Here is a 144,179-nt window from a genome sequence, read left to right as displayed (position 1 = left end):
CATGTGGGCAGTATCAGAAAACTATGAAGGAAAATAATTAAAACAAGACAAGCCTTCTGAATTTATATTGGAAGACAACACAAAGACTAATATAAATGTTAATTTTCTGCTTGAATTTGTAATTTCATTTACTTCCCAACCTCCAATATCTACCTCCTTAGACTCTTAAATGTGTAGGCCATTAGATAACATTAACCAATGTCATCTACTCAATTCCTCCATGTCGTGACCTTATGTAGGTCCAAGGCTGAAATCCTCATGGCAGCAGATGGTTTTATTTTTATCCTATACGGTGGCTGTTCTTTGTGAATAGCTGTCCTTGTATGAGGTTCAATGACTCTAGCACTCTGAGGGTTTAGACAGAGAGCTTAGACTATGAATCTACGCCTGTTCTACACAATAGCATACACTTCCACATGTACACCCTTGTTCTTCCTTTTATTACTTATTTGAAATTTTCTATACTATGTAAAATATATATATCAAAAGTTATTCGGGTGGATAGATGCTGACACAACAGATGCGGTAGTTTTTCACAATGCTGAATGATTTACATGGACAGTATTCAATATTATTTCATGAAACATTTGGATGCTGTTAAATGAAGAGAACTAATAAGCAGCAGATTGTTCATAAAATAAATAATCTTTTTTTTTTTCAGAATCGATAAGCAGAGAGAGTTAAAAGAGTGCAAGTGAGGGAACCAAGCTGATCTTCAGGTTCTGTGAGCACTGTAGGGGGAGAGCGAGAAGAGAAAGGGCAGCCAAAGAGGAGGAATACTCACCTTGACATGTTTGTTGAATATATGAATGCATGGTGGGTGAAGCTTATTCATATGTCAAGTCTTTAGAAAATGCTGCTATGACCTGTCTGTATAAATAAATGGGATCCCCATTAACTCGAGGATCTCTGGTGGTTCGGTAGGTGGAGTTATGGCCTGGTAGCCACAAGATCACACTTTCAAAAGCACCAGCCATTCAATGATGTGGAGTGTAGGCTTACACTCATGGTACGTGTCTGCCTGAACAGGTTTCAGTGTTTGCGAGAAGTTGAGACAGTCAGGATTTATTGGGAAAATATAAGAAACTTAAAATCTAGCTACAGAAATCTGAGAGTGGCCCCATTCCTGATTACTAGGCTAGCCATGTATAATATAAAACTTGACAAAGTCAGGGAAGGAACAATCAGGTGTTTAAAAATGAAAACATAATCAGAACCTAAGCATTCAAATTCTGATTAACTAGCATAGCAAGCTGTAAATGACAGGACAGGCATTCATTTGAGGCATCAGGTGGTTGTCTTAGCTTACAAGACATTTTCTTTGTCAATTCATGAACGATCTTAAAAGGCTTTGAATGAGGTGAGGTCAACAGGAAGGTGGCATTCAGAATGCCAAACTCCCGTTTCGCCACTGACACCTCACCTGCCAGCAGAAAGGACAACTCGGACAGCAAGTCAAAGGCTGATAGCCACCCAGTGGGGACGGAATCAAGAAAAAGCTATTTTGAAACTGGAGCAAAGCTGTGTGACTTTTTTCTAATTACCCACAATTCTACATTTCCTTAGCTGGGAAACAGTACAAAATTGAAAATATTCCACATCTTCTTAGAGAAGAAACCTGGCCTCTATTCCAGAAGAAACAGAAAAAAAAAATAAGAAAGCAAAACAAAACAAAGAAGTCTAGTAGTTTCTGACTCAAAGTGACCCTACATATGCTATTTGAGGGGCGCATAAAGCCTCATCTTTCTCCCAGAAAATGGCTGGTGAATTTGAAATGATGTCTTGTGCTTTGCAGTCTAACACATAACCTACGACAGCTTGTGGAATCCTTTTAAGAGACACAAAGTAGACCATTAATTCCACATAACTGTGTATTTTCTACCATGCAGGTGTCAGTGGCAAAATAAACATACATACGCACACACACACACACACACACACACACACACACAGATGGTAAATCTAATGGTCCAGGGTAATGAAACCAAGTGTTATTAGAAAACTCAAGGGCTAGAGTAAAATATACACAGAAAATGAAGAGAAATAAAATAAAAACTGGAGTAAATCTCTAGAAATGAAAAAAAATATGTCTTTAGTGAAATTTTCACCATATTAGAGAAGCAGCAACTAAGTAGACAAACTGTTAATGAACGGAACACAAGGTAGTAGAATTTAGAAAGAAGAAAACAATTTAGACAGAAAGACTGAAAATAAAGACTTCTGTAGGACAAATCTAACAACCAGTAGAAAATGTCTACTTAGAAATAAAACCTGAAAGTCTTTAAAATTTAGAGAAAAATATATACTCACAGATCCAAAAAAGTCAGTGACACCTCCAACATGACAAACACAAACATTTGCTCAACTCAAAACCTCCCAATCTATGCTGAAATCTTAAAGGAACATGTTAAAGGAGCTCAGAAGAAAGATTACTTTTATGTACAAGGACAAAAATAAGGATATTCTTGACAGAAACCATATCAATCGGCAGACAATGAAATGATTGTTTATAAAAAAACCTAGATGTCTACAGACAAAAACTAATCTTCAAAGATGGGAATTTTTGTTTTCTTTTGTTATTCAGGTTACCATTATAACAAATGTTAGAGAAAGTTCAAAGCGAAAGAAGAATAACCCATGATGTTAAAAAAGAAGCAAAAACAAATTCTAGAAATTGCAAACATGATTCAAATTAAATGCATTAGGTTAACTTTGAGGGGATACTACTGGATTATGAGCTTTATAATATATGTAAGTGTAAAATTATGGGGGGAGGGATCCCGAAGATGAGAAGTGCACAGGAAAGTACTGCTGTAAATACTTATTTCTACAAACCGTCCCGTGTTAAATAAATCCTCAGCAACAGCCTCTGTCAGTAAGCATGAGGGTCTGGTTACAAGCAGTCACCGACTTGTTTGTGGTTGTACGCGCTACGACTAGGGTTAAGATGAAGCTGCTAATGACATTTCACTGTTGCGGAGGTGGAAGCACATATAATAAACACGTAGTCCACTAGTTCTTTGTTAGCTTCCCAAACTGCCAGGTTCTGTTATGCTGAAAGCTATGGCATCTGTATTTCTAAGAAGAATGAACGAGGAAGAAATAGTCCGTCGACTTCTGGAATGTCCACTGAAAACTTTATGGAAAATAACTGAGGGACATCAAGCAACATAAAGATGAACTCTTGTGATTGAAAGACAGAAAAGACCTCCCTTCTCAATAGAGATTCAACCATAATAATATGGATTTACTGATGGAGCATGACTCCAAATTAGAAGTCATTGCTGAAAATATCTATTTAAGGTAAGAACGTGGAATGTATGAAATATGAATTTAGAAAATTGAAACTCATCAAAATGACACAGATCACACAAAGTTCAGTGTTCTAAGCATTGGAGAGCTAAATCATACTGGTACTGATCCTTTGGAATCAGGCCGTCATATAATGCCTTATTCCAGAAATGACAGATTCAAGAGGGATGGTGTCACATTCCCTTAAAAAAGAACATTTCAAGTGTATCTTGAAGTACAATAAAGTTTATAAGCCCATAAAGACATTCAATTGCTCAAATTTATGGGCCAATTAATAAAGTAAGTGATGAGGAAATGTAAGATTTTTGCCTGTATCTTCTACTTGAAATTTATGAAACATGCAATCAAGAACCGATGATAATTATGAATGGTTGGAATGTGAATGTTGGAAACAAAGAAAGAGAATCAGTGATTGGGAAATATGGCCTTGGACAGAAATTAAGAAGAACATTGCATGATAGAATTGGATTTGCAAAACCAATAACTTCTATATTTTAAATACCTTTTTTTTCACCTCAAACTTAAACAGATCTTATACAACACAAAGGAATCACCTTGATTATTGCTACCGTAAAGAGTTACAATCTCAAAAACCCACAGGGAAAGTTCTACCTTTCCCTCTAGGGTCACTGTGAATCAGCATTGACTCGATGGATGTGAGTTATTTTGGTGGGAAGATTATTTTGGTGAGAAGATCAATTTCATTAACCAAACAAGGTAAGAGACCAAATGTCGAAGAGACAGTAATTGTTCATGTGTATGTTTGAGTATTTTCAGATTAAAATTGAAATTAAAACAAATCCACAAGCCAAAATACAGCCTAGAATATATACCGCCTGAATATAGAAAAACATTTCAAGAACAGATTTGAAGCATTGTATGCTAATGACCAATAACTTGAGAAGTCATCGGATGATATAAGGAACTTTGTATATGAGGAAAACCAAAGGCTGTTAAAAGGGTAGCAAAGGAAGAAAACAGCAAAGTGGCTGATGGAATACACTCTGAAAATTGCACTGGGTTGTCTAGAGTAACAAATCCAGTGACAATCATACATATATATATATATATATATATACATATATAAGCTTTATATCAAGAAGAAATTATAGAGGTATTGAAAGGATCAGGTATCCGGCATCATTAGAACAAAAAATGATATCATTGTGAATGAGGGGGAGTGTGGAGTGGGAATCCCAAAGTCCATCTGTAGGCAAGTGGATATCCCCTTATAGAAGGGTCTCGGGGAGCAGATGAGCCAGTCAGGTTGCAGTGTAGCGACGTGAAACATATAATTTTCCTCTAGTTCCTAAATGCTTCTTCCCCACCACCCACTATGCTATCATGATCCCAATTCTACCTTACAAATCTGGCTAGACCAGAGGATGTACACTGGGGCAGATAGGAACTGGAAACACAGGGAATCCAGGGCGGGTGATCCCTTCAGGACCATTGTTGAAAGTGGCAATACTGGGAAGGTGGAGGGAGGGTGGGGTGGAATGAGGGAACTGATTAAAAGGATCTACATATAACCTCCTATCTGGGTGACATACAACAGAAAAGTGGGTGAAGGGAGATAGCATAAGACATGACAAAATAATAGTTTATAAACTATCAAGGGTTCATGAGGGAGAGGGGAATGGGGAGGGAGGGGGCAAAATGAAGAGCTGATGCCCGGGGCGTAAGTGGAGAGCATATGTTTTGAGAACGATGAGGGCAATGAATGTACAAATTGCTGTACACAATTGATGTATGTATGGATTATAATAAAAGTTGTAGGAGTCTCCAATAAAATGATTTAAAAAAAGAAGTAATTATGTATAAGTATCCTAGTTCAACTCAAGCCTGTGAGTTTGGTATCAGTCCATAAGTCCCTCTCCAGACTCAAGTAGCCACACACAATGACAAAGAATGCAGGAAGATCGCAGGGAGGTAGGTGGCGGGTATCCAAATTCAGCGGAAGCACGGCCATGCTCCGGCAGCTCTCACTCAGAGGCAGAGTCCTCGCAAGCAGGAAGGCAAAGTGACGGAGAAATAGCCATTCCTTATAAGAAGGCCATACCCAAGGAGACCTTATTAGGCTATGATTTGATTGACAGATTGGATTCCACCCCTACATTCTTATATATCCTCAGGTAGATATAAAAGTAGGTAACTTTAATAGACCACCCCTTGTCCACTTGACATCTTTACATGACTCTGTTAGGTTTCTCGAGTGGGTAACACATCGGCTCTTGGCTTCACACAAGCAAAGCACTTACACCGAAGCCTGTTTGTAATACAGGTGGGTTTGTATGAAGGACGGTAGAAGTTGCAGGTTTTAGAGTTTCAAAAAATACACGCTATTACAGAGAAGCATGCCAAGCCACAGAGAAGCCACACTAGGGCTCAACACTGGTCATGAGCAACCTCGTGGAGCAGTATACTCACAAGCAAGAGAAAAGAAATCGTGGCCACTCATGTGGACGTATGTGAGACCTGCTCCTGACCAGGAACAGGGTAAAAAGGGAACAGTCTTCCTGCTGCCAGAGTATTCCAAACCGCTCACTAGGAAGGCATTGTTGATGGTATTGGTTGACTCCGTTGGCTGTGTTGAGCCAAACTATCTCCTGGCCTTGAAGGGGAGCATGCTCAGAATGTCCTCCTAGGTGTTTAAGGGTCATCTGGTTTCCTTCCAACCTCCTCTAGGGGACCTGTGCAGGCATGGGAGGGACAATTCCTGCCCCTAAATTGAGGTACCTAACATTTCTCCATGGAAGGATTTTGGATCCAAATATTTGGGGGTACCGGGAGAAGTCGTCTCTGGCTGCTTCCTGCTGATAAAAAGGACATGACATGGGACTTTTGGGTCCACACCCTTCCTATTTTGTTGGGAGGCGTTGTCTACTTAGGAGCCCATAGTGGGTGAGGTTGGGGTGATCCAGGATTTAGTGATCCTGGAGTTGGCAAGTGTCGTTAGCCTCATTGGTCCCCAGACAACTTGTGGAAGAAAGGAAGCAGGTGGAGTGTAGGTCAGGCTGGGGCAATGCGGTGAGAGAATAGTGACCTTGGCAGTGTGGGTCACTGGAAGTTTAGCAAATAGGCAGGACTGTCAGTTTACTTTAAACACAAGAGTTGTGTGAAAGCATTTGCTAGCTTGAAGACTGTTGCAGGTCTGCAGTAGACCTTTCTGTGAAGCACTCCTTGTCTTGGGGTGTCAGTGAAGCACCATCTTCAGACCATCCAGTGGGTCACAGGAGTACTTGTCTGTTTGCTCTGCTTCTGAGGCTTCCACTTGCAAGGGCTTCCATGGTTTCCCCCGGGAGTGGTGGATCCAAGCACTTCACCTTGGGACATAAAGGCAGTGGGGATAGGGAGAACTACTGGGAAGGGACTCTTCCAGACTGGCTGGAGCTGGGAATCAGGGAACCCACCCTTCCAGGTTTTTATAAAAGCTAGGTCTCCAGGCAGGCACAAAGGTGTTTGTCCTCTTGGGCACGCTGATGGAATGCCGCCTGGCACTGGGCTACTCTTGTGGCATGTGGCTGTATTAAAGTTACCTCAGGCTCTGTAGTTGGCTCTGTTACGAGGAAATGCCACCCATATAAAACTCCATAGGGCCGGAAACACAAAGGTTGCCCTGGGGAAATTCTGAGTCGTAACAGAACTATCGTCAGTGCATCTTTCCAGTTCATCTGAGTTTCTTATGTCAGTTTTCTGAGGGTTAGCTTTACTCTTGATTAGCTCTCTCTACCTGCCCCAAGGACTGCAGCCTCCAGGAGCAAGGGAGGTGATAGATTATTTCTAAGTGTTGAGAGACTGCCTGAGTGACCGGGAGATGAAAGCAGGCCTGCTATCTATCTTCAGTGAGTTGGGAAGCCCAAATCGAGGAATTATTGCCTGAAATAACCCTTTCGACACTTCAAGCGCCTTCTCAGTGTGGGTGGGATATGCTTCAATCCACCCCGTAAAGGTGTCTATGAATACTAGAAGATACTTGAATCCTTGTATGGCTGGAAACTGGGTAAAATCTATCTTCTCCAGGGTAGGATCCCTTGTACTGGACAGGCTGAGCAAGGTAACTTCAAAGTGACCCTTGGGGACTGCTGAACTGGCAGTAGGGACAGTGCGAGTTTACTGACCTGATAGTAAAGGTTAAGTTGGCCCCACAAAACTGTTGAGCAAGCAAGGTCAAAGAGGGTTTAGAGCTAAGCTGGGTAGTATCCTGGAAAGCTTTCAGGACTTTCCACTGTAGCCTTTGTGGCATTAGGTATTTCTTGTTTTTCTTCCACCATTCATCAGTTCGAGGGCGCTTCTGGAGGGTTATCTAGAAGAAGAAGCTGGTTTTGTGGAATTAGGGCATTTATGGAGGCTAGGAGGGTGGTACCCAGGTTTGACTGGCTGCCTTGTCAGCTGCTCGGTGGTCCACAGCGACTTCTGAGTCACCCTTCTGGTGCCCAATAGTGCGCTACTGCCACTTCAACAGATTTTTGGATAGCTTCTAACAGTGTCCTAATTTGGCCCCCAGTACTTAATAGGGCTTCCCTGAGTTGTTAGATATCCTCTTTCCTGCCAGATTGAAGAGTATGTATGGTACCAAGGGTCCAAAGAAGGAAGGAAGGTCAGAGTAGGAGGTCCTAGTATCTAGAAGGAAATTTACTGACCTACCTGATACATAAATGCTCACCTGAGACTCCAGACCAATAAATGCTATTTCTTGCTGCTTGGCTGTCCAGGCCATTTCAATCCTCAGTTATAAGCTGCTTACTAGCCTCAGGGCACCTCCCCTCTTGGTTGTTTCCCATAGGACAGGGTGTCACCCAATGACCAGTTTGTTTGCCGAGGTAGCATGGCCTTCAGTGGGCAGCTTTTTTTTTGGGGGGGGGGGGGAGTTTCTAGTTAGGGAAATTCCTTGCCCAGTGACCCAGACGCTGGCATACATGACACCTAGTGCCTTGGTCAGTGGTCTTGGAAACCAGAGAGGCAGTTGATTGGTATTGGTCAGCAATGGTGCCCAGTATCTCCACTTGCCTGGTACTCTCCTTCTCTCCTCTGGAGCCTGGACTTCCTACTCGTTATCCCTATGGAAAAGGTGGCCTCAGCACTAGTGACCATCTCTGCTAGGAGAACTCCTCCAGGCCTCTGCACTAGCATCTAGAGATTTTTTTGAACATCTGGTGCTGCCTGGGTGAGAAATGTGTCCCTGTGTAAGACTTGCCCTTTCTATGAGTTTATGGCTACAGGGGTGATTTCTCGCAGCTTCTCTCTACTGCTCTCAGAAACTTACAGGGCTTTCATTAGGCCTTTGGTTAATAGCTGTCACTGTGTTGAAATTGATGGCCTTTTGACACCCTGACTTTAATCCATTTGTGACACAAACCCGAACATGTTCCCGTGCCCACCTGTCATTGTGATCATTATAATCCCGGCAGGGTCGGTCGAAGGCACAGCTGTTTCTCCTATTGGATACTTATCACTCATCACGTGTAAACTTTCTGCAGACTTCCTAGTTCCTTTCAGCACTTGCTCTTTCTCAAAGTCTGTCCCAGGTAGACCATGATTTCATTCCAAGCCAAGTCATAGGCCAGGGGAAGGTGCTGAAAGCTCTCTATGTACTGTTCTGGCCTGTCTGAATTACTGCCTAGGTCACTCTTAATCTGCCTGAGTTCAGTTAGGGTGAAAGGCTTCGGAACGTCCTAGGGACCAAACTCCCCAGCTGCCTCTATTAAGGGTAGGAATTTGATGGGGGCACCTGTCCCCCTAGCTTCTACAGGTTCAGGGATAGAGGGTGGTGTGACTTGGCTCAGATTAAAGTGTCCTTCAGCTTCAGGGCCTTGTAGAGGGTCCTTCGTACACTTGGAACGAAGGCCTTACTGCTTCTCAAGAGGGGAAAAACCTTGGCATAATGGAACTTCTCCCACGCCCATCCGTTTGCAGAAATGTTTTAGCTGAATCAGGGTTGGCAGGGAGAGTGGGCCATTCTTAGGCCAGGATTCCCCATCACCTAGAATGAACTGAGGCCAGATGGTGTTGCAGAAAGATTAACTTCTGTTTCTCCAGCACATCTATGCTCTGTGGGACCCGAGGCTCTAGCAGGTGCCCCTGCACAAGGGAGAGGTGGGTCAGAGGATCCAGTCTTTGCCGGTAAACTGGCCTCGACTGATTCTAGACAGCTAGGACGGGCTTGGTGGGCCACTGGCTCAGGTGACCTCAAAGGACCAACAGATGGAATTACTGCCATGAGTAATTCACCAGAAACTCCATCGACAGAGCCACCGCTTGGAGTGGACTTCCAAGGGTCTTCAAAGGCAACCACTGGCATGAGTGGCCTTTTCCACTGCTGAAGGGGCCCAGAGACCTGTCAAATGACCGAGTTTCCAGTCTAGGGAAATTGGGCTCCTTGGCTGGACACGTGCTGTCAGAGTAGAACTGTCCCAGAACATTCATGGCCCAGAGGTGGAAGGCAGTTTGCTGAAAAGCCTTTGCAATCAGCATGGTTAGCAGTTACTCAGTGGCCCAGCTTTCAAATGCCCTTTGCCAACGCTTGGCAAAAAGCAAACCAGCCGGTGGGAGAACCAAAACAACACATGAGCAGAGCCAAAGCAGTTACCAAACAGGACCAAACTGCTTGCTGGTAAACAGGAGGAAAAGAGTGGGGGGCCATCTGTGGGAAAACCCACTCACTACAATCCTCAAGGGAACCTGGCAGGGCCAATCCCCATGGTAACTGAGAGGGGCTAGCCACTAAGTACCGCCCCCTCCCCACGTGGTTGGAGCACTGTTGCCATTTTGCTGAGGTCTGTAGAAGACCACGTGCTCAGTTGCCCAGCAATCAGATAGTGAAGGACACTGGGTAGCACCACCCTGTTGAGGTCAGAAGGCCACGTGTTCGACTACCCAGCAAGAAAATGGTGGCTGCAGCCTGAGGCGGACTTAGGGGAGGGAGTGAGGGGGGTGTTCAGCGGGAAGCAAGCACGGGGAACCAGAATACTATAATCCTGGTTCACACATGCGCACTGCAGTTTTGCTGGCAGACTCCAGTCGCAGAATCACTGCAAAGCAAACAGGGCTTTGGGGACTGGCGTTCTCTAAAACAGCCAGGGCTGCAGCCTTCTGCGCGCATCACAGGAAGCGAAGCTGAGGGGAGCATTGGAGGCCAGGATTGCACTGGAAGGCTGATCTGGGGCCAAAAAGAAGCAGCAAACACTGGAGGACAGGAAGAATCATGATCCTGGGGAGAAGTTGAGCCCAGTGGCAGCTCCAAGGGCAGGGCTACGTGATCCTGGGAAAGTCCGCAGCCTCTTCTAAGGAGCAGAAGGTCCCATCTCCCTTAAAGAGGCCAGCACCTTCCAACCCGCGTGTCTTGCAGTGTGTCTGCCACTAGAAAGGTTAAGACAGAGTTTCTCAGTCTCTCACGGGTAATGAGGTGGAAGTCCAAAACATAAAGTGCACCAAGCGTCAGAGAGGCAGGGAGTCTGCGTGTCTGCTCCTGGCTTCCCTTAGCAAAGTCCGAAGGTTATACCTGAGGCAAGGCACCGAAATGTTTGGTTTCTGGGGTGGGCAACACCTCGGTTCTTGGCTTTGCACAATGAAAGAATTCATGCTGAAGCCCATTTGTAATCCAAGTGGGTTGTTATGAAGGGCAGGGGAAGTTGCAGGTTTTACAAACTCCAAAGGGTGCACACTATGTCAGGGAAGCCTGCCAAGCATTGTGGAAGCCACACTAGGGCTGACAGCTGGTCATGAGCAACCTCGTGGAACAGTGCGCCCACACTTGGGGAACTAAGGCAAGAGAGAGTGCTGCCGGGAAGCATAAGAGAAGAGAGACTGCGACCCCAGTCGCAGTTGGTGGACAAATGTTTGCCGGAGCAGGGGACTGAGGAGACCTCACCCTCCAACCCGCCTCTGACCAGGAGCAGGGTAAAAAGGAAACGGCCTTCCTGCTGCCAGAGGGTGTCACACCTCTGGTTAGGGAGGCGTTGTTGATGGTGTTGGTTGACCCCATGGGCTATGTTGAGCCCACCTGACTCTTGGGCTTGAGGTGGAGCATGATCAGTTAGGATGTCCTCACAGGTGTCTGAAGGTCTCCTGGTTTCCTATCAACCTCCCTAGGGGGCCTGTGCAGGTTGGGAGGGACAACCCCCTCTCCCTAAATCTAGCTACCTAACATCTCCATAACGATGCATAATCTCAAAACGAAGACAATAATAAAATCATATTTTCACCTAACATGATGCAACTGATACATGCACTATTGAAAATGCAACAGCCTCAGGGAAGCCTTCTAGTCTAGAAATGAACACACTAAAATTATTCATGCCTAACAATTACAGGAACATGAACACCTAAACCTTAATCTCTTAAGCCTCTCAACATCTCCCCCAACCTATGCTAGTGTGAAAGCAAGTATCTTCCTGCCTTTATTTCCCCTCATTTGGGGTTTTCAATCTCAACACTGTCCATTTCTTTCAGCCCAGTGCTCTACGGAGACAAGCAGGCTCTTCAATGTGAAGAATCTTCATTCTAGTTGGAATCCCGTGATTCTCTGTCCATAAGCAAAGTCCAATCAAGCTAGGGCATACATCAAATCAGCTGACAATTTGTATCAACTCACAGGTTCAGAAATCTGAGGGTCAATTGGTCAGCTTCCGGTTCTCTCAGCCCTAGCCATTCCAAGGTAAGTCACAAGGCACCCCTGAAGCAAGCAAGAGAGATCTACACAAGACTCCCTCTGATTCAGACTGCTGGCCCCTTCACAAACACGCAGTCTTAGTCGCCTTGGGCTAGGGCATACCACATGCTCAGATTCCACACAACTCGTTAAACTTCGGACCAACCAGTGAGCTGTCGTCTCTCCTCTAGTCCCTGTGAACAAGGCTCACTGGCTGTTAGTGTCCAGATGCAACCTCTCTCTCCATCACTCGGTTTCCCCTACTTCCACTCAACAAGTAGATCCCGGTGGTCACCTATGGTGCATTCCAGGCTGGCCGCAGTCTCCCCTCAACATTTTGTCCTAGAGGGGAAAGTTCCTTCATGGGTCCAGTCTTTTCCAGTTTAGGAAAAATCTGAAAACTGCCTGCTCAAAATTATAATTTAAATGCAGCATGCCACCCTCTCCAATGGAAAATCTTTTCAAATGCAAATATCTTGAGCACCCAAGGCACTGGATGGGGGCTACCTTTTCTAAGCCTTCTTTGTAGGCAATTCCTAATATACATTTAATAGGTCCTATTTAATCGCTGAAGGGAATAAACTTACAAACTCTCTCTATTCATACTTCCCAATAATCATTTCTAGTATATAATAATAGTAGGTACAAGAAATCAATATAAGCTTCGTCAAAGCAGATTCTAAATACTGTTCTTAAGACAGTCCAATTCAATCCTTGCATATCTAAACCGTCCCATTCATACGCAATGTGGACTTCGGCCTCTGCATAACCACTACACCACTGACCCGGCATACAGAAAGGCAAAAGCGCCCCGAGAGTAGCCTTCTTCCCTGCTGTGTCCCTGGATGTCAGCAGCAGAAGGCACCAGCAAGGTGGACAAGCAATTCTCAGAGTGGTCAGACCCCAATGCTAATTGCCATAACAGCCATACATTCTTCACCACCCCTTTAAAAACCTGAGCCCCTGGCTGCTGAGCACGACTTCCCTGACCTGTTGGCCTAGGTCATGGAGCCTCATCAGGGAGCTCCCCCTGATGAGGTATTTCTGTTTCTGCTCCCCTTAGTCCTGCCAGTTATGTCTGCCATCTCCCTGTACCGCAGTTTCACCTTGACAGTCACTCTTTAGCTCTGAAAGTGAACACACCTCTGTGATAGAACAATCCACCGTTTAAGATCAAAAGGGCGGCATGTACTGAAGGTCAATGTACAGAAAGAAACTTGGAAATAAAGACGGATGGAAATCGGAAACAAGGGAAGAAGTAGGAGAAGAGATGGTGCATTGTGAGCATTGCGACGAACGAGTAGAAGCGTGTACAAGTGATGATATTCTCAGCAAGCCTTCACCTCATTCACAGGAAAAAGTTACAAAATAAATAAAGAACCCGGGGTAGTTGTCATGACTAATTCATTTAATTACACAGCTGGCCTGCCTGCCTGACCACCTGGCTCTCTTCTGGAACTCATCTTCCTCCTTGTCTTGTGCGCACAGGCAATGTGTCTGTATTCTGGGGATCTCATATTAGATTCAGATTTCTCCCGCCCCCACAAAATGACCCTTTTGAGTTTGGCAGTGTTGTCCTGCATTTATATTGAATCTTTAAAAATTCTCTCAGATTGATGGGTATTTTATATTTTCTAATAAAAACTGATACATCTAGGATTCAGAAGTAGAAAATCAAAATTCTTTTTAATTATTAAAATATGTTATTAGGTTCTATCTAAATTGCTTTAATATGCAGTGTATAGCAGAGGGAACAGAATCAAATGATGTGCTGTCTAATTCTTTATTACCGATATTGGATTCAATTAAATTTCTTTTCTGCAATAAACATTTGGCAAACGATGACATTTACCCCTGGCTGAACCATTCATGCAGCAAATTTTACCTTTTTGTTGTATCATCATAAGCATTTTAAAGAAAACATTTTAGCCCATTTTTAGGTACTGGTAATTAGATGTCCAAAATCAAAAAATAATTTTCTTATCTTAGTAGAGCTGATTTTTCTACAACTGTTGCTTTCTTTATCAGAAGTCAGTAGCTACACGATATTTATAATGAAAGAAGAAAACACTTTTATATTATTCAGGCATCATCTCTTTTTTATTACTTTGACCAAAATGGATTGTGATGCTACTAAAGTTTACTTAGTAGCTTTTATTCCTATCAAAACAACCAATTAAAATATGGTCAGTAGTTCATCCTGAAAACTTTCAAGAAAATTGTCCTTTACTAAAAGCCCAGGTAGGTTATATTTTGTCTAATTACTTCCTTTCTATTATGTTAGCATTTGACCTAAGTAATTTAAAGAATATATTAAGATTTCATGACTAAAAGACAGCTGGCTCTTATGGTTGATTAAAAAATTCTAATTTCATAATAAATTACCTTGCTATAATAAGGAAACAATCTGTTCTATAAGTTAGGATCATTTTATTATTGAAAATTGTACTTGGAGAAATAAATGAACTGTAAGGGCACAAATAAAATTGCAATCTACTTTCTGGTTCCCTAACAACAGAATACTTCATTTATAATAGTTTGAATTAGCATTAAAAGTAGTTAGTTATCCTATTTACTAGCTGTTTTTTAGGACATTCTGTATTATTTCAATGTGGGAAACAAACACTTTAATAAAACTTGTAACATTATTGTGACTTTCTCTTTAGCAATTACAAGTAATCATAATTAATATTGTGTGAAATATGTCCCGTAATATCTTACTGAGGATACATTAAAATTAGGGTTGGCCCTTTTATAGTCCTTTAATTCTGACCAAGATAATCGAGTTTGGCAGCTTCAGGTTAATTGTGCTAGAAGACTTCCCCGGCTGGGAAATACAGACGTGTTTCTCTTGGGTAAATGTTGCTTGTCTTTGTTTTTGAGCTTTGCATTTAGCCTGAACTGTTTTGATATATTATGAATAATGAGGAGTTCTTCATATATTTATCATGTTATAAAGGCCTTAATCTTTTACAGCATGGCTTCCAACAGAGACCACTGGTAATTATAATGAAATTATGGATGGGTATTTTCAGGTTCCAGTGATACTTTGAAGGGAGTTACAGTAGATATACTTGTTAAACTTGCTAAAAAAAAAAATCATCGTTGTCAATTGCATTGAGTCCAACAGATTCAAAGATTGTCCCTGGAGAAGGACATCTTGTTTGATGAATAAAGGGGAAGATGCTCATCAAGATAAATCGATACAGTGGCTGCAACAAGAGGCTCACATCCAACAGTTCTTTAGCTGGCTCAGAACAAGGTGGTGTTTCCTTCAGTTGCCCATAGGGTTGCTATGAGTCAGAACCAAGAGGGAAGCAGCAGACAACCAAGTTTTCACCAAGACAATCAAATCACAAAAGGAATGGTTTGTCCACTTTTGCCACACCATACTTCCCTACTTGTATTATGTCTGGAGGCAACTTCACTTTTGCATCTCATGAAAAATTGTGTGATTTACTGCCTGCAGAGGAAGGCTATGCCCTATACCCTAAAATCCTAATCCCCAAAGCAGATTATAAACCTTATTGATTCATTAAGACAATAGTGGTGCTTTCAACAATCAACCTGCTTCTAATTATGGCAAAGCTAAATACATTGTCAAGGATGTAAACACGACAGAATAAAATCAAAAGTAGTTACATTTGTTATAATGAACAAGGAATGATGAATTGGTATAAATAATACCACTGAAATAGCTGAGCCCCTTCCCATCCAGTCACTTCTAACTCGAATGTTGTCAGTTTGAACCTAACAGTCTATCCATGAAAGAGTGATGTAATTAGCTACCGTGATAAAGATTAAAAAATGAAAACCAAATTCCATACCATCCGGTTGATTCTGACTCATAGCAAACTTAGGGACAAGGTAGAAATATCCTGTTGATTTCTGAAAGACTAACACTTTATGTGATGAGGAAGGCTCATTTTTCTCCCAGGGAATGGGTATCTGGTGATTTGAACTGCTGACTTTTTGGTTAAATCCCAGGGTGTAATCACTATGCCACTAAGACTCCCCTTTGGAAACCTCAGGGACAGTTCTACTCTGTCCTATAAGATCATGTGTTAGTCCGGGTAGACTAGAGGGACCAATCCATACAAACTCATATGCATGTGAGAGAGTTTTAAAAGATCATCCCAACCTAGTCCAGTCCCAGCCCAGAAGTCTAATATTAGTCCATATATCTGATAGTAATCTGTAAAGTCCTGTTCAGACTCATGACATACAGGACAATCATAGCCCAGTGGGTAAGACTTGTGAATCCAGTGGCATTGTAAGAATTTCAGCGTTGGTGGGGATCTCTACATGGCTTCTCCAGCTTCAGAAGTCTGGTTGTATCCGGGTAGGTCCATGTGGCTTCTCCAGCTCAGGGAACTAGCATAATTCCATGTACCTTGTCAGCGTCAATGTCTCCCAGGGAGTGAACAGAGAACAGTGAGACAGAAGTGTCTCTCACCTCCAAGAAGGAATACTGGATTTCCCAGAATTCTCAGGAGAAGGCCATGCCCACACAGAGGCCTCATTGGCTATGATCTGCTTGAAAGACTAGACTCCACCTCTTCACTCTTAAACCTCTCAAGTCCCACATTGACACCAGATTATGTAACTACCACAGATCACAAGGAATGAGAATTGCCTCAAAAGCAAGGGATTTCAGTGGAAACATGAGCATCTATTATATTAACTGTGTTATTTCATTGGTTTATTTCACAATTCACAATTAATTTTGTCCCATTAAATATTTTGCTTTAGCATCTCTATGATCAAGAGCAAGCTTCAGTCTTTTTTCCTGATATTTACTTACTTTTTTCATTTTTCCCTTTTTGCTTGCTTCACATACAATCTTCCTGATGTACCCCCACAGCTGGTCAAGTTTTATGTCATTGGTTAAGTACAATGAGTGAAATCTAGTCCCATCTGTGATAGTCTCAAATTCAGGTGGAATATACCCAAGGTCACTTTGGGTCTCTCAGACATTTTTTTAAGTATTCTTCAATGTAAAATTCAACTTACATAGATGGACAATTGGTGTTCTGTTTCTTAGCCTAGTTTTGGTGGCAGATATTCAGTATCTCCATGGTCTCTTTACGCAGATGGTCAATTAGCTTACTACTATGTATTACTTGTAGTAAGTGCATGGAAATCACAATGGAATTTCTCCTTGATAAAAGTTAACAATGGGAATACACAACAGGCATTGATTTTAGAGCACAAAAAGATGGTAGAATTGTCAAAAACCCTAATCTTTTCAGTGGTGATACTTTCTTACTTTTAAAGATTAAATTATTGGTAATGAAATCTTGTCTTCTGCCCTCCGTGATCTTTGTTGTTATTGGCAGGTGCTATTGTTGGCCCACAGTGAGCCTATGCACAATAGAACAAAACACTGCTCCATCAAGCGCCATCCTCGCCATTGTTCCTCTGCTTGAGCTCGTAGTTGCAGCCAGGATACAAACCATCATCTTGAAAGCAAACTTCAGTGTTCCTTTGAAAGATTCTTTTCCCTTATATGTTCTTAAAGGTCACGTCTATAATTTCCACGGATCGTTTATGGATTCAATTGCCGGTCTGGAAATTCTTAGTGGGCACTTCTTGAAAGACCCTGACCCAAAGGGTTATTCTGGGCGACGTGGATAGTAACATTATCAACATGTCCAGACATATTGGATCTCAGCTATTTGGATTCCTTCTATTCTTTTTATCCCTGCTTGAAAATTGGCTCCATCTTACTTAAGCTAATTCTTTAGTTGAAACAACTAGTACATAGTGCAGTAAAGAGCTAACACATAATAATATTCTGACTCCTTGCATCAGCTTCTACCAGAGCTCCAGGCTCTTTAGGCAAGTGGATAGCTCTTTAAATGAACAGAGATGGTATTCTAAATAAATGAACTGCCTTCACTTTTACTGTAATTTCTTTTCTTTTTTTTTTTTGATGCCAGAAAACATGCCAATGAATCAACGATGGAATGACTTATGCACAACTTTAAAATGAATAACAATATGTAGCTTGGAGCACTAGAAACGCAATCTCTATTCACACATTGTTCTCAGATTTATTGATCCACAAGCTCCATCCATCAGTTCAAGAACACAAGAATTGGATGTGGCCTGCCATCCAAAATATGAAAACCAAACTTCTCCCATCAGGTCGATGCTGACTCAAAGCCACCCTATAGGACAGGGTAGAACTAGACCTGGGAGTTTCTAAAATTTTAATCTTTACTGAAGTGGAAAGCCTCCTCTCTCTCGCATGGAGCAGCTGGTACTGTAGATATGTTGACTTTGCAACCCAACACGTAACCACGACTGCAGCAGAATCCATGATATGAAACTACAAATGTTGTTGCTGCTAGTCATCACTAAAGCCATTTGAGACCAAATTTTTAAAAAGGTTTAGTGGTGGGTAAACACACCTAATAAACTATATGTAAAATTTTCACTTGTACTCATGGAAATTATATAAATTAGGATGTATACATTTACTGTGAGGTCCAGGAAGGATGCAGAATAGAACACCTGCTTTGGAGGGATCCAGAAGCTAGTTTCTGGGGTGAAGGAAACATATTTTACCTCTTCTTTGCCATGGAGTTACTTCTCTGAGAGCCCTGAATGGGAAGCCCTTGAAAGGAACTCTAAGTAACGATGATTTCTACTGTTATTTGGAATGTAGCACCAGGTGATTTTAGCAACACTGTAAATTCTCAGATTACAGGATTCTGTGCAATTTAGATTGCTTAGTCCAGGCAGGCAGGGCACTTGCTCTTATAGCTCTTTTTCTTTCCCATTTGTTTTGAACTGTTTATTTCTATTCTGAATTACTTAACTGAGTCTAACAGCAGCCATGTACCATTAATAAAAAGTAAGGGTGACTACAATATATCATACTAATATTTTAAAACACTTTCCTTAAAATTACAGATTCTGTACACAAAATAACCTATTTACCGAATGTTTGTGGCATGGTAAAATAATGGTAACTATCTTTCTAGACTTTTCTATGTTCCATCTTACTAGGTAATCTACAAATCTGATCAGTGGAGATTAAGTAGGAATCTTCTAGTCTTGCTTTCCTGATGAAAAATATTGTACTTAGAATGATTCCATTCATTTCACCACCGCTTGACCTGGAACAAGTTTTTGAAGGAGCTCAGTTTGAAACCTCACTGCAATCAAAACACTATTGACTGCTGCAAACAGCATTTATTATTATGTTTTTATTTTAGGAAAATAACAGGTGCCTACTCAAGATCAGAAACAACGCAGGATACAATTCATCTATCAGGACAGCCTCTTCTCAGCTGTGTGTAAAGGTAGGCCTGTGTCTGGCTATGGACCCTTCAGGAATTCAGCCTCGCTGCCCTCTTTCTCTCTTAGACGTCTTCTTTGCTCCGGCACATGTTACAAAACTGTTCAGGTGTATCAAGTGGCCAGGAGCACCTTACTCTGCTAGTAAACCCCCTATGTCCAGTGATTCTACTCTATCTCTTTGTTGGCCAGGAAAGCCAGAGTACTGTCTCCTGACTCAGTTGTTGCTGTGCTTCTGCCACTGAGTGTGTGTGTATAAATAATTTCTAGATCAAGAAAACAACCCACACTGTATAGAAGCAGGTAAAACAGTTTGATGTCAGGTCTGTGGGTCAGATGTTAAGCATAATGCTTCTCCTGGAAAAACAGAGTTTAGTGAGCTTATGCACCCACCATGGACAAGAACATCAAATGATCCAGAGGGGAATGAATTAACTCAAGGTCAACAAGATAGGTTTATGAGAAAAGAGGCAAATGAAACCAAGTTTGGCTGGTCAAATGGTTGGTCAGATGGCAGGCTACTAATGAGTCCTACAATCAGCAAGCAATATGGCGTGCTATTGTTCCAAGATTAAAGAACAGGAGGTTGAGGAACCAGATTCAGGATCCGTGCCTAGCAACAAACAAACAATATGTCCACTTACATAGGATTTAGTCCCTTTCACTGCAAAGACCATTTAATTTGAGATGATAGATGACCCAAAATTTTTATTTGAATCTCTTTTGGAAATCTGGGCATAACACCTGAAGATACATTAGTTGTACGGTAACTACGAGATAGCATGAACGAATGTGAAGGTGAACATACTGAAATTTAGGTGTGTGTGTGTGTGTGTGTGTGTGTGTGTGTGTGTGTATGTATGGGTGTGTTTGGGGGTGGAGGGAGAATCATAGAAAACCAGGATATATCCAGGTTTTTAAATGTTGTTTTGTGTATGTTTTGTTGTGTTTTAAACATTTCAATCAGTGAAATAAATTCTCTATCTGTGGTAGTTACATAATTTTGTGTCACTTTGAAGATATAAAAGTGTAGGGGTGGGGTCTACTCCATCAATCAGGTCACAGCCTGATGGTGACTTGTGATGGGTGTGACCTTCTCATAAGGAAGGTCCTGGGAACCTCCTCTCTCTGTCTGCCTTTACTATCCTGCTGTCCCGTCACTTGAGCTGCCAGAGCCATCGTGCTGGATGCACAAGACTAGGAACCTACTGGCCGCACTCTTCCTGCATTCTGCACCATTTCCTGCAGATGCATGAGCATGAAGAGAGATTTAAGGGCTAGTATTGGACAGATAACCTTGAAGAGACTGAGCTGGGGTGTTTTCTGTATGTACAACCACTTATGGCTATAAAGCTCTCTCTTACCTGAGTGTCACAGGATTTGTTGCTCTGGTCATCCTGGCCTAACACAGTAGCTGTTCAAAGCTGGCATGAATCGGGTTTTCAGAAAACACTCGTGTCATTTGTATGCCATGTTTCATTGGAAAGGCGGTGAGTTTCTGTGTGTGGAATAGAGTAGATCACTAGGCTTTCCCAAGCTGTGGCCTGTAGGAAGCAGATTGACAAGTCTACCTTTCAGTATCACTCTGAGGATTCAAACTTCTAACCTTTAGGGTGATAATGGACCACTATAATATATGATTGCTTACCATTCATATAGTTTATAGCAAACCTATGGTAACTTTCTTTGTAAATGTTAACAGGATAGGTGAATCTCCACAGTAAGAAATAAAGTTTAGTAGAAGGCCAGTGCAAATGAGGGGCTCTCTTAATTAGATGGATGAACACAATAACCTGATTCTATGTAGAATTTAAAAGTGAAGATGTTGTAGGATGAGCCATGTTTTGCTTTTTTAAACATACACGTGGTTACCATGCAGTGAAGTGACTAAGTGGCAACAAACACAGAGTTGATCCAAATTGTCTGCATTGGATTATATTTAACATTTTCAAAATTGTTGAACATTATCTCACTTTTGTCTATGACCATCATCAGCATGACATATCATAGAAACTTACATTCCAAGAAAAAGAGATACATTACAATAACTCTCATACTTGGTTAAAGAGTCTATATGTTGAAATAGAGGATAAAAGTATCATTTAATCCCTAATCAGATTAGATGAATATATATACAAAAATATCACATTAATGTGTATAAGAAGCCTATTTAAAGTCTTTGAATGTAATCATTTTATTTTTATGTTGATGGAGATGCAGCCACATTTTTTCTTTTCTTTTTTTCTTATTTATTTATTTTTAAATCATTTTACTGGGGGCTCATACAACTCTTATCACAATCCATACATACATCCATTGTGTCAAGCACATTTGTTTCCCTCCTCATTTCCAAAACAAATTCTTTTGACTTGAGCCCTTTTTATCAGCTCCTCATTTTTCCCTTCCCTCCCACTCCCCTCTCCATCATGAATCCTTGATAATTTATAAAGTATTATTACTTTGTCATATCTTACACTACCCAACATCTCCCATCACACACTTTTCTGTTGTCCAACCCCTAGGGAAGAGGTTATATGTAGATCCTTATAATCTGTTCCCCCTTTCTTCCCCACCTTACCTCCACCCTTCTGGTATCACCACTCGCACCACTGGTCTTGAAGGGATCATCTGTCCAGGATTCCCTGTCCTGGGTGGGTTAAATGATTAAGTACTAGGCTGTCCACCCATCACCTGCCCTGAAATTGATTGTGATTCCTGGTGGCGCTATATAGAATCAGACTCAACACAACCACAGTGAGTTTTGTGATATAGTGTTTTCTAGACTGTAAATATTACCAGCAATATCACTGCTTATGCTAGGTGACTCTCGGATGGAAGTACAGAGTGCCAGTAAGATATTTACTTATGCCGTATTGACTATGCAAAGGTATTGGGCTGTGTAGGTCATAATAATCTATGGATAGCCTTGAGAAGTATGGGAATTCCGTAACAATTAATTGTGCTTGTGGAAAAACTGTGCATGGATCTAGAGGCAGTTGTGTGACCAGAACAAGGGGATACTTTGTGGTTTAAAATCAGGAAAAGTGAGCATCAGGGTAATATTCTCTCCTCAAACGTATTCACTCTGTACACTGAACGACTCGTTAGAGAAGGGCCTGTGTGAAGAAGAACATGGCATCAGGAGAGAAGGAAGACTTACTGACAACCTGTGAGACAGAAATGACACAACCTAGCTTATTTGTGGAAAAATGAAAATTCCTTGAAGCACTTGCTGATGAAGATGAAGGATTTCTGATGAAGATATGCATTAAAACTCAGTGCAAAGAAGACCAAAGCCTCACAACAGGATGAATAAGTAATATCCTGATGGATGGGGAAAATATTGAAGTTGTCAAAACTTTCATCTTGTTTGGATCCATAATCAATGCCAATAGAAGCACAGCCAAGACATCCAACAAAGCATTGCCTTGGGTAAATCTGCACAAACCCTCTTTAAAGTGTTGAAAAGAAATGGGTTATGATGAGGACTAAGGTGCACCTGACCCAAATCAGGTTATTTCCAATTTGCTGTATGAAGGTGACAGTTAGACACTCAGTTGGAAACACTTGGGAACACTGAAGAAGAATATATGTATGTGAATTGTAGTGCTGGTGAAGAATATTGAAAGTATCATGTCAAAAGAACAAACAAATTTGTCTTGGAAGAAGTGTAACTAGAATGTTCCTTAGAAGCAAACGTGGTGAACTACCAGTTTATGTTGCTTGTACATGTTGTCAGGAGAGACCAGTCCCTGGAGAAGGACATCCTGCTTGGTCAAGTTGAGGAGCAACCAAAGAGAGAAAACCCTCAAGATGGATGGACACAGTAGCGGCAACCACAGGCTCAAACATGACAATTGTGAGGACGGCATGGACCAGACAGTGTTTAGTCCTAGTGCACATCGCGATGGCTCTGAGTTAGAAGAGACTAGATGACTGAGTTAGAAAAGACAAGAACAACAGAGTCTCATCTTTCTCCCCAGCATTTCTGACAGCTTGGAACGACAGATCTTTCTGTTTCCAGTCCAATGCTTACTGGACACAGCCACCGGGATTAGTTGCCTAAACATTGGCAACAGAAAGTCACCCAGGGGTGGATCAAAGCTATATCTGAGTTTATGCTTGAGAAAAGTCACAACCTTCCAAAGCCTATGAAGTAGTTCTGCTCTCTACACATGAAGCCAGACCTGCATAGAACTCCACTCAGTGACAGACAACCTTATTACGATACTGCATATACACACTGTACATCAATGAGAATTTTAAAAGCAGCGAAGCATAGAGAAGATAAAATGCTACATCAGCAAAACTAAGTGAAACAAAAATAATCTGTATTTCTATTCTTAGCTTTATAATAAAAATTGTAACATTATAAAAATAATCCAATTAATATAGACTTATAGAAAATAGTCCAAAAAGAACTGGTTTGTATGTGGATAATTTGGGTCAAAATGTTTTATTTCATGTTTTTTAATTATAAAATGTTTAAATTGAGAGTAGACTTGATAAAGTCTGTGAAGTACAAAACAACTTATGAAAATTAGAATATTTGAACCATGATGGCAATTAATATCCACCGGCATCCAAGAAAAACATGCCATATCCATTAGTGTTACATTAATGAAATAAATGTCCTTTGATTAGACTTTCTGATCTTCAATGGAGTTTCCCAGACAATTGAAATATATCACACACTTTTTCTGTGTCAGTCTAAATTCTTCAGAGAGTAAATAAGAAAAGTGAATGGCTTTCTTAGACATTTCTCAATCATTTTTAAATGGGTCATGGTTTTAAATAGGACATGCCAAATTGGAACAATAAGAACTAAATTACTCCTAAGTCGAACTGTACCATCTGCTTAATGAATTCTTTACAGGGGGTCAGTGAGTCATCAACTGCTAATTGCAATTCATTTTTGATAGACTGAAAATCAATGTGTATTTTTAACTAAAGGGAAAGTAATATAACTAGCTACAAGAAATACCAAAAATAATAGAACCGAAAACTATTCACTGATGTTAATAAACACAAAATCAATTTGTTGTGTCTGAAAAACGATTACTAACTTCAGCTATCAGTTAATCTAGTTTCATGACCTCAACCTATATCAAGACTGCAAATTTAAGATTATCAAGTCATCAAATAATCTTTAATGTGCACATGTGCCTTGATTTTTGGTTTTAAAGGTATGTAAACTCTGAATTTACTATATGTAAAGAACCCTGGTGATGCCATGGTTAAGTGCCCTGCTGAGAATTGAAAGAACTGTGGTTTGAAAGAAGGACCAGACTTCAACCCAGTGCTCTAAGATGTGAATGCAACATACCAACATGAAGCAGAGACCAGTAAAAAGGTCTGATGAGCTGGCCCCAGTCCTAACTATGTGGACAGCCTCCTCTCCCTCCAGAAGAATATACTTCAGAGGACAGCACTGAAGCTATAGCTCAGAGAGAGGGTCATGCCTGATCAGAGCACATGGGAGCAAAGGAAAGGGGAGGAAGAGAGAGTGGAGCACATTCTGGTCCACCAAGTCTTGAGGATGATGTCTCTGCTCAGAGCAGCCCCACTATGAGACACAACATTCCTCACTGACTCACACCCCTACCAGAGACAACACTGGAGACACAGTGTGGGAAGTGCGCCCGATCTGACCCCATCGCACCAAGGCAAAACACTAAGGGCATGCAGCAGAACATCAAGGAGAACAGCGCACGGAAGTCCCGAGGAAGTACCAAAAATAAACTTTAGGGCCAAGGCGTAGCACCCCATCAGACTCAAACAGAAAACACTCCTAAAGGTCAAAAAACAGACCTGAAACTATTTACAGGATTTTCTTTTCTTTTGTCATTGGTTTTGTTGTTGTTTTCTGTTTTCTTTTGTTGCTTTGCTTTGCTCTGTCTTGTTTGTGTGCATACTGTTATCTCTACAGGTCTTTTTAGATAAGACCTGCTGGATAAACAATCTGGCGAGAAATAAATAGGACAGACAGTTCTGGGGGATGTGGTAGAAGGGGAGGTAGGGGAAAGGAAGTGGTTTTAACCCAGAGACCAGGGAACAATAAGTAATCCAAAATTGGTGGAGAGGGGCTTGATCAAGAGTAATGTAACTGAGAGGAACTACTGAAACCCAAATGAAGGCTGAGCGTGACAGTGGGACAAGAGGAAATAAAAGGAAATAGAAGAAAGAACTAGGAGGCAAAGGGAATTTATAGAGGTCTAAATATAGTTTTGTATATATGTAAATATATTTATATATGATAATGGGGAAATGGATCTATATGCAGATATTTATGGGTATAGTATGAAGGTAGCAGATGGACATCGGGTCTCCACTCAAGTAATCCGTCAATACAAAAGCACTTTGTTCTATTAAACTGGCATTCCATGATTCTCACCCTCCCGACACAATCGCTGAAGACAAATGTTTGCATAAGCAAATGTGATGAAGAAAGCTGATGGTGCCTGGTTATCAAAAAATATAGCATCTGGGGTCTTAAAGGTTTGTAGGAACCAAGTGACCATCTAGCTCAGAAGCAACAAAGCCCACATAGAAGGCATATGCTAGCCTGTGTAATCACGAGGTGTGGACAGGATCAGATATCAGGCAGTAAAGAACAGAAACTCATATAATTTTGTGCTCACCTTCCCCATATGATCAATGAAGACAAATGTTTGCATAAGCAAATGTGGTGAAGAAAGCTGATGCTGTCGGCTATCAAAAGGTATAGCATCTGGGGTCTTAAAAGCTTGAAGGGAAACAAGCGGCCATCCAGTTCAGAAGCAACAATGGCCACATGGAAGAAGCACACAAACCTGTGTGAGCATGAGGAGTCGAAGGGATAAGGTATCAGGCATCAAGGAATGAAAAATCATATCAATGTGAATGAGAGGGATTGCAGATTGGTAGCCCAAAGTCCATCTGCAGGCAAATGGACATTCCCTTACAGAAGGGTCGCAGGGAGGAAATGAGCCAGTCAGGGTGCAATGTAGTAAGGATGAAACATACAACTTTCCTCTAGTTCCTAAATGCTCCCCACGTGGCCACCCTCCCCGCACTATCATGATCCCAATTGTACCGTACAAATCTGTCTAGACCAGAGGATATACACTGGTACAGATGGGAACTGGGAATGCAGGGAATCCAGAACAGATCATCCCTTGACGATCAGTGGTGAAAGTGGTGATACCAGGAGGGTGGAGGGAAGGTGGGCTAGAAAGGTTACTAGGATCTAAATATAACCTCCTCCCTAGGGGACTGATAACAGAAAAGCGGGTGAAGGGAGACATGGACAGTGTAAGATATGACAAAATAATAATTTATAAATTAGGCTTAATGAGGGCAGGGGACATGGGGAGGGTGGGGAAAAATGAGGAGCTGATACCAAGGGCTCAGGTAGAAAGCAAATGTTTTGAGAATGATGATGGCAACAAGTGTACAAAGGTGCTTGACACAATGGATGGATGTATGGATTGTGATAAGAGTTGTATGAGGCCCCAATAAAATGATTAAAAATAAAGAAGAAGAACAATAAAGAAACTGCCAGTTCCAGCACAGAAGAAAAGACTGTGCCAGGAGAGATTCCAGTGTAGAGACCCTTAGGACAGTTCCATTCTGTGATATAGGTGGCCAGGATTAGGAATTACCAATGAAAGCAACTGAGCAAGTGTAGAGTTCAACTTCGTAATCCAACCTGACAGTCTCGGTGTATCTTTTTAAATTTAATTTAGTGAGTATATTCCCTTCAACAACGATTTTGGGGATAGATTTGGAACCATTGTTTGAGTTACTTTAATTTATTTGATTACTAAAGTTATTTCGGATTTTTGTATTTTATTGTGGTTAATTTTATTTGGTTTCCATTTCATTTTCATATTTACTCATTTCAAGTCTGCACATTATGTTTCAATCTATAGATTCAAATTCACAAATACAAATTCCATATTAATAAAACATTGCTTTCTTTATATATGCAATTTAAAATATAATTATTTCACCTCTTTTCAGTCACCTTCCTTTGTATCTTGGACTTCAACTTGTGTTTCTATTCCATGTTTCCTCTCACAAAGTATTTGGTACCAAATATTTCTCTTACCAATTCCCAACATTACCAACAATGGAGCAATTGTGAGGAAAGCACCACATTCGGCAGTGTTTTGTTCTGTTGTGCCAGATTTCACTATGAGAATGGACTGACTTGATCACACACAACGACAACAACATGGGTGCCAATCCTTTTGACACTTTATAGTGAGCCATTAGCCTACTTTCTGAAAGTACACATTAACAACAAATTATAAAAATCATTATAGGTTTAGATTCACTTTTTGTTTATATAACAAAACAAAGCTGTATTTTCACACTGAGAATAAAATGTGGCCATTTATGGGTCCAATACTAGACTGAGAATTATGTTCATCCATATAGTTTTCTTTTTTTTCCCTTTCTTCTATTCATTATTTTTTTTACATTTTATTAGGGGCTCATACAACTCATCACAATCCATACATATACCTACGTCAATTGTATAAAGCACATCCATACATTCTTTGCCCGAATCATTTTCAAAGCATTCGCTCTCCACTTAAGCCCTTTGCATCAGGTCCTCCTTTTCCCCCTCCCTCCCCGTTCCCCCTCCCTCATGAGCCCTTGATAATTTATAGATTGTTATTTTGGTCATAACTTGCCCTATCCGGAGTCTCCCTTCCCCCCCTTCACTGCCGTCCATCTCCCAGGGAGGAGGTCACATGTGGATCCTTGTAATCAGTTCCCCCTTTCCAACCCACTCACCCTCCACTCTCCCAGCCTCGCCCTTCACACCCCTGGTCCTGAAGGTATCGTCCACCCTGGCTTCCCTGTGCCTCCAGCTCCCATATGCACCAGTGTACAACCTCTGCCCCATCCAGCCCTGCAAGGTAGACTTCGGATCATGGTAGTTGTGGGTAGGAAGCATCCAGGATCTGGGGGAAAGCTGTGTTCTTCATCGGTACTACATCGCACATCTGCCACTCCCCTCATCCATGTAGTTTTCTATTGATTTTCTATTGATTTTGTGTTAAGTATTCTATTGTCATTTTATTATTGCTACTTAACAAGAGATAAGCTTTAAAATATATTCATTATTTTCTATGCTCCATAGTTCCATTATATGTATCTAATTTTACTGAATAAGTATTTAATTTATTAAGTAAATGATACTTAGATCTTCTAAGTACCATTTACTTTTCTAGAATCCATGGACAACAGAAGTTTCTGGAATGATTATGCTACCTTGAGTTGAAAACTAACATATTTCATAAACTCTGAAAATTTTTCAGTTATTTCTGTAGTATCTATTCTTACCATATCTTATATATTCTATTTTTATCAGATATATGTGGTATATTTTCTAATTTGTCAAACACTCTAAATTTTTGTTTAAATATTTAATCTTAACTTAGATCTTAATGGTGCCTTTATTTCTGTCACATTTTTGTTTCTTTTGAGTGAAGCTGCCATGTTTTTTCATGCTATTTATTTACATAATTCCTAATTAAATCTGAAGAGACATCATTTCAAAATAAGGTCTCATGCACAAGTACGGTGATTAGGATTTTCACACTTTTGGAGCTAGATTATTTTCTGATATTACTATTTAATAACTTTAAAATTTATAGTGACTTCCTTACTGTGCAGTATAGAATTTAGTCTATAGAATTTATGAAAATTGTTCAAAATTTATATTGAATTGGACCCAGTAAAGTACAGAAACTGTAAGCCTGCATAGTTCCATGCACTTTCCCCTGGTATCTGTGTGATCATTCTCCTTCTTAGAGGTATGACTATGGTGAAATCCTAGCAATTTATCCCCTTAATTATCACATTGAATTTTGAAAGTGTGTTTCAGTGTAGCTTATGTGTCAACATTAAAAATAATCCCAACAACTGAATTCATAAGCAGCATCACAATAAATGGAGAGGATATTGAAGTTGTCCCAAATTTCAATTGTATTTGGATTTATGATCAACACCTACCGGAGTAGACATGAAAGAGTCCAAGGGCACACTGCATTGGACATTTCTTCTGCAAAGCATATCTTTTAGATGCTTAAATTCACTTAAATATTAAATTAGGCCACACCTAAGATATAGGCATGGCATTTTTACCACCTCTAACGCATTAGAGAGCTGGACAGCAAATAAAGAAGACCACAGCAGAATTGATGCCTTTAAAACGTGGTGTTGGTGAAGAAGATTGGATAGACTATGGACTCCCAGAAGATCAAACAACTTTATCTTGGAAGAACAGCCAGAATTCACCTTCACATCAAGAATGTCAGATTCCATCTCACATCCTTTGGTCATGTTATCAGGCAGGATGTGGAGAATTTGGTTTTTAAAGTGTGTTCCAGTGTGGCTTACACTGCAACATGAAAACAATTTATTGAAGTAGAAAATCAGCAAAACAAAAAAAGACGTTCAATGAGACAGACTGCTACCGTGACTGCACCAATGGACTTAACCAAGACAGCCTGTGTGAGGAAGGTGCAGGACTAGAGAGTGTCATGTTGCGGGATGGAGGGAGGCTGCTTGAGAGTACCCTCTGGCAGCACCTGATATGCATTACAAATGAGCTAAGGGAAGAGGATTAAATATAGAATCTTATATTTAATTAAAGTTTGTGGAAAATTCCATTTTCTTTTGTTTGCAATTTTTCATCAACATTTGAAACTCCCTATGGTTGTGAAAATATATTAATGTTATTTATCATTTTTATTCTCTTTCTTCCTATGTATCTCAGTTAATATATGGTGTCATTTCTTTAGGATCTTTGTTGCCCCTAACATTCTTTGTACTTTTATTTTTAAATATACATTTCGCTATGCTATAAAAACTCAATTATATACATATTGCTTAATAAAAGTTAATTTGAAATCAGTTGTGAAGTGAATATAGAGGAACAATGCAAATGTGCTGGCTTTTATCTTCATCTTAATAAGAACACACACACGGGATCCAATATTGCTAGCTTTCAACCTGAAAATCTTTAAGATTTATAGGAGGTTAGTCTGCTAAGAAGACATCCTATCATTTATTTTTTAACTAAATGTATCTTTATTTTACTCTCACATTGAGAAAATATCCTAGAATTTTAAATACAGGTTTGTTTTTGTTTCTTTAAAATTTTAGCCTTTGGAATATATCATCCCAATGCCTCAGATGAACATTTTTGCTTCTTGGTGAGAAATCACCTATCACCTTGTTGAGGTTTTTATTGTATATGTTGAGTAGTTTTTATCTTGCTCTTTCCAGTTTTTGAATATTTTTTAAACTTAAGTCTTTTTTTTTCCTTTTGCAATTTGATAAGATACTTTGGTGGGAAGTCCACATCACAGTCAAAGCTCATAGACTCAGCAGTGAAAGGATCAAAACGTGTATTGCATTAGGTAACTCTGCTGCACAAGATCACTTTAGAGTATTGAAAAACAAAGATTTTTCTTTGAAGAATAAAGTGTGCATGACCCAAGCCATGGTATTTTCCCCTGTATTATATGAATGTGAAAGTTGGACGATGAATAAGAAAGACCTTGAAAGAATATATGTATGTGACCGTCAGTGCTGGAGAAGAATATTGAAAGTACCATGGACTGATGAAAGACAAACCAATGTGTATTGGAAGAAATAAGGCTAGAATATTCCCTAGGTGATAGGATGGTCAAATATCGTCTTACATACTTTGGACATATAGTCAGGAGAGACCCATCCTGGAGAAAGACAACATATTTGGTAAAGTGTAAGGGAAGGGGAAACAAGGAAGACCCTAGATGAAATTGAATGGCCCAGTGGATGCATCAAAGAACAATTGTGAGGTTGACACAGGACCTTAAAGTGTTTAGTTAGGCTGTGCATAGAGTTGCTATGGATTGAAACCAACTCAATGGCACCTAACAACAGCAGAGACTGAGTCACTAGTTTCCATGGTTATAGAACCACAAATAATAAACCCATTGTTTCCTTGGCCACTGCCCCAGTGTAGACAAAACATTAAAGCCTGATATCACCCCTATTTCAAATAGCCTTTTGTCCCTGTGTTTCTGAAATCACAAATATTAATTAAAATTATGCTAATTGATAGCTAAAATATTGTTATGTAGTATGTGTAAAAAAGGTATAACTAAAATATGTCATATATACAAATATAAATAAAATATTTAGCAATTCCATTTTCTCAGATATGATAGCTCCTCAAAATTAAAAAGATACATCCTAAATTCATAATTTATAATTATTGAACTAATTTCAATAATTGACACATGTGTTTTAATCATAAATTGATATGTGTTTATGGATAAATTGTTAATGAATGCATAATTCAATTTTATTTTTCTCAAAATAAGTATAGTAATTTTAGTACCAAAATACAATTTTCTAAAATACACGGAAGTACTCAATCTTGATTAAAATGTATTTCTATCCATGATAACATATAATAAACTTACTGCCACTTTCCCCACCTCTCTTGTTTTCTACTCCCTAATTAAAAAAAATAATTGAGGCATTCAGAGGTCAACTGGTAGCAGGTGTCCTCTCTTTTGCCTTCACTGCGGATGACTGCTTTTTGCTGGACATGCAAAATAGCTTTATGACGAGGCTGACATGCGCAGTGACCTGTAGTGACTGCAGCCTTGGTTTTGATGCTTCCCCTTTGGAACTCAGTCAGCAAATGTAATAGGCTTGAGATCTCCATAACAAAAAAGATTAATATGATGAAGTTTATTCTCTCAAACTGCAACTATTACCTTGGAAAAAAAACCAAACATCCTTCCACTCTCCATATCTGTCTAATTGAAATGTAAGCTTCCCCTCCATCCTCTTACCACCTCCCCTGCCACACAAAGAAGAAGAAGAAGAGAATTCTACTGCCATGAAGTTGATTTTGTAATGCTGACCTTGCAGTTAGACTTCTAATTTCTACCTGGAAGTCCCATAAAAAACAAAACCCAAACTCACTGCCCTCGAATCAATTCCAACCCTAAGCATTGGGTATAATTGACCCTGTGTGTTTCCAAGGTTGTAACTCTTAATGAGAATAGACAACCTAGACTTTCTCCTTTGGAGGAGCTGGTGGTTTTCTATTGCTGACCTTGTGGTTAACACTTCAATCATGTAACCACTATACCACCAACGCTCTTTCATCCCAGTCTAGTCTGTAGAAATACCACGATTTTTCCCAGATCTCCCAGGAGAAGGAAAAGGGAGAAGGGAGACAAGCATTTCAAATATCTTCTCAGTTATCCTAAAACTGCCTAGTGCACTATTTAAGTCAGAGAAGGTTTCATGTATCTGGACGACTACTGGCCCACCTTTCAGAAAAGTTTCACATTTGACAAAATGAACAACTGGACCAGTCTTCAAATTATTGCTTGTTTTCCAATTTAGTTGTTGTTTAGAATATGTACAGGAGAACATAAATCAATCCAACCATTTCTACATATTTTTCAATCCAGTTGCAATGATTGCATTGAGTTGCTCATCATTCACACCCTGATAAATATCAAGTCGCTGCTCCCTATAGTTTCTATCTAAGACTTTATCAATATCTAGTCACTGCTCCCTACAGTTCCTATCTACGACTTCATCAATATCCAGTCACTGCTCCCTGTAGTTCCTATCTATCTAATACTTCCCCAATATCAAGTCACTGCTCCCTACAGTTCCTATCTACAACTTCAATAAGCAATATGTCAATTTGAACACATTGAGCTATATTTTTAATTGCATAATGCTCAAGGCTGAATTTTTTTTAAGTTTAAATAAGTGTGATGCTGGCCAAGAATATTGAAAGTGCTGTGGATTATCAACAAAAGAAACAGATCTGTATTGGAAGTACAGCCAGAATACTCCTAGACACATGTATAGAAAGACAGCCTTACACACTTTGACCATGTTATTAAAAGGGATCGGCCTCCGAAAAGGGACTCCAAGTTTGGTAAAGTAGAAGGGCAGCAAAAGAGTGAGACCTTCAGCAAGGTGGATGGATGCATTGGCTACAAAATTGGGTTCCAGGATAACAACAATTGTGAAGACGCACATGGCCTCTTTTATATTTTGTATGATTGTGTTGTATGTTGGGAAGTATCTTATTGTGTTGTATGTTGGGTCCCTATGAGTCTATACTGACTCAATGGCACTTAACAACATGTTTGGTTCTAGGAAGACTGTAGGCAATATTTATGTAATATTTGTAGAGATTATTCCTGAGCAATAATTGAAGGCATCTAGCCAGGTCTCCTTTCTCCAGAATATGTAGCATCCAAGAGATTTAAAATCCTTATCTGTAGTCCCTCCTTTTGATCAGTATTCTATTAGAAAACCTTTGTTCATATTGTTCAATGCTGATAGCTGGGTACCAACCAGTTCTACTCACTGGTTGGAAAAATTGAAGGAATGGAAAAATGGAAGCAATGGTACTTTTGACAATTGTCCGTGAATTCCTTATTCCCCTTTTAATTTTGACTTATTTTCTTCCTCTATTATTCCAGGTCATGAAAATAAATTGTCATGTTTCATATGCATGTTTTCAAGTTTTAAACACGCCAGACGTTATACAAGGTATTCAAAGGTAAAACAAAAGTACTAAGTGTGTTATCTGGCTAATTAGCTGCGACATCCCATGACACCATGGCTTTATATTTTCAAAGAGAGAAACCACCTGTCATGAGGGATTTGATTTTACATATCACTCCTAGCAACAACTTTTTGGTTGTCATTATTGCATAAATATTATCACATACTTTTTTGGAACAAAAGGCATCATTCTTTTTAATTTTAAAGTAGGTTCAGCAAATTATTTTAGTGGTTCCAATTTTTCTTGCAATTACCACGGGATTAATGATTGCCAGTAAGGCAATCTTCTAGAGATCAAGGGAGGAAATCATTCCTAACCTCATATTCTTTTCTCAAAAAAAAAATGTGCTGAACAGATATCTCTCCAGTCTTTAGATTCACAATTACTTTTAATACTGAAATTTAATTCTTATTTTTCTCTCTACACATATTCAAGAAGGGTGCAATTTATTACTTTATTTGTTAAAGCGATTATACCTACCACTGTCCACCTCAAAAACACAGAATCAACAGAGACAGGGTGGATGAGATAATCATAATAGACACCAAGATTTCCATAGTAATCATAGCAAACTGTCTCATGTGGAATTATGGCATTGACTACTTAGCCATGGTGTCCATAGGAATGAAATAGATGGGAAACCTACTAAATATTTACATGATCTATACAGGCAGAAGAATGGTAGATCAGGTGAACAGCAGAATAGACAGTCATGATCACTCAATCAATTCCCAGACCTCAGCCAAGTTACAGACCCACAACCCCTTGAATGAGGGGAAGGCCAGGTCCCTATGAAGGAGGACCCTGCTACATCACTGAAGGTTTATATTGTTAGTCTTTCTTCTAGTTTTCCCTAAAGGGACCTGCGGTATTTCACAAGAGTGACTATTCATTGGGGGAAAGGAAATAATCAAAATTTTCAGGGATTACTGGACACTGGCCCTGAACTGACACTAGTTCCAGGAGATCCAAAGTGTTTCAAAAGCCTACCAGTCAGAATGGGGGCTTATGTAGGTCAAGTAATCAATGGAGTTTTAACTCAGTTATGCCTCACCATGGGTCCAGTGGGTCCCTGAACCCATCCTGTGGTTATTTCCCCAATTCCTGAAGACATAGTTAGTAATTGGCAGAACCCTCATATTGGATGCCTGAAATATGGAATTAGGCCTATCATGGTACAAAACGCCAAAGGACGCCATTAGAACTTCCATTGCCTAGGGTAATAGTAAACTAAAAGCAGTTCCGCATGGCTGGAGGGATTGCAGAGATCAGTGCCACCATCAAAGACTTGAAAGATACAGGGGTGGTGATTCCAACCACATCCCTGTTTAACTCACCTATTTGGTCTGTAAAGAAAACAGATAGATCCTGGAAAACGACAGTGAATTATTGTAAATTCAACCAGGTGGTGACTCCAATTGCAGCTGCCATTCCAGATATGATTTCATTGCTTGAGAAAATTAATATTTCTCCTGGTACTTGGCATGAAGCTTTTGATCTGGCTAATGCCTTCTTCTCAATACCAAAGAACCACCGGAATCAGTTTACCTTCACTGACAGAAGCAACAATACACTTTCACAGTTTTCCCCCAAGGGTACATCAACTCCTTCGCCTTGTGCCATAATTTAGTCTGAAGGGATCTTGATCACCTGTCTATTCTGCAAAATGTCACTCTAGTCCATTATATTGATCACATTATGCTACTGGACCTACTAAGGAGGATGTATCAAAGACTCTAGATTCATTGGTACAACATCTGTGTGCAAAAGGTTGGGAATTAACCTAATGAGCATTCAGACACCCTCTACCTCAATAAAATTTCTTGGGGTCCAGTGGTGTGGGGCCTGTCAAGATATTCCTACTAAAGTTAAGAATAAGCTATTGCATCTCCCGCCGCCCACCAAAAAAAAAACAACTAACAAATAACAACAATAACAACGAGAAGCACAATGCTTAGTGGGCCTCTTCGGATTTTGGAGGCAACATATCTCTCACTTGGGTGTTCTACTTTGACCTATTTATCAAGTGACACTAAATGCCTCCAGTTTTGAGTGGGGCCCAGAACAAGAAAAGGCTCTTCAACAGGTCAGGCTGCCGTACAAGCTGCTTTGTCACTGGGACCATATGATCAAGCTGACCCAATGGTGCTAGAGGTGTCAGTTGTAGATAAAGTGTCGAGTCTTTGGCAGACCCCTATTGGTGAAGCACAGCATAGAACATTGGGATTTTGGAGTAAAATCCTGCCATCCTCTGCAGACAACTGCTCCCCCTTTGAAAAACAGCTGTTGGCCTGTTACTGGGCCTTGGTGGTGACTAAATGCCCCATGATGGGCCACCAAGTCACCAGGAGACCTGAACTGCCCATCATGAATTGGGTATTGTCTGACCCACAGAGTATAAAGCTGGACGTGCGTGGCAACTCTCCATTGTTAAATATAAGTGGTATATATGAGATCAGGCAAAAGCAGGTCCTGAAGGGACAAGTAAACTGCACGAAGAAGTGGCCAAAATGCCCACAGTCTCCACTACTGTCACAGGACTTTCCTTCTCCAAGTCTGCACGTATGGGCTCCTTGGGAGTCCCTTATAATCCAAGAACAGAAAAGTTGTGCTTGGTTTACAGATGGCTCTGCATGATATGCAAGTACCACTCATAAGCGGACAGCAGCAGCGTTATCTACAGCCCCTTTCTGGGACCTCCCTAAAGGACAGTGGTGAAGGGAAATCCTCCCAATGGGCAGAACTTTGAGCAGTGCCCCTGGCCATTCAGTTTGCCAAGGAAATATGGCCAGAAATGAGACCATATACTGATACATTAGCTGTGGCTAATGACTTGGCTAGATGGTCAGGGACTTGTAAGGAATATTATTGGAAATTTGGTGACAAGGAGGTGTGGGGAAGAAGTATGTGGATAGACCTCTCTGAATGGACTAAGAAAGTAAAGATAATTGTGTCTTAAGCAAATGTTCACCGAAGGATTACCTCTGAAGAGGAGAGCTTTAGTAATCAAATGATAAGATGAGATGCACTGTGGAGACTGGTCCTCCTCCTTCCTCTGCCACTCCTGTTATCGCCCTATGGGCACATGAACAAAGTGGACATGGTGGCAGGGGTGGAGGGTATGCATGGGCACAGCAACATGGACTTCCACTCACCAAGGCTGACTTGGCCACTGCCACTGCTGAGTGCCCCATCTGTCAGCAGCAGAAACCAACATGAAGTCCAAGATATGGGACCATTTCTTCAGGGAGATCAATCGACAACTTGATGGCATATTGATTACATAGGACCATTTCCATCATGGAGGGGCAGTGTTTTGTTCTTACTGGAATAGACACCTACTCTGGATATGGAATTGCCTTCCCTGCACACAATACTTCTGCCATAACTACTATTCGTGGACTTACAGAATACCTCATCCACCAGCATGGCATCCCACATAGAATTGCTTCAGATCAAGGAACTCACTTTACAGCAAATACAGTGTGGCAATGGGCCCATTCCCATGGAATCCACTGGTTGTATCATGTTCCTCATCATCCTGAAGCTGCCGGCTTGATAGAACAATGGAATGGGCTCCTAAAGACACAATTATAGCAACAACTAGGTGGCAACAACTTGCGGGACTGGGGCAATGTTCTCCAGGAAGCTGTATACGCTCTAAACCAGCGGCCAACATATGGTGCTGTGTCTCCAATAGCCAGAATTCATGGGTCCAGGAACCAAGGGGTGGAAGCTGGAGTGGCACCACTCACTATTACTCCTAGTGATCCCCTTGCAGCATTTTTGCTTCCTGTCCCAGCAACCCTGTGTTCCTCAGGCCTGGAGGTCCTGCTCCAGAAGGAAGGAACTCTCCCACTTGGAAACAGCACGATTTCACTGAACTGGCAGCTGAGAATGCCCCTTGGCCACTTTGGGCTTCTCAGGCTTTTGGATGACTTTGGATCAGGAAGGGTATCACTGTACTGAGTGGTGTGATTAATCCTGATTACCAAGAGAAATTGGACCGGTGCTACATAATGGAGGTAAAGAAGAATATGTCTAGAGTCCAGGAGATCCCGTTGGCCAACTCTTAGCGCTGCCATGCCCTGTTATTAAAGCAAATGGTAAACTACAGCAACTTAATCCTGACAGGACATCCAATGACCCAGACTCCTCATAAATGAAGGTCTGGGTCACCCCACAGGCAAAAAACACAGCCAGCTGAGGTACTGGCCGAGGGCAAAGGTCATACAGAATGGAGAGTAAAAGAAGGTAGTTCTACTATCAGTTATGATCATGTTATCAATCACAAGCGAGTTTGTGATTGTCAGTTTATTTTATTTATATGTGTTTATTGAATATCTGTCCTTTATTCACTTATTCATGTATAAAATATCAGATACAATTGGACTCAGTATTTTCATTTATATGTATGATTGATGTTAAGTATAAGTGTGATTTCATTAATGTCTGAAAATTATATATGGTTAAAGAATTGTGTACAGGTGCCAAGTTGGCCAGGGGTGGATTATGATAGGTTTATTGTGCCAACCTGGTCAATGAACACATGTGGGATTAATTGAAGGGCAGAGAGATAAATGGCTCGTCATGCCTTGCCTTTTTTGTCTCTTGCTCTTTGATATCTGGACCAGTGTCTGGCTGCTTTAATTGGTTCTCTGCATAAACTTTCAAGCTACACTACCTGTGGGACACCTAACTGGTGGACTGTCCCTACAGTTTGAGGTTACTTCAAGACCTGCTTTGCCACACTACTGGAATATGCATCACTTAAACTGGGGACTGTAGGACTCTGTCATCTGTCTGACTGTTGGTAATCTTCATTGCTATTTGCTGCCTGTAGCTGGATTGCCTGAAATGCTCTAAGGAGGACTTTGCTGTCTCCTTTCTTGACTTGCACCCAGTGGGCCTCAGGATTTCTCACAGAAATGAGTTGCACTGGGCCATTAGTACTGCTCTATAGACTAATTATCTGTAAGTTTTGTATGTTGTATAAATCTACCTATCTATATGAATATATATAAAATCGTAAGTGTCCTGGTTTTGTTTCTCTAGAGAACCCTGTCTCACATAGCTACCAATATACAGAGAGCAAAGTCCACCAACTCGTATTAATAGAATTACAAATAAGTCCATAAAACATTTTGACAAATACTAAATGATTGAGTTAAAGTCACTTGTTATTGAATATAACTGATATTTTTATATGCCTGTGTGAGACACCAAGGAGTTCTCATAGCTTAGTATCATCCAAAAGATTTAAAATTCACATCGTTTTTTCCTCCTTTGGCTCAGTATTCTATTGTAGAACCTTTGTTCATATTATTACACTTTGGATTGCCAACTGAAAAGTCAGCAGTTTGAAAACACTCTACAAATGGAATCTTGGACATAATTATCTTTTGTATAAAAATGCCTAGGAACTATTTTCTCCTGACGAGGTTGCACTAAAGAGAAGTGTTTGAAATGATAATATAGACAGCCTTATTTAAAGTTTCCAGACAACATACAGAGATTTGATTTGTGTTAATAAGCTATTTATGGGAAATGAGGTCTTTGTACTTGCTACATGGCCACCTGAGATTCCACCTACACTGGTTAAATCTGCTTAAGTGTCAACTAGAAATACTTTTATGAGCCCAACAGAAGAACATGTAACTATGCTTAAAATACTTTCTTATTTAGGACCTGAAATAATTGACCAAAGGCCTCTGTGTTCAGTTATCCAAATAGAGCTGATTCCGGAGCTCTAGAAAGAGGAACTAGACAAGCAACATTATTATCATGCCTCTACTTCCTGCACTAGATCTATTCTGCTTGGACGTGCATTTCTGCAGTCCTCAGATCTCCCTGAAGTGAAGGATTGTGAGCACATCCAAGTAACATTGTGGGGTTCGTGTTTCACTCGTCAGCATTTTCCTAAATCCCCTTTAAGAGTTGTTTTATTTTGTTTTGCACCACCACAATTAAAAGCACGTGGAATCTGAGAAAAAAATATCACGTTCATACTTCTGCCACAATATTATTTTGGAAACATAATATTTCTGCATTGGAAATCATAGACTTAATTTCATCAGTGTTTTGTAATCAAAGATGTACTAAACAAATTGTTTATCAATTTGAGCTCTTAGAACCAGATCACTGTGTTAAATCTCCTAATGTCATTCTCTTTAGGGAATATCCTTAATCCCCCTTGCAAAGCTGAAATGTCACAGCTCTTTGACATTAAAAGCTTGCACCTCCTTCTGAAGAGGAGAATTATCTCAATGACATGGCGAGGCTTTCCCACTTTGTCAGAATCTGTATTGCTTTAAAGATTAAATGTCAGCGAGATTGTTCCGGAGATTCAGCCATGCTTGCTCCTCTACTCCTACACGAGCCCTTTGCTGGGTCGCTCTCTGTTTAGGGACCGATCCCATGGATTACCAGCTGTACTCATTTTTTACACTTAATGGAGAAAGCAAACATCAATACAGCAGCTTGAGAGACCACAAATGTGCAATTTTATATTTCTGGAAATTAGAAGTGTGAAATTGATCTTATTGGCGTAAAATAAAGATATCAGTGATTTTAAAAGTGTCAGATCTCTATTCTTAACTTTGTGGATTGTACAGTCCATATCCATAGTCCATGTACCACTTCCACCTTGAAATCAGCAATACCCAATGAGACCTGGCACAGATTGGATCTCTCTGAGCCTGAGATTCTTCCATTTCCCTCAGTCATCTGGTAAAGGTCCATGTGATGAAATGCCTCGCTGGATTTCCAGTAATCCGGAAGATCTTTCTATTTCAAAGTCAGAAAAAATGGCAATCTTATTTTCATCTGAAACCTGCCATGTAACATGCCCTATTCACAGGTGAAAGAGATTAAACTGTGATTACCTGTCAGAACATGTTAGTCTTCTTTTCACCAAGTATGGGCCTTCTCTGACTCAAAATATTTTTTAGTAAATAATCATTGTACTTCAATTAGTAGGGAATTGGACTAGTTCTACTACCTCAGCAAAAGATCCATTATGATATAAAATATTAGCTAAATAAATTAATCTTGACACTCAAGTAAAGTGACTAAAACAAAATATTCAGAAAACGAAGTAATTCTAGTCTTTATTTTCCATAAATATTTATTTACTTAAATGACAAATTTTATTTTGATATTTTAATTGTGAAAATGTATAACCCTTTGAAGTGTTTTATATATGTATTTTCTTCCCAGATTGGAAATCAGGATACCTGTCTATCTATCTATCTATCTATCTATCTATCTATCTATCTATCTATCTATCTATCTATCATCTATCTATCTAATCTATCTAGCTATCTACCTATCTAGCTATCTAACTATCTACCTATCCACCTATCTGTCATCTATCTATCTAAGCTGAATGTGTATATTCAGATAGCAGGCTCGCAGGCCTGGATTAAAAACTAGCCATTGTCCTCCTTTGATTTTCATTCCCAAACAGCACGCAGGGTCTCGTTAGGGGCCAGCTCCCGATCTATCTTCTTGGCATGTTGTTGATGATTATGTTGTTGTGATGCCAAATTCCAGGACAGTCATACTATTTTTTCTCTTTCACTGTAAGTGCTGAAAATTAAAATTACTAGTTTAAAACGTTGTTTAATTTGTGATCACATTTTGGATTGTCAGATTAATGAGTAGTTTCAAACAGAAAAATGGCACAACTTTTCTGGTTTTTTTTTAATTTTTTTTTATACCAAACTGAATTTTTGTCACTTATATCCCAATTATATTCCTAAGATGTTCCACTTTGAGAGTGTCAGAAACTCAACTGCAAATATGTGTGTATGTTTAATAGTTTCTCCCATTAAGGAAAGGTTAGCATCTTTGTGAGGTTTGTTTTAATCATATGTACAAAATAGGAGAATGTATCTTTATTCCAAGCACATGTCTATTTCTAAAAATATGAATATCCTATGCATCTTCAAAAATTATATCAGAATCTAATACTTTGTTCATAAAACATTCCTACGGTAAAAAGCAATTTTGAGGTCCTTAGTATCAAGATCGAGAGAGTTATTCTTACACATACAAAAGGAGTTTCTGACAAATAAATAAATCCCATCCAGACATTAAATTGTTATTATCATAACCAGATATCTTTTTATTAATTGGATTATTTTGGAAATCTTCTGCATAGAAATGGCCAGATCTTTAGGAAACTGATAAACTTTTTATCTCCATTTTTTCTTGTTATCAGGTCCACCTCTGTTATGCTAAGCAGTCTATGTTCTAAGAGCAAAGCAAGGACGATGCCCTTCACTAGTTCTTGCTGTAAATCATTTGACTGGGGCAAGATAGAAGATTTTCTTCAAAAAAAGGAATTCGATTGCACCTCAAGCTGCCATTGACTTATTAATTTAAAAGAAAGTCTCCCCTCCACTCACCTATAAATAGATTGTGGGTCCCCCTTGTAAGCCAAACTTCTTTAGAAGTCAAGCTTAGGGAGAATATAGACCCAGAACTGTCCATTTTTATCACCTAGCCCTTCCTACTCCAGAGGGTGGCAGGGATAGTGGAGAAGTATGAAACATGGAACAGCTCTCAGAGTCATCTTATCCTGCAGAAGGAGCCAAACAGCCTTCCTGGGGGAAATAAAAATTGGGGCACAGAAATTAGAACCACTGAGAGCAGTTATTGCGCATTTTTTCTCACTGAAAACATCGCCTCAGCTCCACAGCTTTCCAACCAATTATCAGCAATACAGCACCCATGTCCCTTGCATTTAAGTCTTACTGAGATGCACCATTTATTTTTCTATTTCTCATATTTTTATCAATACATTCTATTACATGCCAGAGGAAATCAGGGTATTTTATTTTCATTTTAAATTGGTAATAAAGTACATATTTTAGGAAACCAAGATATCAGCAGTATGAAAAAATCATTGACATAATCCTTTACCCTTGATTCGAAATAACTAAATTTTATTAAATTTAAAGATACTGACACCGGTGCTTTGTTAATGAATATTTTTCTATATTTTGAGGAGATAGGAATATTCGGTGGAGGACAGGTGGCTGCTATAATTGCCTATGACCTATTTACTGATTAAAAAATTTACTGATTAAAAGAGTGCTGTCCATACTGTCTTAAACACCATGGGAAAAAGTGGCATGCCACTTTTTCTAAATGTTCTTTTTCTGACTAGTAACATGAGATATTAAGTAAGCAACTCATGAACTATCTTACAGGAGTGCCCATTGTATCGTGGTCTACACAATATAATGCAATATGTAAATTAAGATGTTTCAGAAAAGTGCAAAACAACCTGAATGTGATAGCCTACAGACCAATAGCTAATATTTAATCTAATTGCTTTTTTATTATAGACTTAAAAGAGGAGGAAATAATCATCAAATGACTAATGCACAGGAAAGGGTTTTAGACTTGAAAATGAAAATCTTCTAAGCTCCATTTTACATCAGAAATATTGCATATTTAGATAAGAAAAGTCTCAATAAGGTAAACAAAACACTTGTGCTCTTTTTGTGTCATTTCCTTAATGTAAATAGTAATGTAATGCCATCCTCTATAATAGAATAGTTTTGCTATACAAACAAAACATGAGTGCTCTCCATGTAAGTAGGAAAAATATATAGCATCCATGCATATATCATTTACACATACATTTAAGTGTTGTAAATATTTCACGGGATGCCCTAATGTTTACTTATACCAAGTGTGGGTAGAGTAACAGGGACCACACAGCTAAAAATGAGAATTGATCCATTTTTGCCAGAAATGCATATCTTGTGTGATAAATCTTACCCGTACGATGTTCGATGGCAGCACCCATGCTCTTCTTGTTAGCTGCCTTCTAGTGAACTCTTACCCATAGCGACCTTATGTACCATGGAACAAAGCACTGCCTAGTGCGGAGCCTTCCTGCTCATCGCCACCACGATTGAGCACCCTGCTGCAGCTATCTTGTCAATCCATCTCCTTGAAAAGTCTTCCTCTGTCATGCTGAGCTTCTTCGTTACCAAATATAATGTCATTTTCAAGGGACTGGTCTTTCTTGTTAAAACATCACTTCCAGGACCATAATTCCCACCGTCCTTGCTTCTGGGGACATTCTGGCTGCACTTCTTCCAAATAGATGTGTTTGTTTATTCAGCATTTCATGCTACTTTCAATTTTCTTCACCAATAATATTAATACATAACTTCTCTGGTAGTCTTCCATATTTATTGTGCAATATTCACAAACATATAGGCAATTGATAATGTCATGGCTTGAACCAGGAGTACTTTAGTTTCCAGAGTGACATCTTTACTCTTCCACACTTTAAAGGGACCTTGCATCGAAGACTTGCCTAATGCAAGAAGTCCTTTCATGTCTGTGTTGCTGCTTCCATACACACTGAGCATGGATGCAATGAATGGAATCCTGGATAACTTCAAATGTTACACTGTTTATTGCAATGCTGCCTATTAGGTCAGCTCTGAAGGTTCTTCTTTTCTTCATAAGGAGTTGCAATTCTGACTGAAGGTTGCATTTTTCAAATCTTCAACAGTAAATGTTTCAAGTTTTTTAAAAACAATTTATGATATCTATTTGGTTGTCATTTTATCCAAGCAAATTTATAGCACTAGATGGAAGCTGTTTTAGTTCCTTCACTAAAAAACTTAAAAATAGATAAAATGTTTGTGCTGAGATGGGAATGAAATTATTTTTCTCAACTGAAAACTATATAATTGCCCAATATAATTTTATGTCACAATATTTCTTTTTTATACAGCAATCTCTCTTTTTCTCACTAAAGGACTATTAATAACCAGAATGCCTAAGAATATCATTTTAGTGACCAATAATCATCTTAAAACACACATTTTGTATCCCACAAAGTCTTTTTCAATGCATACTATTTTTATTTCAAGACCCTTTTTCACAAAATGTTGTTTCTTTTACATCCATTTGTTCTAAGCGCATGACTGAGTGGTGCATGTAGCTAATGACCTTGGCCGCTAAGCGAAATGCTAGAAGTGTGTGTCTTAGAGCTTCTAAGCCTAGCATTCTACTGAAGAATCAGCCATAGGAATTGCTCTGTGTTCTGAGGCTACCAAACAGCTTTCAGGGGCAATCTGGATGTGTGATTAAACCAGGCATCATTGTTTTGGCAGACACTTGTATAAATAACTGTAGGATAAGATTGAACCTCTGGATCATTGAATAAATTCCTATAAAATACAGAACATTTTATGCCTCTTAACTCATAGATAAAAGTTTGGTCTGACTGCCTTGCCATTGCATTCTCTTGCAAAATGATTTTTGTAATTTTAGCTTGCTCACTTAGGTCCTTAATTCATTTTGTGTTTATTTCTGCCCGTAGTATGAGGTGTGGGTAGTTTCATTTTTCTGCACAGGAAAATTAGGTTTCCTAAACAATGCATATTGAAGAATCTCTTTTTTCCCCATTAAATGGGCTTCCCATATTTGCCAACAGTAAGTTGGCCAGAGATGTGTAGACTTCCTTACAGGTTGTAATTTGCATTCCATTTGTCTATTGTTAAATAAGTATGAGTTTGTCTTCATTACTATGACTGCATAAGATGTTTAAACATCTAGAGGTGGGAGTCTTTTTACTTTATTTTGATGCGTTAAAATTTCAAAATAGCTTGAGTACATTATACTCAGTAAAATAGACCAATTCCCAAAGAGCTAGTACTGTCTGACCTCATTATATAAAAATACAAGAAAAATCAGATAAACCGAGACAAATTTCTATCAGTGCTTAGTGGAGGTGGCAATGAGTGAGAAACAGTTGAAGTTGGAGTGCTGGGTACATTGTATTGAGTAAGGATAGTTTTGTGCATTTGACCATTGTTAGTGCTGTGGATAAGCTGTCCACATGGAAAAACTTGACAAAAGTTGTGCAAGTTGCAAAACATATATTTTCCTTTTTTCTTAATAATTTTATTGGGGTCTCGTACAATTCTTATCACAATCCATACATACATCAATTGTGTCATGAACATATGTACATTTGTTGCCATCATCATTCGCAAAACATTTGCCTTCTACTTGAGCCCTTAATATCTTCTGTTCATCTTCCCCCTCCCTCCCCACTTCCCACTATCTCATGAACCCTTCATCATTCATAAATTATTATTATTTTGTCATATATTACACTGTCCAACGTCTCCCCCTGCCTTGTTCTCTGATCTCCATCCCCCAGAGAGGAGGCCATACATAGATTCTTGTAATCAGTTCCCCCTTTCTACCCCACATTCTCTCCACCCTCCAGGCATCACCACTCTCACCACTGGTCCTGCATGTATGTACCACAGATTTTTAATCCATTTGTTGATGGACATTTGGGTTGTTTCCAACTCCTTCCAATTTTGAACTGTGCTGCAATGAACATTGGAGCACAGATTTCTGGCCGTGGTTTGGTTCTTGCCTCTTCTGGGTGTATGCCCAGTACAGGGATTGCTGCCTCGTATAGTAACTCAATTTCCATCTGTTTGAGAAATCGCCAAATCAATTTCCATAGTGGCTGTACATACCTACAGGTCCACCAGCAGTGGATGAGAGTTCCCATCTCACCACAGCCCCTCCAACACTTGTTGCTTTCTGGTTTTTTGAATTGGGCTATCTTTGAGGGTGTTAGGTGGTATCACATAGTTGTTTTGATTAGCATTTCTCTTATGGCTAACGATCAGGAACATTTTCTCATATGTTTATTGGCCATTCAGATTTCAGTCTCAGTGAAATTTCTGTTCAGGTCCTTTGCCCACCTCCTCAGTGGGCAATTAGTGTTTCTCTTATTGAAAGCTTGCGAAGTATTGGAGGTTTTAGTAATAGGGCCTTTGTCTGATGTGTCATTGCTAAAGATGTTTTCCTAGTCGGTGGACTCTCTTGGTGAATTCTTTCGATGTACACAGGTGTCTTATCTTCAGTATATCTCACTTTTCTATTTGTGCCTCCTCTGTATTTGTATCCTTCCCCATTTCTGATAGCCTATGTATTCCCTGTGCAAAGGTTCTCAAGTTTGTCCCAATTCCCTCACTGATGGCCCTAATTGTTTGGGGTTTTATCTCAGGGTCTGTGATCCACCTTTAGTTTATTCTTGTGCATAGAGTGAGGTAAGAGTCTTGTTTCATTTTTCGGCAGGTAGATATCCATTGTTTTCCAGCACCATTTATTGAAGATGACCTTTGCTTCCCATTTAATATTTTTGGGCCCTTATCAAAGATCAGTTGCCTGTATGCTGATGTTTGTATTTCTGTGTCTTCAGCTCTTTTCCATTGGTCTGAATATCTGTCATTATGCCAGCACCACACTGGTTTGACTACTGTAGCCGTATAGAACGTGCTAAAATCAGGTAGAACAAGCCTTCCCACTTTGTCCTTCTTCTTCAGGAGTTATCTCGGCTTCTTCACTCTCCATATGAAGTTGGTAATCTGTTTGTCCAGTTCTTTGAAGAAGGATGGTGGTATTCGTATCCGGATAGCATTAAACTTATATAGTGCCTTGGGCAGAACTGACATCTTTATTATATTCAGTCTGCCCATCCACGAGCATGGGATATTCTTCCATTTGTTGAGGTCACTCTTGATTTCTTGAAGTAGTGTTTTCTAATTTTCCTCATACAAATCTTTCGTTTTTTTAGTCAGGTGTATCCCTAGGTATTTCAATTTGTGCTTGGCAACTGTTAAGGGTACTACCTTTTTAATCGTCTCTTCTGTGGTCTTGTCTGATGTGTAGAGCAGTTCAAAAGACTTCTGTTTGTTGATTTTGTATCCTGCCACTCTGCCATATTCCTCTAGTGCTTCCAACACTCTGCCTGTGGAATTTAAGGGATCTTCAATATATAGAATCATATCATCTGCAAATAATGATAATTTCGCCTCTTCCTTCCCCAGCTGAATACCTTTAATATCTTTCCTTTGTCTTATGTTGTTAACTAGGAGTGGGGAGAAGGGGCATCCTTGTCTGGTCCCCTTTTTTCAGTGGAATTGTTTTCATCTTTAGTCTGTTAACGACCACATTAGCTGTTGGCTTTTCATATATGTCTTTGATGTCATTGAGGAATTTTCCTTCTATTCCTATCTTCTTAAGTGTCTTAAAGAGGAACACGTGTTGGATGTGGTCAAATGCTTTTTCCACGTCTATTGATATTATCATGTGGTTCTTATCATTTTTCCTGCCAAAGCGGTGAATAATGCTGATGGCCTTTCATATATTGAACCATCCCTGCATCCCTGGTATGAATCCCACTTGGTCGTGGTGAGTTATTTTTTTAATGTGCTTTTGTATTCTATTGGCCAGTATTTTGTTAAGGATTTTTGCATTGATGTTCATTAGGGATATTGGTCTATGGTTCTCAATTCTTGTGGCATCTTTGCCCGCGTTAGGTATCAAAGTTATTCTAGCTTCTGTCTTTTTCTATGGTCTAGAAGAGTTTGTGTAGGTTTGGTGTCAGTTCTTCCCTGAATGCTTGGTAGAATTCTCCTGTGATGCCATCTGGCCAAGGTGATATTTTTTGTTGGTAATTCCTTGATTACCTTGTCTATTTCTTCCTTTGTTATGGGTCTGTTGAGGTTGTTGACATCCATCTGGGATAGTCTAGGGAGGGATTGTGTTTCCAAATATTTGTCCATGTCTTCGAAATTGTTGAATTCATTAGAATATAGACCTCCATAGTACTGTGTAATTATCCTTTGATTTCATTAGGGTCATTTGTAATGTCCCCTGTTTCATCCCTCATCCTTGCCTTCCTTTCTTTGGTTAGGTTTGCCAGAGGTCTATCAATTCTGTTAATTCTTTCAAAGAACCAACTTTTAGCAGCATTAATTTTTCCAGTTTTCTAGTTTTCCCTCTCCTGTATCTCTGCTCTGATTTTTATTATATCTATCCTCTTGTTATTAGTAGGGTTGTTCTGTTGACTCTGCTCTAATTGGTGTAAATTTTGTGTCAGCATATCATCCACGAGTATCTCTTCTTTTTTAATGCGCGCATCTATTGCTATCAGCCTTCCTCTAATACATGCCTTTGCTGTATCCCACAGGTTTTGGTAGTTGTATTTTTGTTCTCATTGGTTTCTAGAAACTTCCTGATTTCATTTCTGATTTGGGTCAATACCTACTCCTTCCGCAGTAGGAAATTGTTCATCCTCCAGTTGTTTGCCCTTGTTTTCTTCACTGTCCTACTGTTAATTTCCAGCTTTATGGTGCAATACTTGGAAAGACATGTCTGTATAATCTCTATGTGGTTGAATTTACTTTTGTCCCAGCATGTGGTCTATTTTTCAATATGTGCGATGAGGACTTGAAAAGCATGTGAATTTTTTTTGCATGTGGGTGGAAAGCTCTAAAAATATTTATCAAATCAAAGTCATCCAATTGTGCTATTTAGATCTGTAGCCTCCTGGTTGAGTTTCTTTCCCTAATGATCTGTCTTCATCAGAGAGTGGTGTATTAAAGTCACCAAGTATAATTGTTGAGTCTGTGATCTCTTTTTTCATCTTTTGGAGTGTTTGATTTACGAATTCTGCAGGTCTCTCGATAGGTGCATATATGTTTATTATGCTCACTGGTTCTTGGTCTATTATTCCCTTGAGCATTATATAGTGCCCCTCCTTGTCTCTTGTTATGGCCTATATCTTGAGATCAATTTGGTCAGATATTAAGGTAGCTACCCCTGCTTTTTTTGCAGTACTATTTGCTTGGTATATTTTTCTCCAGCCTTTAATTCTCAACCTGTTTTTGTCTGTAAGCGTGAGTTGTGTCTCCTACAGGCAGCATATCGATGTTTTAGTTTCCTGAGCCAGTTTCTTAGCCTCTGCCTTTTAATGCCTGAGTTCAGGCCATTGATATTCAGTGTTATTAGATCTATATGTGGACTCCTTGATGTCATATTGTACCTTTTGTGATGGATATTTTCCCATCTATCTATCTTATCCGCTTGTTTGTGTGAGTGGTTTATGTTTGCTTTCGTTCCACTATTGAGCTGATGCTATCCTGGGGACTGTTTCCTCTTTGTCGTCCTATCGGTGGAGTTGTTCTATGTGATAGTCTCTTATTTGCCCTTGGTGAGTGTTGATCTTCTGCCCATAGTGGATCGGCAAGGATCTTTTGTAGGGCTAGGTTTCTTTTTATGTATTCTTTGAGGTTGTCCCTGTCTGGGAAGACTCTTATTTCTCCATCTATATTAATAGATAATTTGGTTGGGTAAAGTATTCTTTGGTTTGTGTTGTTTTCCTTCAATTTTTGGAATATGTTACTCCATTCCTTCCTCTTCTTCATCATTACCGCTGATAGATCTGAACATACTCTTATTGGGGTACCTTTATACATGATTACTTGATTTTCCCTAGCTCTTTTTATGATCTCCTTTTCCTCATAGTTGGATAGTTTGACAATCATGTGTCTTGGTGACTGCTTCTTGGAATTCTTTCAGCCTCTTGTATGGTTGTTTGATTTTCACTTATTAAGGTGGGGAATTTTTCCATTAAGAATTCCCTTGCTATTTTCGCTGTTGACTTCTTTTTTGTGTCTTGTTCCGGTAGTCCAATTATTCTAATATTGTTTCATTCATCTGGTATGGCTCTCAAGTTTTCTTCAGCTTCTTTGATTGTCTTATTTGACTGTTTTTCCCATTTGCTGAGGTCTGCTTGTTTGTCCTCTAGGTCACTGGTGCGATTCTCTGCCTCCTCAAGCCTATTCGCAAAGTCTGTCTGTCACTGGATTCTGTTGTTTCATCCCTTAACTCTTATATTTCCTTTGGTGAATTGCCTTTATCTCCTCTATCATTTCATTTTTTTTCTGCATTGCTTCCCTCATATCCTTTATGACTTTAAGCAGCATTTTGAAAATTTATTTTTGTGGCAGGTCAATATCTCTTCATCTATGTACATTGTTAGGTTCATGACTGATTCCATCATTGTTTTCTGTTTTTCGTTGAAGCTGTTAGAACTGGTTGCTGTTTGTGTCGTGTTTTAGAGGAACCTGGAGCCATCTTCATGAGTCGAAAACCCCTGAGCTCTTTCTTGGGGGATTTGTATGAGTACTTCTATGAACTACCTGCTGGAAGCTGTTCTGACGGGTCAGGCTATCACTATATATTCCTGTGGTTTCACTCTTACCCTAGCCATCCAGAATTCCATTATTTGGAATGTGTGTTCGATATTCCTCTCATGTGACACTGGTTGGATTATTGTGGGTCCACAATGGCTTCACTTTCCTTGCCTATCTCTAAGTAGGCTTCACAGTTCTTGGAGTACCTTGGCTGTCCTGTGGTGTTTTCCTCTGCAACTGTAGTGCTGTGGAGGGCGTCCGGGCATACTCTCCTTGGTGTAGAGCTCTGTAGCTGGCAGGAGAATTGCCATAGACAGAGATATCATCTTGGAGGTTGGGTGTATGTTCCCGCAGTGGCGTGGAGCACCACAAGTAATGGTCAAGCATTTCCCCCAGTCACTTGTAGGGTCTCAAGATTTAGACTGGGGATGCCCCTACTTCTTGTAGGGGAAAGTCCCCTGATGCTTGCTGTGTGCGAGGACTGGTGTGAATTCCCAAGGTGCTTGCCAAGCCATTAAATTCGGGTGGGACCTCCCCCAGTTGGGCCTTCAGTGTTGCCCTAGGCAGATGGGAGTGGCCTGGAGGCCACTAGTATCTTGTTACAGGAAAGAAAGTAAAAGGAGGAGAAAACGAGTGAAAGAGGAAGACACAGACTGGGTCAATAATGCCAAGCAAAATGACACCCACGCACAATTAATATGCACAAAGTAAACAAAGGTGAAACAGTAAAAAAAGAAAGAAAGAAAGAAAAGAAAACAACTAAAAAGGAAAACTAAATCTGTTGAACTGTGGTAGGAAATACAGAAGAGGAGAAAAGAAGAAAACTTGTAAGAAGAGCTCAATGAAAGAAAAAAACAGAAGATAAAAGGAAGGAGGAGAGAGAATTTTAAAAATAGTTAAAGAAATAGCTGACCCTGTGCTTTTCTGTGTGTGGCACTGTCTTAGGGGTCAGGCTGCCTACTTGGAGGACAGGGTTGCCCTAGGCAGAGTGTAGGGGTCTGGGAACCAGCAGTGGCATGTGCAAGGAATGAGAGGGAGCCGAGAATCATACAAGCAGAGAGAGAGGCAAAAAGAGCAAAACAGAAAGAGGAGAGAATAAAAAAAAGAGAATAAAGAGAAAGAAGGAAATAAACCCAACTGAGTTCACTAAGGTTGGCTATGATGGCAAGGAGGGAAGAGAGAGAGGAGGGGGAAATAAAGAATAAAGAGATAGCTGATCCCTGATTGCTTTTAAGTCGGGCCAGGGGGATTTAGACCCTGCTTCAAAATGTCAGGTTGGTGTGCCCTTTTAATGCCGGGACCCGGTGGTGCTGGGCAGAATTGCCCTAGTTGACGGGATCGCCTTAGAGGTCTAACGGAGGTTTCCTCAGCAGCACAGTGTAGGTGTTTGTCCCAGCTGCCTTGTGTGGTGTACAGAACTCCCATGGAGGGCAGACTGGAGTTCCTCCTGCTATTTGGGTTATTTGCCCCAAGCAGAGGGCAGTGACCTGGAAGCTATTGGTGGCATATGATAGGAGAGAGTGGGAGAGAAGAGGAGAATGAGGGAAAAAAAGAAGAGAAAAAAGAGGGATAATGAAGAAAGAGGGAAAAGAAAACCCCAACACAAACCTGAGCTCTTTTAGACTGAGTGTGGTGGGAAAGTTAGAAGGACTAGTGAATATACAGAGGAAAAAATAGAGTAGTAGATAAGGGAATAACTGAGACTTGATCACCTTTCTGAAAGGCTGGAGGAGTTCCAAGTCTTCCTCAAGGTAGCGGGGTGGTGTACCTGTTTGATGTAGGCTTCCACAGATGCTGTGTCAGATTACTTTAAAAGTAAGATCATGCCCATGGCCAGGGGTCACTTGGGTGCTGGAGTTTGCTGGTGTACCTGCCTTGTGCTGTATATAGCACTGCAATAGGGGTTGGGAGGGGGGCATTGGGCTGTTCCCTCATCCCCATCTAGGGCCCCAGGGCATCCCCAGCTCATGTAGAATTACTGAGAGGGAAGCTCGGCTGGTCCGATCTAGTCTGCTGGTGTTTATTAGATCAGAGGATTTTATTTTATTTTTTTTAATCCCCCTGGCCAGCTAGAATAAAATCAAATTAAATTGTCTCTCACAGTCACTGGGCTGCAGCTCCTTGCTTTTTAAAGCTGACACTTGCTAAAGCGGGTCTTTGTTATGCTAAAAGCAGCCAGGCCCTGTAGCTGAGTTCTGGCATTCCTTAGATTTCTTCTTATGCTGATTTATGTTAAGAGCCTCTGCCTATGTGCTCCTTGTAGCTGAGCAACCAGACTTGAGTTTGAGTTTTAAACCAATAATATATATTTCACCCTTTTATATTATTATTATGCTTATGGTATGCTCTGATTTGGGGGCTGTCAGGCTGACTCCTAGAGGGGGAGATTCAGCTTATCAGGGGACTTGTTTCTTTCTCAGCCAATTGGAACTAAACCTGCTCCCTGGACTCCCGACTTTCTGCCTATTTTCTCCCACACCGCCATCTTCCTAAGGTAATAATATACTTTTTCCTTTCCACTCTAACTTATGGCTACCCACCACCACTCCCCGGGCAGTGAGTTCAAGGCAGAGCCAACTGCACAGAGAGCTCCGAAGTGGGGTTCCCCTCTTGTCTGGGATTCTGTCCCCTCTCAGGCATCTGCCTGCAGAAATCCCTGCTCCCTGCAAGGGCACAGTCAGCACCTGTGGGCCCTCCAAAGCTAGAGTGCTTCAAAGTGTTCCTTGTTTGCTTTGTGGGTGGAAATCCATACAAATAGGGGTTCAGGAGAAACCCTGGTTCCCTAGTTCTATTTCAGGACTCCACCTCCCCGTTTCTTTTGCCTTACCTCCCAATTTTCTGGTCTGGCAGCAGGAGTTCCAGATGGATTATTCCTATCTGGTCACTATTTTCTCCCCTCCTCCAAAACATATATTTTCAACAATGACAAAATAGCTTACTTATGTGCAAACTAACACCTCTTGGAGTTTGATATATTGCGTTAAAGATTAATGGTCATATTTTCATGGGATATCCAGGTTTACGGCCCTAAGAATATGTGTCGTGTCTCTTTCCTGTCTTCTAGTTAGTTGCACAGTATCTGAGGTCTTTAAAGCGTATGAGTCCCCATCCCATTCCCTTTGCCTGGGGAGACAGAGAAAAGAGGAACCAGGAATGTGAAGAGGATACGGAATATCTGGCTAAATGTCTCTGTGGACAGTTGTCCCCTGTGTGTGGAGACCAGAAGAACCAATATTGCAGTTCATACTGATTGAAGGTTTTATAAAAGAATCCTGATCAAAAGGAGGGAAATGTAGGGCAGAATTTCAAATGATCATGCACTCCAGGCTTTCTGGAATCATGGGGAATCGAAGAACCTCTGAAACAGTGTCCCTGAGATAATCTTTAAAACTTAAATGAAAAATCTCCCATAAAATCTTCTTAAAACCTAGCTTAACTGGTTTAAATATATGTATATATATTTCAGTTAAAGCTAGATATTCTTTTAAATATCCCTTTCATAGGCCCTCCACAACAAACATATAGAATACATGGGATTGATTTAGATGACAACTCAGGATCCCCGAGCTTCAGCTCTATGTATATAGAAGTAGATTAAGCTAAGAGAAGCTGGTTCAAAGTAGACAGGAGGGGAAACAAAGGAGTGATTGGTGAGCTGGCTGGACACAGCACAGCCATCTTGAATTTTGCAAGCAGCTTTCAATTGAGACTGCTGCTTGTCTACACAACACACACCCGATGGCTGGTCACAGGAAAAATGGAGTCCTTCCTTGATCCCTGCACCTACCTGGTGACTGAAAGCATGGCCAATTCATATTCTCACCACCAGTAACAGTGTCTGTTAATGCCGCTTACTCTCCACACAGCATCTGTTGTGGCACAGACCCCAGGATTGTGCTCTCAGTGCACCAACCCCACATCCGGAGGTCTGTGAATCCCATCTCAGCAGATCAACAGATGCACGTGCTAGGGCTAATGTTACTCCTGAGTGCACATGATTTCCTCCCATACCTGGCCATTCTGCCCCAAGCTGCCTTCTGGGCTCAAAAGAATTCCTTCTTGGAATAAAAATCCTAACCTCAGCCAAACCCTGATCTGGCAGAAGACTGATGAAAATGGAAGATCCTTGGAATGAGTTAGTCCAATGGCCTAAGGGACCATGAAACATCAATCTTCTCAGCCCTGAGACCAGGGAAAGAGATGGTGATGGTGTCCAGCTACTACCACCAGTTGTTTTGAAAGGGATCATAATTGGAAGGTTCTGGATAAGTTTAGAGGAAAATGACAAAATAATACTAATTTATAAATTATCGAGAGGAAAAATGAGGAGCTGATAGCAAGGGCTCAAGTAGAAAGCAAATGCTTTGTGAATGATGATGGCAACAAATGTGCAAATGTGCTTGACACAATGTATGGATGTATGGATTGTGATAAGAGTTGTACGGTCTCACAATAAAATGATTCTAAAAATCCAAATCATAAAGATATCAGGATAACTGGTAGTATAGAGACTGCTGAAACCCCTCAGAATATAGCCTGTAATGACCCTTCAAGGGTGGTGGAACTGAGCTCATGCCTCAGCTAAAGTTCTGAACAAACAATATACAGACTTACAAGGGAGAAATAAGATAAGTGAAGTATGCACACCTCAGAGGAATAAACTGAAATAAAAAGGACTGCCTTTACCCAAAGACATAAACAGAAGGATTTGGGGATGGAAAGAAAGAGGAAGGAAAACAGGAAATACAAGGCAGAAGTGGAATACGTGAAGGTACATTGCAGGAATCACACCTACTGAGATAATACAACATATGAATGAACTCTTGACTGCAAAACTCTTGGTGTACCCTATAAATCTTCACCAAATTCACAACAAAAAGCTTTCAAAATTATTCTTTAAATACAAATATCTGGGAGAAAATTTATGTTCCTACTGTACTGTAAAATGCTGCTCTGGCGTGTGAGACAGTAATTGAAGGGTCTGGCCACATTGGGTTGCCATTCCCCATGCACAACAGAGACATTTCAGAAGCAGCAACAGAGAGCATTCTCAAGGAATAAGAGACAGCAGTGGACAAGCTTCATGATCTTTGTCTACAGTATTGGTGGAGGTAAAAGCCAGAGGGACCAGAGACTGTGGTATGCAGACCACCTGCCAGTCCAAAGGTGATGAATCTTTCCGAGGCCAAGGCCAGGGGCTTATTAGTGCAAAAGAGCTGTGCCAAGATATTGAGGCTGTGAAGCAGTGCAGCAGATGAGTTTTCTGGATGGAGACAGAGATCAAGGGACCTGAAAGTTGAGGACCCCAGATAGAGGCTTTCCTGCTAACTGAGGCCACAGATGTGGGGCAATGACTGTATCCTTCATGTCTTCTGAGCCTGGCTTGTGGTAACCTATTCACTTGGCTACCAAACCGTATAATTCTAAGTGTGGTTTGTGAGTTCTGTGAGGCCATTACAACAGCTTATTGAACCCAGAACAAAGGTAAGTGTTATGGGAACGATGGTGACTACCAGATTAGGGCGAGGCATGTCTGATCTCTGCCATGTGGCAGTCACCTGCGCTGGAATGAGGTGGACTGTCCTTGTCCCCTGTCTAGCCCCAGGAGGTCAGCTATGGCACCTGCGCTATTTTGCACTACTCGTAACAACCCCCTGTTTTTTTTGGAATGGAACTCTGCTCCAAGAGTTTCTCAATGGATGGTTTTTTTCTTCAGAAGTAGATAACCAGGTCTTTCTTTCTGACTTCTTCTGGTGGATTTCAACCATCAGTCTTTCAGTTGATCGCCACATATGTACTCAATTTCACAACCCGTCACCCTGCATAGTACTAAATAGACAGCATAAATATTGAAGAGGGGAAACTTTCAAGAGAGTAATACTTTTGTAATTGAGCAAGAGAGCAACTTTCCCTGAATTCTATTCTTTAGAAGTTTCTACTCGGGCTGCTTTCTCCTCTTATGTTTCTCTATAGAAGAAAGAGATGGATTTGTTTGGAGCTATTTCTTCTTATATTTCACCACCACCTTTTATATCATGTTGAAGTGCCTGCTGTTGGTATAGGTCATTGAGTCTGTTCTGATTCATTGTCGCTGTATGTACAACAAAAGGAAATACGACAGGGTCTTGAGTCATCCTCACAATGGTTGTCTACGCCCAACATTGCCGTCACTGTGTACTTAAAAGACAAAAAGCACAACAAAAATTTCACTTCCCTTGAGTAGATTTTGACTTATAAGGACCTTCTTGGGGGGCAGAGTAGAACTATCCTATGACTTTTCAAAACTTTAATGTTACGGGAGTAGAAAGTTTTGTTTTTCTTCTGAGATGGTTCTTAAAAACAAAAAATCTGTGCACAGAAGGCTTTGAGTCGATTCCAGATTCTTTTGAGTTTCTATAATCAGTCGTCGATCATCCTGTGGAACACAGTAGTACTCTGAAGACCATAAATGTTTTCATGAGTAGGAATCTGGCTTGGTGTTTCTGTTACATTAGCCACACAAGAGTTTCCAGAACCTGTGTGATCCTCTTCTCCCCATCTGTCTTAAGCTCCAAGCTTCACAAGGATGGCTTTATTTTAATTGTGTATACAACACTTAAGTTGTTTAACTAATATAAATCAGACACTAATATAAATTGCATCTAAACACTCATTCACACATACACATTTCAAATAAAAAGTACAAGAAACTTAGGTAAAATAAGAATTGAAATCTAATCAGAGCAAGGAACTTGGAAAGTATTTAGGAAAGCCCTCTGAAGACCACTGGTGATTCAGTCACTAAGGGAGTGGCTGCTAACTGAAAGAGTGGCTTGCTGTTGCCACCTCCAGCTGCTCTTCATGAGAGAGGTGCTGGCATCTGCCTCGGTAATGATTGAGAACTATGGAAATGCTAGGAGGCAGTTTAGCCCCATCCTGTAAGGCAGCTATGAATCAGAATCAGCTCAATAATATCATGCTGGTTGTTTTTTTAATATTAATGATAGTGTAATGGAACCCAACTAAAAATGCACACTTTAAGAATTTCTTCTATCACGGACATTTTAGTTTGCTTATGAATAATCCAAATAGCAATGTTTAAGATATATACTCCTGAAAATGTATACCAACATCTGACATGGTTACAATTTAGCTGGTAGTATGCATTACCTAAAAAATCATAACTTTATTTTATTTGTTTATTATGTGGTACTATTTATGACACCATTGGTGGATGCCCAGGCTTTGAGAAACATACTTCTGGGATGAAGCTTAGGGTCTCCCTAATACTACATTTTCCCCTAGCTGTATCTTCTTAAAGGTCACATTCAAATAGATTTGGGGTCACCTAATATACCTCCTTCACAATTTTTTCACAAGAGACCATAGCAGGAAACATTAATGAAGTCTAGTTATTATCTGATCATACATTCATTAACACTTGTTATCACATAATTACATTGGACATTAGCCATCTAAGAGCCAATTTGAAAAAAAGAAAAGATGACTGAAAATTGAAGAAAGTATATGAAAATAAGACACTGTGAGGGGTGCTTAAATAGCTTTTCAGAGATAGGAGACATGTTATCATCTGACCTATCACTAAGTTGAAGCAGCAGTAATGAAATAGATGGCCCCAACTGCCCCTGCCCTTCACATACAAGTTACTCGTAAGATTTTCTTTCTTCCCAAACTGGAGCAGTTATTTCAGCAATGGCATTTGTAGAGATGCGATGACATCATAATAGCTACGGGTAATTGTTCAGAAGAAATCAACAAAGCCCTGAACTTTATAGGTCATGATATCTCTGTAGCTTGTGGATTGAGCTGCGTTTTGAAATAGATAACTGGGTGTCCCTTAGCATCTTCTTTTTCCATCCCCTTGTATGTAAGTTTACAAAGGTCAGATGCCAGTATGATGTAGAATACGGGCTTTTGTGGCTGACTTTGAAAGGTTACTTTAGAGAAAATCTCATGGAGCAGCAGTGCCCCAGAGTGCTTCAGGGAATATAGCTGAAATCTTATTACTTCCTAATAGAGCATCTAAGACATTAGGCTATAATGTTGGATTCTTGAATGTATCTAAGGTGTCCGTTCTTTTATTTCCTGAATAAAAATGAAGCGATATCTCAAGGTCACAAACTTCTGAAGTTATGTCCACAGGATATTAAAACAATGCAATAATAAATTCTACCATAATTGCTACACTGGAAACCTTTGTTTAATATTCTATTTGAATTATAATGAGAATACAACATATTTATAATAGTAACAGAAGTGTCAGAGAACACAATTCTCCATGGCTTATAATAACATACTATTTTGTTCCTTTTAAAATCCAGAGACCTATTAATTAACTATTTGTTTTTAACAAACTAGAATTAAAATTCTAAAGGGTTTTCAGGCAAAATTTCACTCTCAGCCCAATTACACTGAAAAACCTTGTGATGAGTACGTGTGTGTTTTATTCTTAATGCATTCAGCAGCCTGAATTAAGTGTGTATAATGAATGAAGACAATATATAATGCATAAGGGAGATTGAAGAAGAATTGATTCCTTTCAATTATAACGCTGGTGAAAACAATTGTAATTTCCAAGACCAGGCAAAAGAAGTTGTTTAGAATTCTTCTTGACAGAATTAGTTAGAATATTGCTTAGATTTGAGAACGACAAGACATTATCTCATGAATGTGGTTGTTTTATCAAGAGCAACAAGACCCCCAAGAAGGGTCTTATGGTTGGCAACGTAGAGGGTGTTCAGAAGAAGGAACACTTTTAGTCAGGTGGATTAACATGGCTAAAACAATAGGCTTTCACAAAGGAAATATATAAAAGTTACAATGTAATGGGCTAGTTCTATACTGTTGAACACAGGGTCATTGTACCGGGGCACCAACTTATACCACCTAATGCCAACAATCATCCAAATATTTACATAAACCAATTCCGTAGATGTTAGTTATCAATGAAGATGATTTAGACCTGGAGTAAATATTTGTTTGCAAGTGACTGGATGCCAATTGCAATACACTTAGTTTTGTTTTGTCTTAATAAAATACAAACTCGTTCTGTTCCCCTGGCAGATCGATGGATTGTTTTTAGGCAGCATCTAGTCTTCAAAACAAAACATTGCCCCTGCGCACCTGTCCTCACAGTACTTGTCATGTTAAAGCTCACAATTACAACCAAAGTGTCAATCCATCTTCTCAAGGGTCATACTCTTTTTTTTATTGTTTCTCTACTTTGTACATTAGGCTTCGATCGTCATGGTCCACGGCTTAAAGCACAAGCAGCGCCTCAGGAGAAAGCCTGGGCTTCGTGCTGCCCAATAACAGTCACAGTGTCAGAAACCCACCGCTTTGCTGAGTCAGCACTAACTTGAGGTTAGTGAGTTTGGCTTGGAGTCTACTTTACCAAGAATGATGTCTTTTCCAGAAACTGGTCTTTCCTGACAACACGTCCAAAGTACATACACGAGGCCTCACCATCCTTGTTTATAAATAGATTTGTGATTGTACTGCTTCTGAGAGATTTACTTATTATTTTTAAAGTCCATGGTATGTTCCAGAGTCCTCTCCAGCACTGTAATTGAAATTCACTGACTCTTCTTCAGTCTTCTTTAGTCAATGTCCATCCTGAAAATGTATAGGGGTCAATTGAAAATGCCCTGGTTTGAGTCAGGGGCAGCCTAGTCCTCGAAGTATGAGCTTTGTTTTTCCACACTTTAACACAGTCTTTTACAGGAGATTTATCTACTGCCGTTGTTCCAGTTGTGAAAAATTGTTTTTCTTTACATTAAATCATAAAACATATTGAAGGCTGCATTTTTATCTTCATCAGCAAATGCTTCAAGTTCTCCTCACATTCAGCAAGATAACTTATTTTAGCTGCATATAAAGGTTGTTCATGAGTCTTCTTTTAATCCAGGTGCTACATCCTTCCCATAATCCAGTTTCCCTGATTATTTGCTTATCATACAGATTGAATAAGGATGATGGGATGATACAATCTTAACATACACTTTTCTTGATTTTCAACCATGTAGTATCCACTTCTGCTTAAGAGGCAACTGTCTCTTGATCTATGTGCAGCTTCCATAAAACATAACTGAAGTGTTCTGGAATGCCCACTCTTCTCAATCTTATCCATAGTTATTATTGCCCCAATAGTGAATGCTGGTGCACAATCAATAAAATACAAGTAAACATCTTTCTGGTCTTCTCTGCTTTCAGCCAAGACCCATCTGACACCAGCAAGGATAGCCCTTGTTGCATGTCCTCTTCTGAATCTGGCCTGAATCTCGGACAGCTCCCTATAGATGCACTACTACTGCCATCATCCTTTGAGGATCTTCTGGTGGGTGATATTAATGATGTTTTTCTATACTTTTGAGCATTCTTTGGCTCTCCTTTATTTAGAACAGTACAAATATAGATCTCTTCCAGTCAGTTGTCCAAATAACTGTATTCCAAATTTCATGGTATAGTCAAGTCAGTGATTCCAGTGCTTCATGACCCTGTTGAAATATTTCAATTGGTATTCCATCAATTCCTTGAGATTTCTTTTTGGTTAATGGTTTCTGTGAAGCTTGGGATTCTTCCTTCAATAGTACTGGTTGCTGCTCATATGCTCTCTGTTGAAATGGTGGACTGGCAACTAGTTCCTTTTAGTACAGTAACTCTGTGTATTCTTTCCATCTTCTCTCTCTTTTTAAAAATAATTTTATTGGGAAAAAAATAATAATAATTTTATTGGGGGCTTGCACAACTCTTATCACAATCCATACATCCATCCATTGTGTCAAACACATTTGTATATATGTTGCCACGATCATTCTCAAAACATTTGCTTTCTACTTGAGCCCAGGTATCAGCTCCTCATTTTCCCCCTCCCTCCTCCTCCCCCTCCCCCATGAACCCTTGATAATTTATAAATTATTATTATTTTGTCATATTTTACACTGTCTGATATCTCCCTTCCCCAACTTCTCTGCTGTCCATCCCCCAGGGAGGAGGTTATATATAGATCCTTGTTATCTGTTCCCCCTTTCTCCCTCACCTTCCCTCCACTCTCCAGGTATGGCCACTCTCACCTGTTCACCTGTCCTGGATTCCTTGTGTTTCCAGTTCCTATCTGTACCGGTGTGTATTCTCTGCTACAGCCAGGTTTGTAAGGTAGAATTGGTATCACGATATTGGGGGGTGTGTGTGAGAAAGCATTCAAGAACTAGAGGAAAATTGTATGCTTCATCATTGCTACACGGCACCCTGACTGGCTCTTCTTCTTCCCGCAGCCCTTCTGCAAGGGAATGTTCAATTGACCACAGATAGGTCCAGGGTCCCCTTCCCCACTACCCCTCATTTACAATGTTATGATTTTTTGAGGGGGATAAACAATCTGGAAAAGAGAACATAGGGATGACAGTTCTGGGGGGACATGGGAGAAGCGGAGGCAGGGGAAAGGAAGTGGGTTTTAACAAACCCAGAGACAAGGGAACAACAAGTGATCCAAAATCAGTGGCAAGGAGCGTATAAGATGTCTGGCATGACTGGATCAAGGGCAATGTATCTGAGAGGATTTCCTAAAACTCAAATGAAGGGTTAACATGATATTGGGACAAGAGAAAAGTACAAAGAAATAGAGGAAAGGACTAGGATACAAAGGGTAGTTATGGAGATCTAAATACAGATATATACAGATGTAAATATATTTATATACGACGAGGGGGATATAATATATATGTACATATAAGAAAAAATTTAGTATTAAGGAAACAGATGTACAGTAGGCCCCTGCTCCAGTACTCCCGCACACAAGAACACTCTGGTTTAAACTTTCGGCAGTCTGAGATGCTCACCTTCCTGGCATGATCGCTGAAGACAAATGTGTGCACGAACAAGTGTGGTTAAGAAAGCTGATCTTGCCTGGCTATCAAAAGACATAGCATCTGGAGCCTTAAAGATCTGAACATAAACAAGTGGCCATCTAGCTGAGAAACAACAAAACCCACATGGAGGAAGCACACCAGCCTTTCCCGACTTGATTGCTGAGGACAACGTGGGTGCATAAGCAAAAGTTGTGAAGAAAGCTGATGGTGCCTGGCTATCAAAAGATATAGTATCTGGGGTCTTAAAGGCTTAAAGATAAACAGGTGGCCATCTAGCTAAGAAACAACAAAGCACACATGGAAGAAGCACACCAGTCTGTGAGATCACAAGGCATTGAAGGGATCAGGGATCAGGCATCAAAGACAAAAAAAAAAATCTATCTTCTCTTTTTGCTTCTTTCATTATTCAATATTTTTTCCATAGGATATTTCAAGATTTAAACTCAGAGTGTATTCTTCCTTTTTGATTTTCTAATTCTAGACCCTTATACTTTTCAATAAGTAAATATTATAATATTTTTACCTTGGCTTCTCCAGTTACTCTTTAAATTTTGTTGTTCAGCTCTTTGACCTGATCATTCCTTTCATTTGCCTTAGTTGCTCTATGATTAAGAGCATATTTCAGTCTATTCTGACATCCACTTTGATCTTTCTTTCGTTCCTGTCTTTGTAATGAAAATCCCATGAATAGCAGCAGAACATGGTAGCAGGAATGAGGGTCATAAATAGGGCCTGACCTCCTGCTTGACTTCCCGGGAGGTCCCTATAGGTGGTTTGTCAATTTGGGATATATTTACCTCACCTGGTGCCATAGACAAAAATAGACAAAGGCAACTTCTTCTCCCAACTACTTATTTATTTATTTCATAGAGCTTAAGCAACTGATTGAATCCATTTAAGGATGCTAAGCAACATCTGACTAGATTGTACCCTTGGCTTCAAGATGTGGGAGGTGACTACTGACAGGTTGTATTGTTTTAACAGATGTGCCCAAACTCAATGCCCTGGGCTCCATTCTGCTCACAGTGGCTCTCTGGGACAGAGTGGAACTGCCCCTGTGTCTTTCAGAGACTAACACTTTGCAGAAGTTGAAAGTCTGTTCTTTAGGTTCGGGAACAATTGCTAGTTTGAAACTGTGGACCTTGTGGTTAGCACCCTGACATGCAATCAACTAAACCACAAAAACTCCCGATCCCTGTATACATGGGTGCAATTCTCCTCATGTGCAGAAGCTGCGTTCTAGTAATCATCTCTATTGATGAATTACAAATACTTAGGTATTGCTTTTAGGGAGATTATAGGATTAAGTTCTTGCAAGCATCTGTTAACAATGTTTTTCATCTCTCCATGTATAAATTTAGTTTATGTATATCTATTAAGAAGCATTTTATCTAAAACATATCCTTGATTTATTAATATTAAACTCATGACCAATAGCTCTATTATTCATGCATGTAGATACTTATCTAACATACATAATTTTTACCCATACACCAAATTGCTAGTTTTATCAGGCAGGTCTTCAGCATTGTGCTAGGTGCCCATTTTAACAACTGATACCTCAAGTAATATGTACAAAACGATATAAAATGTAACTTTAAGTAGATTTTGAATGTCTGGCTTAAGTATTTTAAGATTTAAAATCCAGCTATTGGGATCAAACTGGTCACAGCAACTTGAAAGATTAGATAGTAAACCTAAGAAATTGTGAATTTATGTTCATAGCAGAAAAATACCTCAGAAGAGGAAACTGAGAATATTTATAGACCCAGAGGAGTGTCAAGTAAACATGGAACTGAACAAAAGGCTACATATTAAATGTATATGAAGAAACTTAAATTGGTTTAGGTTTTGTAATATATATTCTCAAAAACAACAGCAATAAAATGATTACACTTTTTAAAACAAATGAGTACACTAAAAGCCAATCTGTGAAAAAGACATGTGTTTACAGAATAAATGCACAGAATATGAAGACAGTGCGTCATCTTGTTTGACCTCAGTTGAGAGCTTGGGCATTGGGACATCAGAGTACATGACCATGAATGACATTACCACAGGAAATAACTTGAATTGTGGCAAATGCATTTAATCAAATAGGCAAATTTAGTTATATAATATCCATATATAATGAAGACTGACCTCATATGTACAGGTGTGCACATTAAATATATACAAATATATATGTCATTACATAAGTTGCTATGTTCTATCCTTTTAGTTCTGACACAGAGTCAATCTATGAACAACAGAATAACCCATTGCCTGGTTCTGTGCTGTCCTTACAAGCACTGCTTTGCTTGAGCCAATTGCTGAAGATTTATGTCACCCTAGAGGGTCTTTTATGCTGCCTCTTTACCAAGCATGATGCCCTTTTATGGGGATTGGCTTCTCTTGAAAACATATCCAAACTATATGAGGATCAACAATAACACCATCAAGGACTTGTCTTAAATTAAGCACTAGTGAGGAAAAAAAGAGGAAAAAGCATGATTTGAAATGCCATTTGAACTACTGAAGGACTGAGTACCTTGAACTTAAGAACTCGAACAAGCTCCTTGCAGATGTCACTAGAGATTTCCTCCCAACCCAAGAAAACCTATGACTCGTGGTGCTTGTCTAATGAGAGGCATTTAAAGATAGCAAACTACTGTATGGGGTTCACAACCAACTAGCATGCCTACTTCCATATCAGAAGAGCACCTGCATTCTGTGAACATCCTCTAGAGCTCCTTTACCCCAGAAAGTAGGTTACAGTGCAAAGGGGAATAGTGTCTATGACATGCTATAGTGTTTGCTGTGTTTTTGTTTTTATAAGTCTGAAGTTTTATTATGTTAAAAAGAGACCTTTGCACATATTTAATCTTATAACCAACCCCCTGCGTGCGTGCGCGCGCACACACGCACACACACACTGCCAATTACATGTTTGCTATGTAAGCAGAAGCAATTTTGCAGGCAGAAGTAAATCCCAAGGAGAAATAACCATTTATAATCAGATCAAGTAAATATGGAACTAAACAAAAGGCTACATATTAAAAATTAAATACTGGTACTTGAGGGAGAGTATTAAAGCATTAGAATTGTTATACCACTTCTTACTTCCAGTTATAAAATAAGAAACAATAAGAATTCTATAAGAGTGGTCTTGCATTACATGGTTCAGGGTTTGTTTGTTTTCTTTTCTGTATATTTCTGTCTTTTACAGATAATAGCCGTAAGGATTGCTTTCATGTTAGATAGTCAGATTACCTGAGGATGTTTTAAATTATACAAGTACATCTTGAATAATTTACAAGTATTTCTCCTAGGAACAACATATTTATGTGATAATACTTTTTAAAACATATACTTCTGAAACTATAAAAATGATCAAAATATTGGAAAGCAAGGGCCTTTTACTTAAAAAGCAAACAGTGACACTGTGACAATCTACAGCACTGTTGTTATCTGAGCAGGCTCTAGCACATGGTGACATAATGGAGACAGAAAGCAATACTTTGCCGATTCACATATGAGCAATTGATGGTATGTATGTTCCTTAGGGGACCCCTGGCCTTATTTAGCAGCTGATCTTCAGCTTCTGCATCATCTTTTCCCACAGATATAGTCGATTAGATTTCTGTGTATGCTATCTGGAGAAGTGCACGTTTGTGGTTTTTTGAAAAGATATTTGTGATGAGCAAGTTGTTGGTCTTGTAAGAACCTATCGTGGGATCTCCAGCTTCATTTCTGTCTCCAAGACCATATTTTCTTACTAATGTTCCTTCCTCTTTGATTCCAATTGCCAATAATTATTAATGAATATTGATTGCATGTTTGGTTAATTTCAGACTGAAGGCATTGCTAGGATTCTTCATTTTCTGCATCTCTAGCTTCAGTGGTTGGTATGCAAATTTGAATAATAATTGTATTGGTGGAGTTTTCGTATGGGTATAAACATTAACATATCACAAAAGTATTGTACTTCAAGATTGATCTTGAAATACCCATTTTGACAGTAAATGTGATATCATTCCTCTTGAATCTCTCATTCCCAGCATAGTACATAGTACAGTATGATTTCCAATACTAGTCTGTTTCAACTCACTCATAGTTAGAGCAGTACTCATTGTGTTCCATGTAATTTTTGACTACTTCTACTGTTCCTTTTTATGGGGAAGAGAAAAATATGATCCACTGTTTTGGTTAGGGAATTTATACTCACAGGAATCCTGACCATAGCAGAGTAATACTCATTCATACCCTTCACCATCCTCACAATCATCGTTATATTTGAGTCCATTGTCAAAACCACTGTGTCCTATGGAGGACCGTCTTTGCCAATGGCCCGCTACTCTCCCAGCATGCTGTTCTCCAGGACTGGTTCCTTCCTGTGGTTTATTCATAGTGCAGGAGATGAAGGCTCCCCTCCTGGCCACGACAAAGCATTCTGATTCTACTTCAAAGACAGATTTGTTTGTTCCTCCAACAGACCGTGGTAATTTAAATATTCTTCACCCACAGCGTATTCAAATTCATCACTTCCTTAACCTTTCCGAATCATCACAGCCAAAGTGAAGCCACCAAAGTACAATACACTGACAGCCCCGTGTCCCCTAGGTAGAGCGACCTCAAAAACACAACAGAATTCACTGCCATCAAGTTGATTCCAACAGGGTAGAATTGCCATTGGAGATTTCCAAAACTAATTCTTGCTGGGAATAGAAAGCCTCCTTACCCCCCAGAGCCACTGGTGGTTTTAAAGTACAGACCTGGCAGTTAGGAGCCCGACTGTAACCACTATGCCACCAAAGCGTTGAAACTACCTGGCTATTTTCAGATTATGTGCTCCACACAATTCTCTTCATGTTGTTGTGGCCAAATAATGAAGAAGCCTGTATTAGAAGAACTCTAACCCAATTGCTACCTAAAAGCAAAGCTGGTCAGACTTCAGCCTATTGCTATCATACTCATCCTCACCGAAGCAGACTTTCCAGAGAAAGGCATCGTTAAAGAAAGGACCAGTGGATATGGAAGAACCCCTTAATAAGGAGGGTTCATATATTAGCTATAAAAATGTAGTGATAAGGCATCACGGATATGGCACAGGACAGGGGAATATGCAATTTATTATTCACAAGACGGTTATGAGCTGAAGCCTAAACAAACTCCCTAGCAACAAGGACATATTCCATTCATATGTTTTTACTTAATATCGTACTTTTAAAGAAGAAAAAAACAGTGAAGCCATTAGTATTTTTTCTTTAAATCTATCTGGAAATTGGAAAATAATTTAGATGTTAGAATATTGTTGAATTTACAAATCCTAATGCAACTACAGTATAGTCTTTATCCAGCCCCTTCCTTCTTCTGATTCTGAATCCATTTATACCCCTTCACCCCATAGCGCAACTCTTCAGTCCCCCGTCTGTCCATTACGTAGTGCTGACTTGGTTTCTCTACAAACACTAGAGCCCCTAGACCCAATTGCTTTATGTCATGATTGGTGAGTGTCTGCATGGCCTAGCCATAAGCACTAGTCCCTCATTTAGACATATGTAAAGCCTAGACATCTTACAAAATGTACTTAACACAACTGATAACTAGTAAAAACATATGACACATAAGTTATTTTAGAACAAAGTTTAAATTCTTTCCACTTTATATAATTGCTTCTCCATTTTATATAGTTTCTAAAATTATCTATGAAATTTCTCATAAGGATGAATTCCAAAGGAATGTAAAACCTTTGTAGCATCATTTTCAAGGATACATTGGATCAATTTATAAATCAATATTATTGAATAATAACATGTTATATATAATCTAATATATATGTATATTAAAACATATCTAATAAAACTTTCAATGGTTTCTTATTAAATGTAAGCATTTTATAAATTTAAAAGTTTTATAAGTCTTCCCTTTATTTTGGAGTTTTTATCATACTAAATAAACAATAACTGATTATTACTTATATATGTACTTTTGAAATGGAAAGACAGGCCTTTTATCTTTTCTACCCATCACAGCCTATTGCAATTTTGAGGTGTAACACCAAATATTTGTAATTCCTTATTATTAGCAGTTGTTTACTTTATAATTAATTAATTTCACACACAAGTTATCTCTAAAGATATTTGAAAATTTGAAGTCCTCCTTCTAAGAATATCTTGTGTAATGGACTGCATCCTTGCATTTAACTCTCTTTGAAGATAATTAACCTAAAATCTCCTCTTAGTCCTTGTTTCTGAATGTTATAAAGCTTCAAAGTAAAATTTGGGGGTTAGATGTTTTAGTCAAATCATTGGGTTACAGGCATATGTTGCCACTTAGAATTTATTCCATCTCTCTGATTGTTACATTAGTTCTCAGCTCTGGCTATACATTTGCACATTGATGATGGCCAAAAGGTGGGGAGAAGGAAATATTATTATGAATTTGATTGGCCCTCTCCCCACCAAAATATGCTTTCAATTCCTGTGGATATGATTCTGCTTGATAAGAGATAATATATTTTGTTAGGTTACTTAAATGATACCAGTGTTGGAAGGTTTAAATCCGATGGACTATGAGTTTTAAAGAGACCAGAGCAGAAAGAGATAAACAAATATGGCAGAAATCACCTGGCAGGCCTTGATGTTCAGCCAGGAATCCAAAGACTCAAGGGATGAAAGAAACTCTGCGGGTACAGCGGTTAAACACCTGGCTGTGAGCAGAATGGTTGCATGTTCGAACAAGTTCAGCAATTCTGAGGCTGAGCTGCATCCATGAAGATTACAGCCGAGAGAACACTCTTGACTCTGTAGCAAATGGAGCCAGTGTGGGTCCGAATCAACTCAGTGTCACCTAGCAACCATGGACCAAGAGGAGGTTCAGGATGACTAAACCTATACAACATTTAGCTTCTAGATTTCTGAATAAGAAATATTTCTCTTCTTTGTACCAATCAACATGAGGTATTTGTATTATGGCAAGAATAAACAGTTAAGGTATAGATAGATGGCCATCATTAGACAATAATCTGAGTTTTTTTATTTTAAAATATTTTGTCTCATGTCTCTGCTTTGTGTGGTTAGGGTCTCTTGTGTGGCAATAGAGCAAGGCTTCTCAGTATAAAAGAATATTTTGTAATTGTTTATTACTTATTTAATTGATATGACTATACACTCTCTTATTTTCATTTATACATGTGGATTTCTATTTTTATCTACCTAACTCAGATACCACCAGAGTAATTAATACCCCTTGTAAAGTTACAAATAAAAAAAAGAAAGCGGAATTAGGCAACATAGATAGTCATCAACATAATTGCTTGGGAAGAATATATAGATCACATTAGATTTGGGTTTTACAATTAGCTATAAAATAAGAATAGATCGACCTTACACATGCACTAGAAATTATAATGTACTTACCACTAGAAATTATAATGTACTTACATCTTCTTTGATCAAAATAATTTCTCAGGGATATTACAAAACATAAAGAAAAATCTTGATACATTTTGGAGTAGAGAGCCTACAAAAAATTATAATCCCAAATCATATTGCTAAGTACCTTTTGACCTTCATATCAGCTCAAAAGTGAATAGTAAATTGGATTACAGGTAGCTTTTTTTTAATACTGCACAGAATGCACCTGTTTACTCAGACACAGTTTTAATATCAAAGTATCTGTGGAAGGCTTAACACAAATCCATTTAAGAACTCTATTGACAGACAGAATTTCCCAGGAGAGAAGGAAGTTCTAAAATAACAAGTCAGCAGAGAACCCACTGCTCCTTGACTGCAGGAGAAAGAAAGAACCTGAATTATTCATCACAGGATTAAACAAATGCTCCGACTGTACAGAACATAAAAACTGGGTAGGTTTTCATGTAATTACCACATGACTGTGGAAGCTAAGCATCTATGTTCTTCTTTCATTGATATGGTTCAATAGTTACATTATTAAGCCAGAATGAACACAAAATATCATCCCTGAGCAACCACAACATGAAAAAAATAAGTAATGTATATATACATATATATACACACATATATACATATATATATATATATATATATATATATATATATATATATATATATATATATATATATATATATAAACATGTTAATGCACTTTGTCTCCCATAGTTGGGGCATGCTACCAGGAGAGACTAATCAACTGCAGGCACATCATACTTGATAGAGCAGAAAGTCAGGGAAAAAGAGGGAGAGCCCAGTGGTATGGATTGATGCAGTGGTTGCAACCATGGGCTCAAACTTAACAACTGTGAGGTTGTCTCCAGGTGGAGCAGTATTTCCTTGTGTTATCAATAGGGTCTCTGTGCGGTGGAACTCACTGGAAGGCATCTGATAGCATACCATTTTAGCTGATATGACCATGAAAGCATGAATAGGAAAGTGTAACTTTAGTTTTTCATTGTAGGAATGAGGCCACAAAATGAGAAACAAAGGTGATCTCTTGAATCTGTAAATATCAAAGAGACATTCTTTATAAATGATGCAACCAGCTGATATTATGATACTCCAGAGAGACCTGGATCAGACTTCTGTTCTACAGATGTGTAAGATAATAATTTATTGTTAGTTTAAGCTAGTGTTTTTGTGGTAATTAATACACACAGCATGCTTTAAAAATATTTGTATCTGTCTTTCAATGTATTATTAACTGTCAAGATGTGGATTCCCAACAGATTTTATGATTAACACACTCTCCATCTCCTTATAAATCATTCAGATGAAAGAATGTATTGGATCTAGTCAGCTTATTTTCAAAGCTTATTAAACTTGAGTAAAACTCTCAGTCAAGTATTAAAGGAAATTTGGAAATAAAGTGTGATGTCTCTTACACACACAGACACACACACACACACACAGAAAAATAAATAAACATTCATCCAATCATGTACAATTGAGAATTATCTTTCCCTTCAAGTGATTTTTTCTTACTTAGTGATGTTGATGTGCAAATTTTCATCATTAAGTATCACAATTTTTCCATACCTTCCTAAGATCAAATTAACCTGTCATAAAACAATTTATTCATTATGAGCACCAAGTTTATATATGGGTAGTCATAGAATACAAACACTTAACAGCTTAGTTCAATAACGCTTTCATATATTTTATCATTTTCTGGCATATTCTGTGAACGATTTCATCTGTGAGTAACTCTATTGTAAAATAACGGCAACAAAGGATGTAGAATTAGTGCACATATGCTGTGTTTATTTGAATAGCTAAGGACCACTTTTATTTTTCAGTGCCGTCCAATTATCTCCAACTCAAACGCACCCTCTGAGTTACAGAATGAAGCGCTCGCTGGCTGATCGGCATCTTTCTAGGATGCTTGTGAGGTTTCAGTCCATTGCAGTCATCCTGTCACTCCACTTCATTAAGTCTTCTTCTTCTTTTTTTAAACACATAGAAACTATTTAGTTGGCTTGCTTTCCTATGAATAGTCTCAACAACAACAAAGACTACAATTATGAAAAAGTGGGGGTGGGGGAAGCCTTAAAAACAAAACAAAAACCACCTAATTTATAAGCATCTTCACGGTGGTATATCATAGACTATGAGCAAGACTAGAGAGTGGGGAGCAATAAACTAATGACCATCAAACAGCTAGCAGACTTAGCAGTGCTGTGGACCTTGCTGCACAGAGCTACACCATGCACAGAGTTGTCTCCAAGTGCTTCCTGGATAGGGACTGTGGCCACAGCAAGTTCCCTGCAGATAGGGCAGCATCGTTTTAAAAAACAGGCAATGCTTCATGAATGTGCGTGTCATCCTCGCACAGAGGCCATGCTACCTTTGTCTGTGTCGTTCCTAATTTAGTATCTGTGCTGCTGAAGAGAGCACAGCGGACTTCTTTTCTCTGCTCTCTTACTGTACCATGATGTGCTTTCTCAAAGAAGTGAGTGAAACTGGCCAACTGTAGGAGGTATTGGCTGACCCACCCCCCATCTAAGAAGGATTCTTGCTGGCAGTCCATGCTACTGTCAGTCTTCTCTGTCAAATGCATCACTTGTCCTCTTCACTTTGCATAGCGAATGAAACATAAGAAAACATCTTTCTTGTATTGCCTGCTTTTAACTAAGATCCCATTGATGCCAGAAATAATCTCCCTCCTTTCCTCTCCTCTTTTGAATTTGTCCTGACTTTTTCTCCGCTCACTCATGATGTGCTATGGCCATCATTTTTTAATTACCTTCAGTAAAGTTTCATTTGCATGCTAAAATAATGCTGTCATTATACAGCTTCTATGTTTATTTGGAGAAGAGATTACAATTATCATATGATATATCAAATCAATGGTTGTTATTAGACCATTTCTAATAGGAAAGAAATCATAAGCATTTACATTTTTAACATTTGAAAATTTCATTAAATATGTATTGGTTGCTATTGTTAAAATATATTATAACAAAATAAAATTATTAGAAACTTTAGTGATGTAAAATTATTTGAGTAACTGACTTTGGTTTTCCCAAGAGAATTCTGTAGTTTATTTTATTTAGTATATCTTATTTGAATAATTACAACATATAACTCAATTATACCTCTTCAAGTGAGTTTAAAATGTCTTCATTTTTTACTAGATTATACAACTAACATAAAGATTTGTTTTTTGCAAATACGTGATTAAAGTAGCATAACAAAATCATAATGACCTCTAAAAATTATGACAAGATGAAAACGAGAATACTCATTAAAGAGGCTGTATAATTTTGCAAAAATGCAATAAACACAATTTGGCAGAAGAAAGATAAAAAGATTCCAAGGACAATTTATAGTGTTCATTAAAACTTGAATGCTTTCCAGATAAAGTCCTGTAGTATTTTAAAATTTATTTTGAATATCTTCATGCTATCACTTTAGTTACATTTCTAATTTTCAAATATATAATACTGTGTAATTTACTGGCTTTCCAGATAAAATGTTGTGATAAGTGAAAATATTTTAGCTTCTCTCTATAATTTTTCACATAATCCTGCAAGACCATGTATATAAATAAAATTAAGCAATTCAAAAATTAAAATATAAAGATGAAGAAAGATAAGGATAAGAACATAAATATTGCCAGGATTCTGGAGAAAATATTTTAAATATTGTACTTGTCCGTAAATTAAGGGGAGCAGTCTTTATTACCTTAAGCCTTCTAAATAAAAGACAATTATTTGTCCATAGCAAATAATTTTTCAACAACAAAAATGACAGCTATAAACACAGACTTCTCCAGCTAGAATACCTAGAGCTCAAGCTGACTTCATCTCTGAGAAGAGTTGATGAAGAAGTTCAGTAGCAACAGCTAGAACCATTTCAGGGTTTTACCATTTAACTGTCCATTGTTCATAGGTAAATCAAATCCACAAGAGCCCAAATATGATCTGGAGTCTATATCACTCAAATTTTGAGAACACAACCAGAAGAGATATGTTGCATTAAACATGAATACTGATGAGAGAAGCCCCGATGAACTGGGGGCTATCGTCAAAACTATCACTCGTGAAGAAGGCCAAAAAAAGTCATGAAAAAGACAAGAAAGAATGAAAACACATCGTGGATGTCAGAAGAGACCCTAACACTTGTGATTAATCTTCGAGTAGCTAAGGCAAGCGGAAGAAATCATGAAGTCAAAGTTAAATAGAGCACTTCAAAGGGCGGCTTGGGAAGGCAAAGTACCAGATTATAATGAAATGTGCATAAGCTTAAAGTTGGAGACCCATAAAAGGAAGAACACATTAGCATGTCTCAAACTGAAAGGACACAAGAAGTAAATTCAAGCCTCAAGTTGCAATATTGAAAAATTCTAAGGGAACCTTATGGATTGATGCATGAGGCATCCAAATAAGAGGAAACACACTCATAGTCACTGCGCCCAAAGAACTAATTTACATCCCCCCATGCCAGGAGGTAGCATTTGAACAAGAGCCCATGGCACAAAGGAAGACATTCAAGCTCCACTGAAAGCATTAGTCAAAAACAAAGCTCCAGGGATTGATGGACTATCTGTGTAGTCGTTTCAACAGCACAGGAAGCACTCACCTCTCGATTCCTAGGGAACTTGTCAGAAAGTTACTTGGCCAATTAACTCGACGAGTTCCATATTTGTCTAGAAAGAATTCCTTTGACACACTTTGGACATATTGTCTGGAGAGACCAGTCCCTGAGAAGGACGCCATGTTTGGTAAAGTGGAAGGAGAGTGAAAAAGAGGAGTCACAACATGAATGAATCAGTGGGCTCAGACAAAGGGAGAATTGTGAGGACGGCACAATTGTGAGGACGGCACAGGACCAATAAATGTTTTATTCTATAGTGCGGAGGGTCTCTCTGGGTCAAAGCTGGCTCGATAGTATCTAACAACACAAACATATTTGTATCCATGCTTAAGAAAGGTGACCCAACAGAAAACTCATATTTTAGCACAATATTATTGATATCACATGCAAGAAAAATTTTGCTGAAGGTCACCCATCAAGGGTTTCAGCAATTCATAGACCAGAGCTGCCAGAAGTTCAAACAAGATTCAGAAGACAACATGGAACAAAGCTTCATTGCTGATGTCTGATGGATCTTAGCTGAAAGCAACGAATACAAGAAATAGATTTACTTATATTTTATTCACTAGGCCAGGCATTTGACTGTGTGGGTCAAAACATAATTTGAATATCAATGATGAGATCGGGAATTTCATAACTTTTCCTTGTATTCATATGGAAAGTGTACATGTGTGAAGAGGTAATTATAGTTATATGAACCGAACAGGGGAATTCTGTATGTTTTAAAAGCAGAAGAGTGTTTTCAGGGTTATATCTTTACACTGTATTTATTCAATCTGTTTGCTGAGCGCATAATCAGCGAAGCTGGATTACTTGAAGAAGACTGTGCAAACAGAATTGGAGAAATGCATGTGAGCAGTTTTTGAGATGCAGATGACACAACCTCGATTGCTGAAAGTAAGGAGGACTTGAAGTTCCTGACGATAAAATTCAAAGTTTACAGACTGCAGTATGGATTACAACTCGATGTGAAGAAATCCAAATCCTCACACTGGACGGATAGGTAGCATTATGGAAAAAGGGGGGAAGGTGGATGTTGTTAAGGATTTTTGTCTCACTTGGGTCCACAATTAATATCCATGGACGTAACAATCAAGGGATCAAATGATGCTTTGAGTGGGTAATTCTTATGCACATGTCCTTTTTAAAGTGTTGAAAATCAAAGATGTTACTTTGAAGAGTAAGGCATACCTGACCCAAACCATGGTATTCTGTTTTCTTTCTTTTTGTATTTGTAGCCCCCCCCAAATTGTCTTGCTACTAAATTTTCTATCATTTTCGGTTCTATACTTTTTAAAACTCTTATGTCATATAATTCACACATTAGACAACTCAATAGTTCATTTATATTAGGAAGAGTATGCAGTCATCATCATAGTCAAGTTTAGAACACTTTTTTTGTTTCTTGTACTAATTATATTAGTATCCCATTTCCCCACAACCTCCCCTGCCATACTTTCAACCAGTTACTGTCTCTTTGTGTTCACCTCTCCTGAATTTCATATAGAGGAAATTAAAAGAAAACTAACATTAATAACTAAGTAAAATATGGAAGCACCTCAATTGAAAAGAAAGCAGAAAACATTAAAAACTACAATAAATTTTAAATGGGTCATAGGGAAGTTAAATGATAAGTTGTTAAATTTTAACCTAACTGCTTCTGCAAAAATCCACTTTTCCCTGCACTCAGTATGAAAGCCATCCTCATCATATCCCTTATCTATATGTCCAGAGCGGATTCGCTGAAGACATAATCCATGTGTATTTCCCCTTTCTCCACGCCCCCTTTTAAATGGAAACTACTGTAGAGTGGGTCAAAATGGATATCAAGTGATGGGATATTATATTTTAGATTAATTGAGTCTTCAATAATTGACTTTTCAATGCTCTCCATCTGATAACACGGCTGTCCGCATCCCTTCAGTATGGATTTAAAGAGCTTCATCTAGGCTTGGATGCTATTAATGGATTTTCAGTTTCCACTGTCATCCGTAGCCTTCTGCAAACCAGCTGTTCACAATTTAAGCTTTGATACCATACCCTACTTCAGATTTGGATTTTACTATTTATTATCCTTGTATCACACAAACCATGGTATTTTCAATCACCTCATGTACATGTGAAACTTGGACATTGTATAGGGAAGACAAAATGAAAAATTCATATTTTTGAAGAACTATGGTCTTGGTGAAATTTATGGTACCATAGACTGGCAAAATATTTTTAAAATCTGTCTCAAAAGAAGTATGACCACAGTGCTCCTTAGAAGAAAGGATAAGAAGACTTCTTCTTATATGTTTGGATATGTCAGGATAGACCAGTCCCTGGAGAAAGATATCATGTTTAATAAAGGAAAGTGGCAGTGAAAAAGAGGAATGCCTACAACAGCATGGGTTGACATAGTGGCTAGAACAATAAGATGGAGGATAGGATTAACTGTAAGGATGAAGTCAAGATATGTAGCACTCCCTTCTTTTGTACATAGGGTCACTGTGAGTCAGAACTGATGTAATTGCACCTAACAATAACAATTCTCCCAAGAAAGTTTGGTTTATTCTTTGGCAGTCCTTAGTGCTATCAATATTCTTCACCAGCATCATAATTCAATACATTGATTCCTTTTTGGTGTTTCTTATTCAATATCCAGCTTTCACACATATATGTTGTTGTTAGGTGTCATCTTGTGGTCTTCAACCCACAATGACCTTGTGCACAAAAGAATGAGATACTGTATGGTCTTGTGCCATCCTCACAATTGCCTGAGCAATGTCATCTGTCCTTCTCAACACTTTAAGGAGTTTTAGTGGAGATTTGTCAAATGCAATATGCCATTTGAACACTTGATTGTAGCCTCCATGAGTATTGATTGTGGGTGCAAGTGAAATGAAATCCTAGAAGATATTGGTTTTCCCTCCTTTCCTCAAGATGCTGCCTGTTGGTTTGCTTGTGAGGATTTTTGTTTTCTGGACATTACTTTTAGTCCATATTGAAGGCTGTAGTCATTGAGCTGCATCAGGAATTGCTTCAAGTCCTTTTGTCTTTCATCTAGAATGGCTGTTCCATCTACATGTCACTAATTGTTAATGAATGGGTGGGTTTGAACTTCCAAAATTTAGTAGAAACCCAACAATGAATGATATTCATGGAATAGGGTGGGGAGTTGATGTAAGTCTTGATGATGCCCTCCTATAGCAAGATGGGGGAATGCCAGACTAGAGAATTTGAAGAACAGAAGTTTATAAAAATTTTTATAACTACAGAGTCTTATGTAATTTAGAGCTAGCAGATGTTGGGTGTGATTTCAAGGAGTATATAAAGAAGACATATTCCCAGTATGTAAAATTCTACTTAATTGGGTTATTTTAAAATAATTGAATATGTACAGATTTATGTTTCATACTGGTGAGAATTGGGGTGTATCTTAATTGGCCTCAGCCTCCTGAGGAGGATAACATGGGCCCAATATACAGAGACTATCTTTGGTTAATTTATGAAATAGTTTTTTATTGTGTGATTCTGGGAAATTTACTTCTTTGTATCTGTTTCCTCATTATATTTTAAAATGTGATTAATAAAAATTATCATAGATGTTTATTTTAAGTGTGAAATTTGATAATTCTGTGAAATGCTGAGCCCAGGACCTAGTATGGGGAGTAAGAAAGGAAAACATAGTGTCAGATAACTGGAACTCTTGTAGTTGGTACTGTTTTGATTTTTTTCAATTAATAGTTCTCCTAAAATAAGATGACAGTGCTTATTGAAAATAACTTTGAATGGACTTTTTTTAAGAGAAAAGTATTTTTATATATAAAAAATATTTCTAGTGTTGAAAAGAGCACAGTTTACAATAAATTGGTTCTTTGGCATATAAGCAGTCCCGATGAATAATTAAGTGAACAGCTTTTATGTTTCATTGTTAAATAGGTATAAAAATGTATAAGAAAGTTTTCATGAGCATTCAGCTATGTATAACACTAAATGTTCTTAGTTATCAATTATCTCACTGTCTCTGGACACTTGAGTGTAGCATAAATAATTTTTTCACATATTTGAGTAAGAATTGCTTTCTCTATGGAAATAGTGAAATTTTTGCCTACAAAGTAAGTATAGAAATTGTCCTAATACTGTGTTCTCTCTAATATTTCATTTATTTTTATTTCTTCCCCAGATTCTGTGACAATAAGTAGGAGTTGCATTTTTTGTTTTTGCTTTTAACTCCAGGAAATATAAATTTTCCAAGCACATGGGGCCAAAGACTCTCTTTAGTAATTTTTCCTGAAGCTGAGTGCAAAATTGGTCTCTGAAAGAAAACTGCTGACATTAAACTAGCGTCTGACTTGGCAACAGATGGCAACATATTTCTATAGGATGCTGTGAGATGTACTGAAAAAAGAAGTTTCAGACCCTTGGAGATTTGCTTTACTCCCAGGGAACCTGGAGGAAAAAATATGATACCCAAGCCTCAAATTCTGATTTCTAAATTGTGGAGGGAGGATACAGTATTCACGTTCTCTCCTTTCCTCTTCGGTCATAAATTGAGAAGTATGTGTGTATCATTTTAACTCATGGGGTTCTTAAAATGACCTGTGTCTACAGTCTCTCCAAAAATTAGACAGTAGGACACTGCAAAATACTCTTATGTGTATGTGAAGTGATTTTCCATCACAATGTTTCTTCACATGTGTCTTTGGACTTTAATTTTTAATCACAATTAGAATTCACAAATACTTTGTAGTCAATTATTAGTACTTCATAATCAATTAGAAATATTTATCCTATGATAAATTAGGAATATTTATCAAATGGCATGATGATATTTGCCAGATATTTCAGCACTCAGCTAATAAGATACCTCCTCCTTGAGTTACCTCACTGCCATCCAGTTGATGCCATTCAGAGGGACTGTAGAGGAGAGATAGAACTGCCCCTGGGAGTTTCAGAGACTATTTATGAGAGTAGAGAGCCCTATCTTTCTACCATGGAACAGCGTGTATATTCTAACTGTGGTCCTCAGGTTAACAGAATAATGTGGGACCATTACACCAGCAGAGCTCTTTGAGCTGAAATACATCTATATGGATGAGTTGGATTTTGGTAGAATGTGTGGCTTTGTTCTCAGCTCTTTATTATGGGAAGCATAGATATAGTTTATACTGTAATACAAGCCTTCTCACCACCAAAATGTTTTGATACTGAAATTTACAGTACATTTTTCATTAAGTGGCTAACTTAATAGAAAATAGGTTATATGTTATTTACTATTAATTTTATTTCAGAGTGATTCTTGGGTTGCTTCAATTTAATTTTTAAAATATTCTTTATAATGGATATAAAATAAAAAATCTTGGCCCAAATTTACCCATTGAACATGTGACTTGTTTTCAATGACATTTCCTAATGTCTCAGATGCCATTTACTTTAAATATATATATATATATATATATATATACTTTACTTAATATACAAAAAGGAGTTATCTCCTCAAAAGTCCAGAAGGGGCACTGTTTTGTTCTACCTAAAAGAAATGGGAAAATATCATATAAATCTTTGATGTAAATATTCCCAGCCTAAAATATGATTAGATAGTAGTTAGATATCCCCCATAGAATATTTTAACTTATCTTGATTTCTGAAATCAAGTCTATTTTTATAAAATATGTCCATGTTTAATATTAAAATGTGACTTTATTAGGGTTTTATTATATTTTACTTATAACTAATAACAGCTATCTTTGCTATTTTCAGATGAACTCTAGTCGGCTGTGACTCCTGCGGACCATGTTCAACAGAAGGCAACGCTGCCCAGGTTTGCTCCACACTCACCATTGTTTTCCTTGAGTACTGTTGCAACCAATGTGTCAAGCCATCTTGTCTTTCTATTTTCACTGATCTTCTACTTTTTCAAACATAATATCCTATTCCAAGGATCAATGACCCTCCTGATTACACGTCCAAAGTAGATGAGACAAAGTCTCCAATGCTTCTGTTTTTCCTATCTTCCTCAAGGACAATCTGTACATATTTATATCGAAGGAATCACAGCACATATTGTTTTCTTCTGAACTTAATAGAAAAGATAATGTCTGGTTGGTTTAGGTTTGGACAAAGGAAATCAAATGTCCAATAGATTGATCAGGAGAAAATGTTATACAGGATTAACTGAAGAAAGGGAGAGAAGGCACAGGGTGTTTTTCAGTATCCAGCACAGGTGTGATTTTGGTGAAGAAAATAAGAGGGATGTTGGTGTAATATCAATGTTCAGACTGCAGTACAATTCTTAACTACCTATTGGTCAGTCAATTGGGTGCCTTCATGTCAAATGTACTCACCCATCTTGAACAGGTATCAGCCTTCTGTTCATGTTTACTTATTGACTGAGAAGGGTGGGTTTTGTGCAAAGAGTGGACAAAAATTGGGTTGAACTACATTGTCAGCTTAGCATGCTCTCCAATCAAAAATGATAAACCAAAAATAAAAAAAGAATTTGTATTGAATTCAAATTGCATTTGGTGGGTTAAATAGCTTTATAAAGAAGAGATTAATTTATAAGTCCTCCTCAGTTACATTAAAATGCACCAGTTACAAATTTGAACTACAGAAAAGTTTTCATGACTTGAGTTCATTATTTTGGAACAATTTCCTATGGTTATGGAATTTCCTACGGATCATCCCTAAATTCACTAGATTAAACTTTTATTCATTTTTATTATTTTGGCACCAGATGGAATTAAATAAGTTTAAACTTATTTCATTATTTTTAAATATATGTTTAAAAATCCAGAATTAGGTTTCAAAGGACCATAGACTCCTTCCTCACTCATTGCCCGAATAACAAGTACAAATGTTAGGATGATTTTTTTTTAGTGTTTATTTTAATGGGAGGTCTTTTTTTTTAAATTTTAACAATTTATCAGGGGCTCATACAATTCTTATCACAGTTCATATATATACATACATCAATTGTATAAAGCACATCTGTACAGTCTTTGCCCTAATCATTTTTTTCTCCCCTTTTATTTTTTTACATTTTATTAGGGACTCATACAACTCTTATCACCATCCATACATATACATACATCAATTGTATAAAGCACATCCATACATTCCCTGCCCCAATCATTCTCAAGGCATTTGCTCTCCACTTAAGCCCCTTGCATCAGGTCCTCTTTTTTTTTCCCCCTCCCTTCCCTTTCCCTCCTCCCTCAAGTGCCCTTGGTAATTTATACCTCGTTATTTTGTCATATCTTGCCCTATCCGGAGTCTCCCTTCCCCCCTTCTCTGCTGTCCCTCTCCCAGGGAAGAGGTCACATGTGGATCCTTGTAATCAGTTCCCCCTTTCCAACCCACTCACCCTCCACTCTCTCAGCATCGTCCCTCACACCCTTGGTCCTGAAGGTATCATCCACCCTGGATTCCCTGTACCTCCAGCCCTCATATGTACCAGTGTACAGCCTCTGTCCTATCCAGGCCTGCAAGGTAGAATTCGGATCATGGTAGTTGGGGGGAGGAAGCATCCAGGATCTGGGGAAAAGCTGTGTTCTTCATCGGTACTACCTCGCACCCTAATTAACCCATCTCCTCTCCTAAACGCCTCTATGAGGGCATCTCCATTGGCCGACACTTGGGCCTTGGGTCTCCACTCTGCACTTCCCCTTCATTTAATATGGTATATATATACATATACATATACACATATATACACATACATACACACACTTATATCGTTGTTTTGTTTTTGTTTTGCATGATGCCTTATACCTGGTCCCTTGGCACCTCATGATCGGACTGGCCGGTGTGCTTCTTCCATGTGGGCTTTTTTGCTTCTGAGCTTGATGGCCGCTTGTTCACCTTCAAGCCTTTAAGACCCCAGACACTATCTCTTTTGATAGCCGGGCACCATCAGCTTTCTTCACCACATTTGCTTATACACCCATTTGTCTTCAGCGATCCTATCATGGAGGTGTGCAGTCAATGATATGATCTTTTGTTCTTTGATGCCTGGTAACTGATCCCTTTGGGACCACTCGATCACACAGGCTGGTGTGTTCTTCCATGTGGACTTTGTTGCTTCTGAGCTAGATGGCCGCTTGTTTATCTTCAAGCCTTTAAGATCCCAGTCACTATCTCTTTTGATAGCCGGGCACCATCAGCTTTCTTCACCACATTTGCTTATACACCCATTTGTCTTCAGCGATCCTATCATGGAGGTGTGCAGTCAATGATATGATCTTTTGTTCTTTGATGCCTGGTAACTGATCCCTTTGGGACCACTCGATCACACAGGCTGGTGTGTTCTTCCATGTGGACTTTGTTGCTTCTGAGCTAGATGGCCGCTTGTTTATCTTCAAGCCTTTAAGATCCCAGTCACTATCTCTTTTGATAGCCGGGCACCATCAGCTTTCTTCACCACATTTACTTGTTCACCCACTTTGGCTCCAGCCGTTGTGTCGGGAGAGTGAGCATCATAGAGTTCCAATTTAATAAAAGAAGGTATTCATGCATTGAGGGAGTGTTTGAGTAGAGGCCCAAGGTCCTTCCACCACCTTAATACTTGACCTATAAATATAGACACATAGATCTATTTCCCCATCCTCCTATATATATTTGCATGTACATGTCTTTGTCTAGACCTCCATGAATGCCCTTTGACTCCTAGCTCTTTCCTCCATCTCCCTTGACTTTCCTCCTGCCCTACTACCATGCTTCATCACCACCTGGGCTAGAGTATACCTCTTCTCTAAGCAACCTTACCCTTGATCATTTCCCACCAGGCCTGCCACTCCCCCTTCTCTACCATTTGGGGTCCCATGTTTTTCCCTTGTCCCTGGGTTTGTTAACACCACTTCCTTACCCCCCCTACCCCCCTACCCCAAGACCCCCCGGAACTGTCGGTCCCATTGTTTTTCCTCCAGATAGTTCATCCAGTATTGGGAGGTCTTATTACCACTTTTATCACAATCCATACATATATCCATTGTGTCAGTCACATCTGTACATATGTTGTCATCATCTTTTTAAAAACATTTTCTTTCTACTGGAGCCCTTGGTGTCAGCTCCTTGCTTCTAAGGAGCATTCTGGCTGTCCTTCTAAGATAGATGTGTTTGTTATTTTCGCAGGCCTCAGTATTTTCAATATTCTTCATCAACACCGATATGGGAATGCTTCAATTTTTCTACTGTGTTTCTAATTTATTCTCCCACCTTCTAATGCGTATGAAGTTTCTGACAGTACCATGGCTTAGGTCAGGAATGTCTTTGCACATAGAGTGGGATTCTTGCTCTTCAATGCTTCAAAGAGGCCTTGTACTGCTGACTTGCCAAAACGCACTATTGGGTTTCTTTTTTAAATTTTAACATTGTTTCCATAAGCATTAATTATAAAATCAAGCAAAATGAAATCACAGCTTCAAATTTTTCTTCATTTATCGTGACTTTGTCTATTCATCTACTTGTAAACATTTTCTTTACATTCCATTGTAGTCTATACAGAAGACTGCAGTCTTTGCCCATTAGCAAATGCTCGAAATCCTCCTCAATTTCAGGAAGCAAAGTTGTATCAATTATATATTGCAGCTTGTTAATTAGCCTTCCACCCATTCTGATGTTCTGCTTTTCTTCATATTGTTCCACTTCTCATATCATTTCCATCGCATGCAGGTTGAATAAATGTGATGAAAGGAGACAACCTGCCATATATGTCTTTACTACTTTTAAACCAGACAGTACTTCCTTGCTCTGCTCAAATGACTGTTTCTTGGTCTACTTACAGATCTGCATGAACACAAAGAAGTATTCTAGAATCCCTATTTTTAATATGTTACCCACAGTGTGTTATGAGCTACATTGTTAAATACCTTTGTATAATCAATTACATACAAATAAACATCTTTGGGATAGTCTTTGCGTTCTCTCAATATATATCTCAAGTCAGCAATGAGATGCCTAGTTAAACATTCTCTTCTGAATGTGGCTTGAATTTCTGGAAGCTCCTGATCAAGGAGGCACTACAACCACTGTTGAAATATCTTCCCAAAAGTTTACAGAGAGCTCAACCTTACAGCAAGGAGAATGGCAACTGAAACAGACAAATCCCTTCTATTGGTGTTAAAACAGACTAATCCCTTCTTTAGGTACATTTCCTAGTCCTGCTGTCCAATTATTTGGTGGATCTACAGAGGACAGAAGTCTTATATTAAGAAAGTTCAATGCACCATAATTATTAACTCCTATACTACTATTGATTGGAAAGTACATAGCTGAGTAAACTGATACATATTATGATTTGAACATTCAGCTATTATTTAGCATCATAAAATATTTTCCTCATTTACTTTATGTCCATATATATTACATTATTTAAATGAATATTCACTATGAACATATTATAAATATTAAAATTATAAACAATTCAATACAAACTACCATATATACCTGAGTATAAGTTGAGTTTTCCAGCATATTTTTAGTGCAGTTTTTATGGTAAAATTAGGTGCCTTGGTGAATATTTGGGTCAGTTTAAACGGTATATAAAGTTTTAAAAGAAAAGACTCAATCATGACAGTATTACAAACACAAATAGAAGCTCAAGTCCAATCAAGGAAGAAATAAATATACTTCATTAATTTTCTCCTCCAGCAGAGTTTTTACTATGCATTATGGGGGAGCTACCTCCTCCCAAATGGTAAAAACTAGATGGAACTTTCATAGTTCACATTTTGCCTGTTAGGTGAGCATATAGCAGCTAACTCCGAATTACTGCACCCAGTGGCATTGCCTGGGAAAGTTTTCTCTGGGCACTGAATTTTTTCATGGAAGCAGTTTTGCTTAAACCTTGTTTTTTTTTTTGTGATGGCTGATTTCAGAGAACAATATGTGACTGTGGAGTTGTGTTTTCTGCTCAGGAAAAATGCCACAGAAACTATTGTTATGTTGAACACAGCTCACCAGGATGGCACTATGGGAAAAACTCAAATGTGTGAGTGGTTTTCTTATTTCAAAAGAGGTGAAGTGTGGATTTATGACCAGCCTCATTCTGGAAGTCTGTCAACTTCCAAACACATGAAAATATTGACTCTGCTTTTGAAGTTTGTTCTACTAGGTCAGACTGTTCTTAAGCATTTTATTTGGAGCTTCTGAAAAGAAAATTGCATGACTAAATAGTTCTGATTTATGTCACACAGGGGACTGGTTTTGCCACCATGGCAATGTACTATTGAAAGCAAAATATGAAATAATAATCATGATTAGAAGCTAGGTGCGATTTAACCACATTCTCTCAGGAGCACAGGTTGTTGTTAGCTTATGGCTATTAACATGACACATGTAAAGTTCCTCCTATATTGTTAAACTTGACTTGTAAATATCACTTCATGGTCTCAAAAGGACTCTTGACTCAACATTCAGTATCATTTTTGTTTGTAGGAGCGATTAGCAAGGGAAAAATGAAGATCATAATATTTTAATTCTGATTAGTGATAGACTTTAAGTTTCACCTTCCCCTTTTATCTAGTGCATGATAATAGGAAAGAATGAGTTTGTGCCTGCCTGTTGCTGCCCTCCGCCCTCTGCAAAGCTGGCATGAGATTCAAGCCAGGACCATATAAAACTATTAACCTAACCTCACCTTCTTTCCATGATGTAAGCCAACCTATGTGTCCTTCGTTGTGCTGTCTGTTTGAGAGGCCTGGCTTTACTCTCCATACACACCTGAATTATGCAATTCGTGAAAACTTGAAACTTTTTTATGTGTGTGTGACATCTTCATTTTTAAGCAAAATAAATTTTAGCTTGGAGTAATTCCTGAGTTTGCAGAGTCATATTTATGTCATTAGAAGAGCCTTCCCCAAAGTTAAGCATAATACGTAGACTTTCAGTTCATTACTCAGGACTTAATTACATGATTAAAATTATTTACAATGAGAGCTTGGATATGTTTGTTTTAGAGGTTGACATTTCTCAAGCTAAAAACAAAAGAACTTCAAAAAAGTTAGTGGGAAAATTACAATATTTTTTCATGTAAATCTGAACATTAATCACTGAACTCTCGTGGCCAAAGTACAAAATGTCTGATCCTTATTGTAGGATATGAAATGATGGACAATGCATTCAGGAATATGGGCTCATAAAACATAGTGGACAGGCATTATAATAAGGGCAGGGATCATCCACAGTCATTCATGGGCCTTTAATTAGGTTTTGTAATCTTGCTATGAACATAGCACAGCTTTAGGCTAATACTCAATATAGAGTGGAAATTCCTAGGGGAAATTAGTGACTCAAATCTATTAGTTTATTCAATTGGCCCTATTTTCCTAGACAAATTACTCGTAGTATCACTAGACACATTCTGCTTAAAAAATAAAAGTGTTTCGCCTATCCTCAATATATTTAAAGTAAAAGCATTTTCCTTTGCTTAGATGTATGATCTTCCTATGAAAGCGGTCTTTTTAAGCCCAGCTATTTTGTAGGGCATTCTGTATAACGGGTAATGATTTTCACTTTGTTTCTTCTTCTTGACTATCTGTTCACAATGGCATTTCCTTAGTAATAGAATTGAAATGATCTTATTAGACTATCAAGTTTCCATAGAAATATACCCACCAAAACCCCAAGAGAAGAAAAAAATTCACTCGACTTAAGAAAACTTTCAATTTAAGAGTCAATATAATATTCCTCCTGAGTAGATTATTTTCATTGCAAGGAATCTTTAAATGTGTCAGCTTCACTTCCCTTGAGCTGTTAGATATAGCATTAAGGATAATGTTTGAAAATAAAACTGTTACATTTTCTATGTGAAATAAATTTTTAAATCTTAAAAATAATGTAGTTTGAGCCCTAAGAGTATAAGTGATATAATCTTAAATGATTTCAAGTGAAATTATATATGTTACAGAGTTTAAGTATCACATTTGTCAACTTCAATATGTAACATAATTCATATCATTATTTTTTCTAAAGGAGCATAATACTTTAGAAATTGCCATCAATAAAACTTTGTCCAGATTTCTTGCACATAAGTTGATAGCTGAATCTTCAAATATCAAGAAGTTCAATAAACTAAAATGGTATTTTCTAAATTTTGCATAAAAAATGGAATAAAATGACACACACCTACAATATAGCAAGATCAATTAAAGGTATAATCATTTTGTATCACGTTGAATTGCATTACAATGTTTCTTGGCAGAAGGAAGAGTACACAGCAAATAGGTGTGGGAGACATCACTCAAGAACAGAAAGGAATCCTGCCAGGTCCTGTCTTGCTTTGATCCCAGGTTCTGTTTATCATCTTATAAAACGTTAGCACCATTACCAGCTCATTTTTATAAGCAGGCATCTTCTGCATAAAGCCATCCTATTTCTTGGGCAGTTCTGATTTAAAAGCAGGCAAAGGTATTAGGACGACAGTGTTGCCTCTTACTGGTGAAGGAAGAGACTAATGCTCAAAGATACTATATGCTAATTTCTTGCAAGTTTTTAAAAAACAGAACTGCTGGCTGCTGACAGGCTTCTAGACACAATTGTGGTAGACAAAATTCTAGAATCACGCTGGATATACTGTCACAAGTCAAAATGAATTACTTGCTTGTTGGCTTTGTTTTCTATATACCATTAATATTTTGTGCGCATGCCGGGGGTGTTGACTTTGCACCTTTAATAAATAATAATTGGTTCTGATCATCATTTTATGCAATTGTGAATGCTGAGAAACACTGGGATCCCTTTAGCCAGTAGAGGAAATCTTTTGACAAGTTGGTTAGTGTATTTTGCTTCTAAGAAAGAGAGAGAGGTGCTCTTTGCAGCCTTTTCTCTTAGAAACATGTGGCATTTGGGGAGAACGGCCCAGGGAAACCCTCTTGGGAAGTTCCACCCTTTCTATATGGTCTTTCTAAGTCAGAATCAACGGAACAGAGTGCAATCAGAGTTTGCAGGCGGTAATGCAGCGAATCATGGGCAGGTTGGAAACAGATGGGCATGAGCTAAATTTTGTTATCAAGCAGCAGCAAATATCTCAACAACAGAGACCCAACAAGTAAAGGCCTAGAAGCTGTGTGCGTATCTCTTGTTCACAAAAGGCCTAAACCTATTTGTCAATCCCTTCCAGTAGATCGAATTAGACCAAGCCAGGGAAATCTCGGTTTAGATTAACTTCATTGAATTGATTGCAAACTTTTATAATCTTTTCAGAGAAACACCTAGATTACTGTTTGAGTAACTGGAAGAGGAATATACATATTGTCCATTCTCACTAAAAACGTTCTCAAGAGAGAAGTGTGGATACAGAAGTTCAGTTGAGTTGACTTGCCACCTTGTGAGCTGTGGCAGAAAGATTTAGGGCACACGATTCATATGTACTATTAGCTTTATTTCTATAAAAAAGTAGAAAGCCTTTCAAAATTAAAGCCCTGTTATCAATACTATTTGAAATGTGAAATACTTTGAGATAAATGATGAAGGATATTAAAAATCTGTAAAGGAAACCTGAAAATCAACATTGACAAAAAAGAGAGAGAGACTGAAATAAATGTCCATAGATTGAAAAATCTTAATAACCCAGCGATGCCACTTCTCTCATTCTTCTGTTCATTCTAAACAACACCAATCAAAATACCACCCAGAAACCCAGAAGGTGTTTCTAAAACTATAGGGCAGTGAATAAAACATAAAATAGCTAAAAATATTTAAAGAATACTTTAAAAACTATACCATTTGATTTTAAGTCTCAGTTTAAAATTATACTAATTCATAAATGGTATTATCATGAAATTAATAGCTCTAAATGTGTCTTGTATAAGTTCATAGTCATATATATGACCATATGTATATATATCACTGAAATGATTTCTTTTAGCATTTGTGTTAGTCTGGGTTGACTAGAGAAACAAATCCAGAGAAACTCATGTGTCTAAGAAAGAGCTTTATATAAAGAGTAATTGTATATTAAGAAAACATTCCAGTTCAGTCCAGAGCAAGTCCATAAGTCAGATATTAGCCCATATGTCTGATACCAGCTTATAAATTCCTCTTCAGACTCATGCAGCATGTACAAGGAATGCATATGATCACAGGCCAGTGGGTGGAAAGCCTTGTGAACCCAGTCATCTCAGCTTTGGTGTGGGTCTCCATGTGGCTGCTCTAGCTCCAGGGATTTGGCTCTATCAACATAGCTCCCTATGGCTTGTCAAAAGGAATGTCTCCCAGTCTCCCATTGAGAGGAAGCAGAGACAGTATGTCCCGCCTCTCAGGAGGAAGTTAGGAGTTCCCAGAATCCTCAGAAGGCCAGGCCCACACAGACGCCTCATTGGCTATGGCCTGATTGACAGGCTAGTCTCTACCCATTTGCAAGGTGACAGAATATGTAACTGCCACAGAAATATTAAAGTAGGATTAGTCACAAGAAGGTGGAGATTAAATATATCCCAAATGTTCCACTTCTAAAATAAAGCTATGCAGTTTAATTACCCTTGATATCAATTACCAGCTCTTCCCTTAATATAGTCCGTTATGTCTCAGGGCTCTGCAATATAATACAATACCCACACAGAACTAACAGTGGGAAAGAAAATGGCTTCTGTAGTTTTGGGTGCCAGTTAGTCTTAACTCCAAAGTTCAGACTTCTTTCTGAAGGATTAGCTTCATTCCCAAGACTATGGAAAATGATGAGTTCAGGTGATAGGCCACAATTCAAGTCCCAAGAACTGTGCAGAGGTGCATCTTTAGCTCGTATACTTTGACCATGTGATCAGGAGAGACTGGTGCCTAGAGAAATCCGTCCTGCTTGGGAAAAGCATGTGGTCATAAGGAAAAGAGGTCGCCCAAGAGATACATTTACAGAGCAACTGCACAATGTGCTCAAACATCAGAAAGATTATTAAAACACTACAGGACAGGGTAGCATTGTGGTCCGTTGTTATTATGAATTCGAACCAACTCTGTGGCCCCTTAACAATAAGTATTTGTGCATTTACCAATCAAATTATATCGATAAGAAGAAAAGGCTATACAACGTTTGAAAGAAACCCTAGAGAAATTGTACTTATAGAGGAAACATCCTAGTATGATGCTTTCCTAAAATCCCCATGTCTTTTGAAAAATAAGGTAGATTAGAATGTCCTCTAACAGTAGCATCGAGTATGCAGGTCAGTGACTGGATTCTAATTTCATTTCTCTCCCTGTTCTGCAAATTCTATCTTTCAGCACAAGAAATTGTCACTTTTATTTGAAATCCCAGACTCTGTTTTTGTTTTTTAAAGCAGCTGTTACAGAGCTCGGCGGACTGCAAAATGCAATAAATGTCTTCATTTCATTGCCAAGTTATTCATCTGTAGTGGAGCGAGGAAAGAGTTGTGCTAATTTCTTGATCGCACAACTGCTTTGTTAAAAGTGGAAGGTTCTGCCAAATTTGCATTACAAAATAAAACATGTTTAGCACTGATTTGCTGCCTGAGAAAAGAATTTGTTTTCACAAGTACTTATGCATCTCAAGAGGAAAACTTGCCTATTCCCAGAGTAGCAAAAGAAAAGGTCATGCCATGTCTCTCTATTTGTGTTTGTAAAACAAATCTTGATGACAGACCATTATTGGTCTGAAGTGGGATTCTGGGTTGGCTGTGTGACACTGGAATTGGCCCATGACCCTTGGTAGCAAAAGAACAATAAGAAATGTGGTGCATTTTAGAGCGTAAAACCTCACACATTTGAAATAGTGGAAAACTATTAAGTACATGTCAATGAAAAGAAATAGTCAAAGAGGTGGGGGATGTAGAACCCACGGAATTAAGTTAAATATAGAGGACAAAAGAGGCCTAGGGATCAAAGGGGGAGTGATTTTCACAATTCCATTAGGACTTCTCAGGTACCACCAATATTGTAGTTATGGTTCCATGCAATAGAGTCAGTTACGACTCATGGAGGCCCTGTGAACCGCGGAAGGAACATTGCCAGGTCTTGTACCAGCCTCGCAAATGTTCTGATGTTTGACCCCATCGTTGCAGCCACTGGGTTATTTGATCTTGGTCAAGACGTTGCTTTGTGCTGCACCTCTACCTTGGCAAGCATGATTTCCTTCTGTAGGAACTGGCCTCTCATGTCCAAAGTATGTGAGATTAAGTCATGCAGCGCTTGCTTCTAGGAAGCATTCTAGATTCGCTACTTCTGAGACAGATTTGTTTGTTCTTTTGACAGTTCAAGGTCCAGTCAGTATTCTCTGCAACACCATACTCCAGAGGGTTTGGCTTTTCATGGATCTTCCTCATTCAAAGTCCAGCTTTAACACGCATATGAGGCGATTGAAAATACCCTCGCTTGGATCAGAAGCCCCTAAATTCTCAAAGTAACATCTTTGCTTTTCAAACTTTTCAAGAGGTTTTGTGCAACAGACATACCTAATGAAACGGTTTCTTTGATCTCTTCACTGCTGCTTCCATGAGCATTGACGAGGATCCAAACCAGAGGAAATCGTGACAATTTCAATCTTCTCTCCACTTACCATGCTGCTATCATCTGGTCCATTTGTGAAGGTATTTTTTTTCTTTGCATTGAGTTGTGATCCATACTGAAGAAGATCAATCCTTGATGATCTTGAGGTGGAGCTTTGTTTTCTTCTTTCATTAAGCTTGATTGTTTCATCTGCGTATTTAAGGTTGTTAACAAGCCTTCCGCCAATCCTGATGCCACATTTTTTTTCATGTAATTCAGCTTCTCTGATGATTTGCTCAGCAAGAAAATCTTTCCTGATTTGAAACTATGCAATGTTCCCTTCTGTTCTCAGACTGTTCTGGATTCGTGGACAAGCTCTGCACGTGCACTAGGAAGTGTTCTGGAACCCCAACTCTGCTCAAGGCTATCCATGGTTTATTATGATCACACATTCAAATTCCTTTGACTTGTCAATAAAACATAAGTAAATATCTTTCTGGTATTCTGTGCTTTCAGCCAAGATCCATCTGACACCAACAATAGTAACCCTTGTCCCATAGCCTCTTCTGAATCCTGCCTGAAACTCAGTCAACATACAGTTGCAAGCATTGTTGAATTATCTTCAGCAAAAATTTACTTATGTGTCACATCAATGTGATTGTTCTATATTTTGTGAATTCTGTTGGGTCTCCTTTCTTTGGAATGGTTACAATTATGGACCTCTTTCTGTCAGTTGATTCTCTGTCTTCCATGTTTCCTGGCATAGACCAGTGAGTGATTCCTATGTTTCATTAGCTTGATGAAATATCTTAATTGGTTTTCAATTAAATCTTTAAGTCTTGCTTTTGGCAAATGTTTTCAGTCCATCTGCTACCTGTTGACAGGGTTGAGTCACCCTGTGCATTCTTCCCATCTTTTCTTGATGCCTCCTGCTTCATTCAATATTTTGATGGGACAGTCTTTCAGTATTGATGTTTGAAGATTGAATAATTCCTTTAGTGTTCTCAATTAAAGACATAATAATTGTGTTCTTTATTTTTGGTTGTCTAACTTTAAGTCCTTGAACATTTTACTGCAATAGTTTACTTAATTGTATCAAGCTTCCCTTTGAAATTTTCTGTTCAGCTCTTGGACTTCATCATTTCTTCCTTTTGCCTTCTCTAAGAGAGTGGATCTCAACCTTCCTAATGCCGTGACCCTTTCATACAGTTCCTCTTGTTGTCATGACCCCCAACCATAAAATCATTTTCATTGCTACTCCATAACCATAATTGTCTACTGTTATAATTCAGGTGACCCCTGTGAAAGGGTCGTTCGACCCCCAAAAGAGTCGCGACCCACGGGTTCAGACCTATGGGCTTAGAAAAGCTTTAGTCTCTTCAAACACCCACTTTGATATTTTCTCTCGTTCCTGTCTTTTAATGTCAGTGTGTCAAATCCACTCAACAGAGGTTCTCAAATCTTACATGAGATCATCTCAATGTAATATTTTGGTTCCTATGGAATTATTTTCATTTTCTTCAGCTTCAATTTTAACTTATATGATCAGTTGATGGTCTGTAAGACAGTATGTTCCTGGCCTGTCATTAGCTGCTGGTGTTGAACGTACCCCTTGTCTTATTCCACAGATGTTGTCAATTTGATTTCTACATATTCCATCCGGAGAAGTCCACATATAGAATCACATTTTGTGTTGTTCAGAAAAGGTATTTGAAATGAAAACGTTATTGGCAAAATTCTGCCATATCATCTCCAATTCTGTTTCTATCACTAAGACCATATTTCCCAATACTGTTTCCTCCTGTTGGTTTCCAATGCTTGCATTAAGTTGCCAACAATTATCAATGCCTCTCAATTACATATTTGATCAATTTTAGACTGAGCCTATTGGTAGAATTCTTCAATTTATGCATCACTAGTTTTAGTGGTTACGGCATAAATTTTAATAATAGTTGTGTTGACTGGATTTCCTTGTATGCTGATAGATAAAAAGTCCTACCACAGAGACCATTGCACTTCAGGAGAGGTCGTGAACTATCTTATTTGACTATGAATATAATTTGAGTTCTGTTCATTATGCCATTCCCTGCTTAGTAAACACATAATTATTTTAATTCAAAGTGACCAATCATTGAACAAGTTTAATTAATGTCTTTAATACAGATAATTATACATTGAATTTCATATTTGATCACTTATAGTTTTCCTAGATTCATATTTCATAGATCCCAAGTTCCGATTAGAAATTGATGTCTGCAGCTGTTTCTTCTCATTTTCTGCTGTTCTCCATCAGCTCATGAAGGTCCAGAAACCTTACTTCCCCAAGCTCTAATTCATCTATGGCATGATGGTCAACTCTGTTTTGAGAAAGCAGCTCCAGCTGAGGCACATTTTGAGTGCTTTCCAAAATGAGTGGTTCATCTTCTATCACAATCTCCAACAATGGTCAGCTTCGATTCAATAGGTTTTTAGTATCTGACTATACTTTGATGTTTTCTATGAGGTTTTAGTGGCTAATCTCTCTGAGTGGACAGCCTGTTCCTAATTTGTAGCCTTTTTTTATTTTGGATGCTTTTCTGAAACTTGCTCCCTTTGGGTGATGCTGATGGTATTTGAAATACCAGTAATGTATCCTTCAGTGTCACAGCAACTCACACATCACCACACTAAGACAAGCCAATAGCCAAGCAGAAGAGGGCACCTTTGGAATTGCTATCATATATAATAAAGCATGAATCAGCTATGAAGGAGAGAGGACAAGAAAAGAGACTTGATGAAGTACTCACTATTCATAAACCTTTAACTTAATAGGAAAGAGCCATTTGTCAGCAATATTTGAAGAGACATCAATGGTTTACATAAATCAATATTTACATTTCAAAATGAAATGCAAGTGAACATATCATTCTAATATCTGCTAATACATTACATATGGTGTTAGAATTTTATGGGGATTTATCTGTGGTTGAAACATTTATATTAATAAGAAGGAAGCATCAGGATTGGAGGAATGTTTATCAAGGCCCTGAGACATGCAAATGGCACATCTGCTTGATGAAAATGTGGAGGACTTGATGTATTTGATGACAAAGATCAAGATTGCAACCTTTAATTTAGTATAGAGTTCAACTTAACGTGAAGAAGATCAAAATCCTTGCAACTGGGCTTACAGATGACATACTAAATCATGCTAAATGCAGAAATGAATGAATTTGTCAATACTTTTATCTTGTTTGTATCCACAATCAATTCTCATGGAAGCAGAAGTGGAGAGATGAATCAATGCACAACATTTGGTAGATCTTTTGCACAAGATCTCTTTAAGGCTTTGAAAAGCAAGATTTTTACTGTGAGGATTAAGATGTATGTTTGACCTAAGCCATGGTATTTCCAACTGCCTCATAAACAGTGTGTGAAACATGAGCATTGAATAACAAAGACCAAGAGGAATCCATACATTTGAATTGTGATGTTGGTGAAGAATCTTGAAATTACCTTGGACTGCTACAAAAATAAACAATTCTATTTTGCAAGAGGAAGAGCTAGAATTCTTCTTATGGACAGGAAAGGCATGACCTCATCTGACATACTCTGGACATGTTGTCAAGAAAGGCCAATCCTTAGAAAAAGACAGCTTGCTTGACAGAGCGGCATTGATAAAGGAAGAAGTTCCTTTACAAGATGGATTGGCACACTGGCTGACACAGTGGACTAAAACGTACATATAATTGTGGGCATGGCACTGGACTGAGCGATGTTTTGTTCTGTTGCGCACAGGATCCTTATGAGTTGGAACCTACTCAAATGTACCTACCCAATAAATATTTGTTTATATTTAGATGACTGAAGAGTTGAAACATGTCTAGAATTTCCCAAAAGATATCCAACATAAATACCAGATGCGTTTTCAAGTTGATATGTATTCAATAGATTGGTCAATTCGTATACCGAATTAGACCATATGCTCTGGTATAATAGTGAAATATTTGACTCATAAAAATTTAGACTCACCAATGTCTCCTCGGGAGAAAAGACCTAGTGATCGATTCCACAAATATTACAACCTTGCAAACCCTATGAGCAAGTTCCATTCCTGGAAGTTCTGTGTGCCTTGGAAGCTACTGGACAGCAGCGAGTTTTAATGAGTTTCCATCAAGCCGCGTCCTCAAATTGATGGCACAGAATAGCAATAATGCATCTCTCCAAAAGAAGAACTTCTTTCATGCCCTCTGAGAAAACTCCAAGTAAGACAAGATTTCTCCTTTTTTGCAATAACATAAGATGACATAAAAAATTCCAAGTAATATTTACTAAAAATGTCAGATTAGAATCCCTACAGAGGCCTTCAAGTATTTATTCTATAGTGCATAATGTCCTTAATTGACAAGTTGAGCACACAGCATCAGTGATACTCTTGAGGACAAGGCTGACCTATACAGCAGAGTTTAATAATAATGCTGTGACCAGGACTTCAGACTCTGCTGTGCCTGTTGAGAATTAGTAGACACTGGACGGTGCGGAAAAACATATTCGCTTATAACACAGTACTTATCAAATTTGAGAATCTGTTGAAAAAGAAGTTGATTCTCAGACCAGACATTCAGCTACTGATTGTGTTAGGCTTGGTTGACTAGAGAAACAAATCTAGAAATACTCATTGTGTTATACAGGGTTCTCTAGAGAAGAAGAAAAGAACAGGACACTAATAATTTTGTATATATTTATTTAGATAGATAACATAAGAAATAAACAATTAATCTATAAAGCAGTACAAATGGCTCAGTGCAACTCACTTCCATGAGACAGCTAGTAAACCAGCAGTACTTCAAGACTTGAGGGCCACGGGGTAGTCCTCCATGGAGCAATTCAATCTGTCTGGCCAGAGGCAGCAAACAGCAAGGCAGGTCACCAACAGTCAGCCAGATGTCAGGGTCCAATAGTCGCCAGCTCAAGAGATGTACTTTCCAGTACCGTGGCGAAGAAAATCTGGAATGAACCTAAGTTATAGCAACAAAATCCACAGGTTAGGTGTCCCACAGGTAGTGTAGCTTGCAAATGGAGGCACAGAACAAGCAAGGCAGCCACACACTCATCCTATGAGCAAAGAGCAAGAGAGAGAGAGGAGAGGCTCCCTGAGCTATTTATCTCTCTGCCCTTCAACCAATCCCACATGTGTTCATTGGCCATGTTGGCACAACAAACTTACCTATCTCACTCATATATGTGTAAGAGAGAGATGTATATTAAAGAGTAATTATAGATAGAGAAAGTGTCCCAGCACAGCCCAGTCTGAAAGTTCAGCATTAGCCTATAAGTCCAATACTAGTCTACAGATCCCTCTTCAGACTCAGGCACAACATGCAATGATGCAAAATGCAGGAAGACCACAGACTGGTGAGTGCACAGTCTTGTGGATCCAGTGTGGTGGAAGCATCTCAGTGCTGGCAGGTCTCCAAATGGCTCTTCCAGGTATTTGAGTGTTGCTCTTCAACAGCAAGGTGAAAACAGAGAGAGGGGCTCTTTGCAGAGCTCAGCCCGTCTCCTAGTATCTTAGCAACTGGAAGACAAAGGTAGAGAGAGTGAAGAAGTTCCCAGAATCCTCATGAGAAGGTCACAGCCACCAGAGACATCCTTAGAATGTCTTAATACCTTCAAGTTGACATGAGATTTTGCAACAACATCACTGATTTTGTAGGTCTGCGGTAAGTCTGGTGATTCTAAGAGAACACAGCCTGTAATTTCTTAATTATACTCATTTTAAAATGCAAGCTTTTTCTATGGGCTATTAAGCCTATCATTTACATAAATATACCCTCTCTGTTGGGAGCTAGATGTATCCTTTTGTATGCTCACCTGTACTGAACTATATAAACCACCCGACACTGAGACTATCCTTTGTTTCATTGTGAGCAGAGCCTTTGATTGAGTACACATTCATGTTTTTGCATTGTAGTTTTGTTTATACAGAGGATTTCATGATGAATATCTGGTACATCAAATTAATTTTTTTTCTAAGGGATAATAATTAATGATGAGATCTTGGGCTGTTGAACACACTGTAAATATCATTTTATATAATAATAAACTATCATTACTTTATCATCAATGTCATCATGATAGTTAGTGTAATTCATTAATATGCCATTAGGTTGTTGCTGTCGCCCTCAACTCTGCTCCAATGCATGGTGACCTAATATAAACTCAGACAGGCCCTGTGGATAAGAAAACATTGCCTGGCTTGACACAAGTATCCCTGGTCTTCGCGAGGTTCGATCCCATTGCTATGTCCGTCTATCTCACTAACGGAGTCACTGTTTTCACTGACCCACTATCTTACAAAACACGTTCTTCTTTTGTGGTGATCAGTTTCCAAAGCGTGTAAGACAAGTTTTTCTACCTTCACTTCTAAGAACTATTCTGGTTTTATTTCATCTTAGATAGATGTATTCATTCTTTTGGCATTGCATGCATAGTTTCTCTACAATAGTAAAATCAAAGTAATGTAATTATTATCATTTTCAACATTCTACAGGGTCTCGTTGGTGAGGTCGTGGCTATAGAAGAGGGAGTAGAAGGGAAGACTGTCGTTTGCTAGTGACAGTACAGCAATTTAAGGAAAAGTAAAGGAGGAGAAAATGACAGAAATAAATTTATATTCATGAGGTCTGTAGGCAGAGAAGGATAATCTCATCTAGATGGCATGATACTGTAAATATTGTAGTACCAGGGCGATTAGACGTTTGACCTTGTTAATTATTATTTTTTAATTCAGAGATTGTAAATGTTATGGCTAGGCTGCTACCTGTGCCCAACAGATTTTATCATAACAGCTTTAAACTAGATGTATAACTTTGTTCTTCTCCTAAGAGTGCATCATGAAATACAGCCTTTCTCTATTACGAAATTGGTTGTGTTTGCTATGAAATATAAGCTTTTACCAGCCGCCTGCACTATGTAATATCACTCATTGCTAAGGCAGGTGTGGATTGGACTTTCTGCCAGATTCATTCTTTTTTGATTTCCATTGTCATTTGCAATGGAACTTTTAATGTAGAGGTCGTATTGATCACAATCAGCTTATAAAATTTGTGAAATTCAACTTGCTCAGAATCACTCTGCATGGTACACACTGTAATGAATTTATATGTTGGAAAAACATAATTGCCTATGTTGAATTATGGGGCCAGCAGATATCAATTTCTTAGTTGTAAAACTTCCTGCCTTTTTTGGGTTTTATCACCAATCATGCACCATCTAATTCAGTCATCTGATTTTTCTTATTCATATTGATTTATTATATTACATTTCTTATCAAGAGCTGTAAATTTTTTGTACTATTACCATATTACACAAAATAGGAAACTTTCCTGTAGTGAAATAAGACAGTACCAAGGACTGTGTTGGAATATTTTTCAAAGTAGATAAGTCAATATATGTTAGAGAAGTTAGAAAAATGAGAAAACATTAGGTTAACTTTAGTTATACAGTGTGACTCTTAACCACACCCTAATAAATGTCAGATATCTCAAACTACCATGTGATATGAAAGAGTTTTAATGTGTATTGAGTTTATGACCATGATATTCTAAATTTATAAGATATAAATAGAAGGCTGTGGCTATTCAGATTTTTAATTTAAAAAGGGGGGTAGATAAAAGTATAAAGCCAAACTCTCTTACATATACTTCAATTTACCACATCCCTATACCTAGGGCCTCATGCTTGGTAAAACAGAAGGGCAGTGACAAAGGCAAACACCCTCAATGAGATGGATTGGCACATGGCTGCAGTAAGGAGCTGATATGTAATGCTGATTGTGAGGCTGGCTCAACACTGGGATGGGTTTTACTTTGTTGTGTATGGAGAGCTATGCATGGGAAGCAACAGCATCTGTGTAGGCTGGTTACTCTGGAGAAGAAGCACCAGTGGGATCTTTATGTATGTAGATGGAGATTTATGTCAAGAAATGGCTCACACAAGTGCTGAAGGGGTCAAGTCTAGACAATTCGAGTCCAAGGGTTAGAAGTAAGGTGAAAGCTTCCCCTGACTCCTACAGCTACAGGGACTGAAGAACAGGATGCTGGAAGCTGAAGCAGGAAGAGCACAGGCTGATGGATTCCGAGTTGGAAGAATCCCAGTTTGACAATATGAATCAAAATGTGAGAGTTTATAGATGATCCCTTAGATCAGCAGGTGATATAATGAGAAGTAACCAGATGAGATGCAAGATCCAAATCCAGCTGTACAGTCAGCTAGCACGCATTGTCCATGCACTGTCAATTTATACTGTGCACGACACTGCCTGAAGAGAAGCCCCCTCCAATTGGCTCAAGGCTGTGACCAGATTAAGAAGGTCTGTTCTCCCCACAATCGCTTGACTGATTCAAAGAGAATTGCAATTTGGAGTTGATCACATGAGGTTAGGTCATATAAGGACAGAGTCCTGGCCCCTCAAGTTTACCTGGAACCCACCTAGCACAACACCTAATAACATCCCTGGGTCAATCTTTATGAATCCTCCCTGCTTCCATAAATCATCAACTGCTGACAGCATGGATAATAAGTATTTTGAAGTTCTGAATCTCATACTAAATTTTGAATAGCTTTTAACATATAAGTAATAAGGTAATGAATGTTTAATGAGCTTGCCATAAATATAAATTTATTCACTTTGTAAAATAGCTTAATATTTTTCATGAATTTAGAATTTATTTTTTTCAAGATTGATGCAGATGTATTTATTTCAAAATTTCTTGAAATTACAATGTGATTTAATAAACTAAGAAAATCTAGCATTGCTAAACTGTCTCTTCTTAAGAGGAAGGACAGTAAGTAGCAATCTCTTACTATTTTTATTAAACAGTTTATTGGAATCAGGAAAATTAATTTTTGTTTCACTTATCTTCGTGACATTTGATGGAATAATTTTAATTAACATACATTTGATTTGATGTGAAAATGCTCTGGTCCCTTCAAAATGTCAAATGTTAAAATGCTGACATTTTCCTCTGAAGAATAAGGACTAGAACGAGTTAATTAGGAAGGAGCTGGCCACTCAGATACGTTCGTGTAAACGGCAGATAAGGAAGTTGGTCCTGCAGATAGAAAGGTAATCTTTCAATTCAACGCTAGAATTGCCTTCCATTTAAAGTCTGACTCCATGATTCTTCCATCTCCTGGAGGGCAGTGTTTTCAATTTTGCAAGAGAAAATTTCCTATTCTGTTCCTAATCTCCGCTGGTTCCAGTGCACATTTATTGTATCCACAAGTACAGTTCCTGAGAACCATTTATTGTTATTCTCTTCTCGACCGAAGATTATCATTGTGCTTGACACCGTGGGCTCTTGACACAAAAGACATTTTTGGAATTGTTATAATTGAGAAAGTGAAAAGGAAAAATTAACTGGGGGGGGGGTTTGATATTCAGAGAAAAAGCAAGAAAGCAATCAATAATTTTTGAGAGTATAATTTCCCTTAGAGAAAATGAAGACTTAGTGTTCATGTAACGAGATCCACTCACAGATGTGGCTGTAAGAAGTTTTAAAGGATACAGATAATATTTAACACTTGAGCATTTGAAGATGCTTACAATTCCGGATCAGATACTTAAAAGTGTGAGAAATATGTTAAATTAACTAATAAATATGGGCAGTGTAAAAACAAATACATTGATCTTGATCTTATTATAGCTATATAACAAATTGCACATATTTTAAGTGCAGAAGATTATATGATGTTAGTGAGAGTGTTTGTATGGTGGAATATGGTATAAAATCCATGAGAAATCATTTGTTTAAATAGAAATACTTTTATTCCCTCTTAAATGTATAGAATGTTTCTAGAGCTCTGGTGAATGCCCTCTAATGGACACCGACTCCTGAGAATCCTGTGAACAACATGATAGAATTCTGAACATTCATGTTCCCTCCTCAAAGCAAGGAGTGATTTAGTCCTTTAGCCATCTATTCCCAGAAGATTCTCTGCCCCCCCCCCCTCTTTTAGCAAGTATGTGTCTTTCTTCAGGTACTGAGCCTTCTATTAAAATGTCCTAAGTAAACAAAGTGATTTGTGGTAGATGTTTTAATGCATTTCCTTGATAGAAAATATCTAAGGATAGTCTAATTACACGAGACCATGTGGTGAAGGACAAATACAAACTCGGGCCTTGCAGCTAATGTCCCACATGAAAGACCTCCAAATTGTCACAAACATCCTGGATGTCTAATTCCCTGTGCTTACATGCTGATATATCCAAAATCAAACGTAGATTCCTACCATAATAGCTGCTTAATTACCGCAACAATTGAATTCTCAACCTCAGGCGTTGTCTGAAGTTAAAATGAGGGAATTGATTAAGGAGCAAAAGAAGTCCGTGAACTTGAGGGGGGTCACGTAGGTAGATCACCAGGAAGGCAGTGCATTTCTTTGAGTCGCTCCTGCAAATAAGATCCATTCTCTGACACTTAGATGATGGAATTACTCTAGTTATGCCTGTCTGCGACATCACCGTGGATGACCCCTGAGAGTTGTATTTAGCATCGCATGAGGCAGGGGTCTTGCAAGATATTGTTGCATGTTCCCAGGCAGCACCTTTATTAAGGAGAGATAACAAAATACATATTTCTATATATTTTAAATAGACAAGATTATGGTACTGATATTAGTTGTATGGTGGAATATACTATAAAGTCCATTCAAAATAATATGTTTTCATAGAAATGCTACATACATCATTGCTTATAGATCTAGAACTAGACAGGTCCCAAGGAGTTCCAAACTGTGACCCAGGAAGAAACACTGCACCTCCCCAAACTGCTTAATTTTTATAATATGTCCAAACAGAAATCTGAAGAACGGATGTGAGAATGATGATCAAGGCTGTGGTATGATGTTGCAAAGAATATAAAGTTAGATCGATGTGAGTGTATTGCTATGGGTCAAAAAGCAGTGATCCTCCTTTTGCATTTCAGATTTAAAAGGGTAGGAAAGGACTTAATCACTTATTTTGTTGGCTTACTGAAGCATAGATTGCATATTGCCCTATATTAAATTAACTACCAGAACTACCTTGGTACACTGTAGAAGAATCTATGAACAGGCTGAGGGATGATGGCGTGTCGGGGTAGATTTGTCTAGTTAAGGTGCACATGTGAAGTGACAAGAGAACCTACCTTTGAGCACCATGGTGATAAATCCATGTGTAAAATGAAACCCAACATTCTTGAAAACCGTTATCATTTCTATTTGATCTAAGTCATATTTGACAAGGAGAACTTCCCTAATTTAATTAAGACCCTTAGCCACAATGAGTATTGCAGGGCAGTGAATTAGTTCCTGTGTCTTGTCTGGCCATTATCTCCGTGAAGCCCACCAAGGAACCTGTTCCCGATGGTTCTGACATCCATATGGACTCAGTGGCAGTGAAGTTGTTTGTTTTGGCCAAATGCAACCAGTATACATAATACAAGAAGCTAGATATTATGAAGGGTATAACAACAGGATAGGAGGGAGTTTCTTTAACTTATATTAAAATGATACCATCTTGCTTGCTAAACATGAGGTTAACTTGAAGCATGTACTGATGAAAATCAAAGACTGCAGCATTCAGAGTAGATTTAACCTCAAGTAAAGAGAGAAAAATTCCCCCAAACTTCAAAAAACAACATCATAATAAATGGAAAAGCAGTTGAAACTGTCAAGTATTTTATTTTACTTGGATCCATATGATTATTCCATTAGAAAACTTGCTTAAAAAAACTAAATGTGGTAAAAAGCAATGATACTACCTTGGGGACTAAGATGCACTTGATCTAAATCATGGTATTTTTAATCACATCATACACATGGGGACTATGGCAACAGCAAATATGTAAAGTAATCATTCTAACTTTTCCTTTTGTAATTCCGGTGCTCCATAGAATTCTAAACCCACGTGTAGCAAAAATGCCTGGATAGTCCAGGTCATTAATATTTGTTTCAGCTAACTCCCCAAACAGGGGACAGTCGGCTTAGTAAAATGACCTGTCGATCTAGCTAGATTTTTAATTAATAAATTAGATAGTGTTACTAGAAGAATATTGGAAGTACTAGAAGAACAAACAAATCTTTCTTAGAAGAAGTACACCCCAATGTTCCGTAGTAGTGCGGATGGCAACACTGCGCAGAATACTTTGGACGTGACATCAATGAGAAATCAGGCCCCTGGAAAAGGGCACCGGGCTTGGTAACTGAGAGAGGAAGAGGGAAAGAAAACGTTTGACGAGATGAATGGCCACAGTGACTGTCACATCACAACGTGAGGATGCTGCAGGACCAGGGGGTATTTCACGACAAGTGCAAAGGACTAGACCGCAGCATCAACAACTAGCGGAGACGTCCACTGCGTTTCACCCCTCGTCACCCGAGTTACGTGATTTGAAAAGTGTGAAGGAGAAGAAACAGAGGCAGGAAGAACATATCTAGTTCAATGGCGCCGCAGCACAAACTTGTAAAACAAATTATTGAAACCTCTTGGTGATTCATATTCTTTCATTAGGTTTATGATATAAGACATGGAAGCATTTAGTATGATGAGGATAAATATTTACATGAAGTACCAAATTGTAGGTGGTCCTTTACGAGAGTTATCCTTTCGTCTTGTGGAAATTTGAGGAAAGTTTTATAGGCCTTTGTTCGGTGTTCTCCTTCATATCAGGTGAGGCTGATGGAACAAAACTCTAGTCAATCAGTACTATTAACAGTAAGTTTGAGGAAATTTCAGAATTACAGCAGGACCATTAAAAGTAGGTACAACGTATGACCTTTACGGGGACTCAGAACTTAAATGTAATCAGAGGTGTGTAAAGCTTTGATTTCCTGAAACGCTAACATGTGAAACCTCACTGATCTCCAGCCATTGCATTTTTTTGTGCCAGCTGGACTTCAGTGAAATGATTTGGTGTCCCTGCTGAGCCATAATGAAATGATTTTTCACCTGCTTGGAAACGCATGCAGATCTGAATGAAATTGAAACTGAAGTGAAATGTACATGGTGTCAACCACAGTTTTTTGATATTTTCTTCCTCCCAAATCATTGCTAACTGAAACAGCAGGCTTCACACTTACACAAGCTCAGCATGCCCACAGCAGTACTTAATCTCTCTGTCTCTTTGAGCGTCACTGGGAATCGTGATAGAAAAAGAAAGCAAGGCTGTTACTAATTTTGCTCAATGAGGGGATGTTGACTACCGATTTATTAGGTCACAATTAGAGTGAATGGTGGGTACAGCTAAATTTACAATGCTCCATGCTATCAGAGTCTATTTTATTTTGTATTATTTTCTGAGCAAAGTGTTAGTTGATTTTTAAACTCACAAGCTGAGCTGTTGGATTTAATAAATTCAAATTAGCTGCGATTTTGTACTTTACTTTGATTATGTGAAAGATAATGGGCTCAAAAACTGTTTCTTTTCTACAGAGCAACATTCTCTCCATGTGTAAATCACTGAGAAAGTTATCTGAGATTAACTAAATTAATCATTTTTCAAGGAAAATGATCATTGAGACAGATATAAGCAAGGCCAATCTACATATATTTAGTTCTTAATTCAATGACATGTAAATTGTATTTTCAGAGATTTGAATATCCCCTTTAAATAGAACTTGAGATACTCATTCTTATCAATATACTTTCTTCTCCACCAAGGCAGCTGAATGGAAGCGGGTGAAGTGAGGGTCTGATAACAAAAGTGTGCCTGGTCTGTGTCAGTACGGCAGGCTGCAGGTGGGGCACGATGGATGTGGCCACTGTTGTGGGTCCGTGGCTGTGTGTCCCCTCACTTTACTGTCCCAAGAAAGGGGAGATTATAGTGATCTTCCTGCTGGCAATATCGGTGGTTTTCCATAGACACAGCAACCCTCTTTTTTTCCCTATTTTTTTATTCTATGCAATCAGTACAATTAATATGTCATAACACTCAGAATCAAAACATTTTTCCTAAATCTTGTGCCAGTAGGAAACAATCTGAGCATAGTGAAAACCCAACAATATACAATATAAGATGGAAGAAGCAGAAGGTGAATGCGTCCAAGCACAGACACTGTCTTCTGATTCACAGAGTCCTCTGTCTCCTCCTTCATAACCCACAAGGGGAAAACACTGTCCCAGTCAGACTTGTCAATCATCCATCTGTTTTGATTGACTATATTCTTGTCAGTCTCTACATCTTCTGTATCTTTTCACCCTATTCTCTGCTCCTGTTCTGTCTCATCCCCTGGCCCCTTTCCTCCCTCTATTGTTCTCTCCTTACACAAAGGCTGGCAGACATGGGAGGTTGGGAATGAAGAGAAGGGAACAAGGCACTATCACACCACAGTCAACTTCAGCTTTGTTTGTCAAAGTAAAATGCCATCTCTGTGGTTTTGTTGGATATTTAGTAATCATTTAACATCTATAAAGGTGTGGTACCATTTTTATTATTATTTCCCCACTTCCTGCTAGGATACATGGCATTTGATAAGTGTATACTGTGACAGCTTACATATAGCTATGATGCTGACATGCATGCTGCCAAGATTTCAAATATAAGCAGAGTCAACCATGGTTTCAGCAGCATAGAGTCAGAAAGACTAGGGAGCGGTGGTTGACTTCTAAAATTTAGTCACTGAATACCCTGTGGATAGCATGTAAATGTTTCAGATATCATGCCTCAAGATGAACCTGTCCGGTTGGAGGGCACAGAAAATAGGGCCGAGAAAGTAGAGTCATCATCAGTTATGTAAAAGGAGTAAAGCTTTGAGGACCTTTATTTATTGATGTGGCACAACTGAAGATGAGAAGATGCAGCAGTAAAAATTCATTAAAAAACTAAATGCAGAATTAACAGGGTATGAAACTAGGAAAAAGTGGTAGGTTCAAGCACAGACTTTTCAGTTAGAAGCCAACCACGTCACAAGCCCACCACTAGGGATAATATCATCTGGAGTCCCTATCTGAACTTTGCTCAGGGGGATAGATAGTAGCCATATTGTCCTACTGTAATTCAGAGAGATTCTTTGGTAGGCTTCTTCTAACCATGTCTCTGTAACTTCCACCCACTATTGGGTGAGACGATGTAAATAAGGTGAATGAGGCAGACAAAAAAGGAATTGAGTCATGTGCCATTCCACTGGAAATCGAGTGAATAGTCTCAGCACCAGGAAGCGAGAGGCTCCTTGAACCATGATCAAGAAGGAGGAGGCCGTGCTCACACTGTGTTTCTTCAGCCAATTTAGACAAAAGTGAAGCAGTGTGCTTATGAGCATCGTGCAGACGGATCAGGAGGCAGTTGTGTGGAAAGAAGAAGGGGGTGCTGCATGGTTAACGTAAGGAAAGGTGTGTGTCCGCTCACCATACTTACTCAGTCTGCATGCTGAGCAAATAGTCTGACAAATCTTACATATCTGAGACACGTCACATGAAGAAGAATGCAGCATCAAGATTGGAGGAAGATTTATTAACCAGAGATATGCAAATTACAAAACCATGCTTGCTGAAAGCACGGAGGACTTAGAGCACTTGCTGATGCAGATTAAAGTTTGTAGCCTTTAGTGTGGATTACAATTCAGTGTAAAGAATACCAAAATCCTCACCACTGGACCAATATGTAATATCATGATGAATGGAGAAAAGATTGAAGTTGTCGAGGATTTCGCCTTGCTTGGATCCACAATCAATGCACATGGAAGCAGCAATCAGGAGCTCAAATGATTTGTTGTAATGGGTCAATCCGCTGCACAAGTTCTGTTTGTAGTATTGACGAGTAAGGAGTTATTTTGAAGACGAAGGTGAGCCTCATCCATGTCATGGTACTTTCAATTTTATCACATGCATATGAAAGTTGGATATTAAATAAGGAAGACCTAAGAAGACTGAATCGTGGTGCTGGAAAAGAACATTGTTAAGTACCATGGACTTCTGAAAGGACAAACAAATATGTATGGGAAGAAGTACAGTCTTACTGCTCCTTAGAGGTAAGGATGGTGGGATTTTTCTTACATGTTATCAAGAGAAATCAGTCTCTGGACATGGATCTCATGTTTAGTAAAGTAGTGAGTCATCAAAGAAGAGGAAATCCATCAAGGAGATGGATTGATACCGTGATGGCAGCAGTGGAATCGACCATGGGAACAAATGTGAAGATGGCAGCAGACCAGACATTGTTTCCTTATTTTATGCTTAAGGGCCTATGGCTTGAACAGACTGGATGGCTCTAACCACAGGGCCATGGTTTCTAGTTACCATCTTTGCCACTCAATCAGCTGAATCACAGACATCGCCACTGTAAACAACAGTCAAGAAATTACAACGGGTACCTTTGAGGGCTAAGTCACAACTCCGGCTAATAATGGTACTTTTAATCTCCACAGATGCATACAAAACTTTAACAGTGAATAAGGAAGTCGGAATAAGAATTTATGTCTTGGAATTATGACATTGATAAAGAACTCTAAATGTATTATTAAGTGCCAACAGTAGACAATTCTGTTGTAAAAGAAGTATAGCTAGAATATACAGAGTGAGATAGCAAGATTTATTTTCAAGGAAATTCTAGGAAATTGGAGAAAATTACCAAATTATCAAATTTCATGGAGACTAGGCCAAAAGTTCATAGGAAAATAATGGAGAAACCCAAACAGGGCTGACAAGTTAGTTTCACACCAGTTATGTTTAGTAAGAGATTAACTATTTCCATACCATTTATAACAGGGCATTTCACCCACTGCATGGAGTTCATTCAGACTCATAGTGACTCTGTAGAACAGGGGAGAACTGGCCCTTTGCATTTCCAAGACTTGAAATATTCACAAAAATAAAGAGCCTCATCTTTCTACCCTGGAGCAATTGGTGAATTCATATCACTGATGTAGTGAATACCAGCTCTGTGTGTAGCCCACTATGCATTACTATGGAAATATTTATTCAATAAGCAATTGAATACCTCTGTTCTCTCTGGGGTTGTTGGCCGTGATGGTGGTGGTGGTTGGTTTTAAACTCTTGGTTTATAAATTTTTCCTGGCAGATACTCTCGTAACTTTTATAATTTCTTACTTTTCTAATGAGCTGTTTACATGAAATTGCCCAAAATTTGTTATGACAATAATAAATCAGGGCTGTAAAATATACTTTTTGAATAGTTTCAAATCCAAACTAATGAACTTTTAGAGACCCAGAGCAAGGATATATTAAAGATGCTTCAATCGGGCATAGGCTACCTACTTCCCCTCTTTTTTCAAATATTTTATGGCAGAATATAAAAGATTACTCTTGATTAAAAGAAATAAAATCGAATTAAGAAAAGAAAGAAAGAAAGGTACTAATTGCATATTATTTTTTGTAGGTAGTAGGAAATGGTTTAGAATCACAGTGACCCTATATACAACTTATGTAAAACAAAAAGTTGCCAAAAGTTACTGTAAATGGAGCTCATAAAGGTGTATGTCCTAACCATTCATGAGTTGCAATTGACTGGTATAGCCACTTTAAATCAGAAAGATCATATGGTTTTCTATACTAAGAATGACAAATGCAAGAGAAATGACATGGTATTCTTCATCAAAAAGAGTATTCCATGATCTGTTTTGAAGTACAATACTGTCTGGCATTGGATAATACCAATCTCTATACAAGTAAATCCAGTAAATATAACTATTATTCAAATTTAAGCACCAATCACTAAAGCTGATGATGAAGAAATTGAAGAATCCTACCAAGATCATCTGTCTCAAATGGTTTCATTATGTAATGAAGATGAATTGATAATTATTGGTGATTAGAATGTGACATTTGGAAGCAAAGAGGAAGGACCGAAGTTGGAAAGTGTGGCCTTGGTGTTGGAAACAAAGTTGGAGATTGCATGATAGAATATTGCCAGACCAATGTTTTCTTCATCGCAATTACCTTTTTTCAGCATCATAAAAGTTGACTATACACATGGACCTCTCTAGATAGAATAAAGAAAAATTAAACTGATCATGTATGTGAAAAGAGGAGATAGAGAGGCTCAATATCAGCAGCCCAAAGTAGGCCAGGGGCTGACTATGGAACAGATCAATTGCTAACTCTTTAAATGAAATCATTATTCACTTTATAAAAGAAATATCTGAATATTGCATTTTACATTATGATTTTAAAATGATACTTTACAATCCACAAATTTTATAGGCTTGTTTTAGTAAGTAAATGCCAGGTTATGTAACCATAGATATAAACATTGGGTTATATAAATATATTACATATGCAAGCAACCATATACACAAAAGAATGAAACATGGATCTCAGATCCACACGACATGCTATACTTCTGGCTCTTTCTAGTAATAAGATTCCTCCTCTGGCTTCTCTGAGGGTTTGTTTTATAATTCCCAGAATGGCATTCCATGAAATCCTATTCAAAATTACTCAAGAACTGAGCAAAGAATGGAAGAAAACGAAGAAATAGCTACTCAAATCAGTGAATTTGAAGACAACCACACAGACATCAGCAAATGAGAGATACAAACAAAAAGTAAAATAATCTGAAGAAAGCCTGAGGATGATAAGGGACAACATGAAGAATAATTATTTATATATTTAGAAGTCCAGAACAGCCAGAAAGAAACAAGTCTACAAACAAAATAATAAGATAATTTATGGAAGAAAATTCCCCTAATATCACAAAGGGGAAAATAATAACTATCCAGGAAGCAGATAGACCACTAAATAGGTTAACCCAACCCCCAACAGAACATCAAGACATAAAGTAGTCAAATTATCCAATTTCAAGGATAAGGAGATAATCCGGAGGGCAGTTAGAGAAAAAAAAATAGTCACCTACAAAGGTAAACAGATAAGAATAAGCTTAGGCCTCTCAGCAGAAGAGCTATGCAGGAAAGGAGAAAAATGAAGCAACATATTTAAACTTTGAAAGAAAACAATTGCCAATCAAGAATGCTAAATCCAGCAAAGTTACACATCAAATGTGATGATGAAATAAAAAATGTTACAAATAAGATGATATTTAGATAATTTATAAAATATAAAACCAGCATTATAAAAATATCAACAGGGTCTCTATGGTCAGAAAATACACAACCACAGCACACAAACATAAGACCACCACAGTGTGTAACCCCTACCAGAAGTGCACACACTGAAAATAGTACACAAACAATACAGATCTAGAGGGGAAATGAAGACATGAGAAAATCCCCTAACCCTACCCCCCCAAAGGAAGAAAAATACCAAACACAAATAATATGAGAAGATTGCAACCACCCTACACTTGGAATTAATAATCCTGATTAGGATGTTCCTAGAGGCAAATGAGAATGATGAAACAACATACCAAAACCCACAGAACACAGCAAAAGCAGTTACCAGAGGTCAGCTTCTAGCAATTAATATACTCTTAAATAAAGAGGAGAAACTATTTTTCAGCACTTTAACACAACACCTCCAACAATCAGAACAAATTAAACAACAGTGTCTTAGTTTGGGTGCATTAGAGAAACAAATCCAAGAAACTCATATATATGAGAGACAGTTTTATATAAAGGGTAATTGCACATCAAGAAAGCATCCCAACTCACTGCTGCCCAAGCCCATAAGTCCAACATTAGCTCATATGGTTGACACCAATCCACAGTCCCGCTCCATCTCACAAAATGCATGCAATGACGCCAACTGCAAGAGGAAAGTCGAGTCACTGAACATGTAAGCATCTCAGCACTGGCAGGGGTCTCCACATGGCTGCTCCAGAACCCAGGGCTGCATCAGGGTAGGTCCATGCGGCTTCTCCTCAGGGATGCCTTGCAGGAAGTGGTCCTTGCCAGCTGAAGCAAGCAGAAACCCTCCAACAACAAAGAAAACAAATCTTAGGAAAAATAGATCAGAAATAAATGAGCTGGAAAACAGAAAAATGAATGAATCAACAACAACAAAAAAGAAGTTGGTTATATGAAAGGATAAACAAAATTGACAAAAACTAGGAAACTTAAAAGAAAAGAAAGAGCAGATGAAAATATCAAGCATCAGAGATGACTGCTTGTCATCTAGCAGGGAAGTGACAGAGTCCGCATGGAAGAAGCACACCAGCCTGTGTGTTCACTAGGTGTTGACAGGATCAGGTATGAGACATCAGAACCCCCCACACAAACAAATACATCAATGTGAATGAGTGGTGCTGGAATAGAGATGCAAAGCTCATCGATAGACACTTGGGATCTCCTCACAGAAGGGTCACAAAGAAGCAGTGAGTCAGCCAGAGAGGATAGAGCACCAGCAAAGCACACACCATTCCTCTAGTTCTTTAGTGCTTCCACCCTCCTCCCCACCCCACTATCATGACCCTGGCTTTACCTTACAAATCTGGTTAGACAGGAGCATGTGCACTGGTGCAGACAAGAGCTCTTAACACAAAGAATCCAGGACAGGTAAACCCCTCAGGAACAGTAAGGGGAGTAGTGATACCATGAAGAGACGGGGAGAAGGGGGAGAAACAGTGAACCAATTGCAATGATCATTGAATAACCACACCCACCCTCATGGGGGATGAACAACAGAAACATGGGTGAAGGGAGACACTGGATGATGTAAGATATGAAAATAGTAATAATTTATAAATTATCAATGGTTCCAGAGTGTGGGAGGGCAGGGGTAGTAAGGAAAAGTGAGGGTTCAAGCAGAAAGAAAATGTTTTGAAAATTATGATGGCAACATATATAACAAATGTCTTTAATACAATTGATATTTGGATTGTTATAAGAGTTGTAAGAGCCTCCAATAAAATGATTTATTAATAATAATAAAAAGAATTAGAGATGAAATAAGTGGCATCACAACTCATCCAAATCAAATAAAAGGAATAATAGCACAGTATTATGAAAGACTGTATTCCAATATATTTAATAATCTAGATAACAAGAAAAATACTAGAAACATATAATATTCCAAAATTAAAGTAGTAATAAATTGAAAACAGCCCAAACCCTTATCAATTGAAGAATAGATATGAAAACTTTTTTATATACACACAACAGAATACTATGCACACCCCACCCACCCCCAAATAGCAATGAAACACTTCATGACATAGACTGATCTGGAAACCATCTTGCTAAGTGAAGTAGGTCAATCACAAAGGGACAAATAGTACATGAGTCCGCTGTGTTAGGGATGGTGTCCAGGATGGGAGCAGCCTCAGGCTTGCAGATCATCCAGCCCGCTCACCAGGTTGGTCAGGCAACTTGGGATAGAGCCTGACTGGTGCCCATGAACTATGCCTCACCCTCTTATTTGTGAATCTTAAAGTCCACTTTGGTGTAGGGGTCCTCATGTCAGTTGAGATCAGAGTTTTGAGAGAGAGAGGGAGATGGATGACTGCTCAGTAGCTGCCATGCAAAGATACGAAGTCCCCAAGACTAGCACAAATTCCTCTCACCTGCGCCACAGTGCCCCCCTTCCCCCTCCCCCACCGGGGACCCAGATTATAGAACACAGACTGGTACCTTGTATCCTGGATCTTCAAGCTCACAACAGGCCAATATAGTTAACCTCACTGTTAAACTAGACTCTACCTCAAGAACACTTGTAACCTGAGGACCTCCAGACTAAAATTACATGGTGTGTGAAGCAGCAGAAGACAACGCTACCAAGCATATTGAATTATCAGTAGATGAACTATCATGGATTTACTATGTGAATGTCCTACTTGCTGTATTAGGATATGTATTATTCTGGCAGACCTGTTTCTGACATTTTCAGTGAATATTGTAAGTTTTGCCTCCCCATTACCTCCCCATGGTGCAAATACTATCCCGTTATATAAGGATTTATTCTGTACAAGTAAATAATCAAGTGATTGCAATATGTAGTTAGCGCACACTTATTCAATCTTCATCAAAAGGAGGTTTGAAAATTAGTGACATGGGCTAATCAATTACACTATAAACAGAAGGTCATTTTGCTACAGGGAGATGATTGATAAGATTCCCTACCATAAATTAAAAGGCTACCTCTAAGGTGAACCAGAGGCAGATAAAAAAAAAAATAAGATTCAAGAATGGATTTTGGGTTTACTGTTAATCCAAGATTCAATCAAAGACATGACCCTGCTCAATATTTGCCCTCATGGAGGAAACATAGACGATATGGGTGTTAGAGCAATGCGTGATGAAGAAAATTAGATGCTGCCCAGCTATCAGATAGAATAACATCTGGGATCTTAAAGCTTGTTTCCAAACAAGCAGCCATCTAAGTGATACATCACGTAAGCCCCCATGGAAGAAGGACACGAGCATACCTGGTCCAAGGACTGTAAAATATATAAGCCAAATCTGAAGGCGGGCATAGTATCCGAGTTTAAATTGTGAGATTCCGGTATGCAGAAAGCTATGGATGACAGTGGGAACCCAAAATACATTGGCAAGATCTGCACAGGGAATCAGCCTCTGGCGACTTCCCTCCAACCCTAGTTGAGAGCTGAGAATAAATCAGCGGTCAGAGAGAGAGTACTGGAAAGACGACTGCAGGCGATTAAAATGATCAATCTTAGCCGTTAGACTCTTCTCATGTGATCTCCCTCAGGATACAGTTCGGCCTTGATATGATATTTAGTATTTTCTGTAATTTGTGTTTTCATATTGGGTTTATCTCTGCTGTAGTTTGAAATTGTACGCAGCTTTCTTGGCTCTTGATTGTTTTTATGATGTTTTTCAGTATATGAAATCAGGAATGAGTGAATCTGTAGAGATAACAAGTGAAGTTAGGGTTCCTGGGGGGTATGGTGGGAGAGTTCAGGGTTAGGGGAGCTGGGAGAAGTGGGGGAAAGGGGGAGTGATTTCTAGGAGTTAAGGAGGGAAGAAAATGTCTTGAAAATGAGTTTGGTAGCAATTGTACACCGCTGCTTGATGTAATTGAACTATGGAATGGCATGATAATCTGACTATGCTTCTAAATTATTTTTGTGGGAGAGGGGAAGAAACAAATAAACGAAAGCATGGACAAATTATTAGTTCATCTACTCTAATGTGGGCTATTTAAAATTAGCCTCCAACATACTATCCAATTTTGTATTACACACATATTTGCATTCTCTCTTCAATTGCTGTGTCTTCTTGACTGCTGATAAACACATAGTTTATCTTATCTTGAGTATGTTCATGTTCCTACCATTGATGGAAATTAGGAAGAGGCCTCATGCTAGAGGAGAGGGGAGGCAGGATGGAAGTCAGTGGAGGCACTGTGCTGCCTCCTGCCGGAATGTCCAGCACGAATACTAAAACAGAGGTTGCAAATCTCTCTTTGGAGATTCCACGAGCCTAGTATCCACCTTGGATAAACGCAGTATGTGGAGTACACATAGATTTAATAATATATGACTGAAATGATATTCGTGGCACTTTATTCCATAAACAGTTCTTAGTGGTTTGGAATATGAGGAACAAGCTCTGGATACAAAAGTGACTGATCGGTTGGGATAGAAGGATGGCTGTGTCATGGTAAGCGGGTCATTTAGGAAACCCAGAGAGCAGTTACAATATTTCATACAGGGCTACTGTGAAACTGAATTAGAGCTTTCATATTTTTAACGTTATTCTATTTTAAAATCCTAACAGATTTAACAAAATAGTATTTCTGCTTCATCCTCAGTAAATTTTTAAAATATGAACAATTTTCTGTTTCACCACCCTTGTTTTTGCCCTTTAATTCACCATCAGCTTTCAAAGCACACCCTTCCCAGGACTCTTTGTAAGAAACTGGATTGTATGTAATTTTAGTTCATTAGACAACGATTATTCAGCTTTTGAAAGCATTCATTCAGCTTCCTCTTTCTATTTCAAAGTTAATGATAGAATATGTGGTTACCGTTGGGCTGCATTGTGCAAGGTCCGCAATTCGAAACCAGCAGCTGCTTCCTGGGAGAATAGTGGGGCTCTCTCCTCTCCTACTGAGTGACAGTCTGGAGAACTCACAGGCGCAGGTCTGCCCTGTACTCCAGGGTCGCTATGACTCAGCATATGGAGCTCAGGTTTTGTTCGTTTGTTGTTTAGGACTTGAAAGTTCTAATTGCACGAACTAATTCTTTCAAACAATTTTATTGAACCCTTTATCACATCAGTACCATTCTAGCTTTGGAAGATTCACCAATTAACAAAATAGACATCTCTGTCTTCATGGGCCTTTAATTAAATTAATTGCCACCAAAAGAGATGATAATGCAAAGATATGTGTTTTATTATGAAAGTCAAGTCAAAATTGAAACGTAATTTACATTTTAAATCCAAATAATATTTAAAAAATTTTTTGAGGAAAAATACTCTTTCTCTCACCATATAATTCCATTTATTGACAATGTCCTGATTTATCTACACATGGATCCTTATTTAATATTCTCTACATCATTCTATTGTGTTACAAATTTTCAAGTAGTTTAAAATAAACTTTGTCCAGATTACCAAACCTAAGAGTAAATGATCATATTTTAAGTAAAATACACACATACAAAGACATATAAGTAAAACTACACATTCACATTATGTATATACCATGTAAAATCCTTTTATTCCCTTAAAATAACATTTTTTAAAGCATCATTAGGGATATATGTGTTTATGCAGTTAAGGAAATTTATGAGTAGTCTAAACTAATGAATATAAGGAAGGCTATCTAAATTGGAAAATTTCACCTAATTTACATTAAAAATTGTTGAACATAATAATAATAAAACTCAAAAACCCAGAACCTCAATGGATTTTTGACAAGTCACCAGACTTTTTCTAACAGGATGGATTTTTAAAATCTGCTTATTTTTTCCATTGATCAATTCAGGTTATCATTTAAATTATAGTCCAATTTAGAGAAGAGCAGTGAAAATTTATTTAAGTTCCTGTTTAAAAAAGTATTTTCCAATGTTACAAAGCAAAATTGATAATTTTATGTATTTGATAGGTTTGGACAGTTCTTCAAATCCCAGAGGGATACTTGTAAAAGTTCAGATAATTCAGCAAAGTTAGTGAAATGGAAGGAAGAAAGGAAGTCATATGAGGAGACAGCAAGGTAACCTGATTTTAAGTATGACAAAGACAGGAAATTAGATTATTTCAGTTTATTTGAAACTTAGAAGACTTTAATGAATGCTTCATTGCTGTTCCGTCTGTAAATTCCAAGTAGTTTGGGTGCGAACAGGTTTTACTCAGTAAAACTTAGTGAGGCTTTGGAATAGTACCATATCTGAGACACTTTATTTTCTAGGTGTTTATGCTGATGGAGTTCAATTTATTAAAAATTTTTTCTCAATTATTTAGATTTTTCAGTATGGGGGTTTAAAAACTCTCACTCTGTATAATGAGAGAAAAATAATTAAAAAAATAAACATCTCTTAAATACTAACATCCCATGATTCAGGAGATTTAATGTAAATTGTAAATAATATAAATAAAAAAATAAACATCATTTAACTCCTGGAATACTTAGACCCAGGAGATTTAATATAAATGTAAATAAACTTCCAAAATCATACAAGTATTTAATCTACAATTTAATTTTCTGGTTCTTCAATAATTCATTTTGAATTTAAGATGGATTTTAAAAGTTCATATCAAACAAGATTCATATTATATGAATGACTAAAAGTTAACTCCTCCATAACCCCTTGCTTATGATTCCCAAACCAAGAAGAATTAACTCCCTAAGAGCAAAATATTTATTTTAATTCTTATAAGACAATTTAATTAATTACCTTGCATTTTGTCTTTCTGTATTTTTTATTTGTTTTATTTTTATTAGATACTTATAGTGTAATTTAATTATTATGAGCATAAAAGTAATTTGTCTTTGAACTTGACTCAATGATTGGAATTCAGCTTCTTGTTGATTCTCTATAGTTAATCTACATCTTCAAATGTAGGAGTCACATGTTAACATGTATTGCTTGTATGAGCTTGGGACAGATCTTGGTTCTTGAGAGGAAATGAAATTTAACTCATACAGCTGATTTACCTAATGGATTACTTATAATAAGTATCCTAATTAATAACATATATTGTGTCTACACGCAATGCTACAATGGTTAAATGTATGGCAGATAACGTTAAGTCACTGGAAAGTCTGCAAGATGAAGAGATGGTGTCAGTCAGCTTCTATAAAGTATACTCTCCAAAAGTCCGAACCCACTCCTATCTGCTCAATTCGACTCAACATAACCTTGAATAGTATTTCCCAGAGTGAAAATCTTTACAGGAGTATACATACTCTTTTTTTTCTGAAGGTTAGCTGGTGTTTTCAGGCCTTCAGTATCTGACAATGTTTTAAAGCTATTTCTAAAGTTTTCCGTGACTAATTCCTCTGACATGGGCAGCAGATTCCTTCTTCTTTTTTTGGTTCTTAGTGTAGCTGGTCTACTGAAACCTGTTCACTTCAGGTGACCCTGCTGGCATTTGAAATAAAATGATGTATCTCCCAGCATCACATCAACACACAAACTACCACCATATGACAAACTGACAGAAAAGAAAATACAACATAGTAGAAATGCCCCCCTAACATTTCAAGTCTTTGTTCTTGAATGAGAGCATAGGAAAGACTCTGAAATGACAATGAAAGGTTGACTACACAATGGTGACTCAATTTCACCAGCTGATCCCTGGGGAAAACACACACACACACACACACACAGAGCTATCTGTTCCTGAAAATATTAGCAGAACATTGTCAAATGATAAGCCACTCTGGTCAGAAGACATTCAAACTATAAAGGAGGAGACCTGCACTGTAAAGTAAAGTGGCCCATAATGCAATGAATGGAGCAAACCTGTAAGAGCAAAGCCTTAGGACCTATGTTTGCTGACAGCCCACAACTCAAAATGAGAAAAGAGAAATCAACTCAGAAAAAAACTATAAATAAATAAAAATCAACTTATAATATGAACTTAGAATGTACTAAGTATGTATCCCAGGAAATTCTGAAGTCACCATAATGAGTTAGAATGAATAAAGAGCAATATTTTATGTGTTGAACTTGTATGGGACATTTTGAATCAGAAAATTGTATGACTTACTGTACTTGGAATAATACAATGAAGATAAATAACTTTGCATTCATATTTGAAGCAGATATTAAAGATCTGTCTTGAAATACAATATTTCAATGCTGATAGGATTTTATCTATTCTCATTCAAGGAAATTCAATCAATAAAACTATTATTCAAATTTACACACCAACCACTAAAGATAATGATGAAGAAATTAATTAATTCTGTCAAAATCTTTTGTCTGAAATTGACCCAAACATGAAATCAATATGTATTGTTAATTATTAGTAATGAGAATGCAAAAGTTGGAAACAAAAAGGAAGGAAAATAATCAGAAAATGCATTTGTGTGTGTGTTTGTGTGTGTGTGTTTGTGTGTGTGTGTTTGTGTGTGACAGAAACTAAGCTGGAAGTCACATAATCAATCACATGAGTGCTTCCGTTTCTGTGTTAGCATTTTGAACCATTTCAATGGGTGTTCCATCAATTCCTAAGGACGACTGTTTGGCTAATGCATTCAGCGCAACTTGAGCTTCTTCCTTCAGCATCACTGCTTATTGCTTATATGCTACCTGCTGAAATGATGGCATGTTGACTAGTTATTTTTGGTGTACTGACTGTGTATTTTTTTCCATGTTCTTTTTATGATTCCTGCATTATTCAATATTTTACTCATATAATCTTTCAAAATTGCAAATGAACTTGGATTTTTTCTGTAGTTTCTTCAGTTTCAGATTAACTGAGAAATATTTTGCTTTTGATTTTCAACTTCTAGGTCTTTTCACATTTTATTTTAATATTTGGCTTTGTTTTCTTTGCGTTGTGTTTTGAAATTTTAAATTCAATTCTCTGACTACATCATTCATTTTATTTTCTTTAACTTATCTATGATTAAGAACAAGTTACACGCTCTTTTGAAATCCACTTTGATCTTTTCTTTCTTCTTGTCTTTTTAATGAATGACCTTTTGCTTTCTTTGAGAGTGATGATCTTAATGTTATCCCATAGTTCATCTGTTCTTCTGTCATTAGTATTCAATGTGTTAAATATGTTCTTGAGATATTCTTGAAATTTGATAGGGCAGATTCAAAGTCATATTTTGGCTCTTGTGGACTTGTTTTAATTTTCTTTAGCTTCAACCTGAAATTAGCATCTGAGAAATTGATTATCTGCTCTACAGTTGTCCCCAATCCTGCTGCTAATATTGAACTTCTCCATTGTTTCTTTTCACAGATGTAGTCCATTTGATTTCTGGGCATTCGATCTGGAGAAGTCCATGTGTGTAGTTATACTTTTGTTTATGGAAAAGGGCATTTGGTAGGAAACCCCTTTAAAGTGTTGCAGAAAGGAAATTTGCTCTGAGACCTCTTTAAAGTGTGGCAAAGCCAAGCTATCACTCTGAGGACAAAGCTGTCCTAGTCCCAGCGCTTGCTGTTTTCCACTATCTGCTGTGCGTGTGAAAGTTGGACTGAATAAGGAACACCAAAAAAGGACAGCTGTGTTGGGTGACAGACCGAGCCAGGAGTATTAAAATTGCCACAGAGAGCGAAAGGAGCCAGCAACTCTGTCTTTGAGGAAGTACAATCAGTGTGATGGACCAGCGTGCCCTCTAGAGTCAATGATGGAGATCCTTTATCTCACATATTTAGGACTGCTGTCAGCAGAGACCAGTGCCTAGAAAAGGAAATCATGGAAAGTGGAGAGGCAGCAAAAAATAGGACGGTCTTTGAAGAAATGAATTAATATAGTAGCTTTAAAAAATGGGCTCAGACATAAGAGCAATTATGAGGATAGTGCAGGACTGGATAATTTTTAATCCTGTTTTACATAGAGTATCTATAATTTTAAATTGACTGGATCCAACAGTATCAGTAACATGAGTCTGAATCAACTGATGGTAACAAGTTGTTTTGCTTGTTTTTATATTGTTTCATTTTATTACATGTGCTCTTTTATGAGCTTTCATGCATTACTTCAGTTAAACTCACAGTACTTTGCCTAGGAGCTTGGGTTATGCACAATCTTTCAAGTGGTTTGAGGAGAACAAAATTCAAGTAGCTGTGAGCTTTGAGTATACAGAGTTGAGTATACAGAGTTGAAGAGACATTTCCATATACTGCTGGCCATCATTATTGAGTGCTGAAGTTTTAGAATAAAAGCAAAGTGCATTTGGGATATTTCCCTGGTTGGGATATATTTTTGGGATTTGGTCTATTGTTCTATTATTTTTTCCGTATTATTTTAAAATTTATTCTTTTCATCTTTGTGCTTTTGATGAAAATATTAATTACAAAACATATTCCCATTCACTATTTCTACACATAATGTTCATTGACATTGGCTACATTCTCCACATTGTGTGAACATACTCATTATATCTTCTTTAGTTTTTCCTTTCTGTTAGCTTAGATCCACCATCTCCCTAATTTCTCTTGGATGCTTTAGAATAACTGCTTCCTTTTGATATCATGCTAATGATTTTTTTAAAATAGGATACTCAATTGTTTCATTATTTATGTTTTAAGATCAATTGTTATTTTGCTTAAAGGTGGCTTAGATATATGAGTTATCCTCAAAGTATTATCTCCTTTTTCTCTACATTCTAATACTCATTGTTACATCTACACAGAACTCACAGAAAATAAAATCACATTGTCTTTATAAAGGAAGTTAACATGCTGTAATGCAAGTAAGAAATGTTACAAATTAAGTTTATCATCAGGTCATGTTGTAAATTACTTCAGGATTGCTAAAATGTTCCAAAGCCATGTCACTCTTTTGTAAACCTCAACCTGAAGGTATTCAGAGTGTCAACAAACCAACCTTCCTGAATTAAGTGCTCAGTCAACCCCCTCCAGTAAGCCCTCACCTCAAGGAACTCAGCTTCACTTATGTGGGTTGCCAATTTAGATAGATTGATTGACAGATGATGATGATAGATTGATAGATAAATAGATAGACAGATAGATGATAGATGGATGATAGATGATGTCAGTACAAATTATATAGCAACAACAATCAATAATTTCATTTATTAAAATGAAAATGGAATACAGATGTTGATACTACTTGAATATAAGCAATCAGGTGATGTAGTTTATGAAATAAATCAGGCAATTGGCATAATACACGGTAGTTCTTAACATTTATGCTCTACTCCTTTATTGTGAGTAGGGTCTGTGGTCTCAAAGCTACGAAGAGTCATAGAAGATACATTTATTGTTTGCTATAAATCCACATCAAAAGAGAGAGGAGGAAACCCAAGAATCAGAGAAGGAACTGGACCAGGTTCATTGGTTCTGCTGTTTACTCGCTTGAGAACAGAATAAGTAAACAATGGTTGGCTACCAGTACTCAAAATTCTGAACAGGGACACTTTAGATGGATTACAGAAAGGTAGCAAAATGAGTAACAGGATTTCAAATTCTATTTATCCAATAGCAAAGTATAAAAAGAAGATATCTCTTTTTCAGTTACATTTCTCTGAAAGTGTACATTAAGTTTACAATATCGCAACTACATGTGCCTTACGAATGTCATCCTATTCAATTACCGTGCTCATAATATTCACAGCAAACTTAAGCAATGCAATAATATTCTTATTTTATAAGCGGAGAAACTTAGTTTCAAGCATATTTTATAATTTGTAATGGTTACACATTAATAATTGAAAATCTAGGGTTTAGTAAATAAATAAGAGAGCCTTTCCACATAAAAGAAAATTAGTAATAGAAGTTTTAGTTTGTTAATTTTTATAATCATCCATAATTTTATTTTACCCCTGTCTATACAACACTCCCTTGTTCTTACAGAAAAATGTTGAGCCTGTTATCGTTCTAAAATGAGCAAAATAATAAATCTATTGTAAGCTTTAATTCATATCATGCATTGGTCTCACTCTGTGAAAATTCTGAAAATCAAATCCAACTTATAGATCTAATTGTCTCTCCCCTGCCCTACCCCCATGTATGTGTCAACTTGGCTGAGCCATGATTCCCAATGTTGGGTAGTTGCTGTCAATCACATTTGTGATCAGATTATATATTTCTCCATTTAGTGACATGTTGAACTCAATATACTAATGAGGCAGGATCATTGTTGGGTGCATTTGAGTCACCGTCTTTCTAAAGGGAGGCAGGCACTCAAGTGAAACCCCCTGACTCTAGTTCCACCCTTGCTAAGCCACATCAGGGCTTATATTACACTGTTTAAGGAGAGGAATCCAGCAGCATCAAGGAATCTGACAGCCACCAGGAGAGAAAACCTGGAGCAGAGCACAGCTTGAAGACCCTGAGTTCCTGTACCCCAAAGCACCTAGACCTAGGCTGACATTCCTGACTAGAAACATGAGTATCTCCAAGCGACAATGGAGTCACACATGTCTGATGAATGAATCAAGGAATTTTCCATCGACCCAATTCATGTTTCTAGTCTTCTGAATCATTAAAATATAGATTTCTGTTTTTAAAGCCATACCTACTCATCTGTGGCTTTTCTGCATAGCATTATAGCAGCTCTATATAATTGAGGCATTATTTGGGCATAATGAGTGACTAATTTACTGTCTTAACGTGGAAAAAGGCAACAATGTTACAAAAAAGATGGTTGTTCTTATTGGTTTTTGTCAATGATATCAAGTGACTATGACCAACGTTATATGACATCATGTGGTAAGATGAACAATTTATCCCTCAAAATGAACATTAAACATAGATTTTAACAGTTATGATGTGAAAACAAGACCAGTGCATGTTTTTGATATCCAGATAGTTGAGAGTGGCATATTTTTGAAGTACACTCATTGTTTAATTATTCTTATATCTTTTGCTATGCAGACTTTGGAAAATGAACTTTCTTTAGACACATTTTTCAAATTTCCTCATGTAGTGAATAATCCATGTGCAGAAATATTTTAATTTAAGTCTCTGACTCCATTAGTGTGGGCAATATTTCTTGTTGATATGTGCCATAGCATGGGGTCTGGCTCATAGCAGAACCAACACTATGCCACATCCTCCTCTCACTTTGAGCCCATAGGTGCAGTAGTTGTTTCAACTCATGTTATTAATTCATTTTTGCTGGGCCTCTGCTTTACAAAGTATGATATTCTTCTCCAAGGTATGATTCCACTTGATAACATTGTTATGAATCTCTCTTTTATATTTATAACATATAATCTATATGACCATAAAAAGTCAAAAAACCCTTATAAAAGGTAAGGGGGGGAAGTCTTAAAGTCAGGAACGGACATATGTGTTAGATAAATGAGAAAATTGTGTTAATGTAAATAAAATATTTTAATCCAAAGTTTACAGTTATATATGTTAGTGAGATAAAAGATCTAATGCAATGGCACCCATAAAAAAACTTTTGAGTATAAAAAGACATAGCAAGAAAGAAAACTTTGCTGACAGTCAACCTATTTAAAATGGTTTGACAGGCAAGCTCCCTTGGGAGTGCTGAGAGCTATATGGTGGAATTCTAGGTGTGTTTTTCATGATGAAGGAAATTTAACCAAGACACATGAGGCAACTGAAGGCTGAGACCCTTTACTTCTTGTGTCACCCAGTGTTCATAACAGTGATTTAGAATCCACGAGTTGGAGGAAGAGGAACCTTGCCTGTTTATCTCACAGGACCTGAAACCACTAACCCTGGGAAATTCAACCTCGCTTACTGTGCAGTAAGTTTAAATTATTCACTATAGGATTGCCTTGCTTCCGCTTTTCTACCCTTTAACAAACTCACAGGACTATATGGTTCTGTCAATTGGTGTATTGATTTGTTATACTCCTGGTCATATAAAGCTGACAGTGTGGAATGACAATTTTGTGTAACTCATATTTTATGCAGCTTGCTCAAAATAGACATGACCAAAAACTTGTGATAAAATCTCACCATCCTCACTTCTGGGAAGTACTCTGATTGTACTTCTTCCAAGAAAGTTTTGTTCATGCTTCCACCTGTCCACAGTGTGCTCCATATTACTTCCTATAACCACAATTCAAGAGCATCAATTTCCATTGAGTCTTCCTTATTCACTGACTAGCTTTTGCATGCATGCAAGATGATTGAAAACGCCATGGCTTGAGTCAGGTACACCTTAGTTTTCAAAGAGACATGTTTGCTTTTTAACACTTAAAATATTTTTAGCAATAGAGATGCCCAAAACAATACATTTTTTGATTCCTATGTTAGTAGACATTGATTGTGGATCCAAGAAAAAATATAACCTGGAGAGCTTCAGTATTTTCTCTATTTTCAAAATGTTATGCATTTATCCAGTTTTGAATGTTTCAGTTTCCTTCCCACTGCATTTAAGTCTATAGCCTTTTATCTTCATGGTTAAATGCTTCAAGTTCTTCTCATTTTCAGCAAATAAAGTTGCACCACCTGCTTACCAAAGGTTGTTAGTGAATCTTCTGCTGAATATGCTACTGTATATATCTTCATATAGCAACAATTCAATTATTTTTCTTAGTATACAGATTGAAAAATTACAGTGAAAGAACAATAAGCCTTATAATATTCCCTGATTCCTTTTCCCCCCTGATTCTATTAGATGAACTGACTCTAAGTTTATGTACAGTTTTGCCGTGAGCACAATTTAATGATCAACTAATTTTACAGTTATTGGTAGTATTTTTGTGATCCATGCATCATTCTTAGTAGGGGAGAGGGGAAGAGAGAAAGAGGAAGGCCCTTAAGGGGACTGATTGACACAGTGTCTACAACCATGGGTCAAGCATTAGAACAGTTGCGAAAATGGTTCAGAACTGGGCTATGTTTCAATCTGCTGTGCAGACGGTCATTGTCATGATAATACTTTGATGGCACATAAGAACAACATGTTCCACAGAGCTACGTCTTTCTAGTATCCTCTGCGTTCAAGAAAGGCCATCTGGTCACTGAAATGATAAATCTTATTTCATGTCTTCTTCTGAATATGTTTGGTTTTTTTACATCACTGCTTCATCTTTGTTGGAAACCTCTCTGCATCCTTTTCTCCATGGTAACTTTGCTCATGTTTGGCTGAGATTCAAGTACCACTTGTTCTAGGAATCTTTCCTTTGATCTCTGATAATATTTTAACCTACCATATATACTCGTGTATAAGTCGAGTTTTTCAGTACAAAAAATGTGCTGAAAAACTGGGATTTGGCTTATACACAGGTCAGTGGTACCGCAGCGAGGTGTAACGTCTCGCTGGGCCCCCTGAGGTAATGGGATGTGTGCCTATGATCTCGCGGGTGATTGCCGTTTCTCCACTGTCCATTCAAAGCCCCGCTGACACTGCAGGGCTTTGAATGTTTGTTTACTCACATCTAAACCATCAGAGCCATCCTATGATGTGTATCTTTGAATAAGCCTTTTAAAGACCTTGTGTGAAGGATGTGGCATGAATGGATGTCATGTGATCAAGCCCGACTAACAAAAAGAGGAAATCTCATGAAGCCTGACATAGAGTTAATAGCAAAGTGGGTTCGAGATGCATGGGAAGACATTCCAGAAGACATGGTGCGACGTGCCTTCCAGAAATGTAGTATTAATAATGCTATGGATGGCAGATAAGACTGCGCTTTGTATAAAAATGACAGCAGAGATAGATGGTGATGACGGTGTTCTCAGTGAGGACAGCATCTATGATGACCTCACAGCAGCTGAAGCTCTGCATTGGGATACGGATGATGATGAGGAATCCAGTTTTGAAGTATTTTAACTCTTTACATATTAGCTTGGTTGCTGATTGAGCTCAAGGAATGGTGCTCTTAAGGTATCATTGTTGATACCTTATTGTTTTTATGGAACCTATTTTCCACTTACTGTGCTGGTTTACTGATGCTAAATGACTTGTTATCCTTTTATTTATGTTTTTTATCTAAAATAAAATAAATATTTGAATACATTGCCCCACCGATGTCTCAATTTTTAGTGATTTTGTTTTCTTTTGTTTTGATTATTGAAACTCACCAATAGCTTCTGCATTTTCCACCCTAGGCTTATACTCGAGTCAACCAGTTTTTCTGGTTTCCCAGGTAATAATTAGGTACCTCAGCTTATACTTGGGTCGGCTTATATTTGAGTGTGTTGTCTTCATTGTCTGAATATCTAAGCAAGCAAACAAAGAGATTTTGCTCAACCTCTCCATCCATGGTTCTCTGTAGCACTGTACCCGTACTTCTTTGAAGACATATTTGTTTGTTCTTCTGGACGTTCATGTTACTTTCAACGTTCTTCACACAAACCATAACTCAAATGCATTTTCTTCTCTGGTCATCACTATGCATTGTCCAACTCTCACATGCAATGAGGTAATTTAAATACTGTGGATTGGCTTAGGCACAGGTTAACCCTTAGAGTGACACTCTTATTCTTCCACACCAATAAAGAAGTCTTGTGCAGAAGATTTGCCCAATACCATATGTTATTTTGTTTCCCAACTGCTGTTTCCATGAGCACTGGTTGTGAATTGCAGATGGAAGCAAAATAAAATTCTTGACAACTTTATTCTGTCCTACATTAATTGCGATGTCTATGGGTCCTATTGTAGGGATTTGAGTTATCTTTACATTGAATTGGAATCCATATAAGATGGTGGAGTCTTTGATTTTCATTAGCAATTATATTCATAAATTTATTCACAAAACAACAATACAATGATATCTATATTCAGCCCTCCCCCCACCCAATTTACCAATGTGTATACTATGGTGACTTGTATTCTACAACAAACTGAATCCAGGGTGGACGATACCTTCAGGACCAAGGGTGTGAGGGGCGATGCTGGGAGAGTGGAGAGTGAGTGGGTTGGAAAGGGGGAACTGATTACAAGGATCCACATGTGATCTCCTCCCTGGGAGATGGATGGCAGAGAAGGGGGGAAAGGGAGACTCCGGATAGGGCAAGATACGACAAAATAACAATGTATAAATTGCCAAGGACACATGAGGGAGGGGGGAGTGAGGAGAGAGGGGGAAAAAAAAGAGGACCTGATGCAAAGAGCTTAAATGGAGAGCAAATGCTTTGAGAATGATTGGGGTAGGGAATGTATGGATGTGCCTTATACAATTAATGTATGTATATGTGTGGATTGTGATAAGAGTTGTATGAGTCCCTAATAAAATGTGAAAAAAAGAAAATGATTAGGGCAAAGAATGTACAGATGTGCTTTATACAATTGATGTATGTATATGTATGGACTGTGATAAGAGTTGTATGAGCCCCTTATAAAATGTTTAAAAAAAACCTGATTGATGACTGTAAGAGGTTGTAAGAAGTTGGGCTACTAACTGTAAGATCAGAGGTTTGAATCAACTAAATGCTTCATGATAAAAGTATGAGGCTTTCTGATCTCATAAAGTTTTGCAGCCTTGTAAACCCTAAGGGGAGTTCTTTTAGGTCTTAGAGTGTCACTATGTCAGAATGGATTTGATGGGAGTGCATTTTGCTTTTATATATAAAGCTAAGCTGTTTCTTTAAAATTAGATTAAACATGGTGTTGTTCTCCTTTTATTTATACATACATTTTAAATGACCATGTGTTTATTTTACATGTAGCTGTATTATAATAATTTATAATCTATATATAATCACTCTCTCTATATATAATCAATCAAGTATCAGTTTGCCAGAGCGTAGTGGCTTGAATGTCATTGTGATACTGCAAAAAAATATCAGCAGTGTCACTCTCAGTGAACAGATTTCATAGAAATTCCACATGAAGAATACACTGGAAAGAAGGCATAAGCTGCCCTGGTGGGCTTGATCTACATGGTGGATACTTCAAAGCCACCAGCCAATCTGAGGGAGAAACACTGAGCTTTCTTGGAAACCTTCAGATGTGACTGAGTCAGCATTGATTCAATAGCCATGTGTAACCACAGAGAACATTATGAATAGAAGCAGTCACAGAGAGGAGCCCCTCAGATTGACTGACACTCAAAATATGATTGGGAAATTAACTGTCTCATCAAAGTAAATATGACCTTAATAATGAGGAGAGAGCAAACTTTTGGGACCTTCGTTTGTTGGTAAAACATGTTCCCCAATGAGAGGAAACAGCTCAAATGACCCAATAATAGTCATTACTAATCCTAACATGGAAAGTATGCAGAATGAATCTAGAAATGTGAAAGTGCTCAAAATGAAATGGAGCACATAAAGATAATGACATAAACATGACGCTTGTGGGGCAATGGGATAATTATAGGGCTTACTATGAAGGGAACTATAACTCAAAGGGAACTAGGAGTCCATAGTATTTTAAATCTCATCGGATGCATATGAAAGATGAACAATGAATTAAGGAGACTGTAGAACTGTCGTTGCATTTGAATTGTCAGGGAAGAGTAGTCACAGCAACAGGGACACCCAGAAGACAACATCTATTTTAAACGAAGAGCACCAAGAATGTTCCCTTGCAATACGGAGGGAAAGACATCATTTCATGTATTTCAGACATTCCCAGGGAAGATAAATATCTAGCAAAGAGCACCATGACTGGTAAAGTTGAGGGTCAGCGTGAGAGAGGAAACCCTTCCAGGAGAAACATGGACATGGCGGCTACAGTAATGGTCTCAAACCGTTATGAAGATGTCAGAAAAATGGGCAGTGCTTTCTCATGGTTTCTGTAAATTCATAATGAGTGAGGTGACACAAACGCACCTAACAACAACAAAAGACACCACAAAATAATAATGATTTATAAATTATCAAGGCTTCATGAGGGAGGGGGGAACAGGAAGGGAGGGGGGAAATGAAGAGCTGATACCAAAGACTAAAGTAGAAAGAAAATGTTTTGAGCATGATGATGGTAACAAATGTACAAATGTGCTGGACACAATGGATGCTTATATGGATTGTGATTAGAGTTGTAAGAGCCCCCAACAAAATGATTAAATAAAAATCCAAACAAAAACACTAGTCTCTCAAGAGCATGAGGGAAATCTGAGGCTTTCTACTCCCATAAAGAGGTACAGCTCCAGAAGTCCACAGGGGCAATTCCACCCTGTCCTAGGCCCACCATGAATTGGAATCAACTTGAAGGGTGTGATACGTGTGTGTGTGTGTGTGTGTCTCTGCATTTGTGGGTCTTTGCAATCTTTCACAGGTAGATTTGATTAGTCTCTTTAGAGAGGTAGTGAAAGATTTCCTATAAGACGTTATTACTAAGGTCAGCTGGGTATGATTAGTAAAGAAGGAGAAAGATTGGGCTTTCTCTTCCTGAAAAAGTTACAGTTAAACCTCTCAGGAGCAGAAATCAGAGTAGTGAAACCAGGAGGTAGGGGAAGGTAGAGAGAGGAGGGAAGGAAGGGAGAACCTATTGCACCGATCGACACGTTACCCACTTCCCCCAGGGGAAGGAACAACAAAAATATGGGTGAAGAGAGACAGATATCTGTGTAAGATGTGAAAATAATGATAATTTATCATTTATCAAGGACTCAGGATGGTGGGAGTGGGGGGAAAGGAGGGAAAACAGTGGAGCTGATACCAAGGCCTCAAATAGAAGGTAACTGTTTAGTAAATGATGATGGCAAACTGTATACAAATATGCTTGATACAATTGATGTATGAATTTTTACAAGATCTGTAAGAGCCACCCCCAAAATGATCTTTAAATAAAAGAGTTACAATCCAGTGAAGAAACCCACAGGGCATCCCTACTGTGCCCTGCAGTCACTGTGAGTTGGCATCACTCAATGACAGTGAGTTTGTGTGTTTTTTGATACAGTGATACTTTGGTCGTAGAACTCAATTCAGTCCAAATCTGTGATAAAACACTGAATAGTTTGAAACTTGAACAAAGTTTCACATGAGAAATAATGGAAAACAAATTGGTTCAGAGGCTCCCAAATTGTACTTTGAAATTCATTTTCCCAGAACTTGGAATCCCTACGGAAGCTTGTAGCTTTCTCACATGTCACTATCTCAGTGACGGCTTTTCCCATCAATTTTCTGATATTCAAATGAACAGTAACTTTTCAATCTTTTTGATGGTCTGGTTTCTTTATTTCTTGGTTAATGATTTCACACTTTTTGCTTCATTACCTGCTTTAATAATATTTTTGTTTCCCTCAACTTAGCCGTGTTGAGGGAAATCAGATCAGATAAGTGGCAACGTCATTCAAACGCTGCAATGATCTCTTTCTGGAGACATCGTGGTTTCAGTTTTCCTCTTAGCTCTACTGTTGGTAGCACTGACTCTCTCTGGAGTCATGGTTACAACATTTGATGCAAATCAAATGCAATGGAAACCCCCCCAAATCCCAACATGATGAATTGTTAGTGCACTGTTTTAGCGCACTAACACATGCACTATGCGTTGTCATGTTTGTACATTTGTTTCCATAATCATTCTTAAAACATTTGCTTTCTGCTTGAGTTCTTGGTGTCAGTGCCTCATTTCCCCCCTCCCTCCCTGCTGTCCTCTCTCATGAACCCTTGATAATTCATAAATTATTATTATTTTGTCATATCTTACACTGTCCGACGTCTCCCTTCACCCATATTTCTGTTGTCAGTCCCCCATGGAGGAGGATATATATATATATATATATATATATATAAAATCTCCTTGAAATCAGTTCCCCCTTTCCACCCCACCCTCCCCTGACCCTCCTGATATTGCCACTCTCAGCATTGGTCGTGAAGGGATCATCTGTCCTGGATTCCCTGCATTCCCAGTTCCTATCTGTATCAGTGTACATCATCTGGTCTAGCCAGATTTGTAAGGTAGATTTGGGATCATGTAGTGGGGGCCAGGGGTTGGGAAGCATTTAGGAACTAGAGGAAAGTTGTGTGTTTCATCGTTGCTATACTGCACCCTGACTGGCTTGTCTCCTCCCTGCGACCCTTCTGTAGGGAGATGTCCAGTTGCCTACAGATGGATCTTGAGTCCCCACTCTGCACTTTCTCTCATTCAGAATGATTTGATTTGCCCACATGGAGGAAGCCCACCAGCCTGAGTGACCATGAGGTGTCAAAGGGATCGGGTATCAGGCATCAACGAGCAAAATATCAAATCATTGTGAGTGAGGCAAACAGACTTAAGGTTCACCTTTTGGTGTCTTTGGTGAGAGGCGACCTGTGACTCTCTCAGCCCACACAAGTTTTTTCAAGTTGGATTTTTGGTTTGGCTGTTGAGCACACTTATGATGAACACTATGCATATGCTTTGTTGTTGCTGAACTTTGCTGTTCTAGTAGTGAAAAGTCCAATAGTAAAACGTTTGGGCTTGGAGCCTTTCAACATCTAAAGTATCACTGGATTAATAAAGAATGAAATCAGGATGAAGAGATAACATAGTAAGGTTCCAGACAAAGGGAAGAAGGAAAATAAAACTCTCCAAATTAAAGATGGAGAGTAACATTCCCACTACACGTTAATGGGACTTTCTTTGTCCTTCCCATGTCAGGGAATATGTGTCAAACTGAAAAGACAAAACAAAACAAAAAAACAACAAAGAAACAAAAATCACTGCCATTGTGGCGATGCCATTTCACAGTTAACCTCTAGGAAAGATGGAACTGCCATCTGTAGTCTCAGAGATGTACTGTTCATGGGAGTACAAAGCCTCATCTTTCTCCCATGACTGGTGGTCTGTGATTGCAGAACTTTCGAGTAGCAGCCCGATGCATAACCACTATGCACCAGGAATATGTATAACAGGCCCCCAAAGTGATTACTTCTTTCATTCAAATAACACCCTCAGACTGCTTTGCTATCCCCATTTATTACAGATTACACTGTCATCGAGTCAATTCCCACTCAGCAACCCTACAGGACAGAGCAGAACTCTTCCTGTGGGTTTCTGAGGCTATACATTTATATAGGCACCGAAAACTCCATTTTCTCCCATGGAGTGGCTGATGCGGTCGAACTGCTGACCTTGAGATTAATGGTCTAATACAAAACCCACTATGTCACTAAGATTTCCTATTTATTATTAGGAAAATGTGTTCTAGGAGCTATCTTTGCCATGTGACAGGATCCAGTGAGTAATTAAGTTCTTCAGAGGTAAAATTCCTCAACTGCTAACCAGGAGGGGTTGGTTGTTCAAACCAACCAGAAGTTTTGGGTGAAAAATATGTGTCTGGAGCTTCTGGGAACGCAACCTTGAAAAGCCCATGGGACTGTCCTACTCATTCCTATGGGGTAGCTAATAGTTCTGATGAGTCAATAGCAGTGGATTAGGTGATTTGGAGTGATCCTCTTAGCCTAGCCTTCTAGAGAACAACATAGCTCAATCATATTTTACTGAGAGCCTCCTCAAGTTTCTTCTGTAACTATAGTCTTGGCAAATACATTCTCCCCTCATTCTTACTACAGTGCCCACTAATATCACATTGCTAATAATTCTGATCTTGTTTTAGTACAGTTTTGTATCTGATTATGTTCTATTGATTATCTTGAATGTTACAGAAACTAAATTTTAAGGAGAGGAGCATTTTCTAGGATATTTGGAAAGTCTAGTCCAAGGTTAGGGCACAAACTCTCTACACAAATGGTGACTTTAAGGCCACTGCATAACACTGGGTAGCTCCCTTATCAAAGTCAACTGCTTTAAATATTCTTGACATTCTTTCCCCTATTTTAATAATATTTACTATGTATAATAAAATGTATTGTCAATGTTAGGAGGATTTTTAACAGGGGATGTGATGAGTAGAGTCTCCTGATTGCATTTTGAAGACAATCCCAATGAATCTTTCCAGGAGTCCTGGTAGTGTAGTGGTTATGGTGGACTGAGTTCTGAAAAGTCAGCAATTCAAAACCACCAGTCACTTCTCCAGAGAATAACAGGACTTTCTAGTTCAGCGGAATGTGACAGTATTTGAAATTCACAGTCTTGGTCAACTTGATGGCACGGAATGAGCTTTGAGTGGTGTGTGAAAGAGAAGTCAAGAATGATTCCAACATTAACTTGGGTGAGTGAAAATTTTCAGTAATTATTTAGATTGCAAGAAAAGTACATTAATGAAAAGGAAATTAGGTGTTCAATTTTGGACCTCTTAAGTTTGAGATGCCTACTTTCCATAAAAGTGAAGATGTGTGTTGAATACTTTAGGCTATGATTTGATCTAAAATAAATTATACATTTATGAATAATCACTATGTCACATATATACATATATGAAGTGTTTCAAAACATTCATATAAAATGGAACTAAAGGTTAACAAGAGCTTTTCCATAAACATTTAGAAGCCTCTCATGTAGATGTATTCCCTAATTTAAATTAATATAATCCTTGCATGATCTCAATTAGTTGATAATTATAATTCACTTTCTCTATTTCACACTGCCACCTGCTTCCCATGTTTTTTTTAGTTAAATAGGGCTTTGAGAATTAAAAATTATACTATGCATTGCTTTCTAACATCTTACAGAGTAAATGTATTATTTTCAAACAGATTGGGGAAAATATCATTTTATAAATATTAAAGGATGTCTGATCATATAAATATTTTAATGCATCTGCTGAGATAATCAACAGGAAAGTACGGAATGAGAGTAGTGAGAGAAATATAGGGGATAATTAACTTAAGGAAGTTTAAGTTATATCTTGAAAATTCTATATAGTAATTATTTTCATGAATATTATTTCATGCTCTTATTAAAAATACCTTATGCCCCTGCTTCAAATAAAATCTAGCTCTATAATATATTAGTGACCTAGTTAATGATAAGTCTCAGAATTGTATTTATAGTGTGAGCATGCATTAATGAGTAGAATAGAATAATAATTGGGTCTACTTTTCTCTCTGTTTGCTTTCATTTGTACTGTATCTAAATGAGTGCTATTAAGTTGGGCAATGTTTTAAAAATGTAATGGAAGAATTAACCTATTTAGATACAGTAAGGCTCATTTTTACATGTGCAGTGTTCCCTGTATATTTTACTAATGCAAGTGATGGTCTGACATTCTAATGGATATCACAAACCATTATTTTCCAAAGAGTAATGAGAACCAATACACTTGGATTCTTTGCTTAATATGACAGAATAGCAAACATAGAACAGATAAAACCCACGCCCTTTAAAAGGACTAAATTTAGTTTAATCAAAAACAACCAATTATGAAAAAAATAACAACAACCAATTATGTCCCCATTTTTTTCTCTTGTCATGGGCAAATAACATTTTATTGATAAGCCAGTAGCATTATAATCAGGAAATCAGCAATGATCAGGAAAAATGAACAAATCAGCAAATACAAAATTATTAGACCACTGTTTCAACATTAAATGGAATTAATGACACACTAAACATCATAATTTGATCATAAATAGCCAAACTTTAGCTTATTTGGGAAGCAGTGAAAAACAATGAATGGATGGTTTTCCTTGAGGAAAAACATTTCCATCTCAAAAATTTCCATCCTACTGCCTTCTCATACAGTATTTTTTAAATCATTTTATTTGGAGTTCATACAACTCAACACCATCCATCCATCCATCCATCCATCCACCCATCCATTATGTCAACCACATTTGTACATTTGTGGCCATCATAATTTTCAAAACATTTCTTTCTACTTGAGCCCTTGGTATGAGCTCCTCGTTTTCCCCCTCTCCGCCCCCCTCCCTCATGAACCCTTGATAAATTATAAATTATTATTATTTTTTCATGTCTTACACAGGCCGACATCTTCCTTCTCCCACTTTTCTGTTGTCCATCCCCCAGGGAGGAGGTTATATGTAGATCATTGTAAGCAGTTCTCTGTTTCTCCCCCACCTTCCCCTTCCCCTCCTGTATCTCTACTCTCGTTATTGGTCCTGAGGGGTTTATCTGTTCTGGATTTCCTGTGTTTCTATCTCATATGTGTACCAATGCACATTCTGTGGTGTAACCAGATTTGTGAGATAGAATTGGGATCATGATGGTGGGGGGGGGGGGAGGAAGCATTAAAGAACTAGAGGAAAGGTGTATGTTTAATCAGTGCTAAACTGCACCCTGGCTTGCTCATCTCCTTCCTGACACCCTTCTTTAGGGGGGTGTCCAGTTGCTTACAGATGAGTTTTGGGTCTCCACTCTGAATGCACTCACCCTCATTCACAATGATATGATTTTTTTGCTCTTTGATACCTTATACCTGATCCTATCGACACCTCTTGATCACACAGACTGGTGTGCTTCTTCCATGTGGGCTTTGTTGCTGCTGAGCTAGATGTCTGCTTGTTTATCTTCTAGCCTTTAAGACCCCAGATGTTATCTGTATCTTTTGATATCCGGGCACCATCAGCTTTCTTCACCACATATGCTTATGCACCCATTTGTCTTCAGTGATCATGTTGGGAAGTTGCCTGCTCATGCAATATTACCAGATTTGAAATGTTACAAAATTCATTGTTTCTGTTTATACATGTTTCTTAGTAGTATTATTTCTATGTTGTTTGACTTTCTTCTTTTTGTCTTTCCTTCCTTCCTTCCTTCCTTCCTTCCTTCCTTCCTTCCTTCCTTCCTTCCTTCCTTCCTGCTTGCCTTTGTACCTTCCTTCTATCTCTACAGGCCATACAATGTTCATAGTAGATATGTAAAATATGAGGTTATTTTAATTCCTCAAAATTCTTAATTTCCTTTGTAGAAATCCCATCAATAATAATAAAATAGATGATTGCCTATTTTCAAATACAGTGAATACTGAAATAAAATATTGTTGAAAAGGAAAAAAGTAATTATAATTTTCTACAATGCAAAGGTACAAAGTTTTCCTATCAAACATGAATAAATAAGAGTTTTTTTATCTGAATCTCAGGACAAATTGCTCTCAGTATATCTGCTGTTAAGGAGCTTTTTAAAAAATATTGAAGAGTAAGGATGTCACTTTCAGGAGGAAAGTACACCTCACCGAAGCCAAAGCTTTTGAAATCACCTCATACACTTGTAAATGTTGGGCATTGGATACGGAAAACCAAAGAAAAATCAATGTATTTGAATTATGTTATTAGTAAATAATATTGAAAGTACCACAGATTACCTAAAGAACTAATAACTATATCTCCCAAGAAGTACAACCAGAATGCTTCTTCAAAGTGAATATGGGAGATGTCAGCTCACATGCTTTGGAGAGAGAATCAGGAAAGTCCCATAAAAAGGAAACCGTGCTTGGCAAACAGGAAGGGCAATGGCACGTAGGAAGCCCCTCCGCGAGCTGCATTGACACAGTGGTTGCAAGAGCCTCCAGCTTCAAGAAGGCAGTTGTGCTGAGGGAGGAGGTGCGTCACTTTGTTGCACGTAGGACAGCTGTCCATCAGAACCAATTGAGGACAACTTGACAGCAGCAGCACGGAAGCTAAGGTCTTGTCGCAACATGGTCCAAATGATAGTATACATTTTATAATACTTTATTTGCAAGTTTTATAAAGTAAGCTTTATTAGGTGGTCATTAGAAATTATGTAGGACACAAGTAGCTCTCGACTCTTTCTATTTTTTCATCATCACCATGTATTTTGCCTATTTTCAATGCAACATGAACATCTACTGAAGATACGTGCATCTTGTTTTTCACAAAATCCTGAAGTTCAAATGGTATTCATGAGCTTACTGTGATCCAAGTTTTGAGATCATGGGGTCAAATAATTTTGGAACAATTAAAGGGGGAAACTTTGCTTAGTGTAACCTGTAAATTCAACTAATCTCAGAGTTTAAAAAAATGAAGTTGTAGTGAAACAAAGATTGAAAATTGAAAGGAACAAAAAAACTAAAGCCAAAGCGTCTATTCAGGGTCTCTTCACTACATTAGGTGCCTAAAGGCCTAAGACCCAGATAGTTGTAGAGATTGTTCTATGTTTTTTTTAAGAGAAATCCATTCAAATAACTTTACAATCATATAACATGTCTTAAACCATAAATCTTGATGATGTATAATTTCCTTAGATATGAGTAGGCATTATGTATATAAGATCTGGAGAGTCTTTAAGTCTGGAGTTAATTACACATGTGGGGAAAAAAGAAAATCTACTTGTAGGTATATAAAGTAATAGCTATAAAGTCTTGGATAATATAAAAGCAATTGTCCAAAAATAAAGACTTGAAACCCCCAGTTGAGCCTATGCTTTGTTATGATGGTCATGCTGTACCTTGGAGGACAAATTGAAAGGTATTCTCTGAATTCTCTACAAAACCGCCAATAACTGTCATAACGTCCTCCAGATGTGACAACCAAACATGTCTGCATGCATTGCCAAATGCCTTCTAGCAGGCAAAACTGTCTCAGCTGAGAGCCACTGATATATGCAAATTACCAGTAGTGATTTATTTATGGAAATAAAATCGCTAACCAGTGGAAGGTGAAAAGAAAATTGAATTTTTAATTCAAACATTTTTACATATACTAACTTAACCAAAAAATCCCAAACAAATTAAACTCACTACCATTGAGTCAATTCTGACAGAGTGGCCATATAATACTTTGATTACTGAAGTGCAATTTTGACCTTAACGTCATGTAGCAGTCATTTCATATATCAGTTCTCATATAAATGTATGCATAAAGACATACATATGAAAAATAAATAATAATAAACAAAAAATAATCTTCTTTAAGGAGACATGAAAATTGTAAACATTATGTTTATCTGACTATTATATATTCATCTGCAAATTATTTATGAAATGAGGAAATAATTCTTACTATAAACTTCTCTAGAAAAGATTTAAAATGGCAAGGATAGTAGACAAAATCTATCACCATATCAAGCTGAGATTTAGCCTAGTTTTGTATTTTTAGTAAATGCCAATTTAATCCTCTCCAGATTTTTTCAGTAGCACTTTCATAAAAAATTTAGAAGACCACAACAATAGCTCAATTGAAAAAAAAAACCAGAGAGCAATAAATGCTGGAGAGGGTGTGGGGAGATTGAAATTCTTATGTATGGCTGATAGGCTTGTAACCATGTACAATCATGGTGGAAAATGATATGATGGTTCTCAAATCCCATACGACCCAGCACTTTGTCTACTGGACATGTGTTCCAACGAGGCAAGAGGCAGAGAACATACAGCTGTAAGCTCTCCCTTATTCATTGTAATACAGTTCACATTAGCTCGAGGCTGGAAACAGCCTAAGTGCTCACCAGTACAGAACCAGACAAAGAAACTCTGCAAGATACTCTCAGTGGAATACTATACATCCCTAAAAACCAGTGATGATGTCAGGACCCAGAGAACCGGCATATGTAAGCTTTGGAACAAAACACTTCTGTAATGGTTATATTGATATTAAATGAAACCCAGCCCTGTCTTCCATACAAGCATACACACACACACACACACACACACACACACACACAGGAATAGTCCAAAAGTACTGCTAGAGCTCTAGGGTCCTAGTTCACACATGTGAAGGTTTTTTCAAACGCAATTTTGTGGTCCATGTCTCTGCAATTAGTTGAAAAGAAACAAAATCTTGATCCCTGGAAGAAGTCCAGTCTACAGACTTCATGTTGTACAAAACAGAGTGCAGACTGCATCGGGGACGAGTTAGAGAGAGATAACCATGCCTCCAGAGACATATAAAGCAAGACGAGGCTATGTTGAAAGCATAGCTTCTTCACATTTTGCTTTTTAAAATAAAGATGTCTATTATTTTTATGTGTGTGCATGTGTGTGTGTATGTGTATGTGTTGGATTTGAAGAACAGAAATTGGCTGTCTTGTCATTTGGGAGGCTGGAAAGGCAAAGCAGCTTCTGTGTTCCAAGGGAAGGGCCTCCTAGTCAGCAACCATAGTACGCCTCCACATTGTCGTCCCCACATGAGGAAATGAGTTGCTTCATTGTATACTTAGGTGAATTAATTAACCAATGTGAAAAAACATTGTCACAAAACCCAAACTGAGCAATAAGTGATAGAATACTGTTGCATATAGTTAGTAGTTAATAAACTGAAGAACCAACGTATAATGACATATAATGTCATGTATAATGTAGACTATATTAATAGTTTACAGGTAGGAAAATGTATAATGACTATGATATTGTCTTTTGTATGTAAATATGCTAAACTTTATCAAACACATTACAATATGTCCTAGTGTTTATCCCACTGATATCCCTTCAACCTAAAAACTCTTCTAAGGCTTGAATCATACATATTCACAAATACATGTGTTCAGGAATATTTATGGGGGAATTTACAACAATAAAGAGAAGATCATGTAAATCATAATCAATATCAATAATGTGTAGACATTAATATGTAGAAAAATAATCAATACCTATGTAAAAGTTTGTTCCTAATATATTATTGCTTAATAAAAATTAAGAAAGCCTACATAAATATTTCTCATTTTATATAGAAATTTAGCATTAAAATACGTGTAGAGAAAGTTTGAGCTATTTTTTATACTGTGAATGGTTGTAATTTATATTTATTTCTCAAATAAGTTATATGCTGACTAAGCATTCATTAAAAATGAAGTTATTTAACTATGACATGGTAGAGTATCTGTGAATTACAATAAAATATAGTCAACGTTATTACGAGTATAATTTCATATTTCTGACCTAAAAAACACCCTAGTGAGATGAAGATAACTGTGGAAAGTGGAATGAGAAGACATAACGGATGTGGGCTATCTTTGTAAGGTGTAATGTGTGTATGTGCATTCCTATAGGTATATAAGTATCCTATCCCAATGTCTATCTTAGTTCAGTCTCCAATATGCTTATGCTGACTTTTTCTACATTTTTCTAAATTCAATTATCCTTCAATTCAAGCTGCCTAATGCTATTTCCATCATATGAAACAATTTTATCCTTCTGCTTGAAACTCTTTATTCTACGGCCTGCATCATTACTGTCATATCCAGTTTGAACATGGCTCGCTATTTTCATAAATATGTACTAGTAGAAGCCAGATTTCTAGTATCAAAATCTAAATGTCCTCATCTATTATTATAGCATATTGCAAATATTAACATAAGGAGATAAATACATGATTACATTGTTATCTCTTTTTTTGTCTACTAAACCTTACAAGTGTAAATATTTTCCCCCAGTATTTGTTTCCAATTAAGTTAAATACGTATCTTTATTTCATGGAATGACTGATGTTTTTGAACTGTTGACCTTGTTACCAGCCCAACGTGCAACCCACTATGCCACCAGGTCTCCTTCAAAATAACGGTCATGAGCATGGCAGAGGTCACAGTGCATCAGACATTCAGATGCTTGAGTCCCTTGATGCATCCTTGATGTCAATCCTTCCCACTGAAGGAGCCCTGGTGGCATGGTTGCTTCTGTAGTTGGTTTGAACTGCAAGGCTGCATCCTCTTGCGAAAGATGAAGCTTCTGCTTCTGTAAAGAGCAGCCATTTCCAAAACCACAGGGAAAGCTCTACCTTCCGTAGTAGGCTTGCTGTGTGTTGGATTCGACTCAGTGTCAGCGTTTTGAGCTTTCTCATTGAAGGCACAGTTATGAATCTCTCCATGTTGCTTATCTACACCTAGCCTTTCAATTTTGCTGAGAGAAGATAAGCAGTTCTAGCCCCCTCTCTTTGGGCAGAAAGATCTCACTGGTGCTCAGCTAAGTCCTACAACCATAGATTTCCCAAGTGCCTTCAGTACACCTCTTACTTCCTACTTTAATAGCTAACAAGTCTTGATCATTGGCTCACTCCTGCCATGGCTTAACATTGACCTGTTATTTAGTACAATGGCTCTCAATTCCTCCCAAAGTTTTCTTCTTGTTTACATATTTTTAAAAATTAATGTGAATTGGATGAAGGTATATAATTCAGATAATCACTTTTACATTTAAAAATTCAGATATATTTTGCTTCCTCTAATTCATTTCAAATCTGCCAATGTGCTGTAACTTATTCCACTTCTTTCCTATGCCTAGTGTTTCCACTTATTTTTCTTTCCAAACCCTTCTGAAATTGTTCCTTGGGTAAATGCTGTCATTTTCATCTTAAATGGTTGACATTCGAAGTTCTGTGTAACTCACTAGTATTGTTGTTCCCTTATAAATCTGTTCATTGTTAGCCAAAAATTTGAGCCATGAGGTTGAGGTAAGTTCCACACTGAAAGGGTGCCTGAAGGACCCGGTCTTGAGACTGCCACCATTCTCCCTCTGACTAGTTAGCCTTGTCTCTTATGATTTTGAGATTTTTCCACATTTTTCTCTCACTCTATTCAGGGTTGTTTTTTGTAAGTAGTTTTATTGACAAATAATTCACATATCACACCCTTCAATAATTTCGTGATTTTAAAAATAGTTGTGCTTCCATCATGAAATCAGTGGTAGAACATTTTCTAAACTCTTATGCTCATTGCTATTAGCTCCTCATTTCCTCCCAACTTTTCAATAAGCCACGAATACAGATAATCCCTGTATGGACCTACCTGTCCTGGCTTTCACATACTGTAGAACAGAGCCAAAAAAAGAGCAAAACTACTTATCAAAACAAACCCTAGGAAAACCTCCATAGAGAAGAAAGCAGGAAATCGTTTATTTTCCTTTTTAATTTATTGTTTAGAAATCATTTTATGGGGGCTCTCATAAAACGAGAACAAATTAAAAATGGGTCGGAAGAGAAATCAAATGATAAGGTGTTAGATTTTAACCCAACTGCGCTTGTAATCCTCCACTCTCCACTGCGCTTCGCATTATCATCAAGGTAGTTCACATCTATTCAGGATCCTCTAATGCGATCCCATTCGGACAAGGTGTCAGTGCTAGCCAGGCGCCATGCACTGCTTGGTACCGTAGGCTTGGGAACACTGATGCTTCCAAGGTCCATTCGTCCATCATGTTTGGATGCATCCTGAGCTACTCATCTATTTAGCCATAGAGTCCCTCAATATTTCAAGTGAAAGCTTTTGTTTTCTTTGCAAAATTGTATACAATTGATTATTTCCTACTCAGTAGAATTGAATTAAACTGTGTGCATATCCTTAGTTAAAATACTTATTGCTTTAGTTATTAAGTTATAATTATTAATTTTTCCAGAAATAAAATATAGATGGAAATGATGAGGAAACTAGGTAATATCATTTCCCCCCTTAACACCGTAAATATGTCAGCAGTTCTGGTCTTAATACTTGTATGTGGCTTAGAAGCAGTTATATAAGTCCATAAAGTATAAGCTCACAAAATCAAGAACTTCTTTTAAATGATATTTAAATGAATTTTTTCCACTTAACCTTCAGGAGATTTATATGCTATATCCACCAGAAATAAAATATGCTAAAGAAAGTTTCATTTTGGCAGTCTTACAGGGATAGATTGCTATTCAATGAGAGAGTCTCCCAAATCCTGCTCTTCTGTGAGTTTGTAAGGTGCTATAGAGAAAGAAGAAATAGGAGCCAGATAATTAGATGTGTATCCTTCCTGGTTTATGAAAATCATGCCCATGAAACTGTAAGTGGTTTTGAGTGAATATAAACAATTAAAAATGAAAAACAAAAACAAAACTTTGAGACAAAGATGTGAAATTCAACAAGAAACTACAGGTTCAGTGATCAGAACAAGCACAAACACAGACCGGATGAGAATGAAAATCAGAGTCATTTATAAAAGGCAAGGGGAATTTATGGCATAGTCAGTCTTTGGTCAAAGAGTTTCACAAATACACTACTGAATAAATGCTGTCTGTCACGGAGTCCATTCCAATTCGTGGTAAACTTATTGTTCTGTGGAGCACTGTCCCAGGTGACTCCCAAGCCTTTAATTTTTTAGCAGCTAAGCACTCTAATCTCTGCACCACCAGGGCTCTCCTGACGCCAGACTGCACTCTTATTAAAGATATCTTTGTGAAAATGGCATGGAGAGGGACGGTTAGACCATCTCTGACTCTTCGTGGGTGAAGGAGAATCCAAGTCCACACAAACCCAAGGCCAATTGCCACAAGGAGGATTTCAGACATGCCCCACATAACCCAC

The 144,179-nt window shown here is 38.2% G+C and overlaps 1 non-coding gene across 1 annotated transcript; it reads right to left on the bottom strand.

Moving 5' to 3' along the window:
• Window positions 1-72,537: 72,537 nt before the first annotated feature.
• LOC142441997 (U6 spliceosomal RNA) lies at window positions 72,538-72,644 on the bottom strand. The gene has a single exon (XR_012783268.1). It is a non-coding gene; the product is annotated as a U6 spliceosomal RNA (small nuclear RNA).
• Between the last annotated feature and the right edge of the window lie 71,535 nt (window positions 72,645-144,179).

Source organism: Tenrec ecaudatus, chromosome 2 (assembly GCF_050624435.1).
Source record: "Tenrec ecaudatus isolate mTenEca1 chromosome 2, mTenEca1.hap1, whole genome shotgun sequence".
NCBI lineage: Eukaryota > Metazoa > Chordata > Mammalia > Afrosoricida > Tenrecidae > Tenrec > Tenrec ecaudatus.
This window is presented reverse-complemented; position numbering and strand designations above follow the sequence as displayed.